General features: G+C 55.2%; 7 protein-coding genes across 8 annotated transcripts; 4 read left to right on the top strand and 3 right to left on the bottom strand.

Annotated features, from left to right (window-relative positions):
- Positions 1-7,971: 7,971 nt before the first annotated feature.
- FANCA (FA complementation group A) lies at positions 7,972-60,937 on the top strand (the record flags this gene model as incomplete). The annotated part of the gene is given in 44 exon segments (XM_079723307.1): positions 7,972-7,984; positions 7,987-8,133; positions 9,199-9,308; positions 9,668-9,761; positions 15,679-15,821; positions 15,912-16,007; positions 17,298-17,371; positions 22,890-23,002; positions 24,298-24,380; positions 24,706-24,739; positions 25,183-25,249; positions 26,624-26,736; positions 27,498-27,574; positions 27,841-27,982; positions 28,292-28,425; positions 29,678-29,788; positions 30,637-30,732; positions 30,826-30,885; positions 31,665-31,753; positions 32,375-32,435; positions 32,526-32,575; positions 41,347-41,423; positions 42,735-42,848; positions 44,468-44,604; positions 44,940-45,010; positions 45,355-45,451; positions 45,757-45,944; positions 47,240-47,336; positions 48,254-48,430; positions 49,521-49,594; positions 50,949-51,077; positions 53,506-53,590; positions 54,862-55,025; positions 55,493-55,598; positions 56,448-56,504; positions 56,637-56,741; positions 57,402-57,514; positions 58,209-58,347; positions 59,251-59,313; positions 59,581-59,683; positions 60,072-60,147; positions 60,286-60,439; positions 60,567-60,659; positions 60,830-60,937. Coding segments are annotated over 44 exon segments (4,434 nt in total).
- Positions 60,938-60,964: 27 nt separating this feature from the next.
- On the bottom strand, positions 60,965-75,881 carry ZNF276 (zinc finger protein 276; the record flags this gene model as incomplete). 2 transcript variants are annotated; one of them, XM_079723637.1, is made up of 11 exons in its annotated part: positions 60,965-61,509; positions 61,582-61,681; positions 62,824-62,941; positions 63,106-63,181; positions 63,262-63,372; positions 67,695-67,778; positions 68,971-69,049; positions 69,994-70,440; positions 70,538-70,584; positions 70,842-71,145; positions 75,665-75,881. In XM_079723637.1, 11 exons carry the CDS (start codon positions 75,879-75,881, stop codon positions 61,269-61,271), a joined length of 1,824 nt encoding a protein of 607 aa, XP_079579763.1. In that variant the 3' UTR covers positions 60,965-61,268. The 2 variants fall into 2 exon arrangements, with proteins under 2 accessions (XP_079579763.1, XP_079579762.1); XM_079723636.1 differs by having other exon boundaries at positions 75,635-75,881.
- Positions 75,882-76,684: 803 nt separating this feature from the next.
- VPS9D1 (VPS9 domain containing 1) lies at positions 76,685-87,026 on the top strand (the record flags this gene model as incomplete). The annotated part of the gene is made up of 15 exons (XM_079723638.1): positions 76,685-76,783; positions 78,062-78,137; positions 79,522-79,614; positions 80,036-80,198; positions 81,513-81,624; positions 81,699-81,761; positions 82,141-82,193; positions 82,297-82,384; positions 82,496-82,581; positions 82,990-83,498; positions 84,573-84,702; positions 84,891-85,099; positions 85,364-85,448; positions 86,684-86,788; positions 86,933-87,026. 15 exons carry the CDS (start codon positions 76,685-76,687, stop codon positions 87,024-87,026), a joined length of 1,965 nt encoding a protein of 654 aa, XP_079579764.1.
- A 3,441-nt stretch (positions 87,027-90,467) lies between these two features.
- On the top strand, positions 90,468-95,247 carry SPATA2L (spermatogenesis associated 2 like). Its single transcript, XM_079723952.1, has 3 exons — positions 90,468-91,047; positions 91,267-91,570; positions 93,419-95,247. The coding sequence occupies exons 2-3, from the start codon at positions 91,268-91,270 to the stop codon at positions 94,331-94,333; spliced, it is 1,218 nt and encodes a 405-aa protein (XP_079580078.1). The 5' UTR covers positions 90,468-91,047; position 91,267; the 3' UTR covers positions 94,334-95,247.
- A 6-nt stretch (positions 95,248-95,253) lies between these two features.
- On the bottom strand, positions 95,254-104,107 carry CDK10 (cyclin dependent kinase 10). Its single transcript, XM_079723953.1, has 13 exons — positions 103,915-104,107; positions 101,584-101,656; positions 100,867-100,938; positions 99,566-99,668; positions 99,345-99,426; positions 99,186-99,253; positions 98,046-98,098; positions 97,819-97,888; positions 97,141-97,200; positions 96,644-96,767; positions 96,430-96,569; positions 96,140-96,192; positions 95,254-95,938 (listed from the first exon to the last, which is right to left on the bottom strand). The coding sequence occupies exons 1-13, from the start codon at positions 103,999-104,001 to the stop codon at positions 95,832-95,834; spliced, it is 1,092 nt and encodes a 363-aa protein (XP_079580079.1). The 5' UTR covers positions 104,002-104,107; the 3' UTR covers positions 95,254-95,831.
- Positions 104,108-118,683: 14,576 nt separating this feature from the next.
- On the top strand, positions 118,684-121,250 carry CHMP1A (charged multivesicular body protein 1A; the record flags this gene model as incomplete). The annotated part of the gene is made up of 6 exons (XM_079723316.1): positions 118,684-118,722; positions 119,147-119,224; positions 119,829-119,975; positions 120,232-120,360; positions 120,631-120,818; positions 121,069-121,250. 6 exons carry the CDS (start codon positions 118,684-118,686, stop codon positions 121,088-121,090), a joined length of 603 nt encoding a protein of 200 aa, XP_079579442.1. The 3' UTR covers positions 121,091-121,250.
- A 3,978-nt stretch (positions 121,251-125,228) lies between these two features.
- Positions 125,229-131,169, bottom strand: DPEP1 (dipeptidase 1; the record flags this gene model as incomplete). The annotated part of the gene is made up of 10 exons (XM_079723401.1): positions 125,229-125,396; positions 125,474-125,609; positions 125,740-125,815; positions 125,889-125,973; positions 126,063-126,239; positions 126,558-126,627; positions 126,763-126,913; positions 127,064-127,196; positions 127,398-127,530; positions 131,066-131,169. 10 exons carry the CDS (start codon positions 131,167-131,169, stop codon positions 125,229-125,231), a joined length of 1,233 nt encoding a protein of 410 aa, XP_079579527.1.
- Positions 131,170-138,391: the final 7,222 nt, after the last annotated feature.

Here is a 138,391-nt window from a genome sequence, read left to right on the forward strand (position 1 = left end):
GCCAATGAAAAGCCACTACACTTCCAAGTCCCAGTGTCCTCCAATGGACCCTTTGTTTACAACATCCCCTCCCCAAACGCCTTTCTCTCCTCTATAAAAGAAGTTCCTCTCGTTTGTCCTCTGGACTTGCCTGGGGTTCGCCATAGATTGCATGTCCTGAATTGCAATTCTTTGCTATTCCTGAGTAAACCCATTTTGCTGGTAAAATAACTGGCCGTTTCATTGTTTTAGGTCAACAATGTTTTGAACAGGTAATGCAGGGAAGTTAAAAATTAATCAAACGCTTTCCAAATGTACACTCACACGCTAGCTGCTGTATGAACTTCTCTGTTGTACCGTGTCTTCCGCTGCACAGACTGGAGTGAAGCAAGCTTTACCTCAGAGCTGACATGTGATCTTGGATGGTAGGGTGAGCCTCAAGGCTTGCTGGGGCCTGAACTTGGTAAGATTGTAGAAATAACTGTGTAAATTGTTGTTGGCTAATTTGACATGGATTGATGTTCAAAAGTACAAAAATATATAAACTGCAAAATCTTCCACCAGACACTGGCCCCAGGGGCAGTCACTGTGTCTGGCCTTTTGTTTATCCTTCTAGAACTGTCATATGCCTGTTTCAAACACACGTCCCCTTTATACACTGAGGTCAGCACATCATACACCCTGTCCTGTGCTCTGTGTATTTACTCATCAGTGGGGGTGGGTGGTGGGGAATGGCTCGTATCGACATGTGAAGAGCTTCTGCGTTCTCTGTACAGCTGCATATCCCTGCTGGGGGGTGGGGTAGATTTTTTTCCAGTCTTGAATGGATAACTGTACACAGTGCTTTGTGAGGGCATAGATTTTGTTGGCTTAATCACTGCTGCCCCAAGTATCTTGGACAGTGTAAGAGCACAGCTGATACTTGTGCACTATAAATTCTAAGGAATGGACTTGCTGGGGCAAAGGATATGCAAATCTGTCATTTTAATAAATATTATCAAACCGCCCTTCACAGAGGCTGTACAATATACACGCCCGTTAGTAATGTTTGAGGGTCTTTATCTCCCTAAGCTCCCCTGACGCAGAGTGTGATCAAACTTTTGAATCTTTGATGGGTGAAAAATGGCTTAATTTGCATTTCTCTTATTGGAGTGAAGTTGAACAACAGATTCTTTTTAAAAATTATTTAACTCAGCTAGTATTTATCAATGCATTTCTAAATGCTGGACGGTGTTCTAATTGATAGGGGTATAACAGTGAATTAAATAAACCTGACCTTTCCTCATTCACAAAGCAACAGCACATTTTTAGTGATGACCCTGACCATTCGGGTAAAATTTATTTTATGTTAACCATTGCACTTGAGGTTTGCAGATCATCACAATTATTTTATATTCCTAGAGCAATGGCCCTGACACTTTAGCATGCATCAGAATCCACAGGAAGGCTTGTTAAGACCTAGGTGTCTGGAACCCTTCCCAGATTATTTTCTGTCTCATTTGGTCTGAGGTGTGGCCCGAGAATTTGCATGTCTAACAAAACCTGGGTGATGCTGAGGCTACTGCTGGTCTGGACACACTGAGAACACTGCCTAAAATCACCTTCTTCTGTGACATAAACATCCCCCTACTCTTGTCTGATCAGTGTTATAAATTGTCAAATACAAACGACCTGCATGGAATAGCTTACTAGAAAAGAACTATCAATTCGCATAAAGACCATTTTATGTTTGGAAATCTCACCAATGAGTGTTTGGCGGGGCTGGGTCATGAGGTGGCTGGGTGCGGAACCTGGGTCTAGTGCTGGCTCACTGGTGGGCAGGGGCAGGGTCCAGGAGATCCCGGGTCTTCACCTACTGATGGGTGAAGCCAGGTCCTGGGGCTAGTGCAGGCCCACTGGTGGACAGAGCCAGGCTCTGGGGTCTGGCTGCAGGGCCCAGGGGTCCCAGAGGTGGTGTCGGGCTGCTGATAGATGGGGCCAGTTCCTGACACAGCTGGCTGCAGGGTCCGGGGATGTCCCGAAGCTTGTGCCTGCTGGAGAGTGGGGCTGGATCCCTAGGTGGTTAGTTGAGGGGCCTAAGGTGTCTCAGAGCTGGGCTCGATCCTACCAAGGCCGGCTGTGGGGCTGCAGTTGTCCTGTGGCCGCTGTCTGCCTACTGATGGGTGAGGCTGGTCCAGAGTCTAGAGCAGGCTCACTGGTGGGCGGGGCCTGGGCCCAGGGGATTCTGGAGCTGGTGCCCGCCCACTGGTGGGTGAAGCTGGGTCCCAGGCTCTCTGGCTGCAGGGCTTTGGGGTATAAGGTCTAGTGCTTGTGCACTGGTATGCGGGGCCAAGTCCTGGGCTTTCTGGTGGGCAGGGATGTGTCCAGGGGCGGCCGTGGGCTTGGGGTCATAAGGCAGCCTGTCTGCTGCTGGATGGAGCCATGTCCCTGCCTAGATAACTGCTTGGCCAGTATTGGTTCCTACAGGCTGGTGGGCCCAGGTGGGGCTGGGTCCTGAGGCTAATAAGCTAGAGGAGGATTCCACAATGGCATCTGCCAGCACCAGAGTCTACACGGTAGAATGAGCTCCCACAGCGACCGCAGCCAGCGTCTGTGTCCCCTGGGTGAGCTGTAGGTGCCTCCTGCCTCTGCGGGAGAATCTCCAAGATCAGCCAGTGGGTCTGACCCAGGCTCCTTTCAAATTACAGCTTCTGCCCTGGATCCTGGAGCGTGTGAGGTTTTGTGTGAGCTCTTTTTTTTTTTTTTGCGGTACGCGGGCCTCTCACTGCTGCGGCCTCTCCCGTTGCGGAGCACAGGCTCCGGACGTGCAGGCTCAGCGGCCATGGCTCACGGGCCCAGCCGCTCTGCGGCATGTGGGATCTTCCCGGACCGGGGCACGAACCCGTGTCCCCTGCATTGGCAGGAGGACTCTCAACCGCTGCGCCACCAGGGAAGCCCTTGTGTGAGCTCTTTAAGAGTGGAGCCTCTCTTTCCCGCTGCCCTCTGGCTCTCCCAAAATAAGCCCTGCTGGCCTTTAAAGCCAAATGCTCTGGGGTCTTGTCTTCCCGGTATAGACCCTTGGACTGGGGAGCCCGATGTGGGGCTCCCTCGCTCCTTAGGGAGAGCCTCTGCAGTTGTCATTATCCTCCCATTTGTGGGTTGCCCACCTGGGGATATGGGTCTTGGCTAACACACGACCCCGCCTGACTACCCATCTCGTTGAGGTTCCTTCTTTATGTCTTAGTCGTGGAAGATGTTTTCTAGTGGTTCAGTCTTTTTCATCAATGGGTGCTCTGTAAGTAGCTGTGATTTTGGAGTGCCTTTGGGAGGAGGTGAGTTCAGGGTCTTCCTGCTCTGCCACCTTTAGTGATCCCCCTGGAGAGTTAATTTTTTTTTTTTTTGCGGTACACGGGCCTCTCACTGCTGCAGCCTCTCCCGTTGCGGAGCACAGGCTCCGGACACGCAGGCTTAGCGGCCATGGCTCACGGGCCCAGCCGCTCCGCGGCACGTGGGATCTTCCCGGACCAGGGCACGAACCCGCGTCCCCTGCATCGGCAGGAGGACTCTCAACCACTGCGCCACCAGGGAAGCCCATATGTTAATGATTTTTGACAAACACAGTCATATAACCACTGCCACAATTGATATGTTCCATGACCCTTACAACTGTTCACTTCAGTTCTTGTGTCCAATCCTCTGGGCTAGCGTTGGCATACATTTTATTTTTACATATGCAATAAACCTGCAATACAGTGCTACTGTTTTTGCTTTAAACAGACAATTAACTTTTAGAGTGATATATATTTACCTTCAATTTATTCATTTTTTTGTGTGTAGATCCAAGTGTCTGTCTGATACATTCCTTCTGACTGGAGAGCTTTCTTGAATATTTATTGTAGTGCAGGTCTGGCGATAAACTTTTTCACGTCTGAAAAAGTCTTTATTTTGCTTTTTATTTTTAAAAAGATGTCTTTGCTAGGTATAGAAATGTGGGTTGATTTTTCCCCCCAACCCTTTAAATATGTCACTTTGTTGTCTTCTGTTTGCATAGTTTCTAAAGAGGAATCTGCTGTAATTCTTATCTTTGTTATTCTGCATTTAAAGCACCTTTGTTTTCTAGCTGCCTTCAGGACTCACTATTTCTTTGGTTTCAGCAGTTTGAATATGGTGTGTGTGTGTGTGTGTGTGTGTGTGTGTGTTTCATCCCATGTTTATCCTATTTTGTGTCTTCTAAACTTCTCAGATGTGGTGTTTGCTGTCTCATTATTTTGGGAACATTCTTGCCCATTACCTCTCAAATATTTTTTCTGCATTGTTTTCGCTTTCTTTTTTTTTCGGGAGTCCTATGACATGTATGTTATACCATTTGGTACTATCCCACAGCGCTTAGGTGCTTTTTTTTTTTTTCTTAAGTTCCTCTTTGTCTTCCAGTTAGAGTACTTTTTATTTCTCCTCACCTGTGTTGAGCCCACTGATGAGCCACTGAAGGCACTCTTTATCTCTGTGACCATGTTTTTCTCTTTCATACTTTTCACATGTCTGCTGAATGTCCTCATTCCTTCATGCACGTTTCCCACCTCTTCCACCAGAGACTTTAGCATATGAATCATAGTTACTTAAAATTCCCTGTGTAGGGCTTCCCTGGTGGCGCAGTGGTTGAGAGTCCGCCTGCCAATGCAGGGGACACGGGTTCGTGCCCCAGTCCGGGAAGACCCCACATGCCACGGAGCGGCTGGGCCCGTGAGCCATGGCCACTGAGCCTGCACGTCTGGAGCCCGTGCTCCACAACGGGAGAGGCCACAACAGTGAGAAGCCCGCATACAGCAAAAAAAAAAAAAAAAAAAGTTCCCTGTGTGACTGTTCCAACATCTGGGCCACATCTGGGTTTGGTCCTGTTACCTACCTTGCCTTTTAGTGATGGGTTGATTTTTTTTCTCTCGCTTTTGTCTGTCTCGTAATTTTTGATTGCATGCCCAACATTGTGTGTGGGCCAGGAGAGTCTGAGGTAGTGTTCATGCCTCCTTCTCTGCTCGGTCATTAGTGGGGTGGGGGGGTGAGTCAGTTTGGTCTGGAGTTGAGCTGGATTGCGTTTCAGTGTGCTTTGGCCACCTTCCACACAAGACTCCTCCAGCACTGCCCTGTGCTTATGGTGGGAATGGGTTGCTGAGGGGTTTTCTCAGTGCAGTTGCCCACTCTCCGCTTACAGCCTTCCTTGTCTCTGGACACTTTGGCCTCACCCGGAGTGGTGGCTGCTGTTGCTATCACTCAGCACTTGTTAGCTTGGTGGTGATGGGAGCGGTGTTTTCTGTTGTCCCAATCCAGCCTCAGCGATGGTCTTTGCAGCTTTCCACATCCTAGATGCAAGTTAAATTCGCAAGGTGATTTCAGGTGAAACAAAGGCAAATTTTAAAAAAATTTCTTTAAGTTGTTTCATATTTAGTTTATGATACAGGAGAATAATGGATTTCCATTTATATTGGCACATACAGTTTTCTTTTAAATTAGATTTTGGTTTTTAAGAATTGATTACATTTAACGCAAAATTGTCCCTCAATAATGCTGATTATCAGTGGATGTTGGGAAGGCACACGCAAGAGTGATGTTTTGGAAACACTGAGCTATGGCCCATGTCTGACAGGTCTCACCCAGCACAGGAGGCACGCAGGTCATGACAATGACATGTTCGATGTGCTTCAAATAGCTGCTTTTCATCGTTCTTTGAAGCAGAAGGATGAGGACTGTGATGATGGGCAGTGAGGGATAGCTCTGGTGTGCCTGGGGCGTGTGTATGCGTGTGTAGGTGTATGTATGTACGTGTGTGTTGAAGCTTCTACGACCTACTCCCCCTGGCAGCCCCATCCAGGGGTCTGGCATCTTGAATCTGACACACTCACATTTGAACTCAGCCTCCTCTGTTATTGTCTCTCAAACCGTCCTCCCAGTGTCTCCACCTCTCAGGTGAGCCATGTGTGTATGTATATGATGCACGTGTATATATGATGTATGTATATGATGTGTGTGTACAGTGTATGTATGCATATGATGTATGTTTGTGTGTATGATGCATGTGTGTACAATGTGTGTATATGACGTATGTGTGAATGATGCGTGAATGATGTATATGTATCTGTATATGATGTATGTGTGTATGTGATGTGTGTGTGTGACGTATGTATATATGATGCATGTGTATGGTGGGTGTATGAATGATGTATGTGTGTATGGTGTATGTATGTATGATGTGTATGTGTGTATGTGATGCATGTGTATGTGTATATGATGTATGTTTGTATGATGTATATCTCCACCCTCCCAATGGCTCGGGTTAGAAAACTCTGCACTTCTTCCTCACCTGGCAGATCAACCTTCGAAGTAGGAACCGATCTCATCACTTCTCTCCATCTCATGACCACCACGCTGGTCAAGCCCCCTGTCCATTGCCGAATAATGGCCTGAGCCCATCTCCCTGGCCTCTGTGCCCTGCCTTTGCCTCCCTACAGTCTCTTTTCAACCAGCTGCATAACTCATGATGTGCACCCGCCAGGGCCCTGCGCACTTGGCGTGGAGGCCGAGGCCTTCACAGCGCTTACAAGGCCACGTGGGTGCTCCCTCCCCTCCTAAGCTGTTTGCTTAGTGCGCAGCCGTGTGTGTCTCTGGCAGTTCTGGTCTCAGCCAGCCTCTCCCCTTGTTTACCTCACTGGTGGGTAGTCAGCAGCTGGACAGCCTGTGATGGCCTCATTTCCAGGTTCTGGCAGCAGGCAGGCTGCTGGCCAGGGCATGGGATTGCTGGCTGGGCGGCCACCTCTCCTCCACGTGGGTGGTCCTCAGCACGCTGGCTCAGGTGTGTTCCTTGGAGGTACCTGGCTCTCAGCACCAGCTCTTTTCAAACTCCTGTTTGTGTCACGTCACTCCTGTGTCATTACCAGCCCAAACGGAAGGGACGGAGACGTGGAGGACTCGTGGCCGCTTTTTGCAATCCCCAACGGCCACGTGCTGTCTAGCAGGGCCCACCTCCAGTGGACCCTTGTTTACCCACGTTTAGCAGCCCCCAACCTGGGTGGGGCAGCAGCAGTTATGCAGGGTGGTCATGGCGTGCATGCAAACTTGAAAACTTGGAGTTTCCAGCCACTTGGAAGCAGTTCAGGAGGTGGCAGTGAGTGCTCTCTGAGGGCATCCTGCACCCGCACGGTCTTCACGGCCGATGGGACCACGTTGTGTGAAAACCTGGACACTGAGACACGGGGCTGCACAGTGATTGTGAGATAACAGGAATGTATGTCGGTCTCTGTGCCTATCGTGGCACAGACCTCCTGAAACCCCTGTAAATTCCTAAGTGGGAAGAATAGGAGCATCTTTTTCTCTAACAAGTGTACACTGGGTGGGCTCCTGGTTGGCTCCGGCACTGGGGCTGAAGGCCAGAAAGACCAAGCCATGGTTACAAGCCTGGGATTTTCAGCCCTCCTTCCCCCTCATCCTCCAGAGAGGGGAGAGGGGCTGGAAATGGACTTCACGTGTGTGACCCCTGTGGGTGTGACCCCTGGCTGTCCCCCCTGTGGGTACGACCCCTGGGTGTGCTCGGCCGGGGTGAGCTGCGCTGTCCACCAGGCGGTCTCTCGTTTACACTTAATTGAAGTCAAGGCAGAGCAAGCCTCACCTCCGCAGTAACACCGCCGCCCCGGGCTCCGCGGGAGACGAGGGCGCAGACTCGTCCTACACGGTTTCCAACTATCAGCGCGGTTTTAGCGTCTCCCTGGATTTGGGTTTGTCGGATTGTTTCTTCATGCCCAGCTCTGGGTCATCTCGACAGGGATAATGCACAAGGGATGGCACAGTTTTCTCGCCCGTGACGCCGTTTGAATCAGCACCGCAAACCTCCAACTTCAGTGATACCTACCTGGCCCAGGTGTCAGTCATCCCGCGTTCCCGCCACCACCAAGATGGCCGCCGTGCGGCGCCACCAAGATGGCTACCTAGGCTCCGCCCTGCAGGGTGTGGCCGGGCAGCTGGCAGCCAATGGGCGCGCGCGCCTTCCGCGGCCAATGGGAAGGCAACGCGGGCCAGAAGCCGAGAGACGTCGGCCGTGGTTCGTTCGTGGCATGTCGGCCTTCCGGGCGCGGGACGCTGCCTCGGACCCGGGGCACGGGAGCCGCAGGCGGGCCTGGGCCGAGCTGCTGGGTAGGTGGGCGCTGGGCCCCAAGGCCCCTTCCCGCCTCAGCCTCCTTCGGTCATTCCATGTCCTCCCCTCACTGAGCCCCGACCGCGGCCTGTCCCGCACTCACCCCCGACGCCCGGCCTGTCTTCGCCTCACGCCGACCCGTTCCCCCCTCACCCCGGCCCCCGCCCGTCCTCCCCTCACCCCGACCCCCGCCCGTCTCCCCCTTACCCCGGCCTGTCCCCGCCTCACGCCGACCCGTTCCCGCCTCACGCCGACCCGTTCCCGCCTCACCCCGACCCCCGGCCTGTCCCCGCCTCACGCCGACCTGTTCCCACCTCACCCCGACCCCCGGCCCGTCCCCGCCTCACGCCGACCTGTTCCCGCCTCACCCCGATCCCCCCCCGTCCCCGCCTCACGCCGACCTGTTCCCGCCTCACCCCGATCCCCTCCCGTCCCCGCCTCACGCCGACCTGTTCCCGCCTCACCCCGACCCCCGCCCGCCCCGCGTCAACCCCCCCGCCCTCCTCCCCCACGCCCACCCCGAGCTCTCCCCTCCTGGCAGCCCTCTGTCCACTCTGTCCAACGAGTGGCCAAGAGGGGTGGTTCCAGAAGGTAGGGAGTTAAGATTCACTGCCCCCCCGCCCCCAGTAGCCTGGATGACAGTGACTGTTCAGCTCAGCTTAGCCCCAGAGTCGCGTAACCTCTTTGAAAGGATCAATCCCAAGAAACTAGCGTTGGTACCATCCTGCCAGCTAAACTACACTTTACTCAGATTTCACCAGTTTTCCCCATAATGTCCTTTTTCTGACCAGTCTCCCGCGTGGTAGTTACTCCCGTCTCCTAGGTCTCCTCCAGAGGGTGACAGTTCCTGGGTCTTCCCGACCTGGGTGTTTGGAGGAGTGTCCCTCAGCTGGATGTGTCTGATGTGTCTCAGGAGTAGATTAAGCTTGTGTGGTTTTGACAGGAATCCCATGGAAGTGACATTCCCGGGTGCGTCACCTCCAGGGGTACAGGGTGTCACGGTGTCTCCTTGCCTGAGTTTTTAAAGAGTGCTGTAATTTTTTGAAACTGATTTTGTCTCCTAGCGGGAAGAGTCAAGAGGCAGAAATTGGGTCCTGAAGGTGAGCAGAAGGTCAGGGAGTCGGCTGTGCGCCTTCTGACGAGCCACCTAAACCTGGGTGACCTTGTGCTTGAGGTGAGTGGAAGTTGCTTTCGCCTTTGCGAGCACACTTGGGTTTGGGGCTTTTGAGCCCAGCCAAGCATCATGTTCATGAAAGACACCTGGCAAGCCTCGTGAGTATCTGGGAGAAGCAGCCATTAAGTTTGCTGTCCAGGTGAGAAAAGTAACCGGGAGCATGTATCTATTTGGAGGTAAAACAGTCCAGAGAGGAATCTGGTAGTTCTCAAAGACTTCAGTAAGTTTCACCTTTTAAAATGCTTTTTTTACCTCGGAATATTTGGGAATAGCGCGGTAGGCAAGCACTGTGTACATTTTGGTTGTTTTCAGGACATGGCTTGAATTTTAAAATGGAGTGCTTGGTGTTTGGTTTCTAGGTAGAAGGTCCTCCCCATAAACAGCTGTGTCTCAGCCGATTGATTGATGATGATGGTCCTGGGGCCCACACTGACCTTTCCAGTTCATTGATAGGTAAGTTAGAGCTTCATTTTCTTAACAGATTCAGTTATGGAAGAGCTTTACGTAAAGTAACTTTTTTAAAAAAAAATTATTGCACTATAGTTGCTTTACAATGTTGTGTTAGTTTTTGCTGTACGTAAAGGGACTTTGATTTGCTTATAACAAGCAGACGTGTAAATTCCCCCAGGTAATGGTTTTCTGCTTATATGTGTGGTCCCCAGCCACAAGTTTTTGTGACTTGCTTGAGGCTTGTTACGAGGCTCTTGTTTAAAAACAGTGACTCAGCCTCGGACTCAGAAGCAGTAGGAACCAAAGTTACCCTTGGAAAAATGGGACAGAAACATGCCCCTCGTTTCTGGAAGTGGTGAGAACAGGCTCTGCTGGGTAGGGAAGTGCAGCAGGCAGCCAGAGATACAGGCTGACCTGGGGAGACTGTGGTTTGGGTTCAGACCACTGCTAGAAAGCAGATATTGCAGGAAAGCGAGTCCCACGAATGTTTCGGTTTCCTGATGCATATAAACTCTATGTTTACACAATAAATACTGTAGTCTACTAAGTGTACAACAGCATTATGTCTAAAAAAAATGTACATACCTTAATTTAAAAATGCTCTATTATTAAAATTCAAAATACTACTTTATTGGGGCTTCCCTGGTGGCGCAGTGGTTGGGAATCTGCCTGCCAATGTAGGGGACACGGGTTCGAGCCCTGGTCCGGGAAGATCCCACATGCCGCAGAGCATCTAGGCCCGTGCACCATGACTGCTGAGCCTGCGCTCTAGAGCCCATGCTCCGCAATGAGAGAGGCCACCGCAATGAGAGGCCCGCGCACCGCAATGAAGAGTAGCCCCTGCTCTCTGCAACTAGAGGAAGCCTGCGCACAGTGGCGAAGACCCAGTGCAGCCAAAAATAAATAAATAACATAAATAAAATAAAAAACAAACCTTCCAAAAAAAAACTACTTTATGGCTAAAAATGCTAACCATCATCTAAGCCTTCAGAGAGCTGTAATCTTTTTGCTGGTGGAGGGTCTTCCCTCAGTGTTGATGGCTGCTGACTGATCAGAGTGGAGGTTGCTGAAGTCTGGGGGGTTGTGGCCATTTCTTAAAACAAGACAGCAATGAAGTCTGCTGTATCTTCCTTTCACAAATTCTCTCTCTGTAACCTGCAATGCCAGCTGATAGCATTTTACCCACAGTAGAACTTTCAAAACTGGAGTCAGTCTTTTCAAACCCTGCTGCTGCTTTATCAATTAAGTTTATGTAATAGTCTAAATCCTTTGTTGTCATTTCAACAGTCTTCCTGGCATCTTCATAAGGAGTATGTTCAGTCTCAGGAAACCACATCCTTTGCTCAGACACAAGACGCACTCCTCATCCTTCAAATTTTATCATGAGGTTGCAGCAATTCAGTCACATCTTCAGGCTCTACTTTTTTTTTCAATTTGTGTAATTTTTTAAATTGAAGTATGGTTGACTTAACAGTGTTTCACGTGTATAACAAAGTGATTCAGTTATACATATATAGATAGCACGAGCGCATGCGCGCTCTCTCTCTTGATACACTTTTTCAGATTCTTTTCCATTATAGGGTATTACAAGACATCCAATATAGTTCCCTGTGCTATACAGTAGGTCCTTGTTGTTTATCTGTGTTTTTTTGATTTTTGTTTAAGATTTTTTGATGTGGACCATTTTTTTTTAATTAAATTTATTTTTATGTGTTTATTTTTGGCTGCGTTGGGTCTTCATTGCTGCGCGTGGGCTTTCTCTATTTGCGGTGAGCCGGGGCTACTCTTTGTTGCGGTGCGCGGGCTTCTCATTGCGGTGGCTTCTCCTGTTGTGGAACACGGGCTCTAGGCGCATGGGCTTCAGTAGTTGTGGCACGTGGGCTCAGTAGTTGTGGCTCACAGGCTCTACAGCGCAGGCTCAGTAGTTGTGGTGCACAAGCTTAGTTGCTCCGTGGCATGTGGGATCTTCCCGGACCAGGGCTCGAACCCATGTCCCCTGCATTGGCAGGTGGATTCTTAACCATTGTGCCACCAGGGAAGTCCCTGATGTGGATCATTTTTAAAGTCTTTCTTGAATTTGTTACAATATTTTTTCTGTATTATGTTTTGGTCTTTTGGCCCCAAGGCATGTGGGATCTTAGCTCCCCAACCAGTGATTGAACCCGCATTCCCTGCCTTGGAAGGCAAACTCTTAACCACCGGACTGCCGGAGGAGTCCCTGTTTATCTGTTTTGTATATAGGAGTGTGTGCATTTTAACCCCAAACTCCCAATTTACCCCACCCTGCCCCCTTTCCCCTTCGGTAACCGTAAGTTTTCTATGTCTTTGAGTCTGTTTCTGTTTTATAAATGGTTCATTTGTATCATTTTTTTAGATTCCACATGTAAGTGATGTCATACCACATTTGTCTGACTTCACTTACTTTGATCATCTTTAGGTGTATCCATGTTGCTGCAAATGGCGTTCTTTCTTTCTTTTTTATGACTGAGTCATATTCCATTGAGTATATGTACCACATCTTCTTTACCCATTCACCTGTCGATGGACACTTACGTTGCTTAGGTTATTGTAAATGGTGTTCAGGCTCCACTTTTAATTCTAGTTCTCTTACTATGTCCTCCACATCTGTAGTTACTTCCTTCACTGAATTTTTGAACCCCTCAAAGTCATCCATGATGGCTGGAATCAACTTCTTCCAAATTCCTGTTAATGTCAACATTTTGATTTTGATACATCCTTCCCATGAATCACAAATGTTCTTAATGGCATCTAGAATGGTGAATCCTTTCCAGAAGGCCATCAATTCACTTTGCCCAGATTCACCAGAGCAGTCACCATCTACGGCAGCTATAGCCTTACGAAGTGTATTATTTAGATGGTAAGAGTAGAAAGTTGAAATTCTTCCTTGATCCATGGGCTGCAGGATGGGTGGTGTGTCAGCAGCCGTGAAAACAGCATGAATCTCATTGTCCATCTCCAACAGAGCTCTCGGGTGACCAGGTGCGTTGTCAACGAGCAGTTGAAAGGAATCTCTTTTTTCTGAGAAGTAGGTCTCAACGGTGGGCTTAAAATAGTCAGTAAACCATGTTGTCAACAGATGTACTGTCATACAGGTTTGTTTTTCCGTTTTTTTAGAGCACAGGCAGAGTTGATTTACCATAATTCTTAAGCACCCAAGGGTTTTCAGATGGTAAGTGAGAATTGGCTTCAACTTAGTCACCAGCTGCATTAGCCCCTAACAAGAGAGTCAGCCTCTTCTTTGAAGCCGGGCATTGACTTCTCCTCTCTGGCTATGAAAGTCCTGGATGGCATCTTCCTCCAGTAGAAGGCTGTTTCCTCTACATTGAAAATCTGTGATTCAGTGTAGTCACCTTCATGGATGATCTGAGCTAGAGCTTCTGGAGGACTTGCTGCAGCTTCTCCATCAGCACCTGTGGCTTCACCTGGCACTTTCATGCTGTGGAGATGGCTTCTGTCCTTCAACCTCATGAACCAACTCCTGGCTTCAGACTTGGCTTCTGCGGCTTCTTCTCCTCTCTCATCCCTCATAGAATTGAAGAGAGTTAGGGCCTGGCCCTGGATCAGGCTTTGGCTGAAGGGAATGTTTTGGCTGGTGTGATCTTCTGTCCAGACCACTCAGACTTTTTCCATATCAGCAATAAGCCTGTTTGGCTTCCTTATCATTCATGTGTTCACTGAAGAAGCACTTTTAATTTCCTTCAAGAACTTTTCCTTCGGCTTCGCAGCTTGGCTAAGTGTTTGGTGCAAGGGGCTTTAGGTCTGTCTCAGCTTTCGACACGCCTTCCTCGCTAAGTCATTTCTAGCTTCTGATGTAAAGTGAGAGATTTGCAACTCTTCTTTTCACTGGAACACTTAGAGGCCACTGTAGGGTTATTAATTGGTCTCATTTCAGTATTGTGTCTCAGGGAAGAGGGAGGCCCGAGGAGACGGAGAGAGACGGGAGTGGCCGAGAGGTGGAGCGGTCAGCACACACAGGATATTTGTGGATTAAGTTTACCGTCATCTATGGGTGTAGTTTGTGATGCCCCAAAGCAGTTACAGTGGTAACGTCGGAGATCACGCATCACAGATAACGTAACAAATGTGATAATAATGAAAAAGCTTGAGATATTATGAGAATTACCAAAATGTGACACAGAGACACCAAGTGAGCAAGTGCTGTTGGAAAAATGGTGCTGATAGACTTGCTGGGTGCAGGGTCACCACAGACCTTCATTTTGTAAAAAAAAAAAAAAAAAAAAAAGGCAATCTTTACAAAGTGTGATAAATCAAGATCTGCTTGTATGTTTCTAGGTCCCCCACCCCACTTTGAGAATATGAGACAAGGAGAGTTCTGTGGGAATAACAAAATAAGTTATTTTCTGGTCTTTCACATTTTTATTATGTAATGACTGTCATTTCAGAAAGATGCAGTCAGCCCTCTGTATCCATGGGTCCCACATCTGTGGATTAAACCAACCTTGGATGGAAATATTCAGGGGGGAAAAGAATTCCGCAAAGTTCCAAAAAGCAAAACTTGAATTTGCTGTGTGCCAGCAACTACTTACACAGCATTTACATTGCTTTAGGTATTATAAGTAATCTAGAGATGATTTAAAGTGTCTTTGAGGATATGTGTAGGTTATATACAAACAGTACGCCATCTTGTGTAAGGAACTTGAGCAACTGCGGATTTTGGTATCCACGGGCAGCCCTGGAACCAATCCCCCTGGAATACTGAGGGACGACTGTATTAACTAATTCACTAATTTGTTTTAAATTTCTACTCTGATAATCTTACACCCCAGGCTTGCGTTGGCAGCTGATCCCTAAAGGTCACAGTGCTGCTTCTCTCGGCCGGAATTGTACTTGGATTTCACAAACTGTGCGGGGTGCAGGGAACCAGCTCAGCCACACACTTCCTTGTGTGGGCTTTTGGATCAGAGCATAAGAACTTAGATAAGAAGCTCTTCACCTTGACCACAGAAATATAAGTAGACTCAACTCATGAATTTTTCAGTTGTTTTTCCTGCTGAAGGTGGTGGCTACCATACGTATTCATATTTGTATAAAAATAGAAGCCTTGTAAATAAAAACAGGGATAAACTTTCCCATGGACACAAATTGGAAATAAATGGCTAGAAATGAGCATTTTCTACATTTCTGCCATGAGTTATTTCTTGACCACAGTGGTGGATAGTATCTAGTACTGTCACTTGGAACCTTTACAACTGTTGCACGTGTTTTCACTTCTGTAGTGGTCTGTGTTTCAAAGCCTTGAAGGTAATGGTCATGTGATACAGTTTCCTGGTTTTTTTCCATTAGTTTTGGAAGTCAAATAAGCTAGAAAACAGTTTTCTTGTTGGCATCATCTATTTCCAGACTGCCCAGCATTTCTCCTTTTATTGAGTGCAGACCAGGGGCTGGTCCTTAGGAGGCAGGTGGCTGCCTGTGGGCCCAGCTTCCACCTGGCAGCCCAGGGACCGGGCACATCTGTGGCATGCAGTGCCCACCATGTGTGTGGCTGGCATCAGGAAGCCAGACCGCGTGTCCAGTCAAACATCATCATACGGTTGTAAAAACTATAAAAAACTGAAATTTGTTAAAAGTTGTCAATTTATTGTGCTCCTTTGGAAAGAGTTGCTAAAGTTCTTGGTCAGAATGTATCTGCCAAGCTCCCTTGTTTTTGTCATACAAAACGCACAGATATGTATATGCAACCATGGGCTTCAGGTGCTGCCCTGATTCTCGTGAGCTTCTTCAGTCAGACTGAAGTTGTCTTACTTTCATACCTCGTGTTTCCCCCCAGATCTCTTCTCCCCTTCAAAAGGCAATTTTCTGTGGTGCTAGAGCACCACATTTAACCAATCTACTTCAGTTGTACATTTTGTGTGTGTCTGTGTTTTGTCTCATCTTTAAGGCTCTGCTTTGCGCGACCAAGCCGCGCAGCTGGGTGTTCCAGCGGCCGTCCTGTCCAGCCAGGTGGTGGCCTCTGGCCTCGTGCGGGTCTGTGAGGCAGATGCGGGGCCCCCTCCCAAGGTGCTGCTGACACCGGACCAGAGGGTAAGACACAGCATGAGTTGCTGTTCAGCTGTTTGGGAAAATTGGACATTTAATACCGTTTCTTAGAAAAGATTTAATCTCTCTTTTCAGAAGAAACTGTCTTCCTTGTTTGAGATCGCTCAGAATTTATTAGCACAAAGCATGTTCTCCCGTCTTTCCTTCTGTCAAGAATTACGGAAAGTACAGGTAAAGTTGAGATTGTAACTCTGACTCTAGGGTTTTCAAGCAGTGTTCTGTTGATTTTGGTGGAGCCAGTAAAATCCCCAGGTTTTGTTAGGAATTCCAGCAAGCATCGTATTAATTACAGAGACTGGGGTGCCTCTGTGGATGGGAAAGAAGGACCATCAATCATCATATTTGTCAATATTCACCCATCATTAGTAATATTTATTAGAATAGACTATGCATAGAAACATCATGCTTTGCTTTCTTAGGTATATTATAATGAACAGTTTCCCAGGGTAGCACAGTAAACTAGAAAAACGTGATTTAAAGTGATTTAAAATCCTTCTTTTTTTTTTTGGCTGTGCTGCGTGGCTTTTGGGATCTTATTTCCCCTATCAGGGATTGAACCCGGGCCCCCTGCATTGGGAGCAAGTGGAGTCTTAACTGCTGAACTGCCAGGGAATTCCCTTATCTGTTCTATTTTGAATTCAGTAGGCCTATAGGTTTTTTCTTTAATTTTAATTTTATGTTGGAGTGTAGTTGATTTACTGATTTTTGAACAGTTCAAAGTTATCGCTTAGTTACTAAATGAGATCAGTTAAGTATATAGAAGAAGGAAAGAAAAAAACCAAGATGATGGTGCATTCATGGTTTTTTCCCCCCTTTTATCCAGCATACAGTGTAGAGCTCAGTTGACTGTCAGGCGTTGGTATGGCCCCTGCGCCGTTGGTAACTAGCTAAATGCACGTGGATTGGGATGGTCCCGGTGTTTGCAGGTAGCAGAGATGAGTGGGCGGCCGTGGCTGATTGGGTGGTTAGGAAGGGCTTCCTGGAAGGAAGTTTCGTGGGGTGTGAGGCATGAGTTCCTGGGTGAAGAGGAGGGCACTGTGGGCGTTGGGGCCGAGTCCGACTGGGGCTCCTTGTTCGAGGGGGTGGGCGCATCAGTGCTATAGGCTGAAGGGCCTCCCTGGGAGGACAGACCAGAGTCTGAACTTTTCCTGAAAGCTGGGAGGAGCCATGGAAGGGTTCTAAAGAAGAGGAGAGATTGGCCTGGCCAGTTACATTTTGGAATCTTGTGTTGGCCATAGTGGAGAAAGGCCTAGAAGTGGACTAAGCTTGAGGCTGGGCAGAGAGCAAGCCTGAACCTGAACCTGGGAACGATGGTGGCAGTGGTTGGGGGGCGAAGGTGGTGATGTGAGCGTTGGGAGGCTTGGTTTTCAGGAGAGTACGTGGTTAAGCACACAGGCTGAACGTCTTGTAGGAAAATGTGTACGTGAAGGACTGACTCATAGTTTCTGTCATTTTCTGCAGAATTCTTTGCTGCTTGAAGCTGTGTGGCGCCTTCATGTTCAAAACATTGTAAGCCTCCAAGAGCTGCTGGAAAGGTATACCAGTGATTATTTACCATTAAAGTAAATTGAACATTTAAATTAAAATTTTATGTAACATGAAATTTAATTAATATTACATGATTTATTTTTTCTAATCTAGTATGATTTATTTATATGTAAAGCCAAAAATCACGTAGAGAAGCAGTTGCTTTATTATTTAAAGAGAACATTTGTTATAATTGAAGTCTTCATCATGTACAGACTTGGTAATGTTTTCTTTGTATAAGATGTACAGTGTGGGGGCTTTCCTAGTGGCGCAGTGGTTGAGAGTCCGCCTGCCGATGCAGGGGACACGGGTTCGTGCCCCGGTCCGGGAGGATCCCACATGCCGCGGAGCGGCTAGGCCCGTGAGCCATGGCCGCTGAGCCTGCGCGTCCGGAGCCTGTGCTCCGCAACGGGAGAGGCCACAACAGTGAGAGGCCCGCGTACCGCAAAAAAAATAAATAAATAAAAGATGTACAGTGTGATAAAGTATTTTTAAAAACTAAAACAGAGACATTCAGGTAAATATGGCTGATAGAATGTGTGCAACTCTTACCTCCTGAAATCCCACCAAGAGTCAGAAAGGGGGTTTTATAAAAGGAATAACCCTATAAGGTTGGGAGAGTCTAGGGGAGGAGAAGCAGGAGGCGGAGGGACGGGTGGTGAATGCCGTAGCAAGTGAGCTGGCGGTGCGATGGCGCCGGGTGCCTCTGGGTGGGGGGGTGAAGGGGAGGGGGCTCAGCATGAGCCGACTGAGAACACACATGAGGAGCATTTGGGGCTGTAGGGGGATTGTCTTCTCTGCTCTAGGCAGCCAGGCAGTCAGTCCTTCCCTGCTCGACAGAAGGCTGGAGGTGTACGTGTTTATTCTCTGGTCAGGGAAAACAGAGAATGTCTGGTTTGGGGGACTGTCAAGCACAGTTGAAAATGCTGTATTGAAACCAGTGGTGGCCTGACTCGTGGGTCACATCCAGAAGTCGTGAAAGATTGATCAGTTTGACTGCGTGAAAACCGTATCTCCTAGCATACACGCCTGATGTCAAGGTACCAGATACATGAAGCAAAACCTGACAACTGAAGGGAGAGATGGACTTTCAACTATGATCATTGGAGCCTTCAGTCCCCCACTTTCAGTAACGGGTGGATCACCTGTTCAGACCAGCAACGACCCGGAGACGAGAGAGAGCAGCACTCGCAGCTGGATGTACCTGATGCCCACAGAACGTCCCCCCCAGTGGTGCCCAGCTCCAGGATAGGTCACCCGGTTCAGGCCGTAAACCAAGTTGGAATAAGTTTAAAAGGGTTGAAACCATACAAAGCGTGTTCTCAAGCCACAAAGGAACTGCATAGAATCAACAGAAGAAAATTTGGGAAATCCATAATATTGGGAATTAAGCAATAGACTTTTTTTTTAAAATAAATTTCTTTATTTATTTTTATCTTTGGCTGCGTTGGGTCTTTGTTGCTGCGTGAGGCCTTTCTTTAGTTGCAGTGAGCGGTGGCTACTCTTCATTGCGGAGTGCATGCTTCTCATTGTGGTGGCTTCTCGTTGCAGAGCATGGGCTCTAGGCGTGCGGGCTGTAGTAGTTATAGCACTTGGGCTCAGTAGTTGTGGCTTGCGGGCTCTAGAGCGCAGGCTCAGTAGTTGTGGCTCACAGGCTTAGTTGCTCCACGGCATGTGGGATATTCCTGGACCAGGGCTCGAACCTGTGTCCCCTGCATTGGCAGGCGGATTCTTTTTTTTTTTTTTTGCGTTACGCAGGCCTTTCTCTGTTGTGGCCTCTCCCGTTGCGGAGCACAGGCTCCGGACACGCAGGCTCAGCAGCCATGGCTCACGGGTCCAGCCGCTTCACGGCATGTGGGATCTTCCCGGATCAGGGCACGAACCTGTGTCCCCTGCATCGGCAGGCAGACTCTACCACTGCGCCACAAGGGAAGCCCGGCAGGCAGATTCTTAATCACTGCATCACCAGGGAAACCCAGCAATACACTTTTAAATAATCAATGGGTCAGGGGAAAAAAATCACAAGGGAAATTAGAAAATACCTCAAGACAAATGAAAAGGAGAACAACACACGAAAATTTATGAGATGCTGCTAAAGTAGTGCTTAGAGGGAAATTTACAGCTGCAAAAACCTACATGAGAAAAAAGAATGACCTCAAATCAGTGACTTAAACTTTGACCATAAGAAACTAGAGAGAGAAAAGCAAACCAAACCCAGAACAGAAGCAGAAGGAAGGAAATAATAACAATTAGAGCAGAAATCAATGAGATAGGAAAGATAATAGAGAAAATCAATGAAAAAAAGAAAAGTGCTTTGAAAAGGTTAGCAAAATTGATAAACCTTTAGATCGACTTACCAAGAAAAAAAGACATAAATGGTTAAAATCAAGATGAAAGAAAGGTTATCACTGCTGACTGTACAGAAATTAAAAGCATTTTAAGGTAATACTGTGAACAATTTTTTAAATTAATTAATTATTGGCTGCATTGGGTCTTGGTTGCTGCGTGCAGGCTTTCTCTAGTTGCCGTGAGCGGGGGCTACTCTTCATTGCGGTGCGCAGGCTTCTCGTTGCGGTGGCAACTCTTGTTGCGGAGCACAGGCTCTAGGCGCGCGGGCTTCAGTAGTTGTGGTGCACGGGCCTAGTTTCTCTGTGGCATGTGGGATCTTCCCGGACCAGAGCTTGAACCCGTGTCCCCTGCATTGGCAGGTGGATTCTTAACCACTGCACCACCAGGGAAGTCCCTGTGAACAGTTTTTTGCCAATAAATTAGAAAACAGATAAAATCGATGAATTTCCAGAGAAATGCAAAAGACTGCACTGGCTTGAAAAGAAAAGAACTGAATAGATCTGTAACAAGAAAGGAAACTGAGTTACTAATAATATAAAGGCTTCCCACAAGGAAAATCTCAGGGCCTGGCTTCTCTTGTGAACTCTGCCAAGCACTTAAAGAGGAAATGTGCTATCCCTTCATAAATTCTTCCAGAAAATAAAGAAGGCTGGAATACTTCCCACCTTACTCCACAAGGCCAGTAATACCCTGATATCAAAGCTGGACAAAGACGTCACAAAACAAGAAAACTACAGACCAATGTCTCTAATGAATATAGATGCAAAAATTCTCAGCAGAATATTTGCAAACTGGATCCGGCAACATACAAAAAGGTCTAAACACCATAATAAGGGAGATGTATCCCCAAAATGCAAGGTTGGTTTAACATCTGCAAATTAATTAACATATTTAACAAAAGGACAATCTTAATAGAAGCAGAAAGCAGTTGACAAAATCTGATACTATTTCATGATAAAAACTCAGCAAGCTGGGAGTTGAGGGAACTTTTCAACCTGATAAAGGTCATCTGTGAAAAACCCACAGCTCACATCAATGTCATGAGACTGAAGGCTCTCGTACAATCAGGAATGTTCTTAACACTTCTGTTCAACATCACCGGGGTTTCTAGCCAGGGAATTAGGCAAGGGGGAAGAAAAAAGGCATCCAGATTGGAGTGGAAGAAGTAAAACTCTCTGCGGGTGACATGATCTTCCATACAGAAGATCCTGAGAAATCCACAGCATAAAAAAGTTCTGGAGCCATAAATGAGTTCCGTGTGGTTGCAGGATGCAAGTCCAATATGCAGAAATCACTTGTATTTTTACATGATAACAATGCACAACCTGAAGGTGAAATTAAGAAATAATTTCATCTAATAGCACATCAAAAAGAGTAAATTAGGAATAAGGTTAAAGAAGAACAAGACTTGGGCACTGAAAACTATAAAGCATCATTTTAAAAAAATAAATTTATTTATTTTATTTATTTATTTTTGGCTGCGTTGGGTCTTCGTTGCTGCACACAGACTTTCTCTAGTTGCGGTGAGTGGGGTCTACTCTTCGTTGTGGTGCGTGGGCTTCTCATTGCAGTGTCTTCTCTTGTTGTGGAGCACGGTCTCTAGGCACACGGGCTTCAGTAGTTGAGGTGCACAGGCTCAGTAGTTGTTGCTTGCAGGCTCTAGAGCGCAGGCTCAGTAGTTGTGGTGCACGGGCTTAGTTGCTCCACGGCATGTGGGATCTTCCCAGACCAGGGCCCAAACCCGTGTCCCCTGCATTGGCAGGTGGATTCTTAACCACTGCGCCACCGGGGAAGCCCCATATAAAGCATCATTGAAAGAAATTAAGACCTAAATAAACAGACGTTCCATGTCCGTGGATTAGAGGCTTAATATTGTCAAGATGACCCTGCTCCCCAATGTGGTCTGTGAACTCAGGGTCCTTCACGATCTCAGCCGGCTTTTTTTATAGACATTGACAAGCTTGTCCTAATATTGATATGGAAATGCAAGGGACCCTGTATAGCCAAAAATTATTCAGAAAGAAGGAAAAAAATTGGAAGATTCACACATCCTGTTTTTTGGGGGGTTTTTTGCGGTATGCGGGCCTCTCACTGCTGTGGCCTCTCCCATTGCGGAGCAGAGGCTCCGGACACACAGGCTCAGCGGCCATGGCTCACAGGCCCAGCCGCTCCACGGTATGTGGGATTTTCCCAGACCGGGGCACGAACCCGTGTCCCCTGCATCGGCAGGTGGACTGTCAACCACTGCGCCACCAGGGAAGCCCTGGTCAGTTGATTTTTGACAACGGTGCTAAGACCATTTAATGGGGAAAAACGGTCTTTTCAACAATGGTGCTGGAACCACTGGACGTCTACACGCAAAAGAATGGTGCTGGACTCTACCTCACACTGCAGATGGCAACTAACTCAGTGCGTCAGAGACCTAAACCCAAGGACTGAAACCATAAACCTCCTAGAAGAAGACCTGAGGGTAAATCTACATGACCTTGGATCCTGCAGGGGGTTCTTGGATATGACACCGAAAACTCATGCAACAAAAGAAAAAATAGGTCCTTTAGGCTTCAGCGAGTTTTAAAACTTTAGTGTGTTGGCCCTATCAAAACAATGAAAAGACAGTGCATAGAAATTGTTTGCAAATCATATATCTGATAAGAACCTACTATCTAGAATAAAAGGATTCTTAAACTTCAACAAGAAGAAAAATAATCCAATTAAAAAATGGACGAAGGATTTCAGTAGACATTTCTCTAAAGAAGATTTACAAATAGCCAAGCACGTGAAAAGATGCTCATCATCCTTATTCTCCAGGGAAATACAAATCTGACAAGTGAGGCAGGTGAGGGTTCCCCCACCCTGCTCTGTGCCCAGACAAGGACTGTCCTGCAGGGCTGCTGCATTGCTGACGTCTAGAGCCCATTATCGCTACTCTCACTATTTATTATTACTGAAATTTCTTTTTTCCCCCAAGAATAGTAAGCTACTCCAAATAAATAAACTATTTGAAAAAACTGATGGTTTTTAACATCAGTGGCAGCCATTCCTGATGCCCCTTGTACATCTGCTGGCCCCGTTGTGACTTGGGACGGGAAGACTGAGGTAGTCTCTAGCTCGCTGTCAGTGGAGTGAGTGTGAAAGTGGAATAATGGGGTCAGGTGAGCTGTGTGCTTGTTCCCCCAGCCATGCCGACTCTCAGGCCATGGTGGCCTGGCTCTCCAGGGACCTGCGCCTGCTGTGTGAGCAGACAGAGGCACCCTGTCAGCACGCCGATGTCGCCAGGGCTATGCTTGCTGGTAAGTTCACGGCAGAGGTGGGTTCTTGGGTACAATTGCTTTAGACCAGTGGGAATGCTTTCTGCTGTGATGATCTGTGGGAAGCAGAGCGGCCCACACACTCCAACAGGAAGTCATTGCAGTCCGTACCTGTCGTTGTGGGTTTGCATTGAACTTGAGTTGTGGAAATGTCAGCCTGTTGACCCGATGGGTTGGGCCGGAGCTGGTGTGTTCAGGATGTGCACCTCGTGACCTGCGAGCAGAGGCAGGCGGCGCCCCCGGCACCCCAGCTCCCACCGTGGGGAAGCGAGAGTCCAGGGCTGAGTTGACTGAAGACGCACTTCCTAGACGATGCGCAAAGGACGCAGGGTCACAGATTGGTTGTTTGCAGATCCCAGGGAGCTGGGGATGGGCCGTCCTCCGTCCAGGTCACAAGCGAGCAAGAGAGAGCACAGCAGAAGCACCAGTGCTTGTATGGTGGCCACTGGCTTTCCACGGCTCAGTTCTAGGCGGTGGTTTTACAGGATGCCCGGGAGAAGCAAAGTGGGAGCTTGGGCAGGAATCCTTATTTGAATGTGGGGACTCTGGGTGAGCAGGGCTGCCCTGCTGTGGACGGCTGGGCAGCGCCACACCCTGTTCTTCTGGCACCTTCCCTTTCTCTCCGAGTCAGCAGGCCCGCCGTCACCAGTCATACCGAAGGAATGCAGTCCACAAGTAAACGGAAACCTCGATGAGAGGGGTTCCCTACAGTTAGTTGGCTTGTGGACTGTTTTCCTTTGCAAAAGGTGCATTCCTTTTTCCTAAAACTTTCTTGGTGATGTGAATTATTTCCAATTCCTGAATCCTGTAATCTGGTCCCAGATTAAGTTTAAATTGAAATTTGACAAAATCTTTTTAAGTTCACTCCCATTGGTCATAACCTTTTCAGAAGGTGTGAGTCCATTTCCTGCCTCATTCCCCACAATGTAGTGCTTCCAAGCCCTAGAAGTGTCCGTGTATGGTTGGTGTAGGAGGTTGGCTGAGAAGCAGGCCAGTAAAACCCTTAGAAGATACTTTTTTGTTTTCAGTGAGAAAATCCTTCCTATAAACTTGATGGATTGTGTTTCCTTTTCGCATAGAGTGTGGCTCGGGGAAGAGGCTCTGCTTGGCTGGGTTCGCTGGTGTGGTCGGTGGGCTCCCTGGGTCCAGGAGCCGGTGTCCCCCCAGCTCCATGCAGGTCCTCACTCTGCCGGCCCCTCTGAAGCTGGTGGTCTGTGTGATTCACGGCTGTTCAGAGACCACAGTGTATGTAAATGCTTTGGTTTTGTGGCTTTCAGATTTTGTACAAATGCTTGTTTTGAGGGGATTCCAGAAGAACGTGGATGTGAGAGGAACCGTGGAGCTGGAGTGGATGTCCCAGGTGGGGAGGACACCAGGCCTCGTGGGGCAGCGGCTGCAGCACGAGGGGCCTACGCTGTAGTTGTCAGCTCTATACGGGGAAGTCCGCTTTGCTGTCACCACAGGGCGCTCCCTGAGTGCAGGTGTGAGGGCACGGGCATGGGCCTGGGCGGTGGTCTCTCCCCCACGGCTCTTGAGAATAAAGCCCTCCCCACGGCCCAGATCCTGGGCTGTGCCTGAGGGAGAATCTGGAGACAAGCTCTTTGTAAAGTCGAGTCTTGGTTTACTTCGGGGTGACGGCTGGCTCGCTTGTACCCCTGTGTAACTGCAGTGTTCTGTCCCCACAGGTGGCCGTTGCTGTTCTCGACAGGATGCTGGCTTGTGAGTGGCTCTGTGGCCCAGGTTGTAAATGGCCTCCCTTGCTGGTTAGGGATTCCTGTGGTTCGCCGCCTTTCCAGCTCAGTGCTGCTCCTGGGAGGCCTCTTTCACGGTTGTGATTGGGTCTAAACTCACCAACTTACTTGTTTTTCTCCTGCTGTCAGTTTTGGTGGCTTCACATTTGATCTCCAGAGCAGCAGAGGTGACCAGTTGAATGGTTCATTAGGGAAGCATTTTCTTGCCTACATGTTGTGCTTGATTTTCAAGGCTTAAGTCTGGTACCACTGAGACACTTGGGATCTTGCAGGGCTTGTGTGTCGAGGGGTTTGGGGGCCTAGGAGGCCTGTGATGGCAAGGTGTCCGTTACCTGACTTGCCCAGAAGCAGTTGGTCGGGGCTGTTTATGATGGACGATGACGATGTGCTGATGTCTCTCTTCTGCCTCAGCCGCGCTCGAAGCTTTGGCGGCCGGGATACAGGAGGGGTCCGTAGCACACAAGGCAGTGAGCTGCTGGTAAGTTCTGGGGGTGGGCCTGCCGGCTGAGTGGTCCCAGGTATGCTGGTCGCCCCCGAAGGCCCAGTGATCCTTTGCCATTTTGGTGACATCAGGAGCTGGAAAGCACTAGAAGTCCTCTGAAGATGAGGCCCTTCCTGTGGGAACCATGACACCTCTGGGTCTGAGGGGAGGGGGTCCTCGGGGTCCCAGCCAGGGAGACCTTTTGCCCGTCATGCCTGCCCCCACAGGACCCTCCACTTGCTCTCCTTGGTTCTGTGGAGGCGCGTCCAGGTACTTGGGGACCGAACGTTGGGGTGTCAGGTTTGCTTCGGAGTAACATGGGGTGAGGCCACCTGGACCTTGGCTCTCTCCTGGGAACCCGGGAGATTTCCCAGCATTTCCAGGCTTTGTTACTCTTCCCATTTTTCAATTATTTTGCTCCTGATTACCTCTTCTCCATGATTACTTTAATAGTCCTCAAACCTGCTGGGTGAGTACTTTACTGATGAGCATATAGAACACTGCTCTGTTCTGTGTTTTATGCAGTTTCACGATGTGCTGAGTCCGTGCTCAGACTTGTTCCGGGAGTCAGATCACGACTTTTCACGATTTTCAATTAGTTGCCAACACTTAGAGTAAAGTCAGACGTCCCCTCCCAGTCTGGGTGGCCATCCTGCCTGGAGCCTCCTCACTGCACGTGTGACATGGGTAGTTCGCATGGCTGCTAGGGCCCCGGATTCTCTCCCCTGAGGGGTCGGGTGGGGCTGATCATGACACCCCGCTGTCGGCCCCGGTCTCCCTTTGTCCCTCCTGACCTGTCAGTGACATCCTGCTCCCTCTCCTTTTCTCGCTTCTCCTGTCGGGAGAAGGACATCCTTGGCTCCAGGTGTGGTTGAGAGCCTCCACGTGTTGGGGCAGGATCAGGTGCTCAGTGGAAACCATGGCCCTGCCACCTCTGGTTCCCATTTCACAGATGGGGAGACCGAGGCTTTGCGACTGTGCTGGGCCTGGGTCCAGCCACTGGCTGTCGTCACCATGGCCTCCGTCACCTCCTGCGAGGCCCAGCCTTCTGTGACCTCACTCTGACCTTCTAGCTTTTCCATGTGACAGCCACTCCATTGCCTTTGATTCTGTCCTGTTGAAGCGACGCTCCCCTGGATTCCCTTTCCGTCTGCGGCACGGCAGCCTGGCTGCAGGCCTGGCTGGGGAAGCGTGGGTAGGGCCAGCCTGTGAGCCTGCGCTGGGGTCTGCAGTCAGGGGCCAGTGGGTCCCCATCTGCTTCGCCAGCGAGCCGCTCCTCGTGTGTGAGCTGCTGCTGCCAGGTGCTGGCACTGCTGAGTGGCGGGAACCTGCAGGGGTCTCCTCCCCTGAGATCCTCTGCTGCATCTGCAGGTTCGGTGTGTTCAGTGGACACATGTATCGAAGTATAATTTCAACCGAGTCTCCAAAGAGGTTCTTCTGTCACACTCTGACCCAGATCCTCACCCACAAGCCTGTGCTGAAAGGTGGGTCCTGGTGCCCTGGGTGCCTCCCTTGACAGAAGCTCGGGCCACAGATGTTAACGCTGGGAGGACAGTCTGTTTGTCATTAAACATCTTCTCATTGGAAAGCAACACTTTCCCGTAAAGAAAATTTAGAATTAAAGAAGCATCACCCATTATTGCCAAAGTAGAATATCTTTAATATGAAGCCCTTCCTGTCTTTTCTAGATAGATTTTTAAAACAGTGCTCGTACTGTGAATTTCAAGGTTCTGTTTCTGCGGCTCACGTCAGCATTTGCTGTGTGGGTGCATGGCTTTCTGAAGGGTGTCCAACACCTGAGTCATCTTCTGCCTGACGCACTGTCCCGTGAGGGCTGGGCGGTCTGCGAGGCTCCTGATGGTGCCTTCTCTGTGGTGCTGCATCCAGGGGCGCACGGAAGCCCCCGACAGAGTCTCCTGCCCTTCCGGAGGGCCTGGCCTGGCTGATGCATGCTTTCCAGCTGTGTCCTTTCAACACGTCCTCACTGACTGCTTATTCACAGTGAAAGTTTAAAAGCAGCAAAATTAAAGTGTAATCGATGGGTTGGAGGATATTTGTAGCAGATATGATCAAGGGTTACCGAAGACACAGACATTTCATGACATTAAAAAATGGCTGGAAAATGGGGAAATGGTGAAGTTCACATACATTTGGGAAAGTGCAAATTAAAACAAGGTACTTTATTGATACTGAACTTTTTGATGATTACTTATGTGACGTTATGTGTATTTCCTCCTGAATGAAGTTTCCGACGCTGTTCAGATGCAGAGAGAGTGGAGCTTTGCAAGGACCCCGCCTCTGCTCAGTGGCCTGTACCGTAGGGTAAGTGCACAGGGGGGATCCAAGGCCTGCTGCACGGGCTCTGTGGGTCCCAGGAGATGCCACAGCCACGGCCGTCCATGGCTGGACTGCCGTCCGGGTCCAGAGACTGAACTTGTCACTTGGGCAAAGCACCTTGTCCTCAGATTGAGAACTCCCTGCAGCCACTGCTGGCCGTGGGGGTCAGGACGGCAGGTGTCTCGAGTGTAGGTTGGGTCCGATGCAGAGTGGGAGGGAGTGGGGGTCCAGCTTTGACACTTCGGTTTCAGCTCTTCGTGATCCTGAGCCCAGAGGAGCTGGTGGGCCACTTGCAAGAGGTTCTGGAGACACAGGAGGTGAACTGGCAGCACGTGCTGTCCTGCGTGTCCACACTGGTGATCTGCTTGCCAGACGCACAGCAGCTGGTTAATGGTGCGCGGGGATGGGAGCCCCGTTGTGTTCCGTGCGTGTGTGTGTGTGTGATCCGTGGACCGGCGTTGGGGCGAGCCTGCGGGCGGAATCGCCGTGTCTGGCTCAGTGAGATTGGAAGCCCTCCTGCCTACCCAGCCGTTGCCCTCTGGACCGCCCTCTGCTGTCGGCCTGCCCGTGTACCCGCTGCTAGGCTGCGTGCGGGCCGCCACCCAGGGCCTGGGGGTCGGTGTTGGGTGAGCGGACTGTCCTGCCTGCCCCCCCACCCCCGCCCCAGTCCCCGTCCACAGCAGTGCCACTGTTCTCACCTAGGTTGGGTGTCGCGTTTGCTGGCTCATGCGTTCGAGAGTGGTGACCTGGACAGCATGGTCTTGGCGTTCCTGGTTGCACGGCAGGCTGCGCTGGAGGGCCCAGCTGCCTTCCCGTCCTATGCCACCTGGTTCCAGGTGAGCCGCCTGCGCTCCCGCTGGGGTCGACTCTGCCGAGACTGCTCAGCTTCCCATCTGCCTCATTGGGCCTCCTGCCGTCTCTCACAAGAAAATGAGTGAAATCCAGCAGGAAAGGGTGAAAGCGAACACAGCTGCCTTTTTTTTGCACAGTGTGCTGCGCTGTGATTGGTTTCACGTCTGTCAGGGAGCACCCTCCTCTCTTCCCTGTTTCCCTCCACCTGCGCGTGTTTGCCCCTCTTCCCAGGCTGCTGAAACTGGCCGGGCCTGGGGGGCATCTTTGGGACATCAGCTTTGAAGGTTGGGCATGTGTGGATTTGGGTTTACGAGCCCTGTTCTTTGCAGAAGCTTTGGGTGGTGTAGCTATGGCCTCTTTGGAGAGCCTGCCTCTCTGCACCCACCGGGCTCTGTGCCTCGTGTGCCGTAGAGATGGTAGGCATGGTTCTTTGGCGGAATGAGCTCCCTCCTGGCCCCGCGCTTCCCCCAGCTCCACACGACGGACCAGGGGCTCCTGCTGGACGCACGTGGACTCAGTGACTGCGTCCACACTCCTGCCACTGAGGGACTTACCAGAGTGCACTCAGTGCTCCGACAGTAGGTCCAGTGGTGTCGGCCTTGTGTGCTCGTTCTGATGACTTTGTGCCTGTCGTCTGTCTGACAGCACAATTGTTCAGAAGAACCACAGGGTGTGCTTTGGAGGAGGAGCTTCCGTGGGCCTCGTGGTGTGGCAGGCGGGCCTCTTGTGGCTGGCATGAGGCAAGTGCTGGTCTCTGCAGGCTCATCGGGACATGTTCAGGGCCGACACCTCTTAAGAACCTCCCTGCCCTGGGCACCCCCAGGCACCCCTGGGTGCCCTGGTTTCTATAAGAGTCCACTCTCCTGCTGTGGCATGGGCACTTTGCCCGAGGGCCCACCCCTGCAGGGATCTCATCCACTCAGACGGGCTTGGGGCTGGAGTGGAATGAATTCACCTGTGAGGAAGGGACTCTTGCAGGGTGGTTAACAAATCCTGTCACTAACGTTAATAGAAAGGCACCATGTTTACCATTTTCTACAGTAATATATTTTTAATTTTCAAAATAAATTTTCAGTCCATCTGTTTAGCTAGGCCACAGCCATGCCGTCCTAAAGACAAATGAACTGAAATGGCTTTGCTTCCCTTTTTCTGCTGTTTTTGAGGCCAGGATGTAGCCATGGCCACCACACGGCAGGTCCTCCCATCGCCCCCACCTCATGCCCATCTTCCCCACAGGCCACCTTCGGGAGCACAAGGGGCTTCCACAGCTGCAGCAAGAAGGCGCTGGTCTTCCTCTTCAAGTTCCTGTCTGACCTCGTGCCCTTCGAGGGCCCCCGGTACCTGCAGGTGAGAGGCCGGCGGCAGCACGTTCGGCTCAGGGCAGCCCCGCAAGTGACAGTCACAGAATGCAAACGCCACCCTGGGGTGTCGGTGCACTCCTGGGGAGGCATGTTTCTTATAGTAAATGCCCAGAAACCAGCTGCATGTGGTCCTAGGAGCTGGTGAGTGAGCAAAGGGGGCCTGGTGCCTGCATAGAAAGGGGTCCCCATACCACGGACACCGAGGCCAGCAAGTGTCCTGGGTCCCATGTTTGGTTTTTAAAAATGATATATTTTTATATTGAAGGAGAAGGATCTGGAAGAATATGCCCCCAGTGGCTGTGGACGTTCCTTCTGGGAGTGGAAGACTTCACGCTCCAGTTTACGTTCTTTCTCACCATGTACATTAGTCTCATGATTAGCAAGTGCCTTGCAATGAGCTTTGTTTTGTAATCAGATGACTATAACCAGCATTCGCTTTGAGGGGTAGGGCACTTGGAAAATGAATCTCACCTTCTTTTTTAAATTAAGAAATGCATATTTCATTTCAAAGAATACACGTGACGTAACTCACGCAGCCTGGAGTCCGGTCTCCCCGTGCATCTCAGTCCCTGCTCCCCCTGGGGCCCCGACGCCTCCCTCCGAGGGCAGGAGGGCTGTGTCGGGGGGGCGGGGCCGGCTCTGGGGCAGGGCCCCTGCCGCCCCTCCCGGCCCCGTGCAGAGACCCTCACCCAGGACTCCGTCTGCCCCACCTCCAGCTGTGGCCCTGGGGTCTTTGGCTAATTCTTCAACATTGTTGCCGTTAGTATGAGTATCTCCCCCAGAAAGTCAGGACAGCTGATGGGCTGATGGACCTGCTCCGCCCTCTGCCTGCAGGTGCACGTCCTCCACCCGCCACTGGTTCCCAGCAAGTACCGCGCCCTCCTCACCGACTACGTGGCGCTGGCCAGGACGCGCCTGGCCGACCTCAAGGCGAGTCCCAGCCTCCCCTGCTGCCTGCTCCTCCTTTCTCTCCGCGGAGGCCAGTGCCTGTCTGGGTCCTCACATGCGCCTGTGTCTTTGCAGGTTTCTATAGAAAACATGGGGCTCTATGAGGATTTGTCTTCAACTGGGGATGTCACTGAGGTAACGTCCCGGGCTCGTCGCTGAGCGTCTCTGCGTGTCTGAACCTTTTCTGTCTGGGCCCCAGTGCGTGTGCGGCAGCCGGGGTGAGCTATGCTCCAGTGCTTGTCCTGTCATATCCACACTGTTCAGAGCAGCAGCAAGGGTCACCTTTTACAGGGATGCTTCTTCCAGGAGGTCCCCCTTCCCGTGGTTTCACGGACAAAGTGGTCTGTAAAACAGTTGGGGAAAGGCGGTGTCATGTTTTTCTAGGAATTACAGAAAAAAGTGTGAACTATATTTATGTAGACCAAACGTTGGATGGCCGTATTGGGTGTGTGTGTGCTTTCCTAAGACACTTGTACTTCAAAGTTGCGAGTCTCTGGAGAGCCCTTGCTGTTGGACTGTTAGGCGAATACTTTAAGTTTTCTATTTAAGATTTATTGCTGTTCACAAGTTGCCATTTCATAATTTTTTTAAATCTCAAAAATTAGGTCTGGGCACCTTCCCACCTGAAAGTCTTGCATTGGGATTCTTGTCTCTCCCAGAAGGGCATCAGGAAGCGGGGTGGAGGGCATAGACACGTGGGACCTGGGGGCGGCTGTGGCTCCCCAGAGGTGCTGAGCTCCCTGGGGCCGGGGCAGCAGGTGGTCCCTCCTTGTGGTTTTGCTGGTGTCAGGGAGTTTGTCTGCATGCCGCTTGCTCTGTCTTGCCTCTCGCCCGACCACAGAGCCGTGGCCCTGCTCTGCTGCCTTCTCTTTTAAATCTTCTGTTTTTTTTCCGTCCTCCCCACTTGGAGCCAGCCCCACTGCCAAACGTCCCAGGATGTTGAGAAGGCCATCACGGTGTTTGAACACACGGGGAAGATTCCCGCCGCCGTCCTGGAGGCCAGGTGGGGTTACGCTGCCAGAAGGGCTGGTGGGCAGGTGCTGCCGAGCCCCTGCTGTGACATGAGCTCCCTTGTGGAAAGCCCAGGTGCCCCGCAGCACAGACTGTTCAGAGGGACCAGACAGGCCCTCCCTTTGGCCACGATGACTTTTCTTGTTCATGCTTCAACGGTGACCGTGTGAAGCCAGCACAGGGAGTCGAATAGCAAAATTGTGTTGAATTTGGTGTGACGCCAAAACACGTTGAATTCTGGTTGCTACCAGTACGGGGTAGCTGTGGCGTAGCTTTCTTAAGGCTTTGCCTCTGAAAAACACGCACCGCTTCCAGCTCCCATGGTCGACCTCGTGGCCGCGGATGAAGCCAGGTTCCAGGGCCATGCATCTGGAATCCTCCAGACTCCGGGTGCAGGTGGTCACCAGCACAGAGTTCCCTTTGTGTGAAGTGTCCCAAAACAGTGGGAAAGAAAACTTGAAAACGTGATATAATGTCATAGCCTTGAAACGTGACAGCACATGGCCCACGATCTGGCCTGCAGGGACGGCCCTGGATGTAGACAGTCATTGCCCTCACTGAGGGTCCTCTGTTCGAGGTGGGGCACCCCTGAGCCTGGCCTTTTCTGTTGCAGCATATTCCGGAGGTCCTACTACCTGTCCCACTTTCTCCCCGCCCTGCTCACACCGCGAGAGGTCAGTACACGTCGCCGTGAACGTGAGGCCGGGTCGGCAGAGAGCGGGGTCCCTGTTGGCGTCTCACCCAAGTCCTGTCTTCCCTCTCAGCTCCCGAGGGTCCCTGATTCCCGGGCCGCTCTCATAGAGTCCCTGAGGAGGTACGCATGGCAGCGCGGCTCGTCTGGGGAATAACGGCGCAAGGAGCTGTGGCTCTTCTGTAGAGAAATGTGTTTTGTCACATGTATGCTTTACTTATAAAAAGTTGGCTCAAAATTAGTTAAAATGTTAAAAAGAAAATTTCTTTGATTCTGAATATCACAACTTAGCATTTTTCAATGAACTTTTAGGATGATTAGTCTGAGAATTAAAGAAAGTAGTGTCTTTGCTACATAATCATTGGGAAAGGAGGAGAATTTAAGGAAAGAAGGAAAAGGGGGAGGTGAACACCTTCCACTGTGACGATCTGGGGAGAGTGGAGACCACATGTAGGAGGGGCGTCCCATCCCCCGGCTCACACTGAGGACCTCCAGGAGCAGAGAGGTGGCAGAAACAGAAAAGTATAAACCCTGTTTTCCAATGTCTTATGGGAAGTGATGGGTCCTGTGAGAAGATTGAAAAGATAAAGGGCCTAGAAAGTAAAAATAAGCTTTTTCATCTTATGATTAGGCCATTCTCTGGGATCCTTACTTTTATTTATTTTTGGCATAAGATATTCCAAAAGTAAAGAGACCAGTAAAAGAAACACCCCGATGCCCCATTCGCATTAATATTTTTGCGCTCTTTCCTTTTTTCTCTTGAAATGGTCCAGAGACATCTTACCCCAGGTCTCTGATCCCCGCACCTTTTCCTCCCAGAAAATCATGATCCTGAAGTTGGTGCATAAATGTTTCCTCTATTTTTTATCCTTTTGTTTTATATGTTTATAACTGTAAGTTATGTCCACACACAAACACACCACACAGTGTGGTCTTGCGTGTTTTCAAAGTGGATTTGATAGCAGTGTGTGTTGTTCTGTGACTTGCATTTTCACTACCCCCGTTGGTCGTGTGCTCTGGTTTGTTTAATGCTGTGTGGAATTCTGTTGTGTCTGCAGACTGCCACATCGCACACCCCAGGGTGCAGGCCACATGCCTACGGAATAAATAGATTAACTTACCACCCTGGAGTTGGACCCTGAGGTTATTTCCACTTTTATGCTTTGTTAACAGTGCTTCAGTGAACATCCTTGGCTATATCTCCATGAAAACTTTAAAATTTTGAGTGCAATTTCATTGATTTTATAGATTAATTTGAGGATATTTGGCTTTACTATGGTACTGAGTTTTTCCTTCCAGGAACATGGTATGTCTTTGTTTATTCAAGTCTTTTACTAGTGTTTTGTGGTTTTTCTTTATACAACTCTTGTAAATTTTTGTCAGCCTTGCTACTCGGTACCTAGCTTTTGTTGTGAACTGCGTGTTCTTTTCTGTCTTCTTCATCGGCTGCTGCTGAGGTGTAGGTGCCCTTGTTTCCATTAACTGTTGAACTTACTCCCGGTGCGTGGTGAGATTTTCTGTGCAGTCACGCTGTCCACAAGATCAAGTTTGCCTCCTCCTGTCTGATTATTGTGCCTCTCAGTGTCTGTCACTGTATTGGGTAGCATTTTAGTATAATGAGCATTGCAGGAGTGAAAGCTGGCTTCGCGTCTTGTTCCTGGCTGAGAGAGGACTGCTGCTAGAGTTCTACCGTTAATGCTGTTTGCTGTAGCTTTATATATATATATGCTCCTTACCATGTTAAAAGAGTTCCCTCTGTGAATTCGCTAAGGACTTTTAGCAGGAATTCATGCTTTTTTTTGGCATCCCTTAAGATAATTGTGCTGTTCTCCTGTCATCAGCTATGCGATAATTACATTGATAGGTTTTTCCACTGTCTTTGCGTTCCTGGAATACCCCCTAATTGGTAACAGTTTTTTGTTTTATAAACTGCTGAATTTGGTTTACTGATACTTTATTTAGGATTCTCGCATCTGTGTCTCATTCTGTTAGACTCACCTTGGCTGCTTTTCCCATTAAGGTATTTGGTTCCTCACGGAACGAACCGGGCAGCCTTCCCTCTTTCCTGTCCCCTGAAATAGTTTGTGTCACACAGGGATCGTGTGTCCCTGAAGGTTTGGTAAAATCTGGCTGCAAAATCATCTGTTCCTGGTGTCTTTTGTGGAGGCAAGACTTTTGGCTGCTGACTCAGTTTCTTGAAGGGTTATCGGTTTAGTCAGGTTTTTTATTCTCGAGTTAGCTTTTATATATATTTCTAGAAAATTGTCCATTTCATCTAAGTTTGCAAATCTGTTGATGTATCATTTTTCATGATACTCTATTGTGATTTAAAAAATGTGTCTACCTTATCTGTACTTTTCATCCCTTCTTAAAATTTTTTTCATGCTGGTGTTAATTTTGTCTTTTTTTATGACTCATTCATTACTTAAAGACTTGTCTGTTTTATTAATTGTATCGCATAACCAGCTTTTAATATTGTGTCCTTCCTGCTGTTTGGGGTTTTTTAAATAAATTTATTTGTTTTTATTTTTGGCTGCATTGGGTCTTTGCTGCTGTGCATGGGCTTTTCTCTAGTTGTGGTGACTTGGGGCTTCTCATTGAGGTGGCCTCTCCTGCTGCGGAGCACAGGCTCTAGGCACACGGGATGCAGTAGTTGTGGCACGTGGGCCCTAGAGTTCAGGCTCAGTAGTTGTGGTGCATGGGTTTAGCTGCTCTGCGGCATGTGGGATCCTCCCGGACCAGGGCTCGAACCCATGTCCCCTGCATTGGCAGGCGGATTCTTAACCACTGTGCCACCAGAGAAGCCCCCTCCTTGCTGTTTTTTTTTTTTTTAATAAATTTATTTATTTTTGGCTGCGTTGGGTCTTCGTTGCTGCATGTGGGTTTTTCTCTGGTTGTGGTGAGCCAGGGCTACTCTTCGTTGCGGTGCGCAGGCTTCTCATTGCGGTGGCTTCTCGTTGTGGAGCACGGGCTCTAGGCACACGGGCTTCAGTAGTTGTGGCATGCGGGCTCAGTAGTTGTGGCTCGCGAGCTCTAGAGCGCAGGCTTAGTAGTTGTGGCGCACGGGCTTAGTTGCTCCGCGGCATGTGGGATCCTCCCAGACTGGGGCTCGAAACTGTGTCCCCTGCATTGGCAGGCGGATTCTCAACCACTGCGCCACCAGGGAAGCCCCTCCCTGCTGTTTTTAAAAACATCTTCTATTTGTTTTTAGATTTTAACTTTATTATTTACTTTTTGTTTTCTTTGGGTTTACTATGTTGTTCTTTTTATAACTTCTTAAAGTGGTGGTTTAATTTATTGTTTTATAACTTTTCTTGTGTTTTAAAACAGGCATATTTTAATAAATTTTACCTCCCGATATCACTTCAGCTGCCTTCCAAAAGTTTCAATGTGTAGTTCTTACACTGTCGGTCAGTTCTAAATACTCAACCATTGTGCTATGATTTTCTCATAATTTGTAAGTTAGTTTTTTTTTTTGTTTTTTTTTTTGCGTTATGTGGGCCTCTCACTGTTGTGGCCTCTCCCGTTGCGGAGCACAGGCTCCGGACGCACAGGCCCAGCGGCCATGGCTCACGGGCCCAGCCGCTGCGCAGCATGTGGGATCTTCCCTGACCGGGGCACGAACCCATGTCCCCTGCATCGGCAGGCGGACTCTCAACCACTGCGCCACCAGGGAAGCCCTGTAAGTTAGTTTTAAATAAATTTTAAAAAATTTTAAACATTTAGGTATTTGCCCATGAGTTTTTATTGTTGAATTCCAATGTTAATTGCATGTTTCACAAAGAATATGATTCACTTTGTATGGAGTTTTTTCTACTTGTCAAGACTTCTTTCAGAATTTGCTTGGAATTTGCAGACATTCCGCACATCCTTGAAAACAACACATGTCCTTCAGTTTTGGACTGTAGGGTCTGTCTGTTAAATTCTGCTTATTCTCAAGTTTTCTGTATCCTGAATAGTTTTCTGTGTCTTTGGTTTATCAGTTTATTGTGGAGGTGGTTGTGATTTTGTCAGTTTCTCCTTATAATTCTGTCAGATTTGTCTTGTTGCAAGAAAGTTCGTAATTGTTAAAATACAGGCTTCTCTTGCTGGATGTTTTTCCCTTTGTTATTATGTAATGTCTCTGTTAGGCTTTTTACCTTAATTTCTATTTTGTCTGCTGTTAAAACCAGCTTTTTTTTTTTTTTTTGGTATTTGCATGGTATAGCTTCTTAATTTTTTTTTATTGGCTGCGCTGGATCTTTGTTGCTGCACGCAGGCTATCTGTAGTTGTGGAGAGCGGGGGCTACTCTTTGTTGCAGTGCGTGGGCTTCTTATTGCAGTGGCTTCTCTTGTTGCGGAGCATGGGCTCTAGGCACATGGGCTTCAGTAGTTTTGGTACATGGGCTCAGTAGTTGTGGCTCACGGGCTTAGTTGATCCACGGCATGTGGGATCACATGTCCTGTGCATTGGTAGGTGGATTCCCAACCACTGCACCACCAGGGAAGTCCCTAATTTTTTGACATATTTATTTCTAGTCTTTAAAAAAGAGTTTTGTCAGAATTAAATATGGATATAGATTAAAGAGTCCTGGCAGCAACATGGATGGACCTGGAGATAATCATACTAAGCGAAGTAAGACAGACAGAGAAAGACAAATACCATATGATATCACTTATGTGTGGAATCTAAAATATGACACAAATGAAACAGAGACAGACTCACAGACATAGAGAACAGACTTGTTGCTGGGGAGTGCAGGGGTGTGGAGGGGGAGGGATGGAGTGGGAGTTTGGGATTAGCAGATGCAAACCATTATATATAGAATAGATAAACAACAAGGTCCCACTTATAGCGCAGGGAACTATATTCAATATCCTGTGATAAACCATATTGGAAAAGAATATGAAAAAGAATATATATATATGTATTACTGGGTCACTTTGCTGTACAGCAGATATTAACACACACTGTAATTCAACTATACTTGAAAAAAAATTTTTTTAATATTTATTTATTTATTTAAAATTTTATTTATTTATTTTTTGTGTGGTACCCGGGCCCCTCACTGTTGCGGCCTCTCCCGCTGCAGAGCACAGGCTCCGGACGCACAGGCCCAGCGGCCATGGCTCACGGGCCCAGCCGCTCCGCGGCATGTGGGATCCTCCCGGACCGGGGCACGAACCGGTGTACCCTGCATCGGCAGGCGGACTCCCAACCACTGTGCCACCAGGGAAGCCCATAAAATTTTTTTTTTAAAGTTAGATTAAAGAGTCAGATACTTCTATTAAGTTTATTAAGAGAAATAGCCAGGGGCTTCCCTGGTGGCGCAGTGGTTAAGAATCTGCCTGCCAGTGCAGGAGACACGGGTTCGAGCCCTGGTCCAGGACGACCCCACATGCCGCGGAGCAACTAAGCCCGTGCGCCACAGCCACTGAGCCTGCGCTCTAGAGCCCGTGAGCCACAACTACTGAGCCCGTGTGCCACAACTACTGAGCCTGCGCACTTAGAGCCCGTGCTCCCAACAAGAGAAGCCACTGCAATGAGAAGCCTGCGCACCACAACAAAGAGTAGCCCCCGCTCGCCACAACTAGAGAAAGCCCGTGCGCAGCAACAAAGACCCAACGCAGCCAAAAATAAGATAAAATAAAATAAATAAATTTATTTTTTTTAAAAAGAGAGAGAAATAGCCACTCCCCCACCCATCCCTGCCACTTCACTTTCTTTCTGGAAGCAAGCATTTTCAACTCAACTGATTTTTTGATATTTTGCCCCAAATCTCCAAATAACATTATCATTTTGGTATTGACTGTTTCTGTTTTAGTTTTCTTTCCTTTACCAATACACATAGCTGCCCTTCCTGTGTTAGTTTTAAAAAACTGTTTTTTAAGGCTGTCTAAACACTATTCAGAGTTGATCGTTAGGAATCATTACTTTCTGTTTTCTCTGGAGTTCATAATTATCTTTGTTTTGTCTTAGTTTTCCTTGTACATATCATGATTCACTGGAAACTCTGCCAGTTGTCTAAATGTTCTCTTGTTCAGAATCATCAAGTATCCCAACAGTTATATCTTAGGGAAATCTCTTCTAGAGCTTTCTGACCTGCTTCACTCTGACCCACTAGCTTTTTATGCCTCTAAGACTGCTGTCACCCTTGTATCTTCCTTCAGCATCACCTGGGGACTGACGTCCTTTGCTCTGGCTTGTGCTGGCTTCTCCTTTCTGTGCTCGAGATCATCCTCTTTCTTGGTTTACTCCTTTGTCTTGGTGGAAAACATCCTATTGAAACTTCTTACAAAAGGATGGGTGTGAGGTAGATTTTTTGACACCTTATTTAGCCCTCACATTTGATAGGTAGTTTGGGTATAGAAATCTAAGTTGGAAATTATTTTCCCTCAATTTTTTTGTGGTACGCGGGCCTCTCACTGTTGCGGCCTCTCCCGCTGTGGAGCACAGGCTCCGGACGCGCAGGCCCAGCGGCCATGGCTCACGGGCCCACCCGCTCCGCGGCATGTGGGGTCCTCCCGGACCGGGGCACGAAGATGGGTCCCCGGCATCGGCAGGTGGACTCTCAACCACTGTGCCACCAGGGAAGCCCCTTCCCTCAATTTTTTTTTTTTTTTTTTTTTTTTTTTTTTTTTTCCGTACACGGGCCTCTCACTGTCGTGGTCTCTCCCGTTGCGGAGCACAGGCTCTGGACGCACAGGCTCAGCGGCCATGGCTCACGCGCCCATCCGCTCCGCGGCATGTGGGATCCTCCTGGACCGGGGCACGAACCCGGGTCCCCTGCATCGGCAGGCGGACTCTCAACCACTGCGCCACCAGGGAAGCCCACCCTCAAATTTTTAAGAGTCGTTCCATTGACTTCTAGCTTCCAGTGTTGCTACTGAGATGTTAGAAACTTACAGTTTCTGACTCTTTGTGTGGGAATCTGTGTTTTTCTTTCTGGAGGCCTGTAGTGCCTTTTCTTTGTTCCCTGTGTTCTGAAATTTTATAGCAGTGTACTTCATTGTGGGTCTAATTTTATTTCTGGGCTGGGCACATGGTGGGCCTTTTACTCTGGAAATTCATACCCTTCAGTACTAAGGAATTTTATTGGATACTGAAAACCTTTTTTTAATGAAAAATTTAAGACAGAAAAGCAGAATAGAATCTATCACCCAGATTTGTTATCAATAAATGGGCAATCTTGTTTCATCTATAGCCTTCAAACTCACTTACCCACCCACCATTCTGGATTATTTTGAAGCAAATCCCAGACACTGATTATTTCAACTTGGTTTATTTCATTGCAGATTTCCTCTTTGTGTCCTTTTTCTTCTTAGAACTGCTATTTTTTAGATATTAGATCTCCTGTATTGTCTTCTGATTTTTTTTCTCTTTTGTCCTATTTTGCATATGTTTTGTTTTGTTTTTTCCTCTCCTTTCTGAGAGATTTCTTCAGGTTTATCTGCAAGTTCTTTTACTGAGTGTTTCATTTCTGCCATCAGATATTCCTTTGTACAGCAGTCTATTTTTTTATTTTAATTTAATTTAATTTATTTATTTAGGCTGTGTTGGGTCTTTGTTGTTGCACATGGGCTTTCTCTAGTGGTGAGCGGGGGCTACTCTTCGTTGTGGTGTTCGGGCTTCTCACTGGTGGCTTCTCTTGTTGCAGAGCATGGGCTCTAGGCCTGCGGGCTGCAGTAGTTATGGCAGTTGGGCTCAGTAGTTGTGACTCGTGGGCTCTAGAGCGCAGGCTCAGTAGTTGTGGTGTACGGGCTTAGTTGCTCCACGGCAGGTGGGATCTTCCCAGACCAGGGCTCGAACCCATGTCCACTGCATTGGCAGGCAGATTCTTAACCACTGCGCCACCAGGGAAGCCCCCAGCAGTCCATTCTTGTTTCACAGCTGCAGTGTTTTGTCTTACCTCTCTGAAAATATTAATAAAAGTGATGACTGACAGTTTCTTTTCTGTGAATTTCTCTGTTTCCTTGAATTTGTTCTTTCGTTTTTGTTTGTTTGTTTGTTTGTTTTTGCGATACGCGGGCCTCTCACTGACGTGGCCTCGCCCGTTGCGGACCACAGGCTCCGGACACGCAGGCTCAGCGGCCATGGCTCATGGGCCCAGCCGCTCAGCGGCACGCGGGATCCTCCCAGACCAGGGCACAAACCCGTGTCCCCTGCATCGGCAGGCGGACTCAACCAGTGCGCCACCAGGGAAGTCCCTGTTCTTTCGTTTTATTTGCATTGGTTTCTGTTTTTTCTTTTCTCCTTTTTGGTTTCTGTTTTTTAAACAAGGCTTTCCAGTCCCTAGGGCAGTGGGTGGTGCCCTCAGTTCCTAGTCTCCAGCCAAGTTCCCTGCCTCCCTCCAGTCTTGGTGTGGATTCTCACTCTGGACCACAGCCATGTCTCTGTTCTTCTACTTGAATCTCGTTGTCACGGTTTGCAGCACTGTTGGGGCGTGATGCTCTGTGGCTCTTGTCCTTGTACTTGCTGCTGTGCCTTGAGAACATGCCAGCCGTGTCCGTGCCCTGCAGATGCCCCGTGTCCTCATCACAAGACTTGTATTTTTAATGACATTAATTGGATGTTTTCCTTAGTTGGCATTTTTCATTAAAAGTAATATAAGTTCACCTTTAAAATTTGTGAATTACCAAAACTTGAATGAGAGAAGTGAAAATCATTTATAATCTCACTACAGAACAACACCCACTGTTGGTAGATGTTTATATAGGACGTATGAAGTAGTCAGGACCGTTTAAGTCCATATGGACAATGTTTTTCCTAAACATAGGGTCATGCTGTGGGGTGTTGTATAATTTATTTAGATTTACTCTGTTGCATATTTCTGTTTTATGATAGTCTTTGGGACTGTAAGCTTGAGAATTAACTTGAGTCCTAGTTGACTATTTAATGTTTTCTTCTGATCCAGAGCAGATAAAATTCCCCCCTCCTTATACTCCACCTACCGCCAAGCCTGCTCCACTGTCGGAGAGAAGAAGCCAGAAGGTAAGGTCAGTGGGTTGCTTGGTCCCCAGACGTGCCCATCTCATCTCCACTTCCCTGATCACGAGACGTGTCGGTGGCACCTTGGTCCATCTGGTCTGGTTCTGTCATGCTGGGTCTGGTCACAGCTGTGGCTTCAGAGACTGCCCAGCACCAGCCCTGGGACAGCTGTGACACCAGGAGGGCTGCCTATGATGTCATTCCCTGAACACGCATGCAGTACAAAGTCCACTTGACCATTTCTCATCTTTGTGTGCCCCGCTGAGGTTGTGATGTGGTTTCTGTTTGCCCATCTGAATTCGAGCTTTAAAGTCAGGTGACCAGCCAGGCCCGAGGCCCGTGGTGCTTGTTCTGCACCGTGTCCTAGTAGGGGGTCTGCCGTGGCTCTTTGGCCGTTTGGACGGTTGGGGATCTTTCTGCTTCTAGGGGACAGTGATGTAGACCTGGGCCAGTGTGTGAAAGCGTGCATCATTGCTTGGAGCAGCTGGGCGGGCTGTCCGCACCCCATCGCCCCAGAAACGAGGCGCCATCGGGACAGGGCCTGGTCTCTCGGTGTTGAAATGGTGCAGCTGTTTGCTGGTCAATCCCTCTGACGCCTGCAGGGCCAGTGAGGCTGCATGAGCAACTGCAGCTCTGTTTTCTAATTCTGTCTGCCAGACCCTCCTTGCACGATCTTCCTCGGTTCCTGACAGCCAGGGAGACCCACACCTGTTTGGACCAGTATCGAAACATCTTGCAGACAGGATGCCACGGGGGCCGTAGGGCTGTGTCCACTATTGAGTGAGGCCTTGCCCTCCTCTCCTAACCCATGGTCCTGCTTCTGGGGGCTTCTAGAATGTTTTCTAATGCTGTATCTCATGGGGCTGGTATTTTTAGTAAACCTGTTAAATGTGTGTTGAGGACTGGCAACGCCCTCTAATACACTGATTTTTACATCCTGTTGTAAAAAACAATATCACAGTGTTACTTAAAAGTTTGAGAAACAGGGACTGAACCATCATCTGTCCACAGTTCTGCTCTCCCCGCCCAGCCTCCCTCCACATGCATGTGGTCTTTATTCATTACGTACCTGCTGTTTGCACTTGTGGCAATAGTGTGTACAGAACCATGGTTTTTCTGCAACTTCCTTATGAATGTTTTAACTTCGATAGGACATTAACATCCGCCGTCAGGGGAGAGCGTTGCACGTCCCGCCTCATAGGGCCCCGTCCTCCGTGTGCCCTCTGCACGGAGAAGCCAGGGACAGCGTCAGTTCCCTGTGCTTCCTATCTGATCTAACCCGTTTAATTGTTAAAACTACCTCCTGTCTCTCAGATGCAGCCTCGCGAAGGGAGCTGGAGCCCAGCTATGCGGAGGAGCCGCTGGGCCTGCTCACAACTGCCCTGCAAGAGCTCAGGGCCTCAGTGACAGATCCCACCCAGCATGACGGTGAGGACGGGGCTGTGGGGCGGGCCCTCTGCAGTGGGTGTCCGTGGGTGCCCAGGCCAGCCCTGACGTGCTCAGAGCTTGTGGCTGCTCTGTTGCCCATAGTGGCAGCGGTCGGTGCATCTTCCCTGCAGTTCAGCATCTGGTAGTGAACGCGACCACAGCCTGGTGGGTGTGGAGCATGCCTCCTTTCTGACACTCAGGCTGTCCCAAAGTCTGGGTAGAATATGGATATTCTGCTACTTGGCATCCCTGTGGGACAGGAGACCTAGAGGAGGAAAGCTGCGTTGCTGGCTGTGGGGCTTCTCTCCTTCCTTTACTGCCTGGGTGGCTGTGCTCTTCAGCACTGGGCCTCTGCTTCTAGGACTGTATCCCATGAGGGGGTCTGGAGGACAAGCATGAGCAGTTCAGAGCGCTCAGTGGCCACAGTGGTCCACAAAAGAAAATGCTAGGTTCCAATGTTTTTAGATTTTTGCTGTGCTAAATGCAGAAACTAAAATACATAAGGCATGTTTTTACCTAGTAACTTCAGTAGATTTTTATTTATTATGAATTCATTTAATTTCTATGAGTCTCACGGAGGAAATACAGTTGATCCTTGAACAACACAGTTGTTGTTTTTAATTTATTTATTTTTGGCTGCGTTGGGTCTTCATTGCTGCGCGTGGGCTTTCTCTAGTTGTGGTGAGCGGGCTTCTCATTGCGGTAACTTCGCTTGTTGCGGAGCACGGGCTCTAGGCACGCGGGCTTCAGTAGTTGTGGCTCGCGGGCTCTAGTGTTCAGGCTCAGTAGTTGTGGCGCACGGGGGCTTAGTTGCTCCACGGCATGTGGGATCTTCCCAGACCAGGGCTCGAACCCGTGTCCCCTGCATTGGCAGGCAGATTCTTAACCACTGCGCCACCATGGAAGTCCGCAACACAGTTTTTAACAGTGTGGGTTGTGTCGACTCAGTATATGCAGATTATTTTCAGTAAATATACTGAAAAATTTTTGGAAATAAATGACAATTGCAAAAATTTCAGATAAACCACATTGCCTAGAAATATTGAGAAAATTAGGTATGTCGTGAATGCATAAAATGTACGTAGATTCACGTGACATGCAAAATACATGGAAGGCTGTGAGGAGTTAAGCTTGGGGTCAGAAGTTACGCACAGATTTTCACCTGTGGTGGAGGGTCGGCAGCCCCAGCTCTGCACTGTTAGCTCTGCCTCCACCGTGGTCGTCCTGAGGGCCCAGGATATCCCCTCGTGGCCAACATGGCCCTTCCAAACTCTGCTCCTGCAGCACGTGGTTCTTGGGGAGGTCAAGGCCCGTGTGGGGCCCCAGCGCTGCCGCAAGATGGTCAGCCAGCCAGGCCTGCGAGTCCCTGTGCTGGCAGAGCCGCCGAGGCCAGGCCGGGCGGCCGCAGTGGGCGTCAGTGTGTGCAGGGTATAGACACGGGCCGTGGTGATGTGAAGAGCTATGCCAGCCCCTCGGAGAAGCCTGGCCACCTGCACCGCAGAAAAGTGATTCCACTGCTGGCCGGGTGGGGACGAGAGCGGCCCCAGGGTCAGTTGAGAGTGTGGCCCCTGTGGTGGTGGGTGGCGCCCCTGCTCATGGCACCGGTTCCTGCCTTGCAGCGTTGTTGGCTCAGATGGCAGTGATCTCTGAACAGCTCCACTCCGCCCTGGGCCTGGGCGAGGATGACAGCGACATCGAGGGGGCCCCGGTTCAGCTCAGCGTCCAGGCCCCCAAGCTGCAGCCGTGGGAGCAGAGGGTGAGTGTGGGGCGCCAGGGAGACCACATGTGAGTCGAGGGTTTCGGGCCGGTGCTGCCGTTTGCTTACAGACTCTGTGTTTGGGAGGAAGTTGTGGCAGAGGCTGCTCGTGGCCCTTTGTGGGCAGGTTTGCTGACCCTGCTCTCTGCTGAGAAGCTCCGTGATGACCCCTGGGGGCCCCTCCCAGGGTTTGGGGATTCCTGTGCCGAGGCGTTGCAGCCTCTTCTCCGGATGGGGGCCCGTTTCCAGTCTCGTCAGCTCCACTGTGGCCCTGTGTGTCCAGGGTGGAAACACTGTGATGTGGGTTTGCGGCCCTGAGACCTCTCCTCTCTCAGGTCGTGGACCTCCTGCTGACGTCTTTCTGTCAGAACCTCATGGCGGCCTCCAGCGTCGCCCCACCAGACAGGTAGAGGCTAGGCGGTCTCACCGGGTGGTTTGGAGCTGTCCTGGGGCGGCCTGGGTGCTCGTGATGAGAGTGGCTGTCGATCCTGGTCCAGCTCTGAGCCTTGGGCCCTGGTCCTGCTCCCGACTTCGCGCTGCACTGGGGAAGGGCCTGGGTGGGGTGGGGGCGGACTTATCCAGCAGGGATGTGGCGACGGTCAGCGTTGCAACAGGAGACCCTCCTGTTTGGGGAACAGCCTGGTTCTTTCTTCAGTCTCTGGTGCCTGACTGCTCGTCCACCAGGCTCCAGGCGGGCAGTGCAGGGCCAGGCCTGGCCGCTGCCACTGTTCTCTGTGGCTGTCCCCACAGGCAGGGCCCCTGGGCCACCCACTTCGTGAGGACCCTGTGCAGACGCAGGCTCCTGCCGGCTCTGCTCAGCAGACTCTGCCAACTGCTCCGTCACCAGGTAGGGCTGCCACCTCCTCCAGCCAGGAGGTGGGCTTCCTCCTGCCCCCCCGAACGCTGAACCTCTTTTCTTTTTAAATATTTCTGTATTTATCTACGTATGTACGTATGTATGCATGTGGCTGCGCCTGGTCTTCGTTGCGGCATGCGGGCTCTTAGTTGAAGCATGTGGGCTCTTACTTGTGGCATGTGGGATCTCATTCCCTGACCAGGGATCGAACCCTGGCCCCCTGCATTGGGAGCGCGGAGTCTTTAGCCACTAGACCACCAGGGAAGTCCCTGAACCACTCTTCTTTCCTATTTTAGGGCCCGAGCCTGAGTGCCTCACATGTGGTGGGGTTGGCTGCCCTGGCCGTCCACCTCGGCGAGTCTAGGTCTGCCCTCCCGGAGGTGCATGTGGGCCCTCCCACCCCTGCCAGGGGCCTGCCCGTCCCCGAGTTCTTCGATATCCTCCTGCCCTGTAGGACGCAGGAGTCCTCAGCCCTGTGTCTGAAGTGAGTGTCCCTCTTGTCAAAAGTAACACACGTTTATCAGACAAAATTAGCACAGACACACATGCTCTACAGATGACCACTCTTTACCGTGTTGGTCTGTACCGTTCCAGAACCTTATCTTGGGTGTATTTATGTGTGTGTTGGTATCTTCGGTTAGAAAAGTGAGATCACCCTACTCTGCTCCCTGCTTTTCAAGATGCTCACAATGGGCTGCAGGTGCCCTTCTCCGGGTCAGGTGCCAGCGGCTGGTTGGACCTGCCCCTCAGGTTAGGTTCCGGGGTCTCCCTGTGGTGAGCAGCTTTCTCTGGGGGACGTTTCTACACACACAGCTGTCCCATCCAGAGGGTTTTGAGACCCATCGTCCAGTTACGTGCTCATCCACTCACTGCACACTGCGTGCTAGGCCCCCTCCCGGGACCCAGTGAGTCACAGGGAGCCCGTAGCCTGGGGTCGGCGGGTGTGAGAGATGGGCGGGGGTTGGGTGAGAGTGGCCATCCCATGGGCAGAGCCCTGGGGAGTCCACGTGTGACTCAGGCCAGAAGGGCTTACTGTGGCTGCTGAGGTCAGGATGGAAGCCGGAGGCTCCGGTGGGAGATGTTGGCTGGGACCAGGGTCGTGGCTCACGGACTGAGCTGGCATTAGGAGAGACAGGGAGAGCTGAGCACAGGAGTGCGGCCTGGGACCAGTGCCCGCCAGCTGTCCGCGCCATCCACAGCAGCACCACTGACAAAGCCGCACTGGGAGTCAGGCCCCTTCCTCGCCACAGTCCTGACTCTGGGCCTCATGGTCACCTCTGTTCTCGGCAGCCTCTCCCTCCCACACGTCACAGCCCACCATGGGCGGGCAGAGGCTGAGTTGGAAACTGGACGTGCTTCACTCTGGCTCTGAGGTTCTTTTAGGCCGGAACAGTGAATAATTTGCCATCACGCAGGTGAACGAGAGCCTTATGCAATCACACAAGGAACACCCACCTCGCACCTCCTCACTTCATTCCCTTTGTTCTGACCGTGGCTCTTGACACGCTGGGAAAGCAAGCCCTTACGTGCAGAGCCTGTGTGTTCATGTGTTTTCTGAGTCTCTCATCAACGTGGCAAGGGCTCAGGCCAGACGGCCTGACTGGGGGGCTCTTTCCCGAGGGCTTGGAGGAGCCAGCCAGGCTGGGCCTGAGGCTGAGCACCGACCGGCCGTCGGGCTGGGAGGCTCTCAGTTCACTTTGTGCAGTTCATGCTCTTCTTCCACCTGTTATTTTGCATGGATCCCATTTCTGTGTTATAATTTCTGTTTTCTATTTTCAGATTTTGTACAGCAGCAATTTCTTATTCTTTGTGTAAGTTTTCTTCCCAGTCACCTGACATCTTGTACAGCTGTTTGTCTCCAGGCCTTATAAAAAAGGTGAGTCTTCTGGGTTCCTTTTTCTGCTCTCCTCTAAGTTCCAGTTTTGTACAGGTTTCTGGCCTGAAGCCTGTGTGGCTTCCGTCTCAGCACCGGCCTCGTTTGTAGCACTGTCTCCTGGTGCCACCCCGCCGTCTGCTTGGGTCCAACACTGCCTTTTCCTTCCATCTGAGTTAAGAGGAGGGGCTGGAAGGTGACAACTACAGACGTCCCTCCTTATTTGTGAAGTAGGCAGATTAAAAGGTTGATGGTATAGAATGTGTGTCAGCATTTAAGGAAGCACCTGCCCCTCTGAAGACAGCCTGGGAAACTGCGTGTTAGAATCCTCCGTGTCAAAGGCGGCGGTGCCGTCACAGCGGGAACCAGTGTTGCTGCACCTGCAGAGCTTTAGGGAACGTCTCCCTTGAGGTTTGAGCCTGGTTCATAGTTCCAGGCTCCACGTCAGACTCCTGGGCGCTGCTGGGAGCTCCACTGCATCAGGAGCAGCCTGGGGTCCAGGTGCCCCTGTGCTCCCAGTCCCAGGTGCTGACATTTTAAAGTGTGGGATGGAGGTCTGGAGGAGTGGCCCAGAAGAGGAAGTCCTCGCCCTGTGTCCCAAGCTCCCCGAGGTCCCCTCAAGCAGCCTGTGGCTCTGTCAGCATGAGGGCGGGGGTCCGACCTCCTAAGGCAAAGATGTGCGGCTCAGTGCGTCACCGAGGGAGCATCTCCTGTAGCCACTGAGCACACTTAGTGAGAATGCCGGGGCCGGCGGGTCGCGGGGGACGGCCGTGCGTGGCAGCAGGACGTGGCAGCTCAGAGATGTGTGGTCAGGGCTGGATTCCCACTGAGACCAGGGGCTCCTCGCTGCCAGCCGAGCGCAGCCAGGCCCCTGTGTGTTTCCTCAGTCTCACAGCACACACGCCACTGTCTTTTTTCAGTTCCAGTTCCTCGTGTTCAGATGGTTCTCAGAGACCCGAGACCCTCCCTCTTGGGAAGACCCGGCCAGCTCTCCCTGGAGGCCCCTGTGCCTGCCCTCCGTGGACTGGCAGCGAGCCGCCCTCTGCCTGTGGAAGCAGAGGACCTTGCGGGAACTGCTGAAGCAGGAGGGACTCCGTGTAGGTCCCACTGTCCCTTCCCCTGCTTTGCTCCTCCAAGCTCTGGGCTCTGTGGGCACAGGACATGGGCGGCGGGCCTGACCCAACAGAAATCACTCCTGGGATCGTCATATTTTAAACACGCCTGCCAGGCTGCAGGCTGGGGCCGGGCGTCTCCAAGCACAGTCACGGGAAGCTTGGCCGCTCAGACAACGTGCCCATGTGACTGTTTCTGCCACCTCTTCATAACTTTTCATTGATTTCTTGGATGTTTGCCTGCTTGTTTTGGTCTTTAGAGAAAAAGTTACGTTGTTTTATTGTATATTTTTTTCAACTCTTTTATTGTTAATAATCAGTCATACAAGAGTAGGTCTGACCATCTGTCTGACACCAGGAGCAGTGAGGCAGGAGCAGCCGGGCCTCGATCACCGTCCACACACACGTCCCTGCTGGTGCCGCACAGCTCCGGTGTTTACACACACTGCGTGTGCTGCATGCGTGTCTCTGGGACACGTTGTTACACACAGTGTGAGGTTTTTGGTTTTTTTTTTTTTAGTTCTGATGTCATTTATTGGCACAAAAATTATTCAGACACAGCATGGTGTCTCGACACGGCTGCACTTCATGTTTGGTGCGTTTAGGTTAATGTTTCTTTTGCTCCTAATTCCCAGCATGTACTACACCTTCCCTCTCTGTGTCAGCGTTGTGAGGTTTTGAGGTTAGTCTGTGTTGACATGTGGAGCTGTGACTGTTGGAAGCATGTTCTCACGTCAAGTTTATCTTTTGGTTATTTGCACAACTCGGTGAGCTAGGAAGTGATTGTTGTGCAGATGCCGCAGGCTGTCCAGGACCAGGCAGCAGTGTGGAAGACTGAGTTTAAAGAACAGTTTGAACGATTTTGGTTAGCTTCACGTTCAGAGTTAAATGACTGATTCTTCATCTGGGCTTGGTGCCAGCCTCCCAGTCTAACCCTGGGAGATGCCGTAGGACGATATTTCTGACAGACACACAGGAGACCTCCAGCTATTATCAGAGGGTAGAGTCACAGCCCCAACCTGTGGCTTCTGTGCTCTGTCCTTGCTGTGGTGGTCACTTGGTCCTTTTCTCTCAGTTGACTTACAGAGACTGGTTACAGCTGGAACTAGAAATTCAGCCTGAAGTTGATTCTCTCTCAGATACAGAAAGGTAAGTGTTTAAAGGATCTACCCTTTAAAATGTTAATACAGTTTTCTACACTGTCTTAAGTCTAAGTTTTGTCATATCCTCAGTTTAATGTTCATTTTAACATAAGTGTGAGTACAGTTTTATTCATTCTTTTATTCGAGAAACACTTATTGACCTACAGTTTGCCAGACACTTCTAGAATGTTCTAGAAGCTGGGGATGCAGTGTGAACAAGACAGATGGGGCACACGAGGCACATACAGGGCTTCCCACTTGCACTTCTGCCGCAATGCCCCTAAGCCGTTCTGCTGAGGAACTGTGCAGAACTGGACCCTGTGTGAGCCTGGGGGCGGGCAGGTTGATAAATAAGGCGGTTTAGAGGGCACTGAAGACACCAGACGGGGCTTTGGGAGCTGGTGCCGGCGGGCAAGGAGCTGCGCCTGGGGAGGGCCACAGTGGGGAAGCCCTGGAGGGTCTCAGCTGGTGTCGGCCAACCAGGGAAGCAGAGGGGAGGGTGGGCAGCGCCTTGCCGAGTGCTGGCTTTGAGGCATGGCACCAGGGGTGAGCAAATCAGAGACTGAGCCCCATGTGAGTCCCGGGGCTGGTGACGGAGACTGCCAAGACGTCAGGTGTGCTATCCTGGCCTCGAGCAGGTGCTGAGGGGCCGTGGGTTTGGGGGTGGGTCAGGGGGCACAGGAGCCAGAGGGGGCTGTCCTCAAGCCACCGTACTTGGAGTGGTCAGAGACGTCCCTGAACACGGGGGTGCCGTGTCGTGGTGTCAGATTCTGACGGAACAAGTAGAATAAGGAAGGACAGCGACGGGCGAGGGGCGGGACGACCCGCTTCCTTTCCCAGCTCAGTGGGCGCTTCCACCTTTCAGGTTTGTGCACGGCCTGCCTCCTGTGCGCTTCCTTCATGCGCTCACAAGCCCGGGCTTCCTTCCTTGCCAGGAGGGAAAGAAGGAACCAGTTTTCTGGCCTGCGGATCCATAGGACCCCTTCTTAACTCACCCTTAGGTCGCTGTGTGTTGACGGTGTGCGGTCCTGTTCAGGGCCTCCTTCCTTCTCTCCTGATTGCAGTTCCAAACAGGCTTCGGCGGCTCGCTCCCTGCCCCTCGTGGTCACACGGGGAGGTCCTGCTTGGGTCCTCTTATTCCTGCAGGAACAGACTGCAGTGTTGGTGGCTGGCTGTGCTGCGGTTTCAGCACCATGGAGCCTGGTCCATATCTGGATGCTTTGCTGGTGGACCTGGGACAGTGCAGGCACCCCCTCCACCCCCAGCTCAGCAGCTGTGGACCTGCAGTCTCCCTCACCCCTGGCTGAAGCGGACCCTGGCCTGTGCCTCCCTCAGCACAGACCCTGGCGTTTGCATCGCAGGCAGGACTTCCACCAGTGGGCCATCCACCAGCACTTCCTCCCGGCGCCCTCTGCCACCGGGGGCTGCGACGGAGACCTGGAAGTCGCCTGTGCCACGCTTGTCGATGTGCTCATGGACTTCTGCCAAAGGTTAGGAACGTTAGTGCCCAGAAGAGTCTGTCTTTTGATTTTGGTAGCTCTAAGAACGTTTTTATTTCTCTCAGTCCAGTTTGTGTTATACAGAGCACAGCTGAACATATCCTGATCGCAAGTTTGGGTTTTCGAGATAAAGGCAAGCTTCCGGAATCAGCTTTCTCTCTGTGCATAGATTTGCCAGTGGCAGTGACTTGGTCTTTCTACTTTGTCTCCTGGTATCAGGGTTATTAGCAAATGTGACGAGAATAAAAGGTCACGCAAGTGGTGGGCGCCAGTGTTGTCACCCACAGTGCAGGAAGCACTGGCGTGGACCATGAAAGGCAGGCATTCCTGGTACCATGTGGGCTTGCCAGGTGTGGCCTTCTGACGTGGCCTGTTTTTCTCATCGTCCTCGTGGTTGCTGTGTCGAGGTGGTACGTCGTGTTATCTCATTATGGTTTTGATTTGCTTTTCCCCGATGGCTTATGATGTTGAGCATCTTTTCATGTGCTGGTTGACCATTTATGTTATCTTTTTTGGACAAATGTCTAATCAGATCCTTTGCCTACTTAAAATTGGGTTATTTGTTGATCGAGTCATAAGAGTTCTTTATATATTCTAGATACTTGGTCCTTACCAGATATATGAGTTGCAGATATTTTCTTCCATTCCGTGAGTCGTCGGTTCACTCCCTAGAAGGGGTACTTTGATGCACAAAAGTTTTAAATTTTGAAGAAGCCTTATTCATCTATTATTAGATTTAGCTCTTATTTTTAGGCCTTTGATCCATTCTGCATTAATTTTTTATATGGTGTGAGGTAGGGATCTGGCCCCATTCTTCTGTATGTGGATATCCGGTTGTCCCCTTTTGTTGAAGAGACTGTCCTTTCCCTGTTGAATGGCCTTGGTACTCCTGTGGAAAGTCCATTAGCCATACATGAGAGAGTTCACTTCTGTACTCCTGATTCTATTCTACTTATCTATATGTCTATCCTTGTGCCAGGACCACACCATTTTGATTACTATAGCTTTGTAGTAAGTTTTAAAACTGGAACATGTGGGGATTTCTTGGCGGTCCAGTGGTTAGGACTCTGCGCTTTCACTGCTAAGGGCCTGGGTTCAATCCCTGGTCGGGTAACAAGTTCCAACGAGCCACGTGGCGTGGCCAAAAATAAATAAATTTTGAAAATTGGAAAATGTGAATCCTCCAACTTTGTCCTTTTTCAGGATTGTTTTTGGCTATTTTGGGTCCCTTGCAGTTCCACCTGAATTTTAGGATCAACTTATCACTTTCTGCAAAATGAGATGAGATTCTGATAATGACTGCGTTGTATCTGTAGATCAGTTTGGGTAGCATTGCCATCTTCCTATCCATGAACATGGGGTGGCTTTCCATTTATTTAGGTCATCTTTAATATTTTCAACAATGTTTTATAGTTTTTAGCACACAACTCTTGAATCACCCTGATTAAATTTATTGTTAAGTATTTTATTCTTTTTAGCACTGTAGGCTCATTGCTTTAATTTCACTTATTTACTCTGATGGGTTTTTTTTTTGTTTGTTTTTTTGCGGTACGCGGGCCTCTCACTGTTGTGGCCTCTCCCGTTGCGGAGCACAGGCTCCGGACGCACAGGCTCAGCGGCCATGGCTCACGGGCCCAGCCGCTCCGCGGCATGTGGGATCCTCCTGGACAGGGGCACGAACCCGTGTCCCCTGCATCAGCAGGCGGACTCTCAACCACTGTGCCACCAGGGAAGCCCCTGCTCTGATGTTTTTTTATTGTGAATTCTTTAGGATTTTCTATATATAAGGTCTTGAAATCTGCCAGTAGAGATGGCTTAACTTTTTCTTTTCCAATCTGGATGCCTTATATGTACTGATTTATTTATTTGCTGAATTGTCCTGGCCAGAACTTTACAGGGCAATGTTGACTGAAGTGGTATGAGCAGACAGTTTGTCCTGGTCCTGATCTTAGGAGGACAGTTTTCAGTCTTTCATCATTAAGTACGGTGTGAACTGTGGGTTTTTCATAGATGCCCTTTGCCAGCTTGAGGAAGGTCCCTTTTACTCCTAGTTTGTTGTTTTTTTGTTTTTTTTTTTTTTAGTCATGAAAAGGTATAGCATTTAATTTAATGCTTTATCTGTGTGGTTTTTGGGTTTTTATTCTACTCATATGCTTATTGCATTAATTGTTTCTTGCATGTTGAGCCAAGCTTGCATTCTTGGGATAAATCCCACTTGGTCGTGGCACGTAATTGTTTTGATGTGTTGCTTGAGTTGGTTGCTGGCTTTTTGCTGTTGTTGGGACACCGTGAGTGTCCTGCAGTCTCCGGGTACTTCCTGGCCCTGTGACCACAGGCCACTCTGGAGGCAGGAGGAGAAGCAGGCAGCCCAGCACAGTTAGGAGACACTTAGGAGGCTTTCACTGTGTTTTCATTTCAGTTCAAGAAGTTATGATCACGCAGAGAATTCTGATTTGGTTCTTGGGGGCTGCACAGGAAATCGGGATATTTTTTCCAGATTGCAGGTGAGTTAGAAGATGTAAAACTCAAGTGCGTCCACTGCGTTTAAGCCACGTGCTATTAAGATATTTATTATGAACATCCACAGTGAGTCCTAAGGAACCTGACCAGAATGAAAGCTTGAGTCACGTACACAATGGCTTTAGACCAGAGAGGCCACGTGCTCGGTGAGCCCACCTCACTGTGAGCATCACAGGAACATGGAGACGAAAATTGTAATACGGGAAGCATCTCCAGGCTTTAGGACGTTTACAATTGGAAAACAGGAAGTAAAAATACTGACTTTGGTAGCAACATGGTTGCTACTCCTGTTTTCTGCTTTTTAACTCTTGGTGCTGCATTGGGAGGTCAGGCCCTGAGAATTGATATAAATAACCCTCCACTTGGCCGAGGATCAAGAGTTTGCAGATAACGGAGGCTGGGAGACTCTCCCGTTTCCCAGGTCACTTGGCACCAAGGCAGGAGCACTTTTAGGAGAGTGCAGAAACTGTGTTTCTCATGCTGAAATGAAAGGTGCATTTCTGTCAGCATCCTGCTCTCCCCAGATCTCTTGAGAGTGAACTCTGGGGTCAGAGTGCAGAGCAAGGCCCCACCCTGCATCCTCGTCCACTGTGTGCACTGGGGGTCTGTAACTTTGGAAGAGTACGTGCAGTTCTGTATAATAGGATTCGGTGTTCCCGCTGTCACTCTTAAAAAAGTGCCTAACTTTAGAACATGTGGGGAATGAAAGAGAAATCATGGAGGATGTGGTCTGGAGCACTGGGAAGATGCTCCAGAATCATTTAAAAATGAGTAAAACATGCACAAGAAAAGGACCCGAGTCCCCCAAGCCCTCATCTTGACCTTTGTCCTCCACGTCCGTCATAACTGAACGTGGAAGAAAGTGACCTGTGAGGGCAGACACAGCGGGAGACGTGGGGTTGGGGTCACACGTGACGGGGCGACGATGAGACGGGGGCTCTGCATCTGGGGGGTGAGAACACACGTGTGCCTGCAGGCTGTGTGTGCGCCTCACTTGTGTGATTCACCCTCAGGCTGTGCACACACCCCCACCTGCACAGGGGAGCAGACAATAAACGGGTCAAGTGTTAGCCATGGAGAGTCTGGGGAAGGGCGTTCTTTGCACTGTTCTTTCTTCATTTTTGCAAAATCCTGCAGTTGTTCAGTCATTTCCAAGTGAAAAGGCTAGTTGCACTCAGTCTGCTGGCCCCACCTCAGGGCCCTGCTGGGAGTGAGAGGCCCCAGGATTTCTGCCTCTGGCCGTGCTCTCCTCCAGGAGATGGCTGCTGATCTGGAGCAGGGCCCAGCGCCCCTCGGCCATGCTGCTCCCCGGGGCCACTTCCTCTTTGGAGTTTTCTGCAGACGCCTTCAGGCCCTGGCTCGAGGGTGGGACGTGGCCAGCCGCCTGCAGCGACAGCAGGAGCTGCTCATGTGCAAACGGTAACACGGCTCGTGCCCCAGAGTCTGTCTTCACTTTGGGTTCTCTTCCCACTAGTCGTTCGTCTCTGGCCCCCGCCCCCGCCCCCGCCTGGGACGGCATCTTCCCCGGGTCCCCTGGAGAGCAGGGTCTAGAGGTGTGAAAGCAACTGGGGGTGAAAGTTCTCCTCCTGGGCTTCAGAAACCCCTCAGTTCAAAGACCTCGTGTGGAATGTGCGCCCGGGGTCCTCACTGCATCACGGCTGAGCCGTGATGTCCTTCCCGGTCTTGTGAACTGGTTGGTTAACGTGCTGCTCCCCGCCCTTGGTCATCGTGTAGCTTCACAACTGGTTTGGGGACACACATTGAGTGTCCGTCGGCCCAGCAGGGCAACAGGCCGCAGACCGGGGCCAGTTTCGAGCGGGCTGGGAGGGTTGGCTGCGCTCCGAGCGTAGCTCTCGGGGTCACCGTCCATGCCTCCCTCCTCCCAGCATCCTCCTCGGCCTGCCCCCCTCTGTGCTTGTCGGCAGCCCCCGCTTGGAGCAGCTGGCCGCCCCCGACTGCGATGACTTCTTCCACTTGGTCAACTCGGAGCTGGTAGGCGCAGGGCCAGTGAGCTGGGGTGTGGGGCTGAGGGGCCACGTGGGCACCGCAGGCTCTGGAAACTCAGCAGTGCATCCGTGGCCACATGGAGCCGACGGCCTCAGTGCGTGTCCTGCCTGCCCACACCGGGTCTCTGAGGGTAGGACATGGCACTCGGAGCCGCGGGTGAGCCCTTCACCTGGCTCGGCACCAGCCTGTGAGGCTAGAGACCAGGCAGCCCCGTCCTCCGGAGCACGACTCCTTCACGGAACCTTCCCCAGGGTGACCATCCTGCCCGCCTCGCCTCCCCTCCGTCGGTTTCTTTTGGGGGCACGGAAGCCAGATGGTGCCCTGGCTCTTGTCAGGGGCTCCAAAGGGTGACATCCATGTGACCTGCATACGGTCAGGGTCAGGGAGGTGCCGTGCATAAGTGCTCCCCTGCCCACTGCAGGGGAAGGGCTTCTACACCAAACATGGGTTCCCGCTTTTTAAAAATGCACACGTGACTAGGGCTTGACCTGAGGTTCTGTTCATTTGTGTGGAACTTTAAAAGGTAACTGGGGAAGCAGCAGAAATGAGACTTTAAGTTCGTTCTAAAGGCTGTTTCCCTTCGAGCCTTGAGAACGGCCTGTGAAAGCAGCCAGGTGAGGACACGGCAGGGACAGCACCTGGCCTGCCCGCCTGGGCCCACGGGGTTTGCGCCACGCCTGGCGGGCATGGGGGTGGACGCGAAGCCGCATGGAGCCAGCCCTCCGTGGGCCATGGCAGTGCCATCCTCCCGCGTGTCCTTACGTGGTGGAGCCTCCAGCAGCTGCCCGCCCTGTCCTGCGCGTGCCTTCCTCACTGGCCTCTACCGTTTTGCAGAGAAACTTCTCCCACGACGGCGCCCTGACCCACGACATCACGGCCCACTTCTTCAGGGTAATTTCCTTTCCCTCTGCCCCTCCAGCGTCGCTGCTCACTCAGACCCCAGGGCTGGGCCCTTGCGTGCGTGGCAGCTCCTGAGGCCTGGGTCCACGTGCAAACCCTGCGTGCGGGCGTGTCTCCCCACAGGGGCTCCTCAACGCCTGTTCACGAAGCAGAGACCCCTCCCTGGCAGCCGACCTGACCCTGACTGCCTGCCAGACCCAGTGCCCCTTGCTTCTGACCTCTGCTCTGGTAGGCTCCCCATCTTCTCAGGGGTGTTCCTGGACCTGGCGCAGCCAGGGTCCGCCTAGGGCTTCCTGGCAGCGTGATTCAGGGGAAGCTGCGCCAGGAGCAGTGGGGACAGACCACAGGAGTCGGGGTGGGGCTCCTCAGGAGTCTGTGCCCGGAGCCGTTCACACTCCTACTTGCTCTGTGCTGACTGGAGCCGAGTGGGGACTGCTGCCCTGCTGGCCCAGCTGCCGCCCCAGCCCCTGCTGGCGCGGCCTTCTCGTGACGTTCCGCGGGTGGGGCTCCCACGCAGGCTTTCTCACCCCTTCTTGGCTTTGTCAGGAGGGAGGACGCAGCGCGTCCCTTGCTGAACTTCCTGGGCGGCTGTGGCCTCTGGCTCACGGCTCTGTAGCTCAGCAGGGCCGTCCAAGGACCGGGCCCTCCTCTGTCCATATCCCGTGTCCTCCGCGGATGAGGATGAGCATGCCTCACGGAGCTGCTTTGGGCCTTAAATGAGACGCTGTCCTTGCGGTTATGAAGCACTTGATGAGCAGGAGACAGGCTCTGGGGGTGTCGGCCTGCGGGCAGACATTGCCCGCGCAGATCGCCAGCGTCACCCGAGGCTTCCCGATCTTCTTGGTGGGGGGGGGAACTGACCTGTCGGTGCCTGTTCTCTCCCATGAGCTGTGGTGGCCGCACCTGGAGCCCGAGCTTCACCGCCGGTGGAGGAGATGCTCCCAGAGCCCGCTGCCTGCAGAGCTGCAGAGGCTGCAGGAGGCCCAACACTTTGCCGGGAGGTGAGTGCGGGCAGCGGGACCCACTCGGTTACGTGCATGGTGTCTCGGGAACTGGAGGGGGCCCTGGGGAGGCTCTGTGAGGCCCACGCGTGGAAGGGGGAAGGAGAGCCGAGCGGACACGTTCCCGTCAGACTGGCGTCTGGGGTCCACCTGCCCGTCTCCTCTCACATCCGAGTAGGTGCTGTCCTTGGAGGTCACGACAGGGATTGCTGGCCCCATCCAGCCTCCCTACATCTTCCTTTGTGACCCGTTTTTATCCGAGGCACCTGTGTCCCCCCCAAGGGTCAGCGATGCTCGAAATCTCAAAACGAGGAAAGCAAGTCTGCCCACTGAGTCTAATTCTGCAAAGAGCAGAGAACTTTCTTAAATCACTGCATTATATTCCATTTTTAACTTTTGGCCCAGTTTTAACCTGCTGGAGAACCATGAACATCAATCACACTGCAGTCAGAGTGGGGGCCGAGTGGAAGGCAGGTGCAGACTCTGGGGGGAGGACTCCTTGCAAAGCTGAGGCTGCCGGGACCAGGCGCCCCCTCCAGGCATACCGCTTCCTGCGTCCGGGGCAGAGGGGCATGTTGACGGCCAAGGGCCAGCCTGTGGAGACCGGTTGGAGGGCTGGGGTGGGTGCGCTTTGGGTTCTGGCTGTGACGGGCCGGGGGGCTCTTGTGGTGACACACACCTCCGTCTGCGGCAGCGTCCTCTCCCCACTTGCGGCACCCACCGCCCCTGGCCCGGCCTGGCTCTGCGCGGCTGCCCTGCACTTTGTGATTCGACGGGCCGGGAAGGAGAGCATCCGGCGGGAGCTGGGGTGGCTGGACGGCCAAGGAGAGGAGGTGAGAATGAGGTCCTTGCCCTGCGTGTCCTTTTCCAGCAGTCTCACTGCTTCTCAGGGTTCTGACCACACTGTGCTTTTCAAGGACAGACAAAACTTTGGGGTGCCTGTAACTTTATTTGGAAGCAAAAACCTACTGGGTTTGTAGGTTTAGTAAGACTTAGATTCTCAGGTTTGCTGATAAAACGGGTACTTCACATTTCAGTCTCAAGTGCGTTTATTTGGCCTGTTTATCAACGCAACCCCGGGGTGGGGGGGGTTAGGGCTGGCTGCCAGCTGTCCAGCGGGACCTTCCGTTTCATAGCCTCGAGGCACCCCAGTTAGCTGCTGGCAGAGACCAAGGGTGGACAGAGGGCTGCTCGGATGGCAGGCTGGTGGCCCCACTGGGAGCTGTGGGACCCCCCCAGGGCCCCCTACCCAGAGCTGTGGTGTGCTCCCGTGTCTCCCCCAGCTGAATCCCTGGTTCTGTGAAAGCCAGGGTCCCCCAGTAGCTCAGGCCGTACACACCTGCCTGAGAACAGTTGCTGAGCTGTGAGTTTTTGGTGATTATAATTTAAAGTAAGAAACTACCAGGGAGAGTCTATTTTTAAGAGTTTTCAGGTGGTTTTTGCTGGAAGGATTGTAGTGGCTCCAGAGCCTCCAGGCCACTGTCACCTCCACACACTCTGGCCTGGGGGATCAGCAGAGACAGGTCCCCAAGCAGTAATAGTTTATAACCCATTATTCTCTCTTTAACAGTGGCTGGAAATTTTTCTTTCTCTGGAGATCCACTTAAGAGATTTGTAACCTAGGCCTGTAAATTGTTCAGTTAACAAGGAATGTGTTCTTTCTTCATTTAGAGTTACTTTAAGGGAACACAGCACGGGTAGCTTTATGTTGTGAGTGGACCTGTTTTTATTTGCAGCTGTTGGTTTTCCTGTTTTTTTTTTCCTTGATGGGCCTGCTCTCTTCACATCTGACCCCGCAGGTAGGTCACCCCTCTGCTGCCGTGGGCAGGGCAGCTGGCACGACCCCCCAGGGCACTTGAAACCATGGGTCTCCCCCGAGACCTCCTGAGTTAGGGTCTCTGGGGCGGGGGCACCTGGGACCTTTGTGTCGAAGGCTTTCTCAGGAGAGAAAACCCCAGGCCGCTGGCCCGCCTCTTGGTGTCTTCTGTCCAGAGGCCCCAGGTGGACACCTCTTCCTTGCACACGTCACCTTAGGGTCCTTCTCCCTCTTCTTCTGTGGGTAACAGGCCATTGGCTCCCTGAAGGCTCTGAACGTCTGTGCCGAGGTCCTGGGGTGTCTGCAGAGGAAGAGGATTTCCTGGCTGCTGCTCTTTCAGTTGACGGAGACGGGTGAGAAATCCAGAGACCGACCGGCCAGCCTGTGTCTGTCCTGGTTCCCAGCCCTCTGCCGGGAGCACAGGGGGCGGCAGGGTCAGACTGTGGCCCCGTTCTTTTGTCCTTCTCTTCAGAAGCAACTTTCAGATGGTTAAACATGAGCCTCTCCTTGGGGCTCACTTTGAAAACTCATTTTTGCAAGTTTCTGTTCTTGCTAAGTATATAGACTCATTTAAGCAAAATAATTTAGTGGAGTATCGAGGATCCCAGGGACGCCAGCCCCCAAGCTCTACTCTGCAGCACGAGGACCTCACCCCTGCATCACCAGGCACACGACGCCCGTGAAGACCCTGACCCTGCAGGGAGGCACCCGCACTGCTGACAGAGCCCCTCTGTGTTGCAGATGCCGGCCTGGGGCGCACCCTCCTCCGCCTGGCCCCCGACCACCAGATCAGGCTGCTGCCGGTCGCCTTCTACAGGTAACCCCCGGGGCCTGCTGGTCAGGGGAGGGGCGGCGGGGCTCCCCCGAGATGGGAAAGGCTGCTCCTCTGCTGCCTGCACTGGCCTCAGTGAGGTCAGTGAGGTCCGGGTCACCTGACATCCGTCTCTGTTTTCAGCCTCCTGTCCTACTTTGACGAGGATGCCCTCCTCCAGGAAGACGCCTTCCTGCACGTTGCTGTTAACATGTACCTGAAGCTCGTGGGCCTCTTCGTGGCTGGGGAAACTGGTGCAGTCTGGACTCTGGCCCACAGTGGGGACCTCCAGGCCCAGGCAGGTGCAGGGCCAGGCCTGTCTCCAGACAGACCCGGGCGGCCAGCTCTTGGGGACGGGCAGCCCCTCCTGGCGCAGCACGCAGCTGTGAGCACCCTGACCGCGGCTCTGCCTGTCTTCTCTCCAGGGCGACCCCGTAAGCCTGATAACAAACGCTCGTCTTTTTCTGCTGCAGTTGATACCTCGGTGCCCCAAAAGGAGCTTCTCAGACATGGCAGAGGTAACGCCCAGGTGCTCGCCTTGCTGTCTGTCTTTACGTCCCCATCACTGTTCACTGTGAGGGTGCTCGGGAAAATGAGCATGTGGCGTCCAGCACTTGGCGTCTCCCCGGGCCCTGGGTGTTTGGGGGCCATGGGGCAGCACAGGCCCAGCACACTGGCTTTCTTGCAGCTGCTGGGCGTGAGTGCGGACTGTGACCCGGAAGTGCGTGCCGCCCTCCTCAGCAGGCGGCAGGCCGTGCTGGACCCTGACCTCTACCAGGAACCCCGTCTCTTCTGACAGGATCTGCACAGGGCATAGCCCAGCTCCTCGGTAAATAATTTATTACACGCGTAACGTGGAGCTCTCGTTGCCCTGAAAAGTGGGTTACAAACCTTGACTGCATTAGCAGGGAAGAGGAATCAATTCTTTGAAGTCTACCTCTGGCCCCGTCACTCTGTTTATAGGAGAAGAAACTGCCGGTCCCGGAGCAGAAGCCACAAGGCCCCGTGAGCTGTGTGCTGAGCCCCTGCCGCCCAGCACGCGGGGTGGGGGCTCATCAGGGTGCAGAGCTGTGCCATCAGGCCTGAACCCCCGTCACTGCCCACTGAGCTCGGGGGTGGGCGTGCCCTCAGGTGGGCTCAGCCTTCACGGCCTGCCCTGCCGCAGGCCCAGGTGGGGGCTCCGCGGCCTTGTCCGGGGTCTGCGTCAGGGGGTGCACCATGGACATGTGCACGTTGAGGTTGTGAGCCTTCTCGAACCGCCGGCCACACTGGTCACAGGCAAAGTCCAGCTCCGTCTCGGCCTTGTGCTTAGTCATGTGGTACTTCAGGGATGCCCGCTGCCGGCACTGGAACCCGCAGACTTCGCACCTGGGGGCCGGGGGCAGGTGAGCCAGGGCCCCGCCGGTGGGAGAGACGCCCCCCCGCTCCCCCCCCACTTACTGCAGCGGCTTGGCTCCTGAGTGGCGCATCTGGTGGACCAGGAGGTGCTTCCGCTGCTTGAAGGTCTGCCCACACTCGTCACAGATATAGTTCCGCACCTCTGGGGACCAGAGAGGCAGTGACCACAGGCCCTGACACCCTCCCCTCGGTGCCCGAGTGCCTTACAGGGGACACAGCTCTGATACATAGCCCTCCGTGTCGCCTGAAATTGTCACCTGGCTGCGGCTTCCTCTCCAACTACTGTGTACATTTCATCTGGAGCCTGTTTTCTTGCCCTTTAGGCCGATTTCCTTGAGCACAAATTTTTAGAGGAAGCCAAATCAGTAAGGTTTCATAGATGACTGATCACAGTTGCTGCTACTCTAAGACCCACCGCCACGCTGGGCCCACTGCGGGGTGCCCACTGCAGGGTACCCACTGCGAAGGCAGTCTTAACGCTGTTGAACAGAACTTGAACCGTCATGCCCCGCACCAGTGGTTCCACTGCAGGCCGTGCCAGTGGGGCAGCTGCCACACGCTTCCCACCCCACGTCACTGCACGTCCCACTGCTCATCTACCAGTACCTGAACTAGCCTCCCAGGCAGGCTCCTCCCTCACTAGGGGCAACCGTCCCGATAGCACTCGATCTAGCCTCTTTTGTGTTAAAAACAAAAACTGCTTGTGGTCACGACCACTGGCATCCAGACTGAGAACAGCTTGACCCAACCCAAGAGAATCACTGTGTTTGTTAGGAGACACAGACAAGAACACTTGGAGCAAAAAACACAGGAAAACTGTTTCGCTGTGGAACCAACAAGTAAATGTGCGCCAACAATTAAACCGTCAAATCTGAGTGAAGTAAATCATTTTTACAAAGTTCAAAACAAGAAAAACTCTTAGCAATAGACACAGATGTAACATCTATCTAGAAGGGGGTGTGGTTTGGGAGAGCTGCCTTCTGTGCAGAAGCAGTGACGATGTGCACCAGGCACATACGAGTCCAAGGTATGAACGTGTGTTCAGAGAAGGGGGCTGTGGGCCTCACGTGCTGTTGGCAGTGATGACCAGGGCACTGTCTTCACTGTGCTTCCTCCCCCAGTTTCTACAATGAATGCGGGTCACTTGTAATCCAAAAAGCACATGTCTCTTAAAGTAATGATTTAAAAAAACACGACAATAAACCCACAGAGAGGTACCAGGATTCTTTGGCGCCGGTTTCCCAGGAGGCAGCCCTGTCCCCGGGGGCGGGTGGGTGGACGCACCTGTGTGGATGAGCTTGACGTGCCGCTGCAGGTAGCGGTCGATCATGAACACCTTGTTGCAGCCGGGGTGCGGGCAGGGCCTCTCCCGGACTTCCTCGTGGTGCTCCTTGATGTGCTTCTGCAGGAGGGACCAGGGACCTGAGGGCCTCGTCCTGGCCGACACCCCTGGTCACAGCACGTGCCTCCCTCCCACAGGCCCTGCTCAACACCCTCCTCTCCCCAGAGGAACAGATCCCAGCACTGCAGGCCTGTCCGGCCTCCCCCACGGGCCGGGGCCCTCACCTTCATGCCGTCAGCCCCACGGTACACGGCCGTGCAGCCCTGGTGAGGACACTTGTAGATGGTGGGCAGCTCCTCCCTGCAATGCAGAGCACACGTGGAGCTGCAGCCCCAATGGGCTGTGCGGCCCCGACGGGCTGCGCAGCCCCGGCCCCTCACCTCTCACAGCGCGGCTTGCCCTTCCAGCCCGGCTTGGGCCCAGGTTTCTTTCGAATTTTTGGTTCTTCTGACTTCTTGGCTTCTTTGCTTTCACTCTTCTTACCAGAGATCCTGGGGGAGAAAGAGGACAACAGTCAGTGATGTTTCTGATCGTTTGCATGTGCGCTGCTCGTTTTTCTTCAAACGGGAGGTGGGTCTCCTCGGGCCTCCAGGGCTAACCTGCTTCAGTCCCCGTGCTGACTGGCTGGCCCTCAAATTGACCCTTGGCCACCAAAGCTAGAACAGCTCTTCGGGGAGGTGGAGGCCCTGCACTGCCCCCTCGGGACACAGGAGTGGGCCTTCATGACAACTTTCACTCCCTGTCTGAAACATCAACACCATCATTTTGGAGACAGCATGGAAAATGGTGGGGCACGGGAGACTCGGGGGGTCAGTCCCTCAACAAAACTATCGTTAAGCTAGAAAAAAGATCCAGGACCCACTCTTCTGGAACCTGCTGGGAGACTCACGGCAACCAGGAGAGAGCTCTGCACCCACTGCCGTCCCCCACTCCGCAGCCCCTGGGCAGCGGGGACCTTGTCCTCCACACGTGTGGGGTCGTGCATTTCAGCCAGTCTCGCAGGCCCCAGAGGACCAGGCCAGACACAGCACCCCCCACTGTGGTGTCCTTCAAAGACTTAAAGATACATGCACACTTTTCTTTCTAGATCCAGGAGTATAAGGAAATCTGTGAGGAATAGAAGGAAACTTCTAGGGCCATAGCAACAAGCCCACAGCTGACACCATGCTCAGTGGTCAAAGACTGAAAGCTTTTCCTCTGAGATCAGGAACAAGACAAAGATGCTCATTTTCACCACTTCTCAACAGAACACTGGAAGTCCTAGCCACAGCAATTAAGCAAAAAAAAAAAAAAAAAAAGGCATCTAAATTAGAAAGGAAAGAAAATTACCTCTTCACGGTGTCATGATCTTATATGTAGAAAACCCTAAAGAACCCACACAGAAAAATAAATTCAGCAACATTGCAGGGTAGAAAATCAACACACAAAAACCAGTTCTATCTCTATACACTAACAATGAACAGTCCAAAAAGGAAATTAACCATTTTTAATAGCATCAAAAGGAATAAGACACTTAGGAATAAACTTAACCAAGGTGAAAAACTTGTACACTGAAAACTGCAAAATGCTGCTGAAAGAAGTTAAAGACCTAAATAAGTAGATATCTCATACCCATGGATTGTAAAGATGGCAGTAATCCCCCAAAGCAATCTATACGTTCAATCCCTATCAAAATCCCAATGGTGTTTTTTTACAGAAACAACAACAAAAAAAACAAATTTTCACATAGAATTTCAAGGTACACTGAATAACCACACAATTTTGAAAGACAACAAAGCTGGGGAGTTCAAACTTCCTGATTCCAAAATTTACTACAAAGCTATAATAATCAAAACTGTGTGGTACTGGCAAAAAGACAGACATACAGACCAACTGAATAATTGAGCGACCAGAAATAAACCCTTGCAAGTACAATCAACTGATTTGACAAAGGTGCCAAGACCACTCACTGGGGAAAGGACAGTCTTTTCAACAAAAGGTGCTGGGGCAACTGAATATCCACATACAAAAGAATGGAGCTGGATCCCTACCTCACACCCTACATAGAAATTAACTCAAATGGATCAAAGATCTAAAACTAAAATTCTTAGGGGTAAATCTTCTATGACCTTAGATTTGGGAGTGGTTTCTCTTAAATATGACACCAAAAGCACGGCCAACAAAAGTAAAAACAGGTAAACTGGACTTCAAAATAATTTTTTGTGCACCAAAGGGTGCTATGAAGAGAGTGAAAAAAGGGAGAATATGTACAACTCAATGGCAAAAAAACAGACAACTCAATTAAAAAGTGGGCAAAGGACCTGAACAGACATTTCTCCAAAGAAGATACAAGCATGTGAAAAGATGCTCTACATCACTCATCACTAGGGAAATGCCAATCAAAATGACAATGAGATACCACTTCACACCCATTAGGATAACTATTAAAACACACACACACACCCAGAAAATAACAGATATTGGTGAGGATGTGTAGAAATCAGAACCCCTGTACACTGTTAGTAGGAAATGTAGAATGTGCAGCTGCTGTAGAAGACTGTATGGCAGTTCCCCAAAAAGTTAAAGAAGTACCATATGACCCAAAGAATTGAAAACGGGGTCTCAAACAGATACTTGTTACAACAGCCTTTATACCATGATTCATAATAGCCAAAAAAGTATAAACAACCAAAATTGACAGATGAATGGATCAACAAAACGTGGTCCATCCATACGATGGAATTTTTTTTTCTGGCCACACCATGCCACATGCAGGATCTTAGTTCCCCGACCAGGGATCAAACCCATGCCCACTGCAGTGGAAGAGTGGAGTCTTAACAACGAGACTGCCAGGGAAGTCCCTTTACAATAGAATATTACTCAAGTCATAGAAAGGAATCAAGCTGACACATCACAACATGGATGAATTTCAAAAACATTATTCTAAGTGGAAGAAGCCCGTAGCAAAAGGACACATAACATGTTATTGCACTTGTATGAAGTCCCCAGAATGGATACCTAGATTAGGAGTTGCCAGGGCCCGTGGGGAGGAGAGGGGAGGTCGTTGCTTCACGGGGACAGAGTTTCTGTTTGGGACAGTGAAAGTGTGGAAATAGTGGCGACATTGCACAACACTGTGAAAGCACTTAAAATGCCACTGAGTTGTACACTTTAAAAAATGGTGAAACGGTAAATTTTCTTACGTATGTTTTACCACAAAAACATAAACAGCTGCTGTCCTCCTCTTTAAACAGTGTATTAACAAGAACCTTCTCAACAGCTGTACAGGCTGCTTCTCCTTTTGTCTAATAACTGCTCTTCCGGCCTGGCCACGGTCCTGGCCTCCACCCTCCTCCTCTGCTTGTGGCTTGGACACCCAGTCAGAGCTGAACCGTAACCAGTGCTTGCACAGGATTACGCGTTTCTTGAGAGCAGGAGGCTTCAGAGAGCCCACGGGTGTCTCAGGTGAGTCCTTGAAGGACGAGGTGTTGAGGTCCCTGCAGCCCCAAGAGGACCGTGCTCACAGCGCCCAACTCGGGGCTGCCAGCACCCTTCCTTCCCATCACCGCTCAGGCTCCTTCCCTCCCACTTCCTGCTGGAGCCCCGGCCCCTGCCGCCTGGCTGCAGACGCCGCCTGGCTGCAGACCCCGACAGGCACGTCTGCTGCAAGGTCACATGGACCACGGCTGCTCAGAGGCCCCATCCTAGGACGTCAGCTGGCACTCACATCATGGCACCTGAGGCACCAAGTGGCTGTCAGGGCTGAGCCCAGAGCTTCCGCCAGCCCACTGCCACCCAGTCCCACCTCCCACAGGCTTCTGAACACATACCTTGTGTGTCCTGTCCTACAGCATGTGTCCGTGTGCCCTCCCAGGGGCCTCCTGGAAACCCAGGGACACGGCAGGTGTCCCCGTCCCCACACCAGTGGCCCCAGGCCTGCTGGGCAGCAGGACCTAAGAGGTGGGTTCATGGAGCTCAGGGTGGGGAGCGGGGGCTCCTGCCGCAGCCCCGGGCGGCACCGTACAAGCAGATGTGGTCTCCCCAGCCTAGCCCGCCTGACGCCCCCTCTTGGCCCCAGGCAGTGTCTGTCTACTCAGGCCTGCTCGAGGGCTCGTGACTCAGCCAGCCCCACACCCCGACTGGGATCTCCTGAGCCGCCGCCTGTCTCTCCTGTCTCTCTACCCACACAGCCCACACGGGAACTTAAAGGAGAAAAGGAAGTCATGCTTGCTTCTGTTTTGTTTTGTGCTTCCCTGGCTGATGCTGTGGTGCTCCTGTGATTTTGTTCCACGTCAGAGGCCCAGGCTGGGTATCTACTAACTGGAGGTGTTTGGGGTGTTCCTGGGCACAGGGTGACACAAGTGACAATCGGCCTTCTCTGCCACGCCCCCGTGTTCTAATGGAGAGAGAACACAAAGCCTGCAGGGGGCAGGCTGCCTCAACGAGGAAGTGGCATGGGAATCAGTGCCAGAGGCGGACCTGAGAGCTGATGATGAGCCAGCCGGGAAAGTGGGGCCGACAGCAGACGCGGGTGGGTGGCAGGGTCACATCCACAGGGCTCCTCGCACAGCTGGCTGCTGCCCCCCAGGGTGATGCCAGGCCAGGTCCCTGCGCTGAACTGGGCAGGTCCTCCTGGCTCACCCAGAAGCCACACTGTGCTGAGCTTGGGAGGTCAGGCCATCAGAGAAGCAGAAAGCATGTGCTGAGCAAGGCAGACGGGGGCAGCGAGCTTCCGTCCAGTCCCCGCTGCCCCCCAGAGCAGACGCACGTCTCCAGGTCACCCACTGGACACCTCCCACACCCCGCGAGCTTACAGCACCACTGTCCCCCTTACTTCTTTTCTGGGTAGGGCTCAAAGGACTCGTCTGAGGACTGGGCATTCTGCTTCTTGTCATTTTCGTCTTCACTCAGGAAGTCTCTAGGAAAGAAGAGAGAACCTTTAGCAAAGCTCCGGGGCCGGTGACGGAGCCAGTGAAACTTCCTGTCTAAAGACACCATGTGGATTCCCACACTGCACGTCTCAGTTCTCCTCAAAAGGCCTAAAATTCCCAAGTCTCCAATCCCATCTCCTGACAGAAAGGGCACGCCAGCCAGGGTCACAAGCTGACGATCCCCTGTAAGCCACACTTCTCATCATGACACCAGGACCCCGAACTCCCAAAGAGCCTCTCTACCGGGGCCCGAGGCAGGGGGTGAAGACCCTCACAAGAGGTGGGCTTCTCAGGAAGTGAGCTTTTACAATGTCACCTCACCCCGGTAACTGTGAGCACCTGCCCAGATGAGAGGTCAGCTGTCAGTCATCTCAAAGGTCACAAAGGCCAAAAAAACATCTGTACGTCTATAACCTTTACTCTGAAGTGTGAGTCACTACACAGGCTCTGCTAGGCAGCAGACAGAGCCCAGCTGCCACGCTCCCCACGGAGAAAGGCCCAAGGCTGGCTGGTGGCTACGGAACAGCCACGGCCTCCTGACCCCGGGGGAGTTTGTGGCGCACACGTTGGGGTTCTTCCAGCAACTGGGTCATCCGTCACTGGCACCAAAATCACACTGTCCTTCTACTTGTTTGGACAAAAGTGCATCTGCAGTCCAGCCAGAGCTCGCAGGGCAGGGTGGGAAGGCTGGCTGGCGTGCGGCCTCCATCCCGAGAGGTTTGGTCTTGGAGCCCGGGGGGTGGCCCCAGGAGCAAACAGGTGCCCCTTCCAGGAAGGTCTGTCCTCCTGTAGGGAGCCTCCACCCCCATGTCACCAACACATCATGATAGAGGGCCAGAGGCTGGCTTCTGTTCTAGTAATGTCTGGGGTTGGTTCAAAACTCAGGCCTTGGAGGGCGAGACAAGCGGCAGCAGCAAAGGACCAGCCAGAGGACCATCTGAGCAGAGTAACTTCCATACCGCCCTGGCCAGGCCCCCTGCAGCTCCATCAGGTCTGAGGTGCCGCGGGGACCCAGGAGCCCCCACTCAGGAACGGAAGCCTAGAAGCACCCCCCGCTGCTCCCCCCTCCCAACAGAGAACGTGGGGAGGCCGGCCGAGACCCAGGCTGCCGGCCCCTGGGATGGCGGCGTTTGTTTCCAAGGAGGAAGTTTAGGCTATGTAAACCCACTCTTCTCTCACCCCTCAGAAAGGTCACTGAACTCGTCTTTTACCCGATCATCCGAGGTTGGAGATGGAACCTGCTTCTCACCCAACTGCCCTGAGAAACAAAGAACAAGACTCCAGTCACCCGTCACCCCCAGACAACTAGGTGGTGCTCCCCGCGAGGACGACGGGGAGCCTGGGGTCCCCCTGCCTCCAAGTCACTCACCTCCCGACCCATCCCCCACATGGGGGTGGCCCCAGCGCCAGGCCACCCCCATGTCCAGCCAACAGTAGCAACACCAGCAAGCCCAGCCCCTCCCCAGGGGTTCGGATCCAGCCGCTTTGGGATGGGATGACTTGTACTTTGTAGATGTTTTGGGACATTTTAAAAAATCACTGTTATCCAAGTACTGCAGGCACACAGTTTAGAAACCCAACAATTCTAAGAACCGTGCAGCACAAGTCTCTCCCCTCCAGCACCAGCGTCGCCCTCACTCTGAACCGTCCGGTGGCTGAGGGTCAGCACACGGGGCAGCCTGGTGCCCACACGGCAACAGGCGCCCACGTGGAGGCCGAGAGACGCAGCCGGAAGCCAGCCTGGCCCTCCTAACACGACGTCTGCGAACAGCTGCGCCCAACCCACAGTGCCATGGGATCAGGCCCCAAAGAAGGGGGCCGCCCAGAGCAGCCTGTCCACACTGGTCCCACTGGGCGCTGGCTGAGGACCAGGGAGTGACCTGCAGCTGGCTCAGGACAGCCTCAGACACCAACCGCCGTCATGCCCCACGAGGCCCCCGTCCTCTTCCACCCTCTGTGCCCTGGGCCCACGCAGGCTTAGAGGAAGCCTGGAGGGCAGACGAGTGTGCCGTCACAGAAAGCGCTGGAACAGGGTCCTCGGCCTCTCTTTGCTGTCAGACGGCCGTGAGGCGGCCCCCGGCATTACCCCGGCCCCTCCACGCACGGCACCGCAGCCACCGCCCCAACACACGCTTCCTGTCGAGGGCTGAGCCTGGCCCAGGACTAGGAATCCTGGTCAGACAGCCCAGAGGCGCCTCCTACCTGGTGCCCCGCTTTGGGGGAGGCTTGGCTGAGGCGGGGGGCCCGGCCCAGGCCCCACCGGGTCGCCATCTGAAGGAGACCGGGCTGTGTCCATGCTGGGCAGCGTCTCGGTCTCGGCCCCGGCCGCGGTCGCTCTGCCCTGGGAGCTCTGAGGGGCAGCCCCGCTGGGGCTGGACCCCCGATGCCGGGGGAGCCCCGGGGCCGAATCCTTGTCCCACGTCCGCCTGACGCCCAAGGCGCCGTCCAGCAAGAGGGCCCCGCAGCTGGAGTCGGCGTCCATGGTGTAGTCGTGCCCTCGGTCGCAGCCCCACACGGCCCGGACAATGCCACAGTACTCGGAGGACAGGGTCCTCTGGAGGCTGGGCAGGGCCCCGCAGCTGGCCGCGTGTCCGTGCACCCACCCCACCAAGCCGCGCAGGCCCTGGGGGCTCGAGGCGATCAGGTCCACTGAGGAGAGGCAGAGACGCCGGCCCGCGGCGTGAGCACCTGCACCTCCCGCCCCGCCCGCCCCGCCCCGCCCCACCCCGGGGGTGCACGCACTCACCCACACACGCTCCCTCCTCCGCCCCTGTCCGAGGCTGCACACCGACCCTGCAAAGGAGCAGCGCCGCCCACTGAGAGCAGGAGTGGGCCCAGCGGCCGCTCCGCGTGCAGGCTGAGCCCTCTCCTCCGAGGCCGCCCACCGGGCCCCCCGCCCACACACCCGTCGCATTGGTGCTCACGAGCGTCTGCCTCACCCGGCATGATGGGCTCCCCATGCGGAGGCTCCCACCCGGGCCGCCCTGTGCCCACTCGGCCCGCTCGCGGGGTCTCCTGCTCGCCCCCAGCGAACGAGGGAGGGCGCCTACTTTGCACAAGGCTTCCGGCGGCCTGTGGGGGGGACGTTGACTCTCTGCAGGAAAGACGTGAGGAGGCCGTGGCACTGGTAGAACTGGGTGTGGCAGTTCTTGCAGACAAACTGGGACAGAGCCGGGTCCTGGCGGACGGCCGCCCCCAGGAGGCGCTGGAAGTCCCGGACAAAAACACGGTCCCCAGGGGGCGGCCTTTCTGAGCTCTCCCCAGGCGCCCTGCCAGAGATGCTGCGGAGACTCCGCGAGGAGAACTTCCCGTGACAGAGGCGACAGTGCCCCATGGCCAGGGCCCGGGCCGTTCCTGGGCAAGCACAGGAAACATGAAGTCAGGCACGCAAGACAGCTCCCAGGGGAGGTGAGGCCCACACTCCGCCAGCCTCCCAGCCCCCGGAGCGGGGCCTACCCAGACATGCCCCTTAAACACAGGCGCAGGTCTGGGCCAAAGGCAGGCCTCTGGCTCCGGTCTCCCAGGCGAATACACAGCCTTTGGGGAAAATGGCCAGTGGAGGGCCTTCTGGGCTAGAAAACCTTTCAAAGAATTCTAAATGCCTCCAAAACAAGGCCAGGTTTTTTTTGTTTTTTTTTTGGTTCCGTTGGGTCTTTGCTGCTGTGCGCGGGCTTTCTCTAGTTGCAGCGAGCCGGGGCTGCTCTTCGTTGTGGTGCACGGGCTCTAGGCACACGAGCTTTGGAAATTGTGGCACGTGGCCTTAGTAGTTGTGGCTTGCAGGCTCTAGAGCACAGGCTCAGTAGTTGTGGCACACGGGCCGAGTTGCTCCGCAGCTTGTGGGATCTTCCCGGACCGGGGCTCAAACCCATGTCCCCTGCTTTGGCAGGCAGATTCTTAACCACTGTGCCACCAGGGAAGCCCAACAAGGCCAGTATTACTCTGATACTAAAACCAGACAAGGACACAACAAGAAAAGAAAATTACAGGCCAATATACCTAATGAATATAGATGTAAAAATCTTCAACAAAATAACAGCAAACTGAATTCAACAATTAATTTAAAAGATCATGGAGACTTCCCTGCTGGTCCAATGGTTAAGAATCCGCCTTCCAATGCAAGGCACACGGGTTCGATCCCTAGTTGGGGAACTAAGATCCCACATGCCACGGGGCAACTAAGCCCGCGCACCACAACTACTGAGCCCGGTGCCACAACTACAGAGCCCACATGCTCTGAAGCCCATGTGCCACAACTACAGAGTCCATGCACTCTGGAGCCTGCATGCCACAACTAGAGAAAAGCCCACGCGCCGCAATGAAAGATCCCGTGTGCCACAACCAAGACCCGATGCAACCAAAAAATATAGTAAGTAAGTAAATATATATACATACATACATATATATATATATATATATATATATATATATATATATGTAAAAGATCATGCACAATGATCAGTTGGGATTTATTCCAGGGATGCAAGGCTGGCTCAACCTCCCCAAATCAATCCATGTGACACACATTAACAAAACAAAAAATAAAAATCATACAATCATCTCAATAAATGCAGAAAAAATGTTTCACAAAATTCAACATCTATTCACAATAAAAACCTCAATAAATTGTGTACAGACAGAAAGTACCACAACGTAATACAAGCCATATATGACAAGCCCAGAGCTAACATCATACTCAATGGTGAAGAGCTAAAAGCTTTCCTCTAAGACCAGGAACAAAGCAAGGATGCCCATTCTCACCATTTTTATTCAACATAGTACTGGAAGTCTTGGCCAGTGCAATTAGGCCAGAAAAATAAAAACCACCCAAATCATAAAGAAAGAAGTAAAACAACCTCTATTTGCACGTGATATTATATATAGAAAACTCTGTAAGACTCCACCAAAAAAACTGTTAGAATAAACGAAGTCAGTAAAGTTGTAGAATATAAAATCAACATACAAAAATCGGCTGACTTCTAAATACTAACAAACTATTAAAAATTAAGAAAACAACCAGATTTATAATTGTGTCAAAAAGAATAAAATCCTTAGGAATAAATTTAACCAAGGAGGTGAAAGACCTGTACACTGACAACTATAAGACACTGAAGAAAGAAACTGAAAACACAAATAAATAGAAAAACAGTCCATGCTCGTGGGTTGGAAGAATTAATATTGCTAAAATGTTTACACTCCCCAAAGCCATCTACAAATTTAAAGCAACCCCTATCAAAATCCCACTGGTATTTTTCACAAAAATACAACAATCTTAAAATTTATATGGAACAACAACAAAAAAAAAAAAAACATGAATAGCCAAAGCAATCCTGAGAAACAAAAACAAAGCTGGAGGCATCATTTCAAACTATATGGAGGCCTGATCACGGAGGCATGATTTCAAACTACACTACAAAGCTACAGTACAGTGTTAACAGTACTGCCAAGTACTGTCAAAACAGTACAGTGTTAATATAAAAATAGACACGTAAGCTAATAAAACAGAATAGAGAGCCCAGAAATAAATCCATGCGTATAGAACCAATTAGTTTACAACAAATGAGCCAAGAACATACAATGGGGAAAGGACTCTTCAATAAATGGTGCTGGGACTGGGAGACTGGGATTGACATATTTACACTAATATGTATAAAATGGATAACTAATAAGAACCTGCTGTATAAAAAAATAAAATTCAAAAAAAAAAATGGTGTTGGGAAAACTGGACAGCCATATGCAAAAGAATGAAACTAGACCACCACCTTATACCATACTCAAAATAAACTCAAATGTATTAGATTTGAAAGACCTGAAAGCATAAAACTCCTTCATAGAAGAAACCATAAAGGTAAGTTCCTTGACATGGGTCTTGGAGATGATTTTTTGGATTGACACCAAAAGCAAAGGCAACAGAAGCAAAAATAAACAAATAGGACTACGTCAAACTAAAAAGCTTCTGCACAGCAAAGGAAGCCATCAACAAAATGAAATAGGAAAAAAAGTTTGCCAATCATGTATCTGATAAGGGGTTAATAATCAATATATGTAAAGAACTCATACAACACTATAATAAGAGCACAAATAATCTGATTTTAAAAACGAGCAGAGAATCTGAAGAGACCTCTTTCCAAAGAAGGCATACAGATAACCAACAGGTGCGTGGAAAGGTGCTCAACATCACTAATCATCAGGTAAATGCAAATTAAAACCACAATGAGGTATCACTCCCACCTGTCAGAATGGCCATCACCAAAAGGTCAAGTAGTAACAAGTGTTGGCAAGGGTGTGGAGAAAAGGGAACCCTTGCGCACTGTTGATGGGAATGTAAATTGGTGCAGCCACTATGGAAACAGTATAGAGGTTCCTCAAAAAATTAAAAACAGAACTACTACACGGTCCAGCAATTCCACTGCTGGGTGTTTATCCTATGGAAATGAAAACACTAACTTGAAAAGATATATGCACCCCTATATTCACTGCATTATTTATAACAGCCAAGGTATGGGAACAACCGAAATGTCCACCAATGGGTGAATGTTTAAAGAAACTGTGGTACATACACACAATGGAATATTTACTCAGCCATGAAAAAGTGAGAAAATTCTGCCATTTCCAACAACATGGATGGACCTTAATGGCATTACACTAAGTGAAGTAAGTCAGATGGAGGAAGATGAATACCATATGATCTGACTAATACGTGGAAACTAAAAAAAGAAAAAATCCTGAACTAATAGTTACAGAAAACATATTAGTGGTTGCCAGAGAAGGGGAGTGGGGTGGTGAGTGAAATGCCTGAAGTGGTCAGAAGGTACCAACTTCCAGTTATAAGTCCTGGCAATGTGCTATACAGTATGGTAACTACAGATACTTCAGTATAATACTGCGTTGTATATTTGAAAATTGCTGAGATCTTAAAAGTAGATCCTAAAAGTTCTCATCTTAGAGAACTTAGAAGGGAAAACAACTTCTAACTACAAGTGGTGATGGATGTTACCTAGTACACCTGAAACCAATATCATGTTATGTGCCAATTATACCTCAAAAAATCCCCCCCAAAAATAATAATAAAAAAGAAAGTTTGAGTAAATAAATAAATGCCTCCACAGCTATGGAACTTCATAAACTAAGCTGGAAGCTTCATTCCTCTTCACGTCACCCTCCTGCGACCAGAACTGAAGGAGCCACGCCCATGCTCTGCTTCTCCGGGGGTCTCCTGTCTGCAAGTGTAGATGATGCCACCTCTCTCTCTGCCCCGGGGGAGGACTACATGAGAGAAGCGTGAAGTCCTCCTCGAGGGGGCAAAAACATTACACGAAGGCAAAGTGCATATTAACGCCCATACCGCCTGCCAGGAGGGGGCCCCGGCACTCCTACACTCAACCCTCTTAGTTCTGTTTTAACGAAGAGGAAGCTGAGGCCCAGACCAGATTGAGCCATTATCCGAAGAGCACAGGGCAAAACCACGACTGAAACCCAGGCCTGCCCGACAGACGGCAGGACTTGAGCACTAATTACTCAGTGAGCTCAGAGTGGGCGCCGAAAGGACAGCTGTCTTGCGAAACATCCCCCAGCGCAGCTGCGGCGTCCGCCGCGGAGACTGCCTCACCCCCTCCAGGCGGGGAGGCCTAGTCCGCTTTCTGAGGAGCCAAGGCACCCTGGGCCGGGTTGTCGCGGGGGGCGGGGGCGAGCGGGTGGTCGCGGGGGGCCGGGGAGTCACGGGGGGCCGGTGCTCCCCGGGGGCCGGGTGGTCGCGGAGAGACGGGTGGTCATGGGGGGCTGGGTAGTCACCGGGAGCCGGGGGGATCGCGGGGGCACTCGGCGGTCACGGGGGGCCCCGGCCCACCGCCCCTCGAGCCCGGACGGCAGGACCCACCTGCCTCGTCGGCGCCGTCCTCGCCCGCGTCCGCGCAGGCCCGCGTCGGGCCCCAGCCCAGCCGCGCAGCCACCAAAGCCGCCGCCTCGGCCACGTCGGGACCGCTGCGGGAGGGGCGGCCCCGGGCCCGGCCACCGCCACAGCTGCCGCCACCGGAGCTCCCGCGCTGTCCAGACACCCCGGGCGACAGGAAGCGCCCGAGCCGGTCCCGCTTCATCGCTGTGGCGGCGGCTTGAGCTCGGCCCCGGCGCTCCGCCCCGTCCGATTCCGTTCGGCCCAGCTCGGCTCCGCTCGGCTCCGCCCGACCCCGCCCGGCCCTGCTCGGCCCGGCGCTCCGCCCCGTTCCTCCTCGCTCGGCCCCGCTCGGCCCCGCTCGGCCCCGCTCGGCTAGCCGGGCCAAGAGGCAGGGCTAGGTGTTGCTCCGCCCGGAGCCTCTCGTCCGCTAGGTTGGACTGTGCTCGCTCGTTCAGTTCGACTCCGCCGTTCGGCTCCGCTGGACTCACTGGAAGCGGGGCGGGGCGAGTGATGGGGGCGAGGAGGGTGAGGAAACAGGGATTGGACGGATTGACAGCGGGAGGGGCGTGGCGAGGAAAGGGAGGAGGGGAGGGGAGAAGCGTAGCGAGGAGGGGCGGGGCGATGAGGGGAGGAGCGGACTGAGGAGGGGAGGGGCGGAGTGAGGAGGGCGGGGCAGCACGGCATGACGAGAGCAAGGGGCGAGGCGTTCGCGGTTGCCCTGTCACCGACAAGGAGTGATGGCATCGGTAGTTGCACTTACACTGTCGTGGCAACTGCGGGAGGAGGTTATTTGAGAGCTCCGTCACCCCCACCTCCGCCCCTTCGGCTCCAGGAACGGACGGCGCCGCGCGTCGGGGGGCGGGGCTGCCGGAAGTGGCCCCACGCCGGTACCGCCCTTTCCGGCGGTCCGGGGCTCGGGCAGCACCCGCGCCCGCGCCCACCGCGTTCCGGTATCCGGGCTGCCCGCCCCGCCCCTCGGCCGCCACCGCCTCCCCCGCCGGCGCCATGGCCGCTGCGGTCGGGGACGGCGCGGTGAAACCGCTTCAATGCGCCATGAAGCTGGCCAACGGGGCCATCGAGCTGGACACCGGCAACCGGCCCCGGGTGAGGCGGGCGGGGCGAGGCGGGGGCGGTCGCCGACCCGCGGCCAGCCCGGTGGGCGTGGGCGAGGGCGGGGCTGCGGGGTGGGCGCCTCCAGGCCTCTCCGAAGGCTCCGGGGCGCGGGCTCGGGCTTCGGCCGTGACCTTGGACAGCTCCCGCCGGCTCCTGCCCTCAGTTTTCCCGTCTGTTCATCAAGTCGGGAATATGAGAAGAGGTGTTTTCATTTGTGAAGGGGACTCAGGAGGGTCCGTGAAGCAGCCCTCCAAAGTGTATCTGGCAGACAATCCCGTGTGTTTGTATAGTTTGGGGGCGGGCCCTGTAGCTTTAGTCAGATTCCCGAAGGGGACGGTATCCATAAGAGGTTAGCTGCGGCTTTCCAGTCGCCTTCAGAGCTTGTTTGGAAGGAAATGCCGGCGGGGGAGGGGTGTGGCTTGTCTCCAAGAACGAGTGTTAATCCTAAGGGTGGCGACCGCGTGGAAAAGCCGGCTGAGTCACACCGGGCCGCCCAAGGAGGGGAGGAGGCCGCGGGTGCCTCCGAAAGGCATTCCGGTCTTCCATCCGCTGCCTTCCCCAAGTCGGGATCCTAGGGCAGCAAATGCCCCCAAGTCAGAAATCCTTCCCGGAACCCATTTTATCCTTATCTGAGATGTAGACATAAAGGTGGGTAATTTGAGAACTGGGATGCAGCAAAACAAACAAAAAGCAAAGCACCATGCTATGGTTCCAAACGCCCTGAGCTCTGTCAGGGAGCCCTGAACAGGACGGTAGGGTCACCCTCTTGAAAATACTGACATTCTAGTGTCAGACTGCTGCGTGCCCAGGGAATACTTATTCTGGGGTTCGGGAAAGGATTTCCCAGAATCCGAGTCAGAAAGTGATTCTGAGATTTACAACACACTCCCTGATTCACCTCCCAGGAATTATTTTTTTAAACCCACTGAGTGAATGGCCCCTGAGTTACACAGGAAGATAACTTGTTGCATAGAGTGGAAAATGGCAGCACCTGCCGAGGGTCCTTACCCTGGCCCACTGACAGAGAACCTCCGTTCCTTCCTGTACTGGAGAGAAAGGCAGTGATGCCAGCTTCAAGTCTAGAGAAGAGGGGTACTTTCCATGCCCCAGCAGAGCAGTTACCAGTGAACCAGCTCGGCCACTGCAGGTGTATCTCACGGATAAGCAGGCACCACTGTTCCTGTGTTTCCACAAGGGCACCGAGCAGGCATGATGGAATTATGCGCCTCTACTGGCCTGACCGCTGCCATTTCTCTTCCCTGGGCACAGGAGGCATATACAGAATACCTGAGGAGCGTCCACTACATCTCCCAGGTGCTGCTAGAAGAAGTGGAGGCCTCCAAAGGTACAGCTCCTCCCAGGCCGGGCGGACTGTGGACAGCTTAGCCTTTGATGGGTCCCAGGGCCCCAGGCCTGGGGGTGTCCTGTGTCTTACCTGCCGGGCCATTAGTAGAAGATGGACGGCTGAGCGCTCGGTAAGCATGAGCGCGACAGGGAGCAGGAAGAGCCAGCTGCTGTGACTGAGGGGATGGAGATGGGCTGGGACGTGACCAAAGACTGGACACTGAACCCCAGTCCAGGGAGGAGTGAGCTGCACGATGGTTGAGGGCTGGGGGCAGCATCCCAGCAGAGGGCGCTGCAAAGGCCCTGAGGTGAGAGTGGGTGCCTGACACAAGGGTAGGCAGGCTGGAGAGGGGAAGGTGCAGTTGGGGCCGGCAGGCCCTTGGGATGGGCCTGGGGTGGTTCTGGCACGAGGCGAAGCTCGTGGAGGCTTTGTGGGGAGAGGCCGGCATGGGAGCAAATCCTCCAGGAGGCTCCCACGGTGAGGACAGCAGCGGTGGGACTGCGTGGAGGTAGAAGGAGTGAAGGGCTCGGGGCATGTTCTCTAAAGACGGGCCTCACCAGACACTCTAAGGGGACAGTGAGCTGCCCGGAGTCGGGGGTGGAGGGCCAGGGAGCACAGGAGGCAGTGCCCGAGGTGGCGGGAGCAGACGTGAGGGAAGAATTGAGGCCTCCGTCAGGAGCACCTGCTGCTCGAGGTGTCCAGCAGCCCGACAGCAGTCAGAGAGGGGTGGGAGTCTCCACCCTGGGGAGCTAGGGAGCTCAGCAGAGCTCTGGGCACTGGGAGGAGGGCACGGCGGGAGCAGCCGCGAGGGGTCATCCTAGAGGAGAGACCTGCGAGGTCAGGGAGCCCTCAGAGGAGGGCAGGCCTGAGTGGGGGAGGGCCACCGCAATGGGGGTGATGTGGCTGAACAAGGGTGTGGTGAGGCTCTGGCCGTGAAGGGCGCAGGGCTGGATGAGGAGCTGGGGCTGGTGGGGTCCGGGGGAGAGCGTCAGGTGGCAGCTCCTACACCACGACTGTGCTGATAGGAGCGAGTGCAGAACAGAAGTCCTCCAGCTGCACCAGGGTGAGCTTGGACCCAGCCAGAGGGCGGGAGGTGGGTTTTGAAACCGTCTCTGTGAAGCAGCCGTGCTGACTGCAGGGCCCACCTGGAGGAGGGGCTGTCAGGTGAAGCCGTCAGCGAGGAGCAAAGGCCCAGTTAGTTATAGGGAAGGCTCTGATGGTCCAGGCGAGAGGACGGGACAGCCACACACAGGGCCAGCAGGTAAACCCAGGGCAGGCGGTCCGAGATGAGGAGGGAGTGGGCTCACCTTTGCTTCCATCCCAGCAAGAATCTGATTAGCGATAGAGGTGATGGTGACCACCCTTCTTGTCACTTGCTCCTCAGAAGCTGGGGAAACTGTGACCCCTGACACCTCGAAGATGCTGAAGCTGGCTGAGCAGTGTCTGGAGAGGGCCCAGTCGACAGCTGCCAAACTTGGTGGGTGTCCAGCAGAAAGCTTTCTTAGGACATCCCTCCCCCAAGTCTGCTTCTTTTTTTTTTCTTTTTTAAATTAATTAATTAATTTATTTTTTGGCCGCGTTGGGTCTTCATTGCTGTGCTCAGGCTTTCCCTAGTTGCAGTGAGTGGGGGCTACTCTTTGTTGCGGAGCACAGACTCTAGGCACGCAGGCTCAGTAGTTGTGGCTCGCGGGCTCTAGAGCGCAGGCTCAGTAGTTGTGGCACACGCGTTTAGTTGCTCCACAGCACGTGGGATCTTCCCGGATCAGGGCTCAAACCTGTGTCCCCTGCATTGGCAGGCGGATTCTTAACCACTGAGCCACCAGGGAAGTCCCAAGCCTGCATCTCCTTTGTGGAATGTCAGGCCCCTGTGCAGACCCTTGGCTACGTATGTCTTACAGGGAAAACATGCCTGAGGCCAGCCATGCCTGTGGCTGCCCCCGTCCCCTCTCCTACCAGCCGACACCGCCGGGTGTACTCAGATGAGGGAGGGAAGCTCTCTCCATTTCTGCCGCCTGAGATCTTCCAGAAGCTTCAGGTTGTAGAGTCACAAAGCTCTAAGAAGTAAGATGGGTCAGAACAGAAGGTGGGCTAAGCCTGGGTTTGGAGGCAAAGTGAGCTAACCACGGTGGATTTAGTCAAAAGGGATCCCAGAATGGAAATACATGGTGCCTGGCAGAAACAAATGCAAATTGTCTCTGGAGCAAAGCACCTTCAACTTTCATAAAATGAGTGGTACACAGTCAAAGATAACCAAGTACAGAAAGAACCAAGAAACTGTAAATGAGCGGTAGCAGAAACAGACCGGCAAAGTCTTCAGATAGAGTTATAGGACACAGATTATAATACAATCACGCTTTCTGTATTTAGAGAAATAAAAAGCAAGTTTGAAAATACCTGCAGGGAACAAGAAACTGTAAAATCTGACTTACAATAGGGGTCAAATAGAGTTTATAGTAGGGGTCAAATAAGAACCAAGTAGAAACAAAATTAAAAATACTGAAATTATTTTTAAACACTAATCAGAAACAACAACAAATTATATTCTCCTGTAAACATACACACATGCACACAAAAAGAAGGGGACAAGTTTCAAACAGCAGAGTAGACACAGCTGAAGACAGAATTAGAGAATTGAATAAAAGGTTAAAAGATACCCTGAATGGCTCACACACACACACAAAGACCCGGAAGGTCTAACGGGTTATTGGAATTCCAAAGGAAGATGAGAAAGAAAATGCGAGAGGAGCATTATTTGAGGAGATAAAAGCAATTTTCTAGAACTGGTGAAAGACACTGAGACACAGATGCCAGAACCCCAGCAGGATAAGCAAGAGGATGGGCTCTTCCTGCTGCTGCTGCCAGGCCTTGAGCCACAGCTGCACCCTGTCTCTGCATGTGCAGTTCCGGGGCAGGGCCAGGCACCAGACTTCCATCCCAGGATAGTCTTGTGTCCCCACGACTTACCTCCTCCCACCCATGAAAGCAGGAAGACGTGGGACCAGAAGTTTTGATGGTGAGGGGGCTGTTGGTGGCTGTTACCAAGTAGCTGTGAAACACCCCCCCACCCCCACCCCACTTTAATGGGTTGCAAACTAATCTAGCTGTTTGGCTAACATGGTGCCTTCACAGAGTTTCATGCTGTTAGTAAACACATGTGACTGGTGTGCATAAAGGTCTGGAACCCAGGCAGTAGGGCCAGGTTTCAGGGAGGCAGGTGCCTCCCGCCCACCCCAGACCTCCTCCCTCCTTTACATTCCCGCCTGCCCCCATCACCATCTCCTCACCTTCCGGTCTCAGGGCAGGGCCAGGGACCTCAGGTGACCAGAGCGTTCCTGGGCTTCCTGGAGCCTGGACAGCAGCTTGTCACCATTCCAGGGAGCTGACACCCCTGGAGGAAGCCTCCCTGCAGAATCAGAAGCTGAAGGCTGCCTATGAGGCCCGGATGGCCCGTCTGGACCCCAGCCAGGCCATGCAGAAGACATCCCTGGTGAGCGGAGCCCAGGAGGGTCCGGAGTGAGGGCGGCGGGGAGAGTAGGCCTTATTCCACCCTTCCCGTCCTAGACCCTGTCCCTGCAGCGGCAGATGATGGAGAACCTGGTGATCGCTGAAGCCCGGGAGAAGACAGTATCCTTTCCGTCCATCCTTAGTGTGCAGAGGCTTCAGCTGAGGGAGTGGGCAGGGAAGTAAAGATGCCAGGGTTCAGGTGTGGAGACAAAGGTCTTCCAGTTTCGGAGACGCTTGTCCTCAGCGGGTGGTTCCTGCCCAGCCCCGCTTCCTCTCGCCTCCCGGCCTTTGCACAGGCCACCCTGCCCCTCCCAGCACCCACAGACTCCTCTCCACCCCTCAGGTCGACTAGGACTTGCCTTCCCTCCCTGAGCGGGCCTGTCCTCCGGCCCAGCCCCTCCTCCCACCCATCCCAACGGGCCCCGTGTCCGGCAGGGCGTTGGGACGCCGGGGGGTTCGTGCACGCCGCGTCAGAAGGGCCTTGACTCTGCCGCCCCAGCTGCAGAGGAAGATGGAGGAGCGCCGGCTGCGGCTCCAGGAGGCCGCCAACAGGTGCGTCTCCGCCTTCGGTCCCGGGACTACTGGGGGGGCCAGGTGGGGACTCCCGCGCCCGCCTGTCCAGCCCCGAGGCCCCCAGACCTGTTCTTTCTCCCAGGAGGTTCTGCAGCCAGGTTGCCCTGACCCCGGAGGACCGGGAGCAGCGGGCCCTGTACGCCGCCATCCTCGAGTACGAGCAAGACCACGTGAGTGGGCGGGGCGGGGCGTCCGCAGGGAGGCCTGGGCCCCTGGGCGTGGCCTTGGCTTGGGAGGAGGGGCTTCCCGCGGGCTCTCCCCCAAGGTCTCCTGTCCTGCAGGACTGGCCAAAGCGCTGGAAGGCTAAGCTCAAGAGGAGCCCAGGGGACCTGTCCCTGGTGACCAGCCTGGTCTCCCACCTGCTCAGGTACCGGCCGTCAGCCCCTCCCCCGGCTGCAGGCTGATGGCGGAGGAAAGGATTAAGAAGGAGAGAGGAGCGAGGCGGTCTGGGGTGACCGCACGGGCAGCAGGCCACGCTGGCTCTCTCGGAGGCCCCCGCCTCGGGGCCGCCTGTCCGCGGATGGCCTTTCACGGGGCTTCTGGCTTCTCAGAGGGGTGGGGACAGGCCTTACCTGCAACATTCAGCCGCGAGGAATAGTCCATGCGTCCCTTCTCTGAAATCCCTCACGGCGGGGCCACGTGGCCGTTGGGTGGGGGTCAGATAAGGGCCTCGCAGGCCGGCGGGCCTTCTCAGCCCCCGGGTCACCCAGCGAGGGGACTGCAGCCCCAGCCCGACGGGGCTGCCTTCACACGCTGCCTCTCCCCCCACTCACAGCGTCCCCGACCACCCCATCTCGCAGCTCCTGAAGAAGCTCCAGTGCGCGGTGTACCGGGCGCTGTACCCCATCGTGAGCAGGGGCGCCGCCTCGGCCCTGGGCTGCCGTTCCCTGCCCCCCGACGCCGACGGGCTGCTGGCTCCTGGAAGCCGGCGGCTCCGGCCCTCTCAGAGCCTCTACTGCATGCCCTCCCCCCCGGAGCCCAGCCCAGCCCCAAGGCCCACAGACGGCGCCTCCGCCAGCGCCCCCATCCCCCCACCCCACCCCGGCAACCCAGACAGAGGGGCAGACGGCAGCCCCGCGGGGCCTCCCTCACCCCTGGCGGACACTTCATCCGACCTGCCGGGCAAGGACAGCTCCTTCGGGGACCTGGAACAGTTCTTGGCTACTCCTGAGAGGAGAGGCCGGGGCCCTGGGGGGCGGCCTGAGCCCCAGCCCCCAGGGGTGAGGAAGGAGCCGTTGCTGGAGCAGCTGAAGGGCACCGTGCAGGACATACACGACGCCATCGGTGAGGCCCGTGCCGCGGGCCGGGTGGGCGGTGGGGGAACTGCGCTGTCTGAAGCCCACGTCCTCGCAAAGCTTGTCAGAGGCCTCGGATGGGCCCGGTCCGGCGGAGCCTTCCTCTGGGTGGCATCCAGGCCGGCCCTGCTCTGCAGAGCCCTCCCCTGGGGCCACGTGTCCAGTTTAGCAGAGAGGCACACACCCTGCCCCAGAGAGCAGCTGGGGCCGGCAGTGGCCAGGGTCTCCCTCCATCCCTGGCTGTCTCCTCACGGGGCCACACGGGGAGGACAGCCGGGTCCGTTTCAGTCTTGTGTTTGGGGGAGGGTCTGCCGTCAGAGCCTCTGGCTGCCAGGTGGTCCTAGCTGCCCCATTAGGTCCGACCCCCACCCTTCCAAACCCAGGGCTCTAGGTGTGTGCGGCCTGGTGGTGGCTCATCTTAGGTTTTTCCATTTGAGAAGAGTGTGTGGGTTCCGTAAGGAGCCCAGGGTGGCAGGGGGTTCACGTCCCTTCCAAGGAGGAAGGCTGTCAGGGTTTCCTAAGAACCAGCGAGAGAGGCCCAGCAGTCGGGGCCCCGTGTTGTCTGAGAGACTCTGGGTGAGTACCCCCTCCTCCCCGGTGCGGGGCGGGTTCCCCCATCTCTCTGGGCCTCAGATTTCTTGTCTTCAGATATGCTTCTGACGTTCCTCTGGGTGCCACAGTTTGGGGTACAGACCCTTTTCAGAAAGAAGCTGTCTTATGCCCTCCCTTCCAGGCTTGTCTCCTTGGCCCCCTGGGGGAGCTGCATATGACCCTGTGACCCCCTAGGGATGAGGGCCCCGACTCCCTGCACCACCCTGCGCCGCAGCGTTTGAAGTGGGGGGAGGCAGGGCCAGGCTGAGCCCCTCCAGCTGAGCCGGAAGCTACGTGTGGCTCTGCCCACCCCAAGGCTGGCTGTGGGGTGGCAGGGAGGGGCAGGCAGGTGGGGACCCTGCCTGGACACCCCAGGTTGGCTGCGGGTGGGAGAGGCCTCCAGGGGCTGCCAGCGGGGCTGGAGGTCCCAGCTGTCCCCACAGTGCCGCTGTACCGGCTCTGCTCCCGGCAGACAGGCTGCTCTCGCTGACCCTCCTGGCGTTTGAAGGCCTGAACACGGCCGCCTCCAAAGACCGCTGCCTGGCCTGCATCGAGGAGCCCTTCTTCTCCCCGCTGTGGCCCCTGCTGCTGGCCGTGTACAGGTACGGCCCTGCCGCGTGTGCATCCCTGAGCTACCTTCCTCCCAGGCCTCCTCAGGTGTTGCGCGTGTGCAGGCGGTGCCACGCGCACCCTCCCACGGTTCGGGGCGTGGCCAGCTTTCCCCAGCCCCGCCCCTGTCCCCTCCCGGCCGGGGCCTTGGGCCGCTGAGCCTCGCCTCTCTCTGCCCCAGGAGCGTTCACCGCCTGCGGGAGGCCGCCCTGAGCAGGAGCATGGAGCTGTACGGGAACGCGCCCCCGGCGGCCGTCGGCGTGCCCACCAAGCTCCTCCCCCGGGACCCCGAGGCCACGGCAGCCGGCGCCTACCCCTACTGTGCCGCCGCCCAGGAGCTAGGGCTGCTGGTCCTGGAGAGCTGCCCCCAGAAGAAGCTGGAGTGCATTGGTGAGCGGAGGACGGTTTGGTTGGAGGGAAGGGAGAAGGGGGTCAGATCAGACAGTCCCGTCCCGGAGGGCGGCTGGAGCCTGCGCCTTCACCCCTCAGCGGCAGGCCCTTCTCCTGTCCGCTGGGGGTGTGTCCCGTGGGACATGAGTGGTGACCGTCCAGGCTCTGCCCAGCCCTGCACGCGATGGGGGTGGGGCAGTGCCCGGGGCCGTACCGGGACGAGATCCCCACCCCCTCACCCGAAGCCTGGCTTTTGCGACGCAGTGCGGGCCCTGCGGGTCATCTGTGCCTGCGCGGAGGACTACTACCGGGCTCGCGAGGCTGCGCCCCAGCCGGGCATCGCCGCCATGTGAGTCCCAGGAGGCCGCCGCCTGTGGTGGGGACTGGGCGCGGGAGGGGCTGCCTTCAGAGGCCAGGGGAGCGGGAACCCTTCCACCCAGGCCCTGGCACTGGGACCTCGGGTTCCCGCCTGGCCCTGCTTCTCCTCGAGGAGAGTGTGGCCCATTTCCACCAAAGATCCCGGGCTCCAGCCCTGCTGACGACACGGTCCAGCCCCTTGCTAACCCGGTAGCGTGCACACCCCCTCAGGTGCACACTTGGGGAAGCCGCCCCGGTCCTGTCCTGGGGAAGAGCCCGTCCCCTGTGCTGAGCCCCAGCCTGGGGTTCCTGCACTGCCCCCGCCCCAGCCTCCTGAGGTGGGCAGGGGTCTTTCCCACCTGGGTCCTGCCTTATCTCACCTGGACGGGCCTGTAGCCAGCAGCGTCCTTCCCTGGCCCTGGCACCCACCTGGGGCTGGCAAACCCTCACCCTGTGCCAGAGACTGGGGTCGCCCTGAAAGCACCTGTCCTTGCAGCCGGCTGGGTGGGCTGCGGGGTCAGGTCGGGGGACCCACCTGGCTCTCACTGGCCACCATCACTGTTGTACCATCTGGTCTCCGAAAAAGTTGCAGCAGGTGAAAGGGCCCCAGGACTGAAAGTGTTTCCGAGTCCCAGCTACAACCCCACGCTAGCTCTCTCCTCAGGACATCCAAGGAGCGGGGGGGCACTATGTGTCCCTGCAGGCGTGTGGCACCCAAGGAGGTGGGGGCAGGAGTCCCTGGTTGGTCATCAGGTTCAAACCAGCCTGCCTCCGTGCTCCTTGCGGAGAGTGCTGGCCCGTGGGCCCTTCGCCAGGGTTTTGAGCATCCCCCAGGGCCTCCCTCGCTCACTTAGGTGCCTCTTGCGGAGGGTCTGGGGTACCTGGAGTGGCACGTGAGTGACCCTGACCCCAGGAGTGAGCAGGCTGCCTGGGACATGGGCTATCCTCTCCGTCATCCCGTCCCCGGGCTCAGGCAAGCTCACAGGAGAGCTTCACTGTGGGGCCTCCCTGGTCCAGCCCTGGGCTCTGCGGCACAGGGTCCCCGTTCAGGATGGCCTCAGCGATCCCCCAGCCCCCTGAGGCCGGCGGGCAGGAGAGGCACAGGGATAGCATCCAGCAAGCCCAAGGCTGCTCCAGGGACCTAGCTGGGAGGCTTCAGGGCTGTGGGGATTGAGCAGCGCCCCCGGCCCCTGGAGCCTCCTGGCCGGCTCTGTGTCTCCCCAACAGTGGCGCCGACGACCTGCTGCCCATCCTGTCCTTCGTGGCGCTGAGGAGTGGCCTCCCCCAGCTGGTGTCGGAGTGTGCAGCCCTGGAGGAGTTCATCCACGAGAGGTGGGAGCCTCGGGCCAGCGTGGGGGCTGAGCCCGTGGGACCTCAGCATCCAGGTTCTGCCCCGCAAGGGCAGGTGCCCCTTCCAGAACGTTGGGGTCTCCTTGCACCCCTCCAGTGACAGGTGCTTGTGCTGCCTCCGTGCAGGTACCTGATCGGAGAGGAGGGCTACTGCCTGACGTCACTGCAGAGCGCCCTGAGCTACGTGGAGCTGCTGCCCCGGCGGGCCCTGGGCAAGTAGCAGAGGACGGGCTGGCCGAGGACTGGCCCGGAGGCACCTGCATGGGGCGGTGGGCTGGCCGAGGTGGGGCTCTCGCCCCCGCCTGACATCAGCCCCTAGGGCTCAAGGAGGCCCCTGTGCTCCTGATAGGATGGGGCTGACCCGAGTCAGCCCCCAGGAACCAGGCCCTTCTCTTTCCTGTCCCCACCTGTGAGAGGCCCCGTGCAGGGAAACTGGGCTCCCCTGGGGCCTGCACACACCAACGGCTCAGTCCGCTGATGCCCTGCAGGCCCCGCAAGCCCCGCAAGCCCAAGGACAGAGGGGCCGTGGGCCTGACCGAGGGCAGGTCTGCTTCTCTCCCTTCCCGTCCCCCGTGACACGCGGAGCTCCCTGAGCCAGGTTCTTGCCTGAGTCGAGAAGAGAGCCTGTCACCCCACAAGAGGCCTGGGGCCCAGGTGGGTTTAGACTGTGCTGTTTGTTTATTGGTCACTGACCACTCTGTCCCGGAGACCCAGGTGTCCCCAGGGCACCTGCCCATGTGTGGGAGCTCTGAGCCACACTCCCACCCTTGGCAATGGGCATGGACATGCTGAGACCCCTGGAGAATCCCCTCCCCCGCTCAGCCCCTTCAGGGTCGGTGTGAAGCCAAGGGTCGGAGCCTGCCGGTAGCCCCACCACCTGCCCACCCTGACTGTTACAGGCCCCTGGGCAACCACTCACCCAGCTGGAAATAAAGCGGTCACTGGTGTCTCCGTCAGCGCGGTTCACCTGCTCCCCATCCCACTGGCCGGGCGGAGGCCTGGGCAGCACAGCCACTCCCAGCCAACCAGCCAGAGCCCGACGGTCCCAGAGGCCCCTGGGACCATCGCCAAGCCCAGCCCGCCTCCCAGACCTCTGCCCAGGAGTGGGATCCGTGGGGCTGCTCGTTCTAGCACTGGACACACTCTGGGGGGCCTAGCAGGTTGGCAGGGTCAGAGGTCATCACTGGGCAGGATCTGAGCCCGGACCACTCCTCCCGAAGGGTTCCCAGGAGTCCTGTTGCTCTCCAGGTGGGGAACACACGCCGGTGGCCCGGCCCCAGCCCCAGGCAGCATCTGTCACCACGGCAGAAGGTGGTGTGGGAGCAGCGTGTGGGTCCCCGGGGAAGGCCCAGCTGGACCTGACTGTGTGTTCTGTGCACGCAGTGTCCCAAGGCTGTGCGGGAACCTCGTGAGGAAAGTGAGGCACAGAAGGGGAAACGCCTTCTCCAGGCCACACCTCCCTGTGGCAGAGCTCTCTTCGAGCCCAGCAGGTTGACTCCGGAGGCCAGAGGGGGCCGGGGACGTGACCCCAAGGGCAGGCCAACCCGAGTTCCGGGGGCAGCTGCCTCTTTTGGGAGCCTTTGTGGGCAGGGATCCCCTGCCCACCAGCACCCCAGGAACGACAGGCGGGCACCCGCCTGCTCACCCTGCCCTGCCCTCAAAGCCCTCAGTCCCTGAGTGCCTGCCCTCTCCAGAGGAAGCCCCCCAGTCCTGGGCACGAGGCCCAGCCAGCCATGAAGCCTGGGGAGGATGACCCCCCTGCTCCAGGCCCTGGCGGTCTCAAGGATGGGATTTTAAGCCCCCTTTCATAGAGCAGGTGGACGATGGAGTGAAGCCTGACCGTGGGCGCTCCTGCTGGCTTTGGGGAGCTCTCTGGAGGCGCTGGTCAGACGGCCTTCCTGCTGCTGACTCTGGGCCAGTCCTTCAGCCTCTCCCAGCCTACAGCCTTCCGTAAGACGGTGAGTGATGGGTTCTTCACACAGAAAATCCTGCACATCAACAAGAAAAAGGCAGGAGCCCCAGTCAGAAAAATAGCAAAGGCTGTGCACAGGCTGTCTTCAGAAGAACTTTAAAAAGCTCATCAGCATAAGAAGAGGTGTTTAAAGTCATTTTAAAAATCAAGAAATGCAAATTAAAACACTTACAAGACAGACCTTCTCTTGCACTGAACTGGTGAGGATGAGAAAGCTGGATGAGGAGAGTGGTGCTGCCTGGGAGACTGGATGCAGCCGCACGGTGTGCAGCGTGCTGGGCAGTGGTCCAGGGAGCTGCAGTCCTGGCCGAGGTAGGTATTAACTGACCCTCCCACCCATCTGCTCTGCCCGGTTATAGCCCAGGGTCACAGGAGGACCCCTACGCAGCTGGCGCTGAGGCAGTGTGGCATCCACCCGCCTGCTGTGTAACAAACCAGCCCACTCACTGGCTTAAACATGCGACAGCCATTTGCTTTGCTTGTGAAACTCCCACCTCGGCAGGGTTCAGTGGGGACATCTTGTCTCTGCCCCACCTGCAGCATCAGCTAGGTCAGCTTCCAAGTTGGGGTGACCCAAGATCAAGGGGTTGGGGTCATCTGGAGATCTGTCTACATGTCTGCCATCAGCGAGGGCCTCAGGGCTGTGGGAACAGCCGTGGGAGGCCTGCATTCGTTTCCTGTAACTAGCTACTGGGGAGCTTAAAACAACAAAGATTTACTCTCAAAATCCTGAAGTCTGAAGTCAAGGCGTCCACAGGGCCGTGGCCCAGCAGAGTGCTAGACCAGAACCCTTTCTTGCCTCGTCCAGCTCCGGGGGCTCCTGCAGTCTCTGCCTGTAGCTGCAAGTCTCTGCATCCATCGTATGCCTCCTCCCAAAGTATGTAACCTTCCTCCTTACAAAGACATCATTCTGACAGGGCTTAGGGCCCACCCTAATCCAGTCTGACTTCATCTTAACTTGATTATATCTCCAAAGATCCTATTTGCAAATATGCTCACATTCCCGGGTTCCATGGATTTTGGACATTATTCAGCCTTCATTATTCGGCCCCTTCATGCAGCTGCTTTCCTCCCAGTACGTGGCCAGGTCCCAAAATTGAGCGTCTCAAGACAACAAGGCAGTTTTACGACTTAACCTGGAAAGCCAGGCAACGTCACTTCCATTCAACGGGTCCTCTATGGGACTCCTCCTCTACGGGAGGACGGTGCGAAGACCTGCCCAGGTTCGAGTGGCGCTGAGACAGAGCCATGCTCCCTGGAGTAGCACACAACAGTTAACAGCAAACACCTGCGGCCACGCAAACAGCGCTCAGAGCAGGAGCGGAGAAGCAGGGCTGGATACAGAGCGGAACATCGGATCCGGTGCCTGGAAGAGACTCTGACCTAGGCAGAAAGGCGCCTTCACGCCACCTCAAAGAGGTCCGGCGTGCTGATTTGTTTTTTTTGGGGGGGAGGAGGGTGCGGCGCCCCCAGCAGTGGGAGCGTGGAGTCGTAACGACTGGACCGCCAGGAAAGTCCCCTGAGGTTGTTTTTTTTTTTTTTTTTGCGGTACGCGGGCCTCTCACCGCCGTGGCCTCTCTCGCTGCGTGGAGCACAGGCTCCGGACGCGCAGGCCCAGCGGCCACAGCCCACGGGCCCAGCCACTCCGCGGCATGTGGGATCCTCCCGGACCGGGGCACGAGCCCTCGTCCCCTGCATTGGCAGACGGACTCCCAATCACTGCGCCACCAGGGCTTGCAGTTTTAAATCACGCTGAAACACCCGGCCGGCTTCCACCTGGAGCACGGGCCCCGCCAGAGGGCGGCTCGACCCCTCTCCCTCCCTCCCGTATCCGGTCAATCCCGTTAGGCAACGACAAGGGTCCCGCCTCTGTTGGGGTGGTCCCGCCTCTGTTGGGGTAGCCCCGCCCCCAGGAGATGGCCCCGCCCTGCGTCCGGCCCCCGCTCCCGGCAGGCGCACGAAGAGCCACGGTACCTGCTTCCTCGGCACCCTGGCGCTCCCGAGGGTCCAGTTCGGGAGGTCGGCGCCCGCCTCGGTGGGAGCGTCCGCGGTGTGCCCCCTGTCCTCGGCTCCGCAGGCCGTAGAGATTTGTGCTCCCGGGCCCTCACCAGGCCCCGCCCTGTCCGCGTTGGCGGAGGGGGCGGTGCCCGAAGAGACCCCGCCCCTAACGTCACGACCGAGGGGCGGAGCCGGCCCCGGCGGAAGCGAGTTGCTGCTGGAGAGGCCCGAACAGAGCAGCGGGCGCTCGGGGACTGCTGGTGACAGACAGGTAGGGCTGTCGTCCTCCGGGCCCACAGCACGATCTGGGCAAGGGGGTCTCTGCTCGGGAAGGGAGACTCAGGTGGCGCACGTCTCCAGGGAAGGGGGTGCTGTAGATACCAGGGGCGCACGGTTGGTGGAGGACCTGTGGATGCAGGCGGGGGCTCTGGAGGCGCGCAGCGGGCAGGGAGGGGTCTCTGGGTCCTGATACCCTATTCCCGCCCGCCAGCATGGGCAGCAGCTCGCTGTCCGAGGACTACCGTCTGTGCCTGGAGCGCGAACTTAGGCACGGCCGCGCGGGCGTGTGCGGGGACCCATCGCTGCGCGCCGTGCTCTGGCACATCCTGGTGGAAGACTTCGACCTGCATGGGGCGCTGCAGGATGACGCGCTGGCACTACTCACCGATGGCCTGTGGGGCCGCGCCGACCTGGCCCCTGCGCTGCGCGGCCTGGCCCGCGCCTTCGAGCTGCTGGAGTTGGCCGCCGTGCACCTGTATCTGCTGCCTTGGAGGAAGGAGTTCACCACCATCAAGGTAGGGCGCCGAGCCGAGCGGGGGCCCCTGCCCAGGCTCCTGGGGGCTGGCTACCATCGGGACGGTGGCTACCGTGGGCATAAGGGATTTCAGGTGTCCTCAGAGGCTGATAGGTTTCAGAGAGCTCGGTGTGCTGAGGGGTCCTGGGCGTGTTGGAGCATCTCTTGGCCGAGGTTCCCCTTTGTACTCCTGGGGCTGAGAACATGGGGTGGGTGGAGGTCACCTGTTTGGATACCTGCCTTCCAAGGGGGATCCTGGTCCTTAAAGCTTGCATCGCTGCCCTCCCCCAGGTTGCCTTGTAGCCCCAGTCACCATAGAAATCCTAGGACAGGCACACGGGAAGGACTGGGCATACCAGGGTCACCCTAATCTCTCTAGGAGAGATTTGTGGCTCCATTTGTGGAAGAGAACATGGGATGGGTTATGCCCTATGAAGTAGGCAGGGGCTGGGGGTGCCCCTGCATGTCCTAGTGGAGCCGGGCTAAACAAGAACCTAGCTCACCCCCCAGCCTGGGTAGAGCTGAGCCCAGGGCCAGGCCCCTCCAGGTGAGCTGCAGGCTGGCAGGAGGGGGCAGGCTGCCTTGTGCTCTGAGCTAATTCAGAAGAGTGGGAAGGTAATGATGTCACTGGGCACGTGGGCGTCCGCCTCCACTGGTTGCCATGGCAGCAGCAGCCTCTCTCAGTGAGGTGAGCCTTGGAGCCCACTGCTCCACTGGGACACCTGCTGTTCTGAGGTTCTAGGACTTTCATTCATCCATTCAGACCAGAGGGCAGGATGCAGCCCCATGGGGGGCCAAGAGCAGAACAGACAGGCCTCATCTTGAGATGCTCACGGGCTTCAGCACTGGGCAGACCTGGATGGGGTCTGCTTCTGCCGGCTCTGTGGCTTGGGGCAAGTTACCTAATCTTTTGCAATCCATCCCCTCCTCCATGAAGCAAACATGAGAACAGTCCAGTGCAAGGTCCATTGTGAGGGGTGAAGGCACAGCCCTGAGATCAATCTTACACACAGCAGTGCCCCATCTGTGGAGGTACTCTCACCAGCTGTAAGCAGAGGTACACTCACAGGGTCCCAGAATCAAGGAACTGTAGACACGTGAGAGACAAGTGATCACCATCCTAGGAACCCTTCTAGTTCCTTTGCAGCCTGGAGCCTCCAAAAACAACAGATGTTCCATCCATGTGGTGGAAAGCTGCACAGCTGGAGAAGTGAATACCTAGGCCTCTGTTGTGATAGGGAAAGCTCTCAGAAACTGGAAAAGCAGAGTTTAGAATGAGGCGTTTAGGAAGCTACCTGCTCAGAGCAAATAAGCACCTGTATTCTTTGTTTGTATGACCGCTCTGCAGGTACACAGGAAACTAACTAGAGTAGCAACCCCCACAGGTGAGAGGAGGTGGAGGGGACCCAGAGGGCAGCGAGATTTCTCAACGTAGGGGCTCTTTATTTTGTTCTATGACCCAGGTGAAATGTGTTAGATTAAAAAATTGTGATGCCTGGGCCTACCTCAGCCAGTGAGATCAGAGTCTCTGGGGGTGGCCCTGAGCACCTACGGTTTGTTTTTGGTCGCGCAGCTTGCGGGATCTCAGTTCCCCGACGGGGGACTGAACCCAGGCCCCAGCAGTGAAAGCGCCGAATCCTAACCACTAGGCCACCAGGGAACTCCCAGCATGTCTGTTTTTAAACAGCCCCTCTGGAGGGAGTGTCAGCACATCCCAGATGCCTGGGGCCCTGCCACCCCCTGGGGTGAGGATGGCGGCCCCCAAAGCCAGCCACTGCCGGAGTGCAGCCGAGGCCGGGGCAGGTCTGCAGGAGGGTGGCCTGCCGCCGACCGGCCCCCTCCCTTGCAGACTTTCTCAGGGGGCTACGTGCACGTGCTGAAGGGCGCACTCTCGGAGGACCTCCTCATCCAGAGCTTCCAGAAGATGGGCTATGTGCGCAGGGACAACCACCGCCTCATGGTGGCCGCCCTGCCCCCCGCCCGCCAGCTTGTGCAGGTGGCCCTGGGCTGCTTTGCCCTGCGGCTGGAGTGTGAGATCCTGGGCGAGGTGCTGGCGCAACTGGGCACCAGCGTGCTGCCAGCCGAGGAGCTGCTGCAGGCGCGGCGGGCCAGCGCGGACGTGGCCTCCTGCGTGGCCTGGCTGCAGCAGCGACTAGCCCGCGAAGAGGAGCCGCCACCTGTGCCCCCCCGGGGCTCCCCGGCCCGGTGCCAGGCCCGGCTGGACCTGTACCGGGACCTGCAGGAGGACGAGGGCTCCGACGAGACCAGCCTATACGGGGGACCCTCGCCAGGCCCCGCCTCGCCCCCCTCGGAGCTCGCGTGCCAGCCTCTGTTCTGGGAGCAGAGTGCCAGGCTGTGGGGCGTGGGGGGCGGGGCCTGGGAGGCTGAGGCCAGCAGCCCGGCCTCGGAGGAGGAGCCCGCGGCCGAGGTCTTCTCCCTCCTCTCACTGCGCCAAGAGCTGCTCAGTCGGCCCGGAGACCTGGCCGCCCCCCAAGCCCCTGGAACCCCTGAGCAGGCCAGCCCCCCACGAGTCCCCGAGCCCCCTGGCTACCAGACACACAGCTGCCTGGGCCCTGGCGCCCTCCCCGCCCTCTGCTGTGACACGTGTCGCCAGCTGCACACTGCCCACTGTGCCGCCCTGGCCACCTGCCGCCCGGGCCACCCGCTGCGCGCCCTGCACGGAAACCACCAGCGGCGCCTGTGGCTGCAGCGAGCCCAGGTGGACGCCTTGCTCTACGATGCCCCTAGGCCCGCCTGGCCCTAGGCCCGGGGCTTTCTGGAGACATGTTCCGCGGTGCTTTTCTGGGCCTCATCCCTCCTCAGGCCCGGGCCACTGGCCACCCTGCCCCTCCTGCCCCCCAGGGGTGCTGAGCACAGTGGCGGGTCGGGGGGCATGGAGTCTCAGCCCTGCTACGTGAGAGGTGGGGGCCGTCTTCCTCGGAAAGCTGCCGACCCACCCCCAGGGAGCACCCTCTCCCTCCTCTCCCACCCCTCCCCGGCCCCACCACCGCAGCTCCTGACCTGCTCCCTGCAAGTGCCCAAAGGGGTGCTCCACAGAGGAGTGTCCTTGGGGGCTCAGGTGACCTCATTAGCCCCGGAGCTTTGCTAAGACCATTCTAGGGGCTCTGCCAGGTGCATGGCTGACCCGGTTGAGGGGACCTGGCCCCACCATGGGTGTCACAGACCAGCACTGAATGAGGTGAGTGCTGGCCTGAGACCAGCACCATCGGCTCCAGTCAGAGCTGGGCGGGGAAGCTGGACCCAAGGACAGAAGAGAAATGATCTAGTCTCCAACTAGAGTGAGTGCCCAAGAGTTCCAGAAAACAGCAGGCAGGAGACGGGGAGCCACGGAGCCTGAGAGGCTGTCACCCAACTTCTGGGTGGAGCATGGGGGCTTCTGAGCAATCACTACCCCAGCAGCCTCCCTGCTACATCTTCCTGCTGTCTGGTTTCGGAAGGCAGGATGGGAGATCTCCAAGGCTCCCACCCCAGAGCCCACCTGGGTCCAGTGGTAAAGATGCACCAGCTGCCAGCCGCCAGCCTGCTTACAGGGCTGGAGGGGGTAGGTCTGCCCACCTGGGCCTGGGGCAGGGCCAGTCTTGTGTGTGGCCCCTCCTCCCCACACCTGTCCGTCACGCGAATCACAACCTCAAAGTACATTAAAGGATGCTGGATCCAGCTGCGTCTGTGAGGAAAGTGTTTATCTCGCCGAGGCCCAACCATGCCCCTCCCCAGGGGCCTCAGTGGGGAGTGGGGACAGGGCACAGCCCCCAACCCAAGGCTGTCCCTCTGATGGGCTCAGAGCTGCCCAGACTCCAGTCCACCAAGCTGGCGGCACCCCACACCCCACCCCTCCTTCCCACTCTGAGTCCTGCACCCCAGCGGGGGGTCACTGTAGCCTCTCCCTTCCCAGGCAGACCCTGGGGATCAAGTGGGGACAAAAGTGACCACATGGGGTCTGCTCATCCCAAGCCAGAGACACCTCCTGAGATGGGCCCAGCCATATTTCCTCCTGGGAAGTGAGGGTCTGAGGGCTTGGCAACAGGTGGACCCAGCCCAGCCACCAGACGGCAGAGCCACCAGGTGGCACCCGGCAGGCCAGCCTCAGGGTGTCTGGGCCTGCAGAGTGCACCCACGGGCATCCCCCGTGTCCACGCCCTGCTGTTCTGGGGCAGCGGGGGGCAGAGGTGCAGGAAGTGGTGCAGTCAGCTGGAGCAGCTGGTCGGTCCTGGCCACGGGGCAGGCCGGGCCCCCGGGGCCCCTCAGGGCTTGCAGCGCCGGCCCTGGCTCTCAGCGCCTGAGGACGTGGCCGGGGCGGCACGCTTGTTGCGGTGGTGGGGGAAAGTGGGCATGAGCTCCGGCTCGCAGGCTGCAGGGAGGGGGCTGCTCAGCACCGGGTGGGGAGGGCCCCCCACGCCTCCCTCTGCTCCCCTCCTGGTCCTGCACGCGGTTTCTGCGGCACGAGCAGCCCGTGCCTGCTCGGGCCCCACCGCCCACCTGCCTAACACCGGCCCCGGCCCCGGACAGGGGCCCCCAGCCAAGCGCCGGCCAGGGGGCAGGGGAGACTCACGCAGGGGCTTCTCCTTGAAGTAGGAGCTCTCCAGGCAGTCGCCGGCCGTCGCCCTGGAGAGAAGGCCTTGCCGTTCGTGGGGCCCGGGCCTGGCCGAGGCCCATCTCCCTCACACCCGCCCCGCACAGCAGACAGCTGGGTGGCAGATAGGGACTGGGGGCCCAGAAACTGACAGGAGCCTCGGAAAGGGCTTCGTGACCCGGGCGGGCAGAGGCCCGGCCCTCACAGGCGTGTCTGGGAGGGGCCCTCTCGGTCGCAGCACCCCTGCCCGCCCCAGGCCGGCTCAGCACCTTTTCTTGGGGTCGTACATGAAGAGGAGGTTGAGCAGGCGCAGCCCGGCCTCCGAGAGCCACGGGAACTTGTGCTTCAGGTTGTTGTAGGGCTGCTTCCTCAGGCTGTACTGGCTCACCAGTGGCAGCTGGGAGAAGCCCTGTGCGGGGGAGCGGCAGCTGCAGGCTGGTGGCCGGCAGGGGCAGGAGAGGGGAGGGCAGGGCTGGCACTCACCGGCCAGATGTTCTCGCTGGGTGTCCCCAGCAGCTGTACGATCAGGTCCACCTGGTGGATCTCGGAAGTGCCGGGCAGAAGGGGCTTATGAGCCAGCAGCTCGGCCAGGATGCAGCCCACGGCCCTGCAGGGAGCACGGGGCCTCGCCTCAGCTCCTCCGGCCCAGCAGAGCACCGCTCCGCCAGGCCCCAGCCCCCGTGTGCTGGGCTCAGAGGACGGGGGCAGAGCTGCCACGACGGGAAGGGCAGGTGACCACTGGGTTCTCCCCCCGGGCCATGTGACCTGGCACCAGCCTCTCTGAGTGGCCACGAGGCGGGTCCTCAGTGACAGGGGCCGTAAACGCCGACGCCGTCTCACACTGCCTCTCCGGACCCCAGGCGTAGGCCCACCTTCCTGGGAGTTGGGAGGCTGGCGAGACCCCAGCCCCACTCCTGCCCTGCCAGCTCCCACAAGACCACCCCGCCCTTCCCAAGGCCCTGGGCACATCCACCCCTCACCACATGTCGATGCTGGTGGTCTGCGTGGTGGTCCCCAGCAGCAGTTCGGGGGCTCGGTACCTGCGAACAGAAGCCCCCACCTTGGGTCTGGCAGTTCCTCTCCTCCGGCCCGGCCTCCGCAAGGCACTGTGGCTCTGCATCAGCCCACCCACCGGCCACCACCGTCCCTGAGAGCCACAGTCAGCCTGGACGATGGAGCATGAAGCCCAGCTCGGCTGTCCCTTCCACTAAACCCGACAAACGTGATAGCACACGAGGCAGCAGCTGCTGTCACTGGACGGCTCCCGCGTGCAGCAGTGTCCTGTGCTGGCCCGTTCTATACAGGTTGCGGCTGAGTGACACGTGGCAGAGAGCATCCTGCCCTAAACCACAACCCCGTTCTTCTTCAAAATGTCGAGTGAGAAATAATTACAGAGGGCATCACTGTTCCCGTCCTCCCGTCGGTGAAGCCACCGCCCCTTCCGAGCAGCTCAGAGCCAGGCTGGGGGTCTGGCTGCCGCAGGGCAGAGCAGCGCCCCATCTGGACGGGGCAGGTCCTTCCCGGTGACAGCCCTGCCCTGCCTCAGGAGCCACCCACACCCAGCCTCTGCGTGCAGCTCCACAGCTTAAAAACCTCCAAGGTCCCTGTGCAGCTTCAGCATGACCGCCCTCCACTTCCCGTGGTCCCCAGGGACTCACCAGAGGGTGACCACCTTGGGGGTCATTGGTTTCACCGGGATGCCATAGGCCCGGGCCAGGCCGAAATCCGCTGGACAGACGGGAGGGAGAGTGTCACCCAGTGAAGGCTGCCCACTGACGTTTGCAACCAGCTTGTAGTGTGCAGGGTGCTTATCGGGACCAGCCTGCCGCCCCGTCGAGGTGGCGCTCATGGAGGCCCCCACCACAGAGCCAGCACCTGCACCCACCTGTCTTCACGCAGCCCTTATCCGTCATGAGCAAGTTGGAGACCTTCAGATCCCTGTGACAGAAAGAGAACACCAGTGCTTCCCAGGCAGCTGCATGGGGTAAAGAGGTTGTCACCATCGCAGTGATACTTAAAACATTTCCCCATACGTCTCCTCCTGTTTGCACTTTTTAATTTTTTTATTGTATTTATTTATTTATTTTTATTTTATTTTATTATTATTTTTTTTTGTGGTACGCGGGCCTCTCACTGTTGTGGCCTCTCCTGTTGCGGAGCACAGGCTCCGGACGCACAGGCTCAGCAGCCATGGCTCACGGGCCCAGCTGCTCCACGGCACGTGGGATCTTCCCGGACCGGGGCACGAACCCATGTCCGCTGCATCGGCAGGTGGACTCTCAACCACTGCGCCACCAGGGAATTCCTTTTTATTTTTTTTTATGTGGACCATTTTTAAAGTCTTTACTGAATTTGTTACAATATTGCTTCTGTTTTATGCTTTGGATTTTCTGGCCACGAGGCATGTGGGATCTTAGCTCCCCGACCAGCGATCGAACCTGCACCCCCTGCATTGGAAGGCAAAGTCTAAACCACTGGACTGCCACGGAAGTCCCCGCACTTCTTAAAAATAAGGACGGCAGGCAGTGCAAGGCGATGTGGCAGCTGGAAACACCAGAGAGAGCTCCCAGTAACTTTCTGAGAAACTGGCAGAGGAGGCCTTGAGCCCAGGTCTGACTTCCAGTGCTGCGTCTGATCCCCACCCAGGCCATGCGAGCCACCGAGGGCACACGGAGCTGCTGCCTGCAAGACCCTCCCCTCTGCCCCTCCAGTCTCTGCCCTTCCTGGCCTGCCTTCCAGTAAGGCTGTCTCCAAGGCAGCACTTCTCAGAGCCTGACTCGCTCACACCATCAGCCCCGCAAAGGAGAAAACAGGTATTATCTGGTCCTGGACCGCCCCCCGGGAGCAGTTACAGAACCTCTACTGCATCGAGGCTGCGCCTGCTCCACTCCTGGATACTGGGCAACGTCAACTGGCACTGGGTCAGTACTGGCAGTCACACTTCCCCCATGTCACAAACCAGCACTCCTCTGGAAAAATGTCTCCTGAGGCCCCGCCCCCTTCCAGGCCCGTGGACCCAGCCCACCTGTGGATGATGAAGTTCCGGTGCAAGTACTGGAGGCCCCGGAGCACCTGCAGCACGATGCACTTGACCTGCAGAGGGCCAGGATGCAGGGTCAGGGCAGCCTGCGTTTGCCACGGTGTGCCGAACAAGGATTTGGGAAGCCCACCCCCAGCCTCAAACCTGGGCCTCAGAGAAGGGTGTGGGCATGTTCTCCAGAAGGCTGGCCAGGTCCTGCTCACAGTAACCCATCACCAGGAAGATGCTGAAAAGAAGAGGGGGAAACGCAGGCCACCTCCCGCCTCCTCCCAAGTGGGCCAAGGGACCCTCCTGGGGCAGCAGGAAGGGCAAGAGGGAGGGGGCCGGGCAGGACCCAAAGCGGGGCCAGCAAGCAGACCACTCACCTCTCCAGGTGGTTCCCCACCACCACCTCCTTCAGCTCCACGATGTTCGGATGGCGGAGGCGAAGGAGCAGCGTGATCTCTCGAAGGCTACTGATGGGGACCCCTGCAACCCAGCCCGGCCTCAGCGAGCACCCCCCGCGGTCAGGACCCCCTGACAGCCTCAGTGACCGCCCCCTGCAGACAGGGACCCCTGCAACCCAGCCCGGCCTCAGCGAGCACCCCCCATGGTCAGGACCCCCTGACAGCCTCTGTGACCCACCCCTGCAGACAGGGACCCCTGCAAACCAGCCAGGCCTCAGTGACCCCACCCCCTGCAGACAGGGACCCCTGCAAACCAGCCCGGCCTCAGTGACCCACCCCCTGCAGACAGGGACCGCTGCAACCCAGCCCGGCCTCAGCGAGCACCCCCCGCGGTCAGGACCCCCTGACAGCCTCAGTGACCCACCCCTGCAGTCAGGGACCCCTGCAACCCAGCCCGGCCTCAGCGAGCACCCCCCATGCGGTCAGGACCCCCTGACAGCCTCAGTGACCACCCCCTGCAGACAAGGACCCCTGACAGCCTTAGTGACACCCCCCTGCAGTGAGGACCCCCTGACAGCCTCAGTGACCGCCCCCTGCAGACAGGGACCCCTGGCAGCCTCTGTGACCCTCCCCCCTGCAGACAGGGACCCCTGGCAGCCTCTGTGACCCACCCCTGCAGACCGGGACCTCTAACAGCCTCTGTGACGCCCAGCCCTGCAGACAGGGACCCCTGACAGCCAGCTACCTCAGTGAGCCCCCAACCCCAGTCCACATCACCTCTCAGGGACCCCCATGCCCGCCGCTGTCAGGGCTCTGCCTGCTACCTCAGGGAGAAGCAAGGCCATCCTAACCAGCACCTTTAACCCTTCCCTCCTTCATCAAATGCAAGCAGCACTCTGTACTGACCCCTATGCATGGCAGGTGGCCCCCAGTGAGCCCAGCAGAGCCCTGCCTGCACAGGCAGCCACGGGGCTGTCAGCAGTGGGGCGTGGAGCACACGGGTGCTGCCGGCTCAGTCTTGGGTGGGAAAGCCCTGTGGAGGGGTGACGCTGAGCTGAGACAGAAGATGAGGCAGTCACCCAATGGGAGGGTGAAGGGGATCCACTGCACAGGCCCTGGGGGGGCCCGGCTGCAGCCCCCAGAGACCAGCCTCCTTTGACCACCATGCAGACACCCTTGGGAAAGCAGGCACGACTGGGGGGGGGGTGCCTCAGGCAACTCGCATCTTCCTCCCCCTCCCACATGAGCTCAGAGTGGTCCGACGGCCCCTCCGCACTCACCATCCTTCTCCTTGTCCATCCGCACTTTCTTCAGGGCCACAATCTCATCTGTTTGGGTATCCCGGGCCCTATCTGCAATGGAAACGCCTCCAGGAGAGGATCCAAGCCCGACCCCACCGTGTGGCCTCCTGCCCCATGGGGGCTCCCTTTCTCTTCCCCCTTGACTGCTGGGTACCCTGTGACAGCCCCTCCACACTCCTTGCAAGCAGCACCCGACCCTGTGAGATGTGCTCCCTGGGGAGTCCTCTGGCTTGAGCTGGTACAGGGCCCCTGGTTGTGAGAAGCTCCCTGTAAGTTTTCCTTCTTAGAGCTGGTATGCAGATCACTGCTTTGTGCTTTGCAGTTACTATGTTCTAACAGCAAATACGCTAGCTTATCTTGAAAAAGGAACTCTTATTTTGTCAAAGTTGGCTCCCCAAAGCATTGTGCTAAATTGTGCATCTTCCAAACCCGTAGCAGTTTGACGCACATCAATGTCCCAGCTGCTGTGGATGCAGCTCTGGCTGCTTTCCGCGGTGTATACTTTATGGCTATAATAGCTATCTCTACTCACGGCTACATATTTGCAATCTGATGCTTGCGTCTATTCAGGAGTGGTGTGAAATCTACGGCAATTACACCAGGGATTAGAGATCACCTGTCCCCTCCTTCCAGCCCTGCCACAGCTGCTGCTGGGACAGTCCCTGGGTCCCCAGGCCTCCCACCATGGCCACTCACACACAATGCCGTAGGTGCCTTCCCCAATGCGGTTCAGCTTCTCAAACTCCTTCACGCTCCGGCACCGTCCCAGCTGAAAGAGAGAGGTGCTGGCGGTGAGGGCATCTGGCAGCTAATGGAACCAGAGATGGATATGGACACGCAATTGGTACCAAAAAGCCAGCTCATGTCCTGCTCACCAAACAGAAAGGTGACCACACACCCGGGTTTGTAGGTGAGAAAATGGGGTGATGATACTGGCCTCTTTGAATGTGATATCAAAGACGGTCTAACCACTCCCTTTCAATTCCATGGTCCAGATGTGTGCTGCCCCAAAAGAGGAACCACCAGCCACATTTGGTTAAAATTAACTAAAATGAAACTAAAAGTGCATTTCTTCAGCCGCACAAGCCATGTGAAGTGCTCGATGGCCCCACGTGGCTTGTGGTGACCATCCTGGATGATTCAGAAAACAGAACACTTCCACCATCACAGAAAGTCCACTGAGCAGCACCGCTCTAAATTATGCTCTGGGGCTTTCTCCGGCAGTCCAGTGGTTAGAACTCCGCACTCTCAGTGCCGAGGGCCTGGATTCAATCCCTGACTGAGGGAACTGAAATCCCACAAGCTGCAGGGCGAGGCCATATATAAATAAATAAATAAGCAAGCAAGCTCTGGACGTGGAAAAAGCTTGAAGAACTTCACGAAGCATCTACCAAGCACAGCGGAAACACTTCTGCGGCAAAAACTGTCTCAATCACCCACATGTTACTTCTTCCTTTGGGTTATGAAACTGCCCAGGGGCACATAGCCAACCAGCTGGTGGCCATAGTTCCCAGCTCCCTTGCAGCTGGGTGTGACCATGTGACTAAATCCTGGCCAATGGGATGCGAGCAGAAGGGACAAGTGCAACTTTCTGATCAAAGGAGGCTGCTTGCCGCTCACTCCTTCCAGCCCCGCTCACTCCTTCCAGCCCCTCGAGGCAGGCTGGGATTTGGGTGGGGCACAGGTGGAGCAAAGAGACAACCTGAGTGCCTGGCCCACCTGTGAGACGTTAGGGGAGCCAGAAATAAAGACCTGTACTTAAGCCACTGTATTTTGGGGTCTCCATATGCTAGCAGAGAGCCTGTACCCTGATACACCTTCAGTTGTAGCAGACTGAATGAGCACCTCCCCTTGGGTTGGAGAAGCACGTGCGGCAAGGTTCAAGTTCTAACAGCCCTTCTCTGGACTCCCTGCCTCTGCGTACCTCGCCCTCCATCCTGGGGCACGGAGTCAGAGTCACCTGGCCTGTACTGAAGCCCTTCCACGGTTTCAGCTCAGCCTAGTTGTCCTCTCTCTCCCGTGACCCCCTGGTGCTTCCTGTGCGCTCTGTGCTTCGCGGGACTTTGCTCCTGCTGCTGCCCAGGTCTGGCAAGAACCCTCCTCGTCTCCGCGTGTCCAACACGCACTCACCCTTACCGCCCAGCAGAGATGCTACCGCTTTTCAAAACTGCTTCCTGGCCCCCAGCTGAAAACATTGTTTCTCTGAAAAATCCCGACACTTCCGTCTCGCAGCACCTACTATTGTGCACTGTCCTCGTCCGGGTATGTCTTAACTCCCCACTGAGCGCAGCTACTGCGTGTCTTGCTGACGAACGACGGCGGCGGACGGCTCAAGGGACGGCGGCGGACGGCTCAAGGGGCGGGGGAGGGTCCTGCGCTCACTCAGCCAGTCTGTTAGGACCCTTACTGGGCACTGACGCGGCCTCTCAGAGCACCAGCAAGTGGTTAAAACAATCCGCCGCCAGGGTTCACACCTGCCCCTGCACGAGCCGTCTACCTTGGAGAAATCACCCAACGCCCCTAAGCTTCACCCTCCTCACCTCTACAAAGGGTCCCCGAGAGGACTACGTGACAGTTACACACGCAGAGGCCCCACACGGAGCAAGGCCCAAACGAAGCTGCCGGGTCACAGGTGGGGCCCCGCGCCCGGTGCACCCACAGCCCGGTGGCAGACACGCCTCCAACTCTTCCCATGGCTACTGTCTCCCGACACGAGGCGCCCGTCCCCGGCACAAAACTAAGAAACGCCCGCGCTGGAGCGCGCTCTGGCCGAGGCGGCCGGCGGCCAGGGAGCCGACCCTTCCCTCGCGCGGGCGTGACACGCCCCGGGGTCTGCGAACCGGTCGGGACCGGAGTCCCGGGCGGCCGCCGCCGGCTTCCGCGCCTGTCGCGAGGAGCTCTGGGACTGTCGTTCCCGCTCTTGCCGGAAACCTGGCGCTTTAGCGCGACACTGAGGGCCCCAGTGCGTTTCGGCTCCGCCCTGCCGCCAGCGAGGACACAACTACCCCGAGCAGCCCGTCGTCGCACCCTGTGCTCTGGAGGCACCGTGAAGAAGCCTTCCTTACGGATACACTTCAGACGGATCTGTTCCGGCTCCGGCTCCGGCTCCCCCATGCCGAGCTCAGCCCCACCTCCCACTTCCCGTGTGCGCAGGCGCAGACGGGTGTTCCTCGGAGCAAGCGCATGGTCTACTTCCGGGGCGTCCCCGCCTCTGCAACGGTTACCAAGGAAACCTCCCGAAGACCCCACCCCACCCACGAGGAACTCAACTCCTACGATGCACTCGGACTACCAAGGTTCTAGCTTTAGTTTAGGTTTTTTTTTTTTTTTTTTTTTTTTTTTTTTTGCGGTACGCGAGCCTCTCACTGTTGTGGCCTCTCCCGTTGCGGAGCACAGGCTCCGGACGCGCAAGCTCAGCGGCCATGGCTCACGGGCCCAGCGTCTCCGCGGCATGTGGGATCCTCCCGGGCCGGGGCACGAACCCTTGTCCCCTGAATCGGCAGACGGACTCTCAACCACTGCGCCACCAAGGAAGCCCTTTAGTTCTAAGTGCGGGCACGTGACCGCGCTGGGGCGCTGAGTAACGGCCGCCGGAGGAGGCCGCCGAAGTCCGGGGGGCTGCAGTGGGCTGGAGGGTGGCTGCAGGGGCCGTGGCGGCAGCGGGGCCGCGGGGCCGCGGGGCCGCGGGGCCGCGGGAGCTGTGCTGTAGATCTCTCCCTTGGAGCACTTGGAGGGCTGACCTGGAGCCAGGGAGGGAGGAGGCTCGGGCAGGGCCAGTGGGGACCGAGAGCAGAGGGCGCGTCCGAGAGCTGTGGAAAGAACTGACAGGACGCGGCGACGGGGGGACTGTGGGACCAAAGGGTCACCTAACACACCCGTGTTGAGCACCCCCTACGTGCTCGGCCCTGTCGGGCTCTGCCCTGGCGGACCTTACATTCTAACCGGAGGCGGTAAACAAGGTAAGTAAAGCAGACGGTGTGCTAAGGAGAAGAACGAGGCAGGGCAGTGAGTGGCCCGTGTAGGAGGAGGGGTGCAGCTTCTCCTGTCACGGGGACTATACTGTAAATGCTAAAATGATGCGAATGTAAGTTCAGGGCGTTTGATAATTATCAAATTAAATAATCGTGAGTCACAAGTATTTAAACTAATTACCACATTCAGTTCATTCTGGTGGTTTTTGGATTCTGATAAGCTAAGCTCATGGCTAATAATGAGATTAGAATTAATGCCATGGTAAGTATAGTTTTGGGATTATTTGAGATGCTCAGGGCAGGGGTAGGAGGAGGGCAATTTCTAGGTCAAATAATAGAAATGCAACAGCTACTAGAAACTTTATAGAGAAGGAGAGGCATGCTGACCCAATGGGTTCAAATTCACCTTTGTATGGGCTTGATTTTTCTGTATAAATATTTAATCGTGGCAGTCAGGATACATAAATAAACATACTAAATAAATACAAATAAGGATGTTGTTAGTATGTTAGTAAACAATGTCAACATGAGATTTCTTTTTTCTTGGGTTATACCAAAACTCATGGATTGGAAGTCACTTGTACTATTTACTACTAAAGAATATGACCCTCATCAGTAGACAGAGACAGACCACATGTACGGCCCGCTGATCGTTCCAGGAAGGAAGGAAGCTGGCATATACTGTCATCAGACTAAACGTATGAGCTCGGACGGGCAGGGCACTCTCTGCAGCCACCCCGGAGGAGAGTGGACTCTGACGCAAGGGCTGCTGGTGAGGATGGTCAGCTGAGGCTGGGGGTCCCCTGAACGGCCCCTCCCCACCAGGAGCCCTCAAACACAGCCAGAAAGAGGGGAAGTCGTCCGTTCAACTCACCTTCTCCCAGGGCAGCTCTGGCAAAGCCCCTTCCACAGTTCTAAGTGCCATGGCTGCCCCCACTCGTGCATCCACATTCTTCTTCTGGATCCTATAATACCTTGCATCCTTAACACTCAAGCTAGGAGCCCTTGGACCCTCCAAGGTGACTGTGCACTTCCCTGTTCTGGGACCTAACACCTTAAGGTTTCGTCTTCAGAGTCCGACCTTTTGTTCAAGGGTGGGGGACGCCTCCTCCACTGTAACTGCTGAGTGCTTACACCACGCTCCTTCAGAAGCGAACGGGAAGGGTTCTGATGCCCATCCAGAGTCAGCAAGAGATGCTGCCTGCTACCGGTTCATCACTCTGCACAGCCAGACAGCTCCGACAGGGTCATCTCTTCAGCGATTACCCCAGAGGCACTCTTGCCCTCTGCCAAGCTGCCTGCAGCTTTGGAGAAGCTGGGGAGGGCCTTGTTTACTGAAGGGGCACCTGCAGCTTTCCACCCTTTGCCATCACCCCTGAGACTCAGAGCACAGGGAGTGACTGCAGCTCCTGGGGTGCCTGTTTATTCTGTGGTCTGTGAATTATAGGCGTCTACTGTACTGGGGTTCCTGTGTCGGTAGAACGGGCCCGGTTCAGCCCTTTCCCGAATGGTCCTCTGCTCCTCCATTCCTGTGGAGCCATAGCTGATCAGAGTCTCTTTTGAGGCTGTGGTGATGACGATCTGGGGGATGGCCACCTTCTTTTCTGAATTTACATCAGGTTTCTCTAGAAGGAAGAAAACATCCAGGTATTTCATAAGTCTGTGGAAAAACTCTTCTGTAAAACAGACAATGTCTGTGTTAGGGCCAGAGCAAAGGAACTAGGTTTGTGGCTCAGGAAAAGAAATGGGTGAGGTTGAAAGCAGTCAAAACCATAAGTGAACATTCCAAAGCTTACACCAACCAGCAACGCAGCCACACGGTGGTGACCCTGGAGGCCTCCTTCCAGGAGGGGAACGGGACAGGCACCTGCACCATCCCCGTGGAAAGCCTGAGCTGCCAGGCAGCCCGGGTGACAGGCCCAGGAGCGAGAGCTGGGAAAGGCAGGGTCTGCCCCAGAGGTAAAGGTTCAGACACACAGCGTGCAAAGGATTCTAAACCTGGTGGAAGCTCTCTGCACAGAGCTTCATCAGGCAGGGCACTCTAGAAATGGACGCCACAGCGTTTTCTCAAACTTGTCAGGATTACCAGGAACACACGGGACGTGTGAAACGTTACAAAGTACCAAAGCAGAAGCCTCTTCGCTGCCTCCACCGCCTCCCTTCCCGGCCTGCTCCCTCAGTTCAGGCCTGTGTGTCCCCGTGTGCACACATGTGTACTGCACAGAATTAGAACACTGAATACCCCAGGAACTCAGCTATACGGGGGATGAACAGGTGCCCGTCCTGTGCTAGACGTTGCTCTGAGCCCTAGAATAACAACCACGTTTCTGAGGTAGGTCCTCTTAAGACCTACGTTTTACAAACGAAGGAATTGAGGCACAGAGGGTTGGTTCAGTCACATGCCCAGGGCTGGTGGCAGAGGGAGACGCCGGGTCCCAGGCGTTCGGGTCCAGAGCCACCTCGACCTTCAGCGCTGCAAGCATGGCTTCAGACGTTCTAACCCACTGCCGATGGCCCACGGCCTGCACTGAGCACTGACAGTATCCTTTCTTTTCATTTTTATCATCAAGCCAAATGTGCATTTCATCGTATTTTGGATTTATTTATTTTTATTTATTTATTTAATTAATTTATTTTTTGCTGTGTTGGGTCTTTGTTGCGAGCGCGGGCTTTCTCTAGTTGTGGTGAGCAGGGGCTACTCTTTGTTGCGGTGCGTGGGTTTCCCATTGCGGTGGCTTCTCTTGTTGCGGAGCACGGGCTCTAGGCACGCAGGCTTCAGTAGTTGTGGCACAGGGGCTCAGTAGTTGTGGCACGTGGGCTTTAGAGCACAGGCTCAGTAGTTGTGGCTCATGGGCTTAGTTGCTCCACAGCACATGGGATCTTCCTGGACCAGGACTCGAACCCGTGTCCCCTGCATTGGCAGGCGGATTCTTAACCACTGTGCCACCAGGGAAGTCCCTTTTGAATTTAACTTAAATTGAGATCATTTTTTCATGTTGATTTACACCAGCATTTTTACATGTTAAGACTACTTAAAAGGTTATGAATACTTAATTTAAAAATAATACATGTTGGTTAAAGGGGGGAAAGTGATGGGGGGTGGGATGGATTGGGAGACTGGGACTGACATATATACACTAATATGTATAAAATACATAACTAATAAGAACCTGCTGTATAAAAAAATAAAATTAAAAAAATAATTTAAAAATAAAATAAAAATAAAACATGTTGGGGCCTCCCTGGTGGCGCAGTGGTTGGGAGTCCGCCTGCCGATGCAGGGGATACGGGTTCGTGCCCCGGTCTGGGAGGATCCCATATGCCGCGGAGCGGCTGGGCCCGTGAGCCATGGCCGCTGGGCCTGCGCGTCCGGAGCCTGTGCTCCGCAACGGGAGAGGCCGCAGCGGTGAGAGGCCCGCGTACCGCAAAAAAAAAAAAAAAAAAAAAAAAAAAAAAAAATAAAACATGTTGGTTAGAGACTGCACATGGAATGATGCTTCTCCTTGCAGACACTTCATACACACATGCACACGTGCAGCTGGGATCACGCTGTGCAAGGCTGAGTGTTGCAGTGACCACGCAGTCGGCTGAGCCCCACATCCACACACGTGCGGCCCCTCCTGCACGGCAGCCTGCAGTTCACTGTCAGGGGCCCATCATGTGCGTAACCAGCTCCCTTTGATGAACATAATTTAGGTTATTTCCAATTTTTTTTTGAACAATGCTGCAATGAACATTCCTGCATTTATGTATTTATACACTTGTGGAGGTTTATCTGTCAGGTAAGTTACTAGGAAAATTTTGGCAAATATTGTCAAACTGTTTTCCATAACGATTATATCAATTTTGGGACTTGCCTGGTGGTCCAGTGGCTAAGACTCCATGCTCCCGATGCAGGGGGCCCGGGCTCGATCCCTGGTCAGGGAACTAGATCCCACATGCTGCAACTAAGAGTTCGCATGCTACAACAAAGATCCCACGTGCCTCAACTAAGACCCCATGTAGGACTTCCCTGGTGGTGCAGTGGTTAAGAATCCGCCTGCCAATGCAGGGGACATGGGTTCGAGTCCTGGTCCAGGAAGATCCCACATGCTGCAGAGCAGTTGAGCCCGTGCACCACAACTCCTGAGCCCACGAGCCACAACTACTGAAGCCAGCGCCACTAGAGCCCATGCTCCACAACATGAGAAGCCACCGCAGTGAGAGGCCTGCGCACCTCAGCGAAGAGTAGCCCCCGCTTGCCGCAACTGGAGATGGCCCGTGCACAGCAACCAAGACCCAATGCGGCCAAAATTAAATAAATAAATAAATTTTTTAAAAATTAAAAAAGAATCCACCTTCCAACGCAGGGGATGCGGGTTCAATCCCTGGTCGGAGAACTAAGATCCCACATGCCGTGGGGCAACTAAGCCCACGTGCCGCAAACTACAAAGCCCATGCGCCCTGGAGCCCGTGCACCACAACTAGAGAGAAGCCCGCATGCCGCAACAAGAGAGCCCACATGCCACAACAAAGATCCTGCGTGTCGCAACTAAGACCTGACACAGCCAAAAATAAAAACAAAAAATAAATAAATAAATATAAAAAGTAAAAATAAAATAAGAAACATGAATCCTTTTAGGGTTCTTAATACACAGGACCTGTACTATTTTTCAATTACTGCCTAATAAGTTACCTCATTTTAATGGCCAACTTAAAACAGCGCACACATCACCTCGGGCTCCACGTGTCTGGAGTCCAAGCTACAATCCAGCTGTCAGCCCGGCTGCGCCCTCATCTGGACCTGGGGACCTTCCACGGCCACTCAGGTTGTAGGCAGAGTTCCTTTCTTTGTGTGCCAAGGACGAAGCCCCTTTCCTTGCTGGCTGGCGGCTCTCACACCATGGGAGCTGACCTCTTCACAGCCACGTCTCTGACACTTTCACCTTTTTCAAAGGCCTCTCTGACGAGGTCAGGCGTGCTCAGGAGAAGCTCCATTTTGATTAAGTCAAAACCAACCGGTTACTACCCTGATCCCAGGAGCCCAGCCCATCTTACTCACAGGCTCTGCCCACATGTAAGGGAGGGGCTCCTACAGCCTTGTTCAGAGGGCAGTGATGGGGCTCTGGAATGCTGCCTTCCATGCTACCACACTGCCTTCAGGAAGGAGTCTTGACTTCCACCAACAGTGTGTCCAGGCTCTCCATCTATCATGTGTTATTCTCTCGCCTCTCGTTTTTGTTGCAAATACTTTTTGAGCTTACCATTTGTTTTACATTTGTTTATAGAGGGCTTAGGGAGATGTTTTACATTTTAATGTAGTCAGATCCTTCAACATTGCTCTGTAATATCTCTGCTTTGAGGAATCAGAATAAAATTTACATCTTTTTTTTTTTAACATCTTTTACGTCTTATTTTTTGCAGCCACCTTTTTTTCCAGCAAGGACATTTTGTTTAGATGCCCACACACTGTCATCTGGAAGATGGTTCTAGCCGTTCTTTCCCTCTACCCTTTGAGTCACCTGTATCAGCTGATAGTAAGTCTACCTTTTTACAAAATTTAAGTGTAGTTGATGTACATGTAATCACTTTTTTATATCCACTCTTAAACCATCTGGAATTTATCAGAGCATATAGCAGGAGGTTACAATCCAGCTTATGTTTTCTCTTAAAACGTTAAGCCGTTTTTCTAGCACAATTTATTATATAATCCTTCCTTTTCCCACTTGCTTTTGGTGTCAGTTTTATTGTACTCTAATTATATATAAATATACATAATGTTCATACACACACACTCTTGTCCATGTTTTCTATTTCATTGACCTGCTATTCTTATATGGGAATCATGTTATTTTAATTATTATAATTTCTGGGTTTCCCTGGTGGCGCCAGTGGTTGAGAGTCCGCCTGCCGATGCAGGGGACACGGGTTCGTGCCCCGGTCCAGGAGGATCCCACATGCCACGAAGCGGCTGGGCCCGTGAGCCATAGCCGCTGAGCCTGCACGTCCGGAGCCTGTGCTCCGCAACGGGAGAGGCCACAACAGTGAGAGGCCCGCGTACCGCAAAAAATAAAAAAAATAAAAAAATAAATGCAGTACTTCTTCAGAAAGAGAAAAACAAATATCGTATATTAACGCACGTATGTGGAACCTAGAAAAATGGTACAGATGAACCGGTTTGCAGGGCAGAAATAGAGACACAGAGGTAGAGAACAAACATATGGACACCAAGGGGGGAAAGCCGTGGGGGGGTGGGGATGGTGGTGTGCTGAATTGGGCGATTGGGACTGACATGTATACACTGATGTGTGTAAAACTGATGACTAATAAGAACCTGCTGTATAAAAAAACAAACAAACAAAAAATGCAGTACTTCTATCAGATGAGGACATGTTTTAGCACAACCACAACAGCACTGTCACATCTAAGGATATTATCATCGATTCTTTGTTATCACCTAATACCCAATTGGATCATCTCAAGAATGACTCAGCCCAGATCCACACACTGCTTTTTGTTCATAGGTCTCTCAAGGCTCCTTCTAACAGTCCTCTCTGCTGTGACTGAAAGTCTGTATCCCCCGAATTCATATGTTGAAAGCCTAGTCCCCAATGTGCTGGTATTCAGAAGTGGGGCCTTTGGGAATTAATCAGGTTTAGATGCGGCCATGAAGGTGGAGCCCCCGGGAAGGGACCAGGAGGAGGGAGAAGCCAGAGCCCTCCTTCTCTGGCCACGTGAGGACACAGCAATCTGGCAGCTGTCTGCGGGCCAGGGAGGGGTCCTCACAGGAGCACAGCCAGACTGAGGGTCTCCCCAGCCTCCAGAACCACGCGGCACGTGGGATCTAGCTCCCCGACTGGGGATGGAACCCGCGCCCCCTGCAGTGGAAGCATGGAGTCTTAACCACGAGACCGCCAGGGAAGTCCCCAGCCCATGGTACTTGTGATGGCCACCTGAGCAGACTTATAAGGCACCACCTTTTTTTCAAGTCATTTATTTGTAGAAAAATCAGAGTTATTTTTTCAGAAGAATCTACAGCATTTTGGAATTGGCTGACTGCCAACTTGTGGTGTCCAGTCTGTATAATGTATGTGTGTGGATCCTGTAACGTGAAATTTGAAGCACAGACAGAAGCAGCGGGAACAGTACAACACAACCCATCGCCCAACTGCCCAAATCCTCATAAACCCCAGCCAAACCTGATCTCCACTCCAGCTCTCACCCTGTGCTCTGGTTACTACTACAGCTGAGTAGTGACTCACCCCAGACCTTAGCAGCTTGAAACAACCATTTTCTTACCGTTTTATGGCTCAGGAATTCAGGAAAGGTTCTACCGGCAGTTAAGGTTTCCCAGGGGCTGCAGTTAGATGCTGTCTGAAGGCACAGCTGGGCTGGACACATGGATGTCCACTCGCAGGGCTGCTACGTGCTGTGCAGTGGCTCGGCTAGGGAGACTCCAAGCCTGGGGCTGGAGTCACGACAAGCTTGTCACAGGCCCGGCACCTGGGCTGGACGGGCTGCGAGATCAGGACCGCGGGCTGCGGCTCCCCTGTAGCCTGCCCAGCAGCTGAGCACTTCCCAGCACGGTGGCTCCCAGCACAGCCAGCGTCCCCGTGAGCCCGGCCAGGCCGCCCAGCCCACAAGTCACTTCCACCACTCCACTGGTTACAGGAGAGTGTCAGGCCTGCAGAGATTTGGAGATGGGACGTAGACCCCCAGGTCACGCCACAGGACCCGTGGGCTGGCAGGGGCTGTAGCACCTGCAGAGACAGGTGCACCCCTTCCCGTGGCAGCAAATCCCCACCCAGTGCATCCATTTGCCCTTAAAATACTTCGGGTGCGGCTCTAAGAGACAAGGACGCATGCAAATTCCATGTTTTCCACGGCATAACTCACACTAGATGAAACGCAGGGTCCTTACCGTTCAGCGGGAGAGTTTTCCACAACCGCACGCGCCCGTGTCACCCCGCAGACGAGATGCAGAACTTTCCTCCACCCCACAAAGCTCCCATGGGCCCTGTTCCAGTCAGCTAGCCTGCCCCGGCCCCAGCCCAGCAATCATTTTCTGATTTCTACCCAACAGTAGTAAAACCTACTTTTTTAACTGTATAATACACAGAATTTTTGACTTGTTGAAATTTCTATTTCCCTGAGGCTTTTATGGTATTAGGATGACTTAAAGAAACGTGACTTCCAAAAGTTCTCACTTTCCCAAATCTAATAGGGGGATTCCTCAGCTTTAAAACCAGAACGTGGAAGAGAAGATGCTCTCGCCCTACTTGAGGTGTTGCTCCTGGCAGACCAGGTCCTGTCCTCACTCCCGACTCGCAGTGCCTCTCTGCAAGACCAGCAAGACCAGCTGCTGGTCTCGTCCGACAGTCTCCTCTGGGTTTACTCCACCTGCTGCAGCATTCAGCACTGCCAGCTAGTTCTCCTTTCTTAACAGCTTTCTTCAGTACAGTTTAAACACCACAAAATTTACCTGTTTAAAGCATACAATTAAATGGAATTCAGTAAACTTTCAAAGTTGGGCAACCATTGATTAAGTTTTAAGACTACTTCTGTCACCCTCAAAGGGGCCCTTGTGCCCTCTTGTGACCGATCCCCGTGCCCAACCTTAGCCCAGGCTTCCCTCCATATGGATTTGCCTTTGCTGGACTTTTCATATAAATGGAATAGGAATCGATGTCCGGCTTCCTTCACCCGCATCACGCTTTCGGGCGTCGTACACAGGGCAGCACATTCCTCGTGACTGCAGTCTTCACTCGCGTTCTTGAAACTCCATCCTCACTCCACTCCCGAAGTGAGAGTGTGACAGACACTGTTGGTGGAGTCCCCTGCCCACACCTTCCCTTGCTGGCAGAGGTCCAGCCCATCCTGGAGACACCAGGCACACAAGGCTTCTGGGGGAAGATTCTCCTTGCTGATACAAAGCAAGAAGTAACGCCTCTCACAAACTAGACGCAGTCCCATGTGTGTGACACCAAGAGCCGTCCAGCCCTCTGCGGACCGTGGACACTGAGGATGGCAAAGTGTAAACACACAACCCTTGATGTTGCCACGCCGAGGGCCCTACCTCTGACCTCTCCTTTATTTGGGGGATACCGAGCCCCTCAGCACTAAAGCCGTGTCTGGATGGCTTTTCTGTGACTCGCAGCCAAAAGCCTCCTGACACACTAGTAGCAGTTTTCCGAACTTCCCCCCTAGGACTCTGGCCCTTCCTGCACTCTTCAGCCCTCAAGTAAGGGCTCTTAAATTGGGATTTGAAGTCCAGGCCTTGCTCCCAAGGCAAGCGCCCTCATCTCAAACGTTTCCTGCCCTTGATGACCCACAGGGGCCTCGATCTGAAGCTTTCTGTGCCCAGCTCCTCTCCCCTGCCAGGCGGGCATCCATCCTGCCCTTGTCTGACCCGCTGGCCATGCGTCCTCACAGTCACCAAAGCCCACGGGCATGGCTCCCTGCTTTGCCCTCACACCCTATCACTCGGCAATTCCCGCTGCCACAGCCTCACTGCTTCCTACCCAGTTACAGCAATGGGCCTGTGAGAGACCTCTGTTCTGGAGACACAAACCCTATCATTCCTCCCTTGGTTTAATTACCTAACAATTCCGTTTCCGTGACCCACATAATAAAACTGATGAAAGACTTCACATTCTGCTGCTTCTGTGGCTTCAACCCCGACCCCCACCCAAAGGCTGTTACGGTGAGTAACTTTGCCCAGCTGTTTCACCAACATCCTATCCCCTCCGTGATCTCTGTGGCCAGGCAGAGGGCTCCCACGGGCCCGTGCTCCGCAGGGGAGCAGCTTCCCAGGCTCCGTCCCAGTCTGTGGAATGCCGAAGGAACGACACTGGGGCCAAAGGCGTCCAGCCCTCGGAGGACAGCAGGCCTGCCGTGGACCTGTGCGCTGCTTAGCCCTCTTGACTGGAGCTCACCTAAACCTTTACTAAACTTATTACATCTTCCAACTAGAACTCTGATATTAAAGGTCCTAAAACCCCCTCCACCGTTAGGGCACGCCCCCTGCTACTGGCATCCCACCACAGGCTCCTGTGCGCCCCATCCCCAAACGCACCTCAGGTTCTGTACCCGCCTGGGTGTGTCCTATCTTCCACTTCAGATGAAGGCCACTGCCACTTAGCTGCCCCTTTCTTCTCATGGAAGCTCTCTGCAGGCTTGGTGTCTAGAGGCTCCTCAGACTCTTGTGAAGGCCTGTCCACCGGCCTTTCCGTAGCCTCTGGGATTGAACAGGTGCGCCCCGACTTTGGGTCCTCACCTGAAATATATGGGTAATTAATTAGACCTATATTTTACTGAGACTAGGGCAAAGGATTCCATCCTTCTTCAGTTGCCTGCCTTGGTCCGGAATGAAATAAGATAGCTTGAAAGACTTGGGTCACTCCATTTCCCTACACGTGGATATTCCCGGGATGAAAAGGTCCCCGAGGCACGATCCTCAGAGAGGACCCGGCGCAGGAGGATTTGTGGGGGCGGGGCCGCGCCGGGGAGACTGCGGGGCGGCGGCCCTTTACCTTTCCGGAGTTTGTGTTTGCTTTTGGAAAGTCCCATAGGTGACTGCCCCGCGACGCAGCCCCGGCCCCTGCACCTCAGTGGGAGCCCAGCCCACTGACTCACAAAAGGCCCGGCCACCGCCTCCGTGGCCCGCGCGGTCGCCACGGCAACGCCACCGCCCGCGAGACCAGCCCGTCCTCTCGCGAGAGCTCCCGGCCGCCGGAAGCGGCGGCGATCCGGCAGTACCCGCCCGCCAGCCCGCCAGCCCGCGCCGGTCGGTTCGATTGACGCCGCCGGGAGATCCAATCCGTCCGTTTCTGCCAGGGCTGCCGCTGCCGGACCGGCCATGGACGGTGAGAGGCCGCCGCTCTCCGGGGCCGCGCGGGGCGGGGCCGCCTCTCTCGTGGGCGGGGCTCAGGCGGGTGCCCCTGGCCTCGATCCGGGACCCTGGGCCCCCATCCCCTGTACCGGATCCCGGGGCCTCCACCCGGGACCCCGATCCCCGACACCATACCCCTGGACCCAGGACCCCGACCTCGACCCCGGGGCCTCGACCCAGGACTCCGATCCCCTTCCCTGATTCCCGACCCCCTTCCCCGGCCCTCCTCAGCGACCGTCTGCCCCTGCCCCGCCAAGCTGCGGTACTGGGGAGGGACATCGGCCTTTGGGGCCCTGGGATGCCGGGTCAGAGGGCACCCGAAAAGGAGACAGTTGCACCACTGCCCCCAGAACACCGCTAAGAGAAACATGAAGAGCTCTGGCAGAAAGCCCTCATTACGTACAGGCACAACAGCTCTTGAGATGGGAACCGTAGGCGCCCATTCTGCAGATGGGAAAACAGGTTGAGGAGTCCGTGCAGGCACAGGCCCCAGGCGGCCTGGTCCTCCATTGCCTGCAGCACCCCCTCAGGGCCCTCTGCGCTGCTTTGCTCCAGAACAGGAAGCATCAGTGATAAAATGAAGATACCTACATCTGCCAGGATGTTTAAGTGCTCGTGTGATAGAGAGGCTGTGCCATGGTATTGTCATGAAGGAAATCCTATGCAGACTGCCTCAGAGAGAAGATGAAGAGCACACCCCCACCCCGCGCGCGCGCGCGCACACACACGTTGGGTTTTGCCTCACAGCTCACTCAGCTTCAGCTCTCCAGGGAATCCTGTTTTGCCCGCATCCCTTTTCTCCAGGGTTCGGTTTTGCCCTTCAGAGTCCGTCCTTCCCACTCAAGTCTGGGCCACACCCAGCCCAGCCTTGCTTTCCTTGCAGTGAGCACACTGCCTGCCACCTGTTTCTCCAGAGACGCAGACAGCTCTGGCCTTGACTAGGGCCCCGCAGTGACAGGTGAAAGCTGCACGGAGCTCCGCTGGGCTCTCAGCTGGGAGCCTTCACATGCCTTTGTGGTTCTGGATTCCGGCTGCAGGATTTCGTTTCTTCATTCCGGGCTAGTGTGGTACACCCTTTCAGAAATCATTCCCCAAATTTAGGAATGGGATATACACTGAGACAGTTTTAAGATGAAGCTGAATCTACCGAGCTCTTGAGTTTGGGTAAGTGAGTAGCAAGTTCAGATACCAAGGGACTTAGCCAGTAACACACACAGGTCTCCAGTTCCTCACTGAGGGTAGGGGGGCACCTGAGCCTGATTCGATGGCTCAGAAATGGCAGCTCCCATGGAGAGTGGCCTCTGTGGGCCAGCTGTTTTATGGCGTAAGAGTCATCGCCCTGCTGTTTTTATCCATAAAGAATAGACTGTCAAGTAGTAAACCTTATTAAATTGGGGAGGACTCCCAAGGGTCCTTTGTAAAGCTGCACTGATTACAAACCATCTCAAGTTTTCACCATGGGCCACACGCTGCACCCATGACATTCCCCTGCACGCTAACCCTTAAGGTCAGCTGGTGCCATCCTGGTGTTTTCCTGAATTGGAGAGTCAGGGAGGCTAAGGAGGGCCAGAGCTGGTGTGAGTAGGCCTCCCTGAGGCCCCAGTTCCATTCCAGCTCTTCACGTCCAGGAGGGTCTTAGTGCCCCCACCAGCTGGTTAGGAGCGTTGCTTCTCACATTTCTTACAATCCTCAAATCATCTCCTCTCTTTGCAGATACCCTGTTCCAGCTGAAGGTATGTACTGAATGGCCCTTCACCCCACCCTGCCCTGGTGGTTGTCAGCGGGGACAGATGGTGTGAGTCACACTCAGGGTAGTGCTCAGCCAGACTGATGACCGAGGGGTCAGAGAGGTGGCGTCCCAGCTTGTCTCGGGCTGCGCGGAAGCAGATCACTTGGCCTCATTCATGAGAGCGCGAGTGTGTGCGTCCCTTAATGTTCCACGAGGCGTTTAAAACGGTTGCGTCGAGCCCTTCAGAAACACGTGCAGGAGAGCATCCTGGGCAGCTGGGCGGTCCTCCTGCCTGGGGTGCTGTCGGCAAGCTCCTGCCCCAGTTCCTGGAGGAGCCTCCTAGGTACCCATCCACGGTGGGTTCTGAGGGACGGGAGGAGTGCGGGGCATCGGCCCCCGACTGCAGCAGCTGCACTGGCTCCGCTGTGGGGCCTCCAGGCCAGATGCCCAGGTCAGGAGAATCTGGACTTTCCCCTGAGGAACGTAGCTGGTGGGGGTGGACAGACAAGAAGCCTTTTCTCCACAACGAAGCGTCCCAAGTGCATGGGGGCACCCAGGGCTGGGGACCCTCCCAGGTGGGTGAGTGACGTTGGCTGAGAGAACAGTGCTGACAGGACCAGAGTTAGGAAACTGGCCTCTGGAAGGCTGCTGTTCCCTTGGGTCATCTGAGCCTTCTCCCTGCCAGCTTCTGGTCAGCTGAGGCCTGTGGAGGGCCACTGACCAGGGCTGGGGTGTGCGAGGTCATGCCAGGCGGTCCGTGCTGCAGCTGACCGGCGGGTCCCAGGGCACCTGGCCAGAGTGGTGGACTTTGTTTAGAGGTGGTGGATGGTGGCCCGGTGTGTACTTCAGGCTGTGTGTGGAGGGCAGTGGGCCGCGGGCTGGGCAAGCCTGGACGCAGAAGGCAGAGGACAGAGCAGGCCACGGAGCCTCCGACGTGAGGGGCCCCGTGTGGGTGGGGCAGGAGTGGGGCTCTGGGCGCAGAGCCCGGCTAGGGTAGCCCGACATGGCAGTGCCTGACACCGGCCCCATCAGACACCTGGAATGTGGCTTGCGGGACTGATTTTTTACTTTCACTTAATTTTAGGTAATTTAAGTTTAAGTAGCTACATGTGTCTAGTAGCTACTGCACTGGACGGTGCAGGAAGAAAAAATGGTCAGAGAGTCAGGTGCTGCAGACACTGATTTAAAGGCCCCTCAGAATTGAGTCTGATGACCGGGAATCGGGGATGACTTTGGAGAGAGCGCCCTGTGCCCGTGAGCCTGAGGTTAGGGAAGCGTTGATCTGCACAGCGGCTGGACCGCGGGAGCAGGGGAGAGGTTAGCCTGAGGCCTGGACACCAAGGCAGTCAGAGAGGGAGGGGTTTACGGTGGCAGCATCGGTGTGACGCTGGCCAAGGCCTGTGGGCAGTTTCTCAGTGTGCCCCCAGCTGCTGACCCGTGGAACAGGGAGCCGGTGCGCGCGCTTCAGGCTGGTGGAAGGAGGGGCTGGGCCGCCGGGAGCTGGGCTGTGTGGAGGGGGCACAAGCGCACGGACGGGCACCGGCGTCCTAGTGGGCAGCGGATTGTCCAGCAGAGGCAGCAGTCGTGAGGGATCAGTGATGTCCACCCTCGGAACGAACTTACAGCCCAGGAGGGCGGGGAGCGGGATGGGGGTTAGGCCGGGTGGTGACCCGGCCTCCTGTCCATCAGTTCACGGCAAAGCAGCTGGAGAAGCTGGCCAAGAAGGCGGAGAAGGACTCCAAGGCGGAGCAGGCCAAGGTGAAGAAGGTGAGTGCGGGCGCTGCCGCCGGGTGGGCCTTTCCTCCTGTGGGTCCAGTGCTCCTCGGGCCTGGGCAGAGGCCGAACCCCTCTGTGGGGCGGGGCAGGGCTGGAGCCTCCTGGGGTGGCCGTGCTCTCCGTGGGGAGGGCTTTCTTACAGCTGGTTAGCGGCTAGAGTAGCTCCCGGGGTGCTGGCTTTGGATGACTCCTCAGCCAGACTGAGGCTCCCAAGGCAGAAAGGAAACGCAGTCAACTCGCCAGTCTGAAGCCATGTCACCGCCACAGTCGTGATTCCTTTGGAATCAGCATTGCCTGCGCTGGCTTTTCAAGCTCTGCTTCTTCCAGGCGGAGCTGTGTTGTGTGAGGGCAGCTGAGTGTGTCGGTGGGAGTGGAGAGGCCTGGGAAGGTGGCCGTGTTTTCCTGAGCCCGGCTTTCTTGTCTGATTTTCTCTGAGGGCTGCTCGGGGGCCCTGCCCCTGGACACCCTCACTCCTGAGACATTTCTGATGAGAAACCCTGCGGAGAGGCTGAGAAGGGGCTGCCCCACAGCAGCAGACGGCGCCCCAGGACTGGCCGGGGCCGGGCCCCAGCTGGCATTTCCCCCTGCATTTCAGGCCCTTCAGCAGAAGAATGTGGAGTGTGCGCGGGTGTACGCCGAGAACGCCATCCGCAAGAAGAACGAAGGTGTGAACTGGCTCCGCATGGCATCCCGCGTGGATGCCGTGGCCTCCAAGGTGCAGACGGCCGTGACCATGAAGGGGGTGAGTGCTAGGCCGGGCGCCACGTGCCCGGGGCCGGCTTCTGCTGGCAGAGTCGAGGGGGTGGCCCGGCGCAGGGGGTCAGGCCGGGATTCCCTCCCTACAGTAAGGGCGGTGCTAGAGCGGAAGACGCACCCCGAAGGCTCTCTCCAGTGTCCGTCCTTCCGTTGACGGCGCCATCTGGGGACGCGCCATGCTGGGGGCGGGGGGGCAGGGATCCTGAGGGCCCTGCCTGCCTCCTTACTCCCGCCTCTGCCAGGTGACCAAGAACATGGCGCAGGTGACCAAAGCCCTGGACCGGGCCCTCAGCACCATGGACCTGCAGAAGGTCTCTGCGGTGATGGACAGATTTGAGCAGCAGGTGCAGAACCTGGACGTGCACACGTCGGTACGTCGGCCTGGGGCCCGGGTGTGCGGACGACGGCCAGGCATGTGCCCCCTTCCCCTCCCGGGAGCCTGGCTCCTCGTGGGGACTCCAGACCGGCCCGCAGAGGTCCAGCAGGGGAGGGGGGCCTGGGGCCGGGGGTGGGTGCCCGCGCAGGCAGCTGTGCCCCAGGACCAGCACGCCAGAGGGAGTGCGCTGGAGAGAGCGCCACAAGGGGGCTGGCGGGGGGAGGGAGCCACAGGGAGCCCTGACCGCCCGGCACACGACCCCCAGGTGATGGAGGACTCCATGAGCTCGGCCACCACGCTGACCACACCACAGGAGCAGGTGGACAGCCTCATCATGCAGATCGCCGAGGAGAATGGCCTAGAGGTCCTGGACCAGCTCAGCCAGCTGCCTGAGGGTGCCTCTGCCGTGGGCGAGAGCTCCGTGCGCAGCCAGGAGGACCAGCTGTCTCGGAGGTGGGCCAGGGGCACCTGTGCTGGGCGGGCAGCGTGCTGGGCGGGAGCTTGGGCGGGTCGCAGAAACCCCGGCCTCGGTGCCTGCAGGCCCAGGAGCAGCTCAGTCCCCGCCCCTTGTTCAGACCCTGCTCACTGTCTATAGCTCTCCCTAGAAGCGGAGGAACAGGACTAGGACGGCCTGGAAAAGGGCCTGGAAAAGCCGGGGTGGAGCCATTGCCGGGGCCTCAGGGAATCCTGTTGTCCTTTGCAGGTTGGCCGCCCTGAGGAACTAGCGGAGCCCAGCGGCAGCGCGCTCCGTCCCGGCCTCATGGGGGAGGGCTGGGAAGGCCGCCTCTGCCCCCTCCCCACTGCTCTCACCCTCTCACCTGCCAGGAGGCCTGGGACTCCGCCTCCTCTGAGCACGGGTGTGGGTCTGTGTCCGGCTGGGCAAGTGTGCACAAACTTCTGACTTCTGTGGGTAATTTCTGTGACTCGGGCCACCAGCTGGGCAATATGCAGGCTCCCCTCCATCCACCACCACTGAGAAACCCCCAGGGACTGGCTGGTGGCTGCCACGTGGATATGGGGGCTTTCAGAATCCATGTGATGGCCGATGTGCTGGGAGCGGTCAGCCAGTGGGGGTCAGGGCTGCAGGCTGTTGCTAGGGACCCCTGGGGGCGCCCCCACTCCATTTAGAACCTGGTCCTGCCAGCTGGATGGGCCCCGCTCGGGCTCCCCAGTGTAAGGCGCCTAGCTTCCCGTCCAGCGGCCCCCTGGGGGTCTGCATCCTCACTCTTTTGCGCCTCTGGAGGGCTTGGGTCCTGCAGCGTCTCCTCTAGGAAGCTAGAGTCTACGCTGAGGCCCCTCCCATCCAAGGAGCAGGCACCGCCGCCTCCTGGGTGGGATGCTGTTCTCCTGTCACTACAAATGATGGGGTGCCCCCCCCATCTGGCTCTTGCTGCCTTGCGGGCTCACGCTGTTGACCTTGAAGCTGGAGTGGCTGATGGGAGAGCCGCCCTCAGTGGGGCCAGCAGTGGCAGTGCTTCTGACGACGTGCTGGGCTGGCCTGAGGGGAGCTTCAGACAGCCTGCACTTGTCTGTTTTCTCCAATTCCTAAAGTTTACTTCATTTTCCTGAAGCTTCCAGGGATTTTTTTGTTTGTTTGTTTGTTTTGCCAAAAGAGAAGGAGCAAGTAGATGGGGAGCATTTGGTATGAGCCCCTCCCCAGCATCAGCTGGAGAGCACTGGTCGGTGCTGACCCGAGGCCTCTGGCTGGCCGTCTGTCCTCGCAGCACTGGCTCTCATGGACAGACACGTGGGAGAGCTTGCCCTGGCTCTCTGCGTTTGATTCTTCCTGGACTTGGACCCCCTGGGTGCTCCGTACAGTAAGTTGTGCCGTGGGCTGCCTGGCGCTCTGCACTGTGGTGTGAGGCCGGAGAGAATGGGGTTCAAGAGCCACCTGGTTTTTCTTCTGTGATGCCGACCTCGCCTTACTCCCTGGCCATCATCCCTTGGGGCTCCCACGTGCTGGGGGTTCAGAGAAGGTCCCCAGGGGGTGCAGAGCTCCACAGAGACGCCCACTGGGGGCAGAGGCCACACTGCATCAAAGGGCAGCAGGCGAAGTTTGCCTTTTTCTGAAATGCTGTTGTGAATAAAGAGATTGATGCCTGAGAACTGTCTCCATCTTTGCTTTAGTGGCCTGGGGTGGGAAGGGGGCCTTAAGGGGACGGTCGGCTTGCGGTCCAGCCCTCCAGTAGGAGGCTGACAGGTTCCTGAAGGAGGGCAGGTGGGGTGGTGTGAGGACTGGGATTCCCAGGCCTTGCTCGGTGAGGTCGAATCAGATCCACAGTTCCTCTACGATTTTACCTTGAAATACTTTTAAACTTATGTAACAGCTGCAAACACAGAAGTACACAACTTCTGTATACTTCTGTGTAGGAGCTTTCCTCACGTCAACCTTCTAGTTACCGTAGAAGCGACCAAATCAGGAAACCGCCCTCACGTTATTACCCTGTGGTCCCTCCAGCCCCGAATGTGGCACAGGCCCTCCTGTTTCTCTACGTGACCGGGACGGTCTCGAGGCCAGTGGGTCTGCACCGGTGTGCTTGCGGGAACTGCATCCGGGCGCCCCCCACCCCGTGTGCCCCAGAAACCGCGTCCGGGCGCCCCCCACCCCGTGTGCCCCAGAAACCGCGTCCAGGCAACCTATGTGTGCACCAGAAACTAAGTCCCTGTGCCCCACTGTGTGCACCAGAAACTACATCCGTGCGCACCCCTACGTGCCCCCAGAAACTACCACCGGGTACCCTCTGTACTCACGGGAACGACGTCTGGTCACCCCGCTGTGTGCACCAGAAACCACGTCGGTGCGCCCGCCTCTGGACACGTGAGCCACGTCAGTGCGCCCCCTCTGTGCGCGCCGGAACCATGTTGGCGCGCCACCCTCTGTGCTCACGGGAACTACGTCCGGGCACCTTCCCCACAACCCACCGCTCACACGAAGCACGTCTGTGGGCCCCCCTCTGTGCTCACGGGAACTACGTCCGGACACACACCGACACATACACACACACACACACACACACACACGTACCCCGTGGGCACGGGAACCACAAGTTTGCACTTGTCAGGCCTCCCCCTCTGGTTTGTTACTCCTTGGGCAGAGAAAACCCCGTTTTCAGGCTCTCAGCCCCTGCTCCCTGCACAAAGTTCTAGTTTCGGCACTGCTGGCTGCCCCCACCCCCGAGAGACGCCCTTACCCACCAGAGGACTGGGTTTGTTGCAGGTCTTGCCGGGGCCCCTCGATGTGTCGTCAGAAGGCTCTCTCTCAGCCACGCCATCTTCAAAGTGGCTGGCGTCTGTTAGATTATTTGGCTTGTGTTTCACACCGGTGCTTCGCAGCCTGGCTGGTCTTGATCGGTTTTTTGGGCGTGTGAACCGTGGCCAGGGCTGTAGAGTCAGAACCACAGTGGGGTCCCTGCCCCTTGTGCCTAGCCCGCCTGCCAGAGTAACCACCTGTGGCTCTGGGCACCCCCTTGTCCCCTCTGAGCACGTCTGGGTTTGAACAGGGCCTGGGGCTGCTTGTTGCCTGGCTGGAGTATCTGTGGGCCCTGCCTGGGGAGACAGCCCTCCAGGGGCTCCTGAGCAGACTCCACGCTGCTGGGTGGGCCCGGGTGTGGCACCCGCCTCCCTGGAGCCCCTTACCAGGACCCCCAGGAAAGGCCTGCAGGCCTGTGTCTCCCAGGGTGAATGAGGGGTGAGCAGAAGTGTCCCCAGAACCAGATTCTGGGGATGGCACTTGAGGTGTGGACTCTGGTGTGATTCTAACGTGGTTAAGATTATTTCAGACGAATATTAAAGCGTTTCTTATGGGAAAATCCCTCCCAGTTAGTAAAATTAGGCATGCCCGCCTGCCGCCCACCAGGGGGCCCTCCAGCCGCCAACAGCCCCGGCAGATAAATCAGCCAGCCATGGCAGGCTGGCGTGCTGGGCAGGATTCGGCCAACTCAGGACAGAAACCCTCAACTTGCTTTTTTCTCCTTTAACGTTAAACTGATCCTAAGTGATCAGCAAATACCCACGATGTCCCTGCTGGTGGCTTTAGGTCTCCCTGGAGAGAGTGCCTGCTGGGGGAGAGGCAGGGCCCCGGCCCAGAGGCCCTCGCTGGCTCCCAGGGCCCAGGCTGGCAGGCACCGGGGGGTAACGGCACCGAGGGGCATCCTCAGGGGCTCTGGCCTGGAAAGGGGCCAGCAGGGATGTGTTGGGGGTCTTGTCCAGGGCCTGTCACCCACTAAGTTATTCATCTCAAGACACATGCACCGGATGACTGGTGGCAGGGGGAACGCTACTGAGCCCCCCTTGGGCGAAGCACTGCCCTGCAGGGTCCTTGTTCGTGGTGTGTGAGGACACCCTGCAGGGCTGGGTTCCTCCCTGCTCCGGACCTTGCTTTCCTGTTTGCCAAGAGAGGCTGGCCCAAGGGGTGGGCCGTGGGCACACGGGTGTGTGAGTGCATGTGGGTGTGTATATGTGCGTGCGTGGGTGTGCACCGGTATGAGGACGTGGGGTGCAGGTGTGCACACGTGTGCGTGTCTGTGTGCACGCACCTGTGTACAGATGTGCGCGGGGAGGTGGCAGCTGGAGCCTGGACCGTGTGTTATTTTAAAGACCCTCCAGCAACGTCCACGCAAAGCCTCTCAGACCCTGACCCCTCTGGCCCTGACCTTCAGGGCTCAGGCACTCCTGTGTCTGGTGTCCAGCCAGGAGCCCCCTCCAGGGCCAGGGTGCTGATGACACGAGACTCAAAGGATCGGCGACTTTATTGAGGGTCCCTCTGTGCCTGTGTTTTGCGCTGCCCAGGGGAGCGCAGGTGCCTGCCCAGGACAGGCCAGTCTGAGCGCACAGGGAGTCGCGGCCGTTCTAGCACCCAGGGCGTCAGAGGGGACACAGGCAGAGGACGAGGAGCGCGAGGGAGGCCAGCAGGGCCCCCGGCTGGGGGTGGAGGCTGGGGGCCCCTGAGTAGCCGTAGCTGGTCCTGCAGGAGGCCTCCAGTTGGTCCCATGGGATGGCCTCCTCGCCCGGAGCCTGCGTGTGACTGCTCGCCTGGGGAAAGACACGGGTCGGCTGCCTGCCTGAGGGCAGGAGGTGGTCGGCGGCGCGGGGAGTGCGGGGCCCCTCACCTGCTCCACCGCCTCGAAGACCCTCAGCAGGTTGTCTGCCAGGGCGCCCTTGACCTCTGCCTCAGTCCACTTTCTCCTCAGCAGCTCGGCGGCCAGGTCTGGATACTTGGACACGTCCTTAAGCCCCGAGGGCAGCCTGAGATGCGGGTGGAGAGAGCCAGGCTCTGCATCCCAGGGGCGGGGCCTGGGGGCCCCCATCCCGAGCCCCGGAGTCCTCGGCGCCCCCACCCCGCCCCTCATAGCACGTGGAGGGGGTCTCGCCTCACCTGGACACACCATCGTAGTCCCCACCCAAGCCCACGGCTCCGGCCCCCGCCACCTTCTTGATGTGGTCCAGGTGATCTGCGGAGAGGCAGCTCATGAGGGCCCTACGAGAGGCCCCGGCCCGGCGCCCCGGCCGCTCACCCCTGCCCACCTGCCACTTGGGACAAGTTGGCCTCCGCTTTGCAGGAAACGTAGTCACTGTAAAAGTTCACCATCACTAGGCTGCCCGTCTGCTTCTGCTCGGGAGAGAGAGTGGCACCGTGAGCAGGGCGGCCAGGCCGCGAGGGGCAGCCCAGGAGCAGACGGCCCCGGCCCAGCCACTCACCACCAGCTGGAGCACGTCGTCGGGCACGTTGCGCCGGTGCTGGCACACGCTGTAGGCCGAGGAGTGGCTGAAGACCACGGGGGCCTTGGACAGCTGCAGCACGGCCTTCATGGTGGCCGTGGACGTGTGGGCCAAGTCGACGATGACGCCCAGTCGGTTCATCTCCTTCACGACGCTCTGAGGGGGGAGGGGGCTCAGGGACCCGCACAGCCTGGAGGGTCTCAGCAGCATCCTGGGACCAGGCAGGCTGTGCCGTGCACGCTTGGGTTCACACGACCTTCTGGGGTTTCTGGCGGCCGCCTGGGAAGTCCAGGTGTGGGGAAGGGCACTGGCCAGGTGTTGACAAGCCCTTCAGTGGCTGGGAGACTGGAGGCCACTCTAATGACCAGTGGGTTCCAGTGGAAGGCCCGTCCTGCTGGCCCATCTCACAGATGAGGAAACAGGTGACGCGCCGGGTCCTCTGAGGGTGACCGAGGCCCCGCCCCCACCACTCACCTGCCCAAAGAGTGACAGGCCTTGGCTGCGGGCCTTGTCTTCTCCCGTGTCCACCAGCCAGTTGTCGGCCCTGGGAGAGCAGAGAGCAGGCGCCCAAGGGGCAGAGTGGTTGCCCGGGCCCACCCACCTCAGGAGCAGAGACGGGTGCCGGGGCGGCCCCTGCCCTGAGACCCTCCCGCCTGCCGGCCCCCCCAGGGCTGCTCACCAGGGCGTGTTGCAGGTGTGGGTGAGAGTCAGGTACCGCATGCCCAGGTGGTAGAGCGCCCGCAGGACGCCCAGGCTGCTGTCGATGGAGTGGCCGCCCTCCACGCCGACCAGACTGGCCACCTTTCCCTCCCGGAAGGCCTGCCGGATGCCTGCAAGGAGAGCCCGGCCAGGGGCAGTGGGCACCGGGCGACACGTGTGCCTGGGTGTCGGGTGTGGGGACTGGCTTCCATGTGAAACAAAGCGCAGAGCGGTGCAGCAGCCCCTGCTCAGGACCGGGGCTGGTGGGCGCTGGCACCCACCTGCGCTGTCGGTGACACACAGGAAGGTCTCGGGGTACAGCTGGCACATGCGGTGGATGACGTCGATCTGCTCCAGCGTCCTCTTCACGGCATCCTTGTTCTGGGTGTCGCAGGGCGTGTACGCAGACCAGAACTGGGGGGGTCATGGGGGGAGGCGCTGGGAGTTCAGGAGCTGGGCCCCAGGCACATGGGCTCTGGCTTCCCTCCGGCCACGGAGGCCTCCCCACAACCTGAGTGGCTATCGGAGCCGCCTCTGAGGGCCCGGAGCTGTACGCCGCCACCAGGGAGGGGCAGCGAGGGGCTCCAGCGCCTCAGGCTCCGGGCCGGACCATACCTGGGCACCCACAAAGCCAGCCTTCAGCTTGGGGATGTTGGTGTGCGTGTGGGCCAGGCTGGTCAGGTTGGCCCTCGGGTCCTGAAGCTGATTGTTGAACAGTTTCAGCAGCTGCCAGGGCAGGTCATTGTGCCTGGAGGGACCAGGCGGAGGGGTCAGGGGCAGGTCAGGATGGCCACTTGGACCCGGGCCCCCCGAGCTCCCTCCCGGGCAGGCTGTCCCCTCTCTAGCTCCTCTTCTCGTGGGCCGAGGACTAGGAAGGTCACAGGGTGATTGCTGTTATCTGAACACACCTGAGCACAGGTGAGCTTCTCAGCTGGCCGCACCCCCAGGCCAGGTCACTGAGCTGAGCCCTAAGTGGACAGGTCTTCCCCCCTGGAGCCTTTCACTGGGGGAGAGGGAGGGCAGATGCCGGCTTGGCTTCAAAATCATCGTGGAGGTCGGGGGAGCTTGGAGTTGAAACAATCTCTATGAACAAAGCTGGTTGACATGGTGTTGCTGAGTGTGGGCCTGGGGGAGATTCACAGATTAAAGATGAAATCCTTCTGCTGCAGGGAGAGGGTGGGGAAGTGTGGGGCGTGGCCTACCCTGGGGGGCAGCCATGCGAGCAGGGCACCAGTGCGGGATTTGGGGGCCCCAGAGGCCCTCTGCTGCCTCTGTCCCTGGGGACAGTCCTGCACCATTTCCAAGATCCCTCTGTGCTTCCAAAGGACAGGCCCTCTGAAGTTCTCCCAGGAGCCGGTAGGCGGTGAGTGCATTGCAGGAGGAGGTGAGGTGTGAGGAGAGGAGAGGAGGGGACTAGACAGGGAGGACGAGGGGCAGGGGACAAGGAGGGCTGTCAGCAGCTGGTGGGGGTCTTCCAGGGCAGGACCCATGGGGCACATTCCTCCCTGCATCCAGGAACTGTCCGAGGGGGACCAGGAGCAGCCCAAAGGGGAGAGACCGCTGGGAACCATAAGCTCCAGGCGCTGGAAGGGGCCTCGGCCCCTGGGAGCTGATTAGAATTTCAGAGTCTCAGGCCCAGCCCTGGCCCACCAGTCGGCATCTGGCTTTTACCAGCCAACGGGCACACACGCACGGGACATCCAGGGAGCCGACCAGCGGATCCCTAGTCTGGTGACAAGGGGGCTGTGAGGACAGCCCGGAGGGGGCTTTGCTCCCACTGCAGGCGCTCCCATCCACCCCTCCTCCCCAGCCCAGCAGCCACGCCCACTCTGCCCAGGACCCCCGCCCACACCTAGTTCCCACTCCCAGCCCTGGCTCCCTCCCCGGTGTCTGTTTCTTCATCTGTAACACACACGGGGCTGCCTTGTGAGGGTCACTGACGATGTTAACACGGTAATGGCCCAGGTCGTCCGGCCCCCTGGGGTGGGCTCTTCCACAGCAAGGTGGCCATGGCTCCCGGTGGGAAGTGAGGGCTCCCTGGGCCCCACGCAGGGCTCCAGATCCTGGAAGTTGCCCCTGGTCTCCTGGGGAGCTCCTGCCCCAGCTGTGAGGTTAAACTGCTGGGCATGGGCTGGTGGTCAGGACGCCTTTGCTGACTGAGGGGTGGATGAACTCCAGGGAGGCGAGGTCACTGCCTCACTGCAGAGTTGGGGGGGGCTGGCCCTGGTCACTGTCCCCGAGGCAGCGCTGAGCAGGACTTTACTCCTTTGCCCCTCTAGGAAATCCAGCCCCACACTTCAGCTGCCTCCACTTTGCTCTTCCCTCCTCGCCTCAGCCTGTCCTCCCTTTGTAGGTATCCGCGCTAAGGTCAACACCACATCCTGGAGTCTGTTCTGGAGCCTGACGGATCTACCCTCCTTATCTGTGTGGCCTGGGTAGCATCCTCAGCTGTGACAGAGGACCCTGCCATCCTACCCAAAGAGGGGAGGGGAGGATTCCAAGTGCTGGGAAGTGCTGGAAACGACAGCCAAACACACACTTAGGCCAGCTATGGCTTACAGATGTGATGGCTGGAGCTGGTGCAGCCACGTTAAATCATGAGGTAACTGTGGGAATGGTGGCCACACCATTACGGAATGCCATACCAGGACTCCGTCTGGACTTCTCTGTTGTTGAAGCTACTTATTTGGGTCTCTCTTACCCACAGGAGTAGCTAATACTAACTGGTTTTGATTCTGTCAGCCTAGTCTTGGCTTTCTAAGACTTTGGATAATCCCAGCTCCCCAGATCCCAGCTTCCTGCGTACTCCTGGCTGTCCGGGCTCTTTGAGCCACCTTACCCCCACATGGACCTCTGGACAGCCCCCAGCACCTAAACTCGGACCCACTCTCCCTGCGCCCAGCTGCCCTGAGTCCCCCGGAAGGAAGGAACATTCATTTTGTTGGCATATTCTACCTGCCCTTGCTGGCCTGGGATGCCTGGTCCCTGAGCCCAGACCTGCCAGACAGCAGGGCCTCCAGGATGGGAGCAAAGGACAGTGGCCTCTGAAGCAAACTTCCGATGCCTGTGAGGAGACCCAGCCATGTGAGGACCCTCAGGTGCAGGCAGGGGGAGGGGAGGTCCAGGAAGGAGGGGGAAGGGAGGGACCAGGGGAGGACGGAGGGAGGGAGGGAGGGAAGGGTGCACTCTGACCCCTGATGGCCACTCCCTTATCTAGGGCTGCCCCTCATTTCCCCGCCAGTCGTATGTGATGAGACACCCGTCTTCTCTACTTTTCTTGCAGAGCTTTTGTCCCATAAAGCCTGGGCAAGTGGGTACCCCACTTTCCCAGCACCCGGTGAGAAAGAGCAGGCGGGGCGGGAGTGTGTGTGTACAGGTGGCGTCCTTCCCAGGGCTGGGAGAGCCCCGAGGAGTTGGGGGCGGGAGCAGGGCCAGGCCTGCGTACAGCATCAAGGGGCCCTGGGGGCCGCTGGGAGGACTCCGGCTACTGCTCTGAGCTCTGTGGTTGTTGGAGCTGGAAGGGCAGGGGCTGGTGCTTGTGTCTCCAAGACTTCCTCTGGCTGCAGTGCGGAGACCTGACCTCAGGCCAGTGGCAGGAGGGGGCAGTCAGAGGCACAGGGGCGGGGGTGGAGGGTAAGTGAAGGGGACAGGCGCGGCCAGGTTGGCTGTGACATCAGGGAAAGAGTGACAAGGTGTCACCAGGGTCTTGGCTGGAAGGGGGGCAGGGGGAGTGGACACCCAGGAGCTTGGCCTGGGGCACTGAAGCGTGAGATGCCTCGGTGAGGTCAAGCCGGGCGCACACGGCCTGATGGGGTCACCCCAGGTGGATGGAGCGAGGGGTGGGCTTGATGAGAGGGTCTCAGGAAGGAGGGTCAAGAGGGTCGACAGGGTCCCCCAAGGGTCACAGCAGACACCACCCTCACCTGCACTTCCTGTGACACAGGACCCTGGGCCAGGCCCCAACGGCCCCCAGCCCCAGCCCCACTCTGAGCTGGGATCCAGCCCCCAGGGGTCCAGGTTGTGGGGTGTCCCGGGAGCTGCTGAGGCCTTGGGGGCCTCACTATTCCCTTCCTTCCTGCCGTGTTGCCCACAGGCCCTCATCTATTGAAGTCTCTGGGGCCCTGAGAGAGCCCACAAAAACCCAAGTCCAGCAAAGGGCAAAGGCCATAGTGCAGTTGGAGAAACTGAGTCCCATTGGAGGCAGGGCAGCTCCTGTCTCAGGTCAAGGGCACATGAGCCTCGACCCTAGCTCCCCCGGACCCGTCACATGGGTGGCTGCTTACCCGTCAATGACAGGCGTGCCCTGCATGATCCTCACCGCTGCGTCCCGAAACTGGTCCGCAGTGCAGACGGCCACCAGGGGCCAGAACCACCAGCTGGTCCACATGGCACGGTCCCCAGGGATGCGCTCCCCTGCGGCTGTCCTAACCGGCTGTCCTGGGCGACAGAAGACAGGGCTTTGGTCCAGGTGATTATTGCCAGGACCTCCCCTGTTTATCAGTAATCAGCACATTCCCCGCAAGGGTGGATAGATGGGAGTTCCTAGCCCTTGAGGCTGGGCGTGGCCATCTGGGCCAGGCCAAATGTAGTAAAACCCCAGGGGCGGGGCTGGTGCCCAGAAGTGGGGCAGAGGATGGGCCAGCGCAGGGAAAGGGGCCGCAAGTGTTTGTCGTGTCCTGCCCCCAGGACCCGGTGTCTGAGGTCTACAAACAAGATTCAATTTTGTGTCCTTGAATGTACCCCTTTGTTTGCCTGTAAAGTCGTTTTTTGTTACTTTTCTTGGAAGGTGGAGCACAGCCCGGCAGGGGCACTCCCACCATACCCCACCGCAGCGCTGGGGGCGTCTGCACAGTGACCTACGCTCCCGCTGCAGGCTTCTGACCAAGCACGTTGGATGCTGGGGCTTCGGGTCGGAAGCCTGGAGCGTTTGCATTTCCTGAGAGCTGGGGGCGCACACTCAGGTCTCCCGGGGGAGGCAGGGGTTGGAGGGTGGGGGGCACGGTTCTGAGAACCGGATGCCCAGGCAGCGCCGGGCCCAGTGAATCATGAATCCCGATCCCAGGGCCGGGCCAGCATCCAGGGTTCTGCTGGCCAGTTGGGTGACCCCAGCCCGCTCTGGATCCTCAGGGCTGCTGAGCTGTGGAGACCCTACCCCCTCGCTGGGCTCCCCGGCACCTCTGTCCCTGGATGGCTTTGGACCCGCACGCAGACCTGCCCTGTGGAGCCCACGTCCCAGGCCGGTGGCCTCTCCGAGCCCCGACCCGGCCCCAAGGACAGGACGGGCCCAGCTCCAGGCCCTTTCTCCCGCCTGGGAAGGGGGGTCACGTCCGAACCCTGGCTCTGCCGTCATTAGCTCTGCATCCCATGGCCTGGGCCTCCAGCCCCGTTTCCCTCCTGTTGAAACGGCAGCCCGCAGGGGAGACTGAGCAGAGGTGGGAGCCGTCTACCTTCCCTCCTCCCACCCACCACTCACCCTCGGAGGAGGGGCTCCGGGGCGTCCTCCACCCAGATGCCCGGGGACGAGGCCGCCGGCCCCAGACCCCATCGAGGACTTGCCCCCGCGCCCCACCGGGGCACCCTCAGTGCCAGGCCCTGGGATTCCACCCCCTTCACCACTCTGTGCAGAAAAGACACCCTTAAAGGGTGAGGAATCCAGGACTCCGACCACGCTGCCCAGCAGGTGCTGGGCCAGGACGCGGGCATTAAAGCCGAGTGTGTCCCTCTGCCGCCCCGAGCCAGGACCCCGTCTGCCCTTCTCACTGTCCTCACGGCCCCAGCACCTCGACGGTCCTCCGTGCTCTGTGTCTAGCCCCCTCCACCTCCCCGGCCTGTCTCTGTGACCCAACGCTGCTGCTTTGTGGTGGGCGATGCCCGTCTGCAGCTGGGGGGCTTCTCCCCGGAACCCTCCTCTCTGACACGGCTGTGAGCACACGTCCCCCCTTGTTCACACCGGCCTGCTCCATTTGTCTCTACGTATTTTCAACATTCTCCCCTTATCGTTTTTGTTTCAGAGTTGGCTTTTTTTAAGAGCATGTAATTGTATTTTTTTAAATTTTTTTTTTCACGTGGACCATTTTTTTTTTTTTGTATTTTATTTTATTTTATTTTATTTTATTTTATTTTATTTTATTTATTTATTTTTGGCTGCATCTGGTCTTTGTTGCTGCACGCGGGCTTTCTCTAGTTGCGGCGAGCGGGGGCCACTCTTTGTTGCGGTGCGCGGGCTTCTTATGGCGGTGGCTTCTCTTGTTGTGGAGCCCGGGCTCTAGGCATGCAGGCTTCAGTAGCTGTGGCACGCAGGCTCAGTAGTCGTGCCTCACGGGCTCTAGAGTGTAGGCTCAGCAGTTGTGGCGGACGGGCTTAGTTGCTCCACAGCATGTGGGATCTTCCTGGACCAGGGCTCGAACCCGTGTCCCCTGCATTGGCAGGCAGATTCTTAACCACTGTGCCACCGGGGAAGTCCACGTGGACCATTTTTAAAGTCTTTATTGAATTTGTTACAACGTTGCTTCTGTTTTCCGTTTTGCTTTTCCGGCTGTGAAGCAGCTCGTGGGCTCTTAGCTTCTGGACCAGGGATGGAACCAGCACCCCCTGCGCTGGAAGGCAATGTCTTAACCACTGGACCGCCAGGGAAGTTGCAAGAGCATAAAACTGTATTTTATGTCTTCACCTCATCTGAGCGTCTCTGTCTGTAAATGTGACCGTTTAAGCCAGTACGACGGTGACAGCACTGCATCTTCCCTTAGCCTTGCTGCTTCCCAAGCTACGGCCGGCCGGGCTCCGCCCGTTTCTCGCTTCTGCCCTGTTCTTCGTGTTACTTTGATTCCCTTCCTACCATGGTTAGAAAGTTCCTCTGCGTGTCACTACTTTGCTAGTGTCTTCCCTCATACCTTGTGACAGTCGTATTTAAGTCTGTGTGTCTCTTTCAACATATAAACTCCTTAACGCCGGAGTTACAGCCCACGGGGCATGACATTCATTTAAATGTAACCACACATTTTCCTAGGTTTGCTGTGTCTTGTATACTTTGTCTCCTCCTCTCTTGAGATATTCATTCTGATTTCTTTCTCATTTGTCTGCGGCGCTTCCTCGGCCATTTCCCTGGGAATAGTGGCATCCTGTGTGATCCACGTGTCTCTGCTTCCGTGGCTGAGGGGTCATCTCTCAGCATTGCAGTCACGACCCCCGCGGCAGACTGACTGTTCCTCTGTGAGCACGCGGGCCCTCCAGGTCTGCCAGTTCTCCTTTACCCCTTCCACCCTCCCCAGGTGGCTCCGTGGGTTTGTCTCTTTAAATCTGCCAGACATTTGGTTTTGACCTTCTTTTCATTTTAAATCCAGAATTTATGTAATTGCTTAAAGGATTTTAAATTCTCTGCTCATTCCTCCGTAATACTTCATTAGTTTAACAGCCCAGTGGAAAGGAAGGAAGCAGAGGGGCCCACGGCCCAGTTGCACTGCGGGAGGGGAACGTTCGGGGTTATTTTCTCGTTGTCGCCGTGTCACCGAGGGACGGGCCCCCCACCAACCACTCTGCACGTCACCTACGGACTCTCTGCTCCCTGGGGTAAGATTTGGCCCCAGCCTCCCACCTCTGCAGCTCAGGTGCCCGGGCCGGGCGAGGGCAGGGAGAGCAAGGCACCGTCTCGGGGGCAAATTTGAAAGTGGGGACACTAGGAACCTCAGTCATGGAGGTAACTAGTATTTTAACGCGATATTTTTAAAAATCAAAAATTCCTGCCCCCCCAAAAAATCCATGATGAACGAAATGTGAAACTTTTAGACAGAGTCAAGGCCACATCTGACCTTTCCTCTGGTCCCAGCTCTCCCCGCGGTTCCGCACAGCTGGTCTCACCAGGCCATTCACATTAGGTTTCGTGACATCAGCTGCAGGACGCTGTTTCAAGTTGGTGACAGAGGCTGGTGTTTCTAGGAGCTAAGCTGAGGGCGTGACCACACTTCCCAGGGTGACCCGAGCACGAGAAGACTCAAGGCTGGGTACACCCTTGTTCAAACAGGAGAGGATGTCCAGGACAACGGCCCCGGAATATGACACCCAAAGGGCCCAAGTCCATGCCCAGCAGGGCTCGTGCTGTGCAGCGTCTGTTCACACCCTCTCTCTGGTGACTCACAGCCTGCGGCTGGCCGGGGTGCTCAGGGTCGGGCTGCTTGTGTGAGTGCTCACACTTCTCAGCTGCAGCATCTGTCTGGAACACAAGTCACCGTGGTACCTCCTGCTGGGATCGCCACCCTATGGACCCGCAGGTCCGGCCCCCGAGCTCACCCTTGAACCTGTGTGCTCTGGAGTCTGATTGTCCATCCTGGGGTCTCTGGTTGCCTTTTTTCCCTCCCACTGGGTGCTGTTACCATGTCCTCACGATCTTCCAAGCTCTGGGCCTCCTACCTCACCGCCCCTGGCTTTGGATCTATGGTTCCCACTTAATTTCTGCCCTGAGCCCTCTGCCTTTTAGTTTATGTCCTTTTTGGTAGAGCTGGTCCCCAAACCACCCCTAGCAGTGGGTGTGCGGGAAGTGGATTTCCAAGTCCTGGAGTGTTTGCACATGACATTATTATGCCCTCATAACTGAGTAGCAGTTTTACTGGCCATGCAGTTCTGGGTCATAAACCGTTTCCTCTCAGAAAGTGAAGGTTCTGAGGCCATCCGCACCGCACTACTGCCAGGAACCCAGTTCTTTGTAGGCGGCATGTTGCTTTCTTGCACAATCTCCTTGAATCCCCTCTTTCTCCGTGGGCTCTGTACTTCCTCAGTATCATGCCTCGTTGGAGACTCTGTTTCATCCGACGGCCCTGCACCCACGTTCACCAGCTCTGCCTCTGGTCCCAGGACACGCCCTGGAATCCCTTCTCTCCTGCCTCCTCTCTGCCCACTCTCCTGGGCATGGCACTCAGTCAGATGCTGGACATCCTGTGTTGATCCTTTTTGTCTCTTGTGTTTTTCTCTCCTGTTTTAGGTTTCCTCGTGCTTTTATTCTATGCATTTCTGTTCTGTGAATTTATGAATAGAATAGAAATTCTGTTCTTTGAATTTATTCTATGAATTTCCTCAGTTCTGAATTCGAACACTTTTATCCAAAGTTTTCTTTCAGGAATTATATACTTAATCTCCCAAGAGTGCTTTCTTTTTTTTTTTTTTTGCGGTACGCGGGCCTCTCACTGCTGTGGCCTCTCCCGTTGCGGAGCAACAGGCTCCGGACGCACAGGCCCAGCGTCCATGGCCCACGGGCCCAGCCGCTCCGCGGCACGTGGGATCTTCCCGAACCGGGGCACGAACCCGTATCCCCTGCATCAGCAGGCGGACTCTCAACCACTGTGCCACCAGGGAAGCCCCTCAAGAGTGCTTTCTTGTGTTTCTGTTGGTGGTGGGTCTTTTTTTTTTCCTTTGCACCTTGTTCTTGTTACGGAAGCCATATTGTCTGATATCAGTGAGAAGTTTTGTTTTCTCCTGTTTACTGGATGATAACGTTTCCTCTGGACCTTTTTTTTTTTCCCATTGTTTATCTGGACATTTTGTTGCATGTGCAGGCTGTCCTCAACCAGCTGGAGGTCTTTGTCACTTCATACGTAATATTTAAGGATGTAGCAGTAGCCAGGTGTGCTGTGGATACACGGGCAGCCTCCCAGCTTCAAGAGGGGGGCCGCCATTACAGTGGGGGCCCTCAATGTCAGCATCTAACATGAGCATGTCAATAGCAACCCTGATTCTCAAAACAAATGGTTTTTCAGGGAAGGACCCACTGGTGTCTTTTCCCCCAGAGTCAGCCTGGCCGTGGGCCAACCAGGGTTGTGCGTCTGTGTACTTGGGCGCTGGGGGTCAGCTGGTCCACAATCCAGCCGTCCACAAGCCCAATTTCAGCCGCGTCTCTTACTCCCACCCCCTCCCGTGACGTCGGAACCGAGTTCCTCTCCGAGTTCTGCTGGGTGGCTGCCCCCGCCCCCCTGTTCCCCACTCTGTACATGTTCCCGAAGGGGCCACCTCCGTCCAGCTTCTCATCCCCGGAGACAGGCTGAGCCTGCCTGCGGAGGATCCTTCCTTTCTCTGACACGGCAGGTTCTGCTTGAGTCAAGTCCTCCCACCTTGACAGACATGGCGAGGAAATGTCCATCCCAGGTCGACCTTCTGACTTAGAGGATGCAGTGGGTGTCGCTACGGAGGATTCTCACAGGGTTTCTGCTTCTAATTCCTGTTTCTTCCTCTTGTGCTGGTAGCTGGCACCCAGGGACGTGAGCCTCAGGGACGGAGCCACGGCCCGACGGCCTGGCCCAGGTCCTTTGATTTCAGAGACTGGCTCTCAGGAGGCAGGAACAGGCCTTGTTAAGAGCACGAGCTTGGAAACCAGGCCACCCTGGGTTCAAACTCCCGCGTGGCCAACTGCGTTTTCCGGAGCCGGCAGCAACCGCGTCTCCATCCACACGCCCTCCTTATTGTCCGCCGAGAGGAGGGGCACCTGGCTTGACCCGCAGAGAGAAGGCGGCGGGCGTGACCTCCGTGCTGCCGCCTGGCTCCTGTGCCAGACACTCCTTCGGGAAGGCAGCCACCAGCCCAGCTGCCCGCCGGCTGGCTGACCGCCGGCCCCCTTGCCAGCTCCCGGCTGAGGCCGGACTCCACGGGCCAGAGACCAGCTGGCCCCACCGGGACTGGAAACGTGAGCGATGGGAGACCGTCGAGGACGTGTTGTGCGGCGGCAGGAAGCTGACCGGCTGGCCCTTCTCCCGCTGCCGGTGACCAGTGTCCTGGTCTGTAAAATGGGGTGAGTAAGCCGAACCGCCTCGGCCTGCTGGAGGTGGCTGCACCCCACAGTCGCCTTAATAACGAGAAGCCCCACATCAGTGGCGGCCGAGGACACGTGCTCTCCCCAGCAGGTCCCTGGGAGGACGCCCGAGACTTGTAGCCAGCTCAGCTCTCAGGAGAGCCGCTTAATAGTTTGCTTTAAAGCATTATCACTTTTTATTTAAATAAGGAGAATAATATTATTAACTGGAAACATCAACGTCACTTGCCATAAACAGAAGGAACACAGTAAATAAACACACAAAAACTAAACAGTGCTGTTAAATTTCGGCCAGAGCCGCAGAGAGGCGGCCCATGAAGAGACAGCAGATTCCGCTTCCGGGGAGCAGTCAGGGCCCAACTGGATCCTCACACACCCGAGGCCCCTGCACGGCAGGCCAGGCACTCATCCGAGGTCCCAGGACCGAGACTGGGTCCACCGAAACTGCCCCCACCCATGTGGGCCGGGCTGTCAACCAGCTAGGAGGGACCAGAGCCCAGGCCCCGACACAGCCCAGAGCAGCACAGAGGGCCTGAGTCCACAGCCCACATCCCTCAGGAATACACACGCTATGTGCGTGAGCAAACACACAGAGAGACGTGCAAACACAGCCAACCACACACCCACCCAGGCTACAGAGCACACCCACATCCGATGCACAGTTACACAGGTGTACACGCACAACCACCTGCGTGCAGACGCCTGTGCCCCCAGAGACACCAACACAGAGAACGTGCAGACACACCTACCCGTGACCCCCATACCTGCACACGTACGCACCTGAACATCGCAGACGAGAATGCTCAGACACGTCCCATAC

The sequence above is a fragment of the Hyperoodon ampullatus genome (assembly GCF_949752795.1).
Source record: "Hyperoodon ampullatus genome assembly, chromosome: 18".
In the NCBI taxonomy this organism is placed as follows: Eukaryota; Metazoa; Chordata; class Mammalia; order Artiodactyla; family Ziphiidae; genus Hyperoodon; species Hyperoodon ampullatus.

Coding starts and splice junctions, on each gene's coding strand:
- CDK10 (XM_079723953.1), bottom strand. CDS start 104,001: ATGGGGGAGCCGGAGCCGGAGCCGGAACAGATCCGTCTGAAGTGTATC. Junction 97,201..97,818: donor CCCAAGGTGGTCACCCTCTG/GTGAGTCCCTGG, acceptor TTCTGTTCGCAG/GTACCGAGCCCCCGAACTGC. Junction 96,570..96,643: donor CCAGCGAGAACATCTGGCCG/GTGAGTGCCAGC, acceptor TCCCCCGCACAG/GGCTTCTCCCAGCTGCCACT.
- SPATA2L (XM_079723952.1), top strand. CDS start 91,268: ATGGGCAGCAGCTCGCTGTCCGAGGACTACCGTCTGTGCCTGGAGCGC. Junction 91,571..93,418: donor AGGAGTTCACCACCATCAAG/GTAGGGCGCCGA, acceptor CCTCCCTTGCAG/ACTTTCTCAGGGGGCTACGT.